Consider the following 144,179-nt stretch of genomic DNA (forward strand, 5'->3'; position numbering starts at 1 on the left):
AACTGTTAGCCTTTGCCCTGCTTCATTTCGTACTCCAAGGCCAATTTGCCTGTTACTCCGGTATATCTTGACTCCCTACTTTTGCATTCCAGTCCCCTATAATGAAAAGGACATCTTTTTTGGGTGTTAGTTCTAGAAGGCCTTGTAGTTCTTCACAGAACCATTTAACTTCAGCTTCTTTGGCATTAGTGGTTGGGGCATAGACTTGGATTACTGTGATATTGAATGGTTTGCCTTGGAAATGAACAGATATCATTCTATCGTTTTTGAGATTGAACCCAAGTACTGCATTTTGGACTCTTTTGTTGACTATGATGGCTACTCCATTTCTTCTAAGGGATTCTGAGTTAAATTCACTTATTCCCATTCATTTTAGTTCACTGATTCCTAAATGTCGATGTTCACTCTTGCCATCTCCTGTTTGGCCACTTTTAATTTATATTGATTCATGGACCTGACATCCATATTCCTATGCAATGTTGTTCTTTACAGCATGGGACTTTACCTCCATCACCAGTCACATCCACAACTGGGCATTGTTTTCACTTTGGCTCCGTCTCTTCATTCTTTCTGGTGTTGTTTCTCCACTGATCTCCAGCAGCATATTGAGCACCTACCAACCTGGGGAGTTCATCTTTCAGTGTCCTATCTTTTTGCCTTTTCGTATTGTTCATGGGGTTCTCAAGGCAAGAATACTGAAGTGGTTTGCTGTTCCCTTCTCCAGTGGACCACATTTTGTCAGAACTCTCCACCATGACCCATCTCTTACATAGATGAGCCTTTTTAAAAATTGAAATTTAGGTTGTTTGCCTTTTGTTTTTCTACTATATATAGGTGACTGTCCCACTAGAAGTTAAATCGGCATACATGTTTTCCTTTCCCTCTCTGTCCCTTCTCCAGTGAGAAAGGAGCCAGAAAGCCACTTTGGTTGGCATTTGGAGGATAAATCACTTTTGAGTCCTTGAAGTAGCTCTTTCCTCCAGAAGTAGGTTGTGTGTGTGTGAAATATCTTGGGAGGCACTAGGGACCACTGAAGATAGATAGAGTACAGGAAAGTGGGATGTTATCACTCCTTTTGGGTTAGGAGGGTCTGAAAAGAGAAATGCTAGCCCCCTGGGGGTGAATCAGAGAAGGGAAGATGGTCTGTGTGGTGGGTCCAGGAAGCCCCTTGTAGCTGGGAGGTGGCTGGGATGGTCAGTTTTATGCATCAACTTGACTGGGCTTTGGTGCCCAGTTGTTTGGTCAAACACTAGTCTTTTGTTGTTCGGTCACTCAGTCGTGACCGACTCTTTGCGACCCCATGGACTGCAGCACACCAGGCTTCCCTGGCCTTCACCATTTCCCAGAGCTTGCTCAAAGTCACATTCACTGAGTCAGTGATGCCATCCAACCATCTCATCTTCTGTTGTCCCCTTCTCTTCCTGCCTTCAATCTTTCCCAGCATCAGGGTCTTTTCCAGTGAGTCGGCTCTTTGCATCAGGTGGCCTGAGTATTGGAGCTTCAGCTTCAGCATCAGTGTCTCCAATGAATATTCAGGAATGATTTCCTTTAGAACTGACTGGTTTGATCTCCTTGTAGTCTAAAGGGCTCTCAAGAGTCTTCTCCAACACCACAGTTCAAAAGCATCAATTCTTTGGTGCTCAGCTTTCTTTACGGTCCAACTCTCAAATCCAAAGATAACTACTGGAAAAACCATAGCTTTGACTATTTGGACCTTTGTTGGCAAATTATGACTCTGCTCTAGTTTTGTCATAGCTTTTCATCTAAGGAGCAAGCATCTTATAATTTCATTTCTGCATTTGAGGTGTCACTAACATCTTCTCTTGTTGTTTCGTCGCTTAGTCATGTCTGACTCTATGCAAACCCATGGACTGTAGCCCATCAGGCTTCTTTGTCCTTCGGATTTCCCAGGCAACAATACTGGAGTAGGTTGCCATTTCCTTCTCCAGGGGATCTTCTTGACCCAGGGATCAAACTCGAGTCTCCTGCACTGGCAGATGGATTCTGTATCCCTGAGACACCAGTGGGAAAAACATCTTCTCTAGTGATGTTCAGTTAAATGACTTTAATGAAAGCAGATGACCCTCCACGATGTGAGTGGGCTGCATCCAGTCACTCGCAGGCCGAAGAGGACAGCCCGAGGTTTCCTTGGAGAGTCAGTTCTGCCTCAAGACTGTAGCATTGAAATTCTGCAGCAGAGTTTGCAGCCTGCTGGCCTGGCCTACAGATTTCAGACATGCCAGCCTTCACAGTCGTGTGAGCCAGTTCTTTAAAATGAATCTCTCTCTGTGTATATCTGGTTCAGTTTCTCTAGAGAACGCTGACCAGTCCAGCAGCCACATATGAGATAAGACTGTGGACATGGGACAAGTACTCACGGTGGAGACTTGATAAGAAAATACAGCTCATCACAAGTTTAGGCCCAGCTTGTCCAGCCCCATTTGCTGCATTAAAACGCTGGCATCTTTATCCTTCGTGAAGACAGGTATAATGTATCACAGGAAGCAGTCCCCCTTCTCTAGGAAGGAGTAGGAATCTCCTTATTGCTGTCTTCTGGAGTGGGTGCTGTGAGTGCTATCCCCATTTTCATATGTGAGCAGTTTATAAACATAGCAGATTCCCAGATCACAGTGACCCCCGGGTCTGAGCACTTTGCCATGACTTTCTGTGATTCTCTCCATTTGTTCAGGTCCTTGTTTTATAGTCCTCAGAAAAGTTTTCTGATTTTCTCCCTCTCTTTCCCTCCAATCTGCACTGCTGCTGCTGCTGAGTCACTTCAGTCGTGTCCGACTCTGTGCAACCCCATAGACGGCAGCCCACCAGGCTCCTCCATCCATGGGATTTTCCGGGCAAGAATACTGGAGTGGGTTGCCATTGCCTTCTCCAGTTTTATCCTACATTTGCCTTAATGAATTTTTTATATTCTGAGATTGAAGATTAGCAAAAAAGCCCATTCCCTGACTCATTTTAACAATTGTTCCTGGAAAATTTCAAAGTAAGGCTGTAAACCAGAGTTGCTGACCCTGGCTACATGAATTGCCTGGTGAACGTCCAAAACCAGATCACTGAAATAAAAATATCCAGGAGTAGGGCTGAAAACCAATGCTGCAAACACTCAGCAGGCAAGAGAGCACTCTTCCATTTATGTCCTACTATTCAGTGCCAGCATCCATGAATACGAATCAGATAGCTCTGCCCAATCTGCACAGTTCTTATTAAAACTATTCCTTGGTATTATTGTTATTATTTTTGGTTGCTGTTGTAAATATTATCTATTCTAAGTGACTCTTGGTCCATTTTTTGTTTTTCCTTTTCTTTTTGGCCATGCTGCATGACTTTGGGGATCTTAGTTCCCTGACCAGGGATTGAATCCAGGCCCTCAGCAGTGAAATTGTTGGGTCCTAACCATTGGACCACAGGGAACTCCTCCATTTTTCTATAACTAAAGCCTCCATATGTCATGCAATGAATAATGTTTCTTCCCCTGGGAAACACAAGGGGTTGGCACATTGTGACTAAGGACACTTCTACTTAAATCACACATGATTTTCTTCTCAAAAGCACTGGAGATGCCCCAAATCTGTGTGTACCTTTTGCAAAAGAGAAATTTAGTAATTGTGGAGAATAGAACATCTAAATGCTTGCATGATTTTTCTATGAGAACTTTTTCTGCCACACATTATATCTTATTATTTAATAGTTCTTTTTCTTAAAATAGAAAAAGGGGCTTCCCTGGTGGTCCAGTAATTAAGAATCTGCCTTGCAATGTAGGTGACATGGATTCAATACCAAGTCCAGGGAAGATCCCACGTGTGGCAGAGTAAACCCACGTGCCACAACTACTGAACCCTGCACATCTAGAGCCTGTGCTCTGAAATGAGAAGCTGCTACAACAGGAAACCTGCATGCTGCAACTAGAGAGTAGCCCCCGCTCGCCACAGCTAGAGAAAAGGCTGCTTGCAGAACAAAGACCCAGCACAGCCAAAAATAAAATAACATATAAACAAATAAAAAGAAAGAAAGAGATATGCATACAGAACCTTCTGAAACTGAAGTAATTAGATCTCAACCTGAAAAAATATAGCAATAAACTCTCCACCAGAGCAAATTTCCCCCCAGTTCAGTTCAGTCGCTCAGCCGTGTCTGACTCTTTGCAACCCCATGGACTGCAGCACACCAGGCTTCTCTGTCCATCACCAACTCTCAGAGCTTGCTCAAACTCATCTCCATCAAGTCAGTGATGCCATCCAACCATCTCATCCTCTGTTGTCCCCTTCTCCTTCCACCTTCAATCTTTCCCAGCATCAGGGTCTTTTCCAGTGAGTCAGTTCTTTGCATCAGGTGGCCAAAGTATTGGAGTTTCAGCTTCAACATCAGTCCTTCCAATGAATATTCAGGACTGATTTCCTTTAGGATGGACTGGTTGGATCTCCTTGCAGTCCAAGAGACTCTCAGGAGTTGTGTCCGACAGCACAGTTCAAAAGCATCAATTCTTCGGTGCTCAGCTTTCTTTATAGTCCAATTCTCACATCCATACATGACTACTGGAAAAACCATAGCTTTGACTAGATGGACCTTTGTTGGCATAGGAATGTCTCTGCTTTTTAATATGCTGTCAGAACATATTAAAGATATGACTGGTTATAGCTTTTCTTCCAAGGAGCAACGTCTTTTAATTTCATGGCTGCAGTCACCATCTGCAGTGATTTTGGAGCCCAAGAAAATAAAGTCTCTCACTGTTTCCATTGTTTCTCCATCTGTTATTTATCCCTAAAAAATAGAGGCGGTTCCTATCTTCTAAGACATTTGAAGAAACAGTAGATTTCATTAGAAAGGGTTGAAATCTATCAGATAGCACTGGAATATTGTTTAATATTGTTTCATATAGAAAGGAAAGGAGAAGTGATAGAATAACTCAATGGTATTTCTTAATGTCCTGATTTCTTAATGTCCTCTTAGTGTCCTGAAGTTTTTGCCCCACTGCTTATTAATTCACATGGAAACTTATTTATTTTCTGTAGGTAACATGCATATTACCTATTGGTACAATGATCAAAAGTTCACAAATATAGTGAACTACTGCTATTCCTGGTCACCTAATTTTCCTCCCAGGAGCAGCCACTGTCACTAGCTTCTTTTGATTCTTTCTAGAAACATAGCGCAGAGAAGGAGTCATCCTAATTTTAGCAAGTACCATAAATAGCAATTTTTTCATTATGTTATCTGAAGAGGTTAAAGTTATTTTAAAAGCAATCAACTTATTGAGCTTTCTCTGTGGTTCTGATAGATTTCCAGTGGACTCTCTTGGGTTTTCTAGGTAGATAGAATATCAACAGCATAGGATTTTTGCAAAGTTAAAACAGTTTTGGAGTGAGACCTGGGATTGAATCTTGGCTCTGTCTGATTTAAATCCAGCGTTTAAAAAATGTTGGCACTCTGCAGAGGCAGCTGGTAAGTACAGAGTGGGCCTTCCCTTCAGGTGGTGTGGGTACAGTGTGCAGAGGCCATGCTCTGCCAAGTACTGCTCCTCTGCCCTCTCCTGGGTTTGTTTTACCTGAATCTGCAGATACATCTGGAGGGCTTTGGTCTCAGGGATTTCTAAACACTCAGCCATTAGGCGAGACTGAAGGGGAAGCCCTAAACTAATACAATCGTCTTTTCTTTCTCCCTGAATGGAATGTGTGTTATATTTGCTGAGAGCAGATTAAAATAGATTTTACTGTTTGAAATCATGGATTTATAGTTCTTTAAAGAGCTGCTGATTATCAGCAAAGTCTACAACCCCACTCCACCTGCAATGTAACAGTGGGAAAAAAACAGTCCAGCGCAGTGGGAATGTGTAAATGTTTTCTCACACATGGGACCTACTGCCAGACAGGAAGATGGTGGTATTTGGTGAGGAGTGATACTAAGAAACACCTATAGTTAGTTAGTGAGGAAAAAACCCACATTCTTACTTACTCATAGAATTTTATCAATTTGAAGGGATGCCCCAGAACATCTCTGATCCCTTTTTGTACTCCATGGAAAAGATGAATGGGGATGTGAATTATCTAGTTTATTTACATCACATAATTTTTTCAGCAGGACCTTCGAGGAGCCTGAATGCACTCCTTTACATCTTACCCTACCAGGTAAAGACAGAACTGAGTGTGTGCCTTGAGTGAAGTGCATTCCTCCAGACTGCAGTAAGATGGGACAGCATTCTATTGTCCTAACAAGGGGTGAGCTCAAACTTTGAAAGGATATTGGCTCTGCTTATTAATTATCAGCTTTCCAGGTGACTCACTGGTAAAGACTCTGCCTGCCAATGTCGGAGACTCTGGAGATGTAGTAGACTCTGGGTCGGGAAGTTGCCCCCAAGCAGAAATTGGCAACTCACTCTCGTATTCTTGCTTGGGAAGTCCCATGGACTGAGGAGCCTGGCAGGCTTCATGGATGGACATGACTGAGTAGGTGAGCATACACACACTCGTTCATTATCAAGACTTAAAATATCTTGGGGTTCAGCTGTTACAGGAGGTTTATGGAAAACCATTCCAGGCTTGCAGAACTACCGAGTGATTTAGCAGATACAAAACAAGGATGCCTCAAAAATAGAAAGAGGAGAAGCCCCACCGGAGCACTCTAGACACACTTTTAGGACCCTGATGGGCTCTGTAAAGTGTTATCCTGACCTGGCTTCAGTACGCTGAGGAGCCCACAGGTACTAAATTTGAAGGCTATAGTGGTCAGGGTATTTGACCTCCTGGCATTTTTCATCCCTTGGCCATTAGTTTAAGTTCAATATGGTGATTTCCTTGCCTGTGATGGGCGAAGAAGGGTGTTTGCTGGGGGCCTCCAAGAGAGCTTTCATTCCTTGGAAAGAATAAGACACCCCCTCAAAAGCCTATCCGAGGACAAAGTACACAGTGACAGGGTGGAGCAGAATTTGGATGACAGAACCTGGGCCACCACTGACACTGTTGAGCTAGAGCTTATATTGCTCATGGGGTCCTTCCCATCCTGGCATCTGTTATGTGAGACAGTTCAGTGGACTGTTCTGGAGCCAAGGGGAAAGTATGGGGAACCATTCCAAAGGGACCCACACCTTCTCTTAAGGGCATTCAGATTTTGCTTTGAGTGTAGAATTTTCTACAGAACCTGGAAAGCAACAGTGAAAACAATCCTACCTGGGGAGCCAGAGAATGTCAGAGCCAATCTGATCCTCATCTTTTAACTCCCATGGCTGAGAAATTCTATCTGAATGGGAGCCTTATCCTGCTGCCCCGGTGAACAGCTCCTCTGAGAACTCACAGAGGAGGAAAACCCTGGAGCTGGGGCTCCTGCATTTCTTGTCTTTGGGACCGGAGAGTAGGAGCCCAGGGAATGTTCTGGAGGTGCCAGGTCACCTCACCCTTTCTTCACATGGTTACCCCACAGCCAGATGCTATGAGGACGGCATGTTTCAGCCTATGGCCTGGGAGGGCCTGATAGAACTCCCCATAATCAAAGAAGAGGCTTGGAAAGTGACGACAGAGGGTCCCTCAGTTGGCTACTGGTCTGTAATCATGGGCAAATTGTTCAATCTCAGTTTTCTCTTTCTCTCTTTTTTTTCTGGCCATGACCTACTGCTTGTGGGATCTTAGTCCCCCAACTTGGGATTGAACCCATGCCCCCTGCAGTGGAAGCACAGAGTCCTAAACACTGGACTTCCAGGGAAGTCCCTCAGTTTTTTTCATTTTGAAAAGATATTAGAGTGGGTCTATTGTGGAGTTTGATGAGTTTGATGAGATAAAGTATGTAAATCATTCGTACTCAGAATATAATATTAATACATGACTTTCCTGATGGGCTTCTCAGGTGACGCTAGATGTAAAGAACCTGCCTGCCAATACAGGAGACATAAGAAACGCAGCTTCCATCCCTTGGTCGGGAAGCTCCCCTGGAGGAGGGCATGGCAACCCATTCCAGTATTCTTGCCTGGAGAATCCCATGGACAGAGGAACCTTGTAGGCTACAGTCCACGGGGTCGCAAAGAGTCAGACACAACTGAAGTGACTTAACACACACACACAAATGACTCTAACTCCTCTAGAAGCTTTGCTTAGTCGTTTTCAGCCTTTGGGCAGGAGTCTCACCACTAGTTGGTGGGCTTGGGTGACTGGTGTCTGGTCTGGGTTTCAAGGCTGGGCAAGAATGACTCCTTGGCTCCTGCTGAAAGTTCTTTCATTTTGGTCTGGTCCCCGAGCAGCTGAAAACAGTGCAAGGGATAGAAATGAGAAAAGGACACATTCAGGTGGTTGGTTGCTGCTCCCATGTCTTCCTGTGTTAGTTCCCAGTGTTTGGTGATGTCACACCCAGAAACAATAAAAGTACCACATAAGACAATCATTCTTTTACTCAAGCCAGGTGTCCTGGGTCTAAAGTCCAAGCCTTGAAATTCTCCCTGGATCAGCCTTGGGGCAGCCTGTCTCCCCTTATCTGTCCATGAGCTGCAGGAAGGTGGTTGTGTATGTTAGTCGCTTCGGTCGTGTCCGACTCTTTGTGACCCCATGGATTGTAGTCCGCCAGGCTCCTCTGTCCATGGGATTCTCCAGGCAAGAATACTGGAGTGGGTTGCTATTTCCTTCTCCAAGGGATCTTCCCAAACCAGGGATCGAACCCGGATCTCCTGTATTGCAGGCAGATTCTTTACCATCTGAGCATGTGGTTGTTAGCCTGTAAAGAGCCTGATGAGTTGTGAGCAGGCCCCCCCTTCCTCGGGGTAGATGCAGACCTGTGTCAGGGCCCGACTTGGCAAGCTAAGGTTGAGCAGGGCACAAGCTGCACACCACCCAGGCAGCCATGGAGCTCCTGCCTCTGTCCAGAGCCTGCCTCAGTGATCGCTCCTAGAGGCAGGTGGAGGGACTTCACTGTGGGTGAAGCCAGACTCGGCTAACTCTAAGAATCTCCCCCATAGCAGCTGTTGCTGGGTCTAAGAGTAGACCCAGATCTGACTTCAGGAGCAGCATGGAGGAACCTGACAACCACCTTGGACTGGGGTTACCTTGTCAGTCAGTGAGGCTGACTCCTGACCAAATGCAGGGGAGACTGGGGAGCCTATGGACGGGACAGATGGTGATCGGGGCAGGGCTGGTCAAGCAGAAAGGACAGGCTTTCTTCTTTGTCTAGTATGTCTTCAGGGAACCACCTTTGATTCTTAGTCCCGTGGAGTTCAGATGAGGCCCACCTCACTCCCCGGCACCAAGGGTGGACCTGTGATGTGCATATTTATGTATATGTACGTCATACACATGTGCAGAGATCCTCTGGCCACTGTGATTGGTTTAGGGTTCAGCACATTACCCAAGACAGGCTACCCAAAGCCTTCCCTGATATATTTCCTGGAACCAGCAAAAAAGAGATGGGCTGCCCCAGGCCCACACTTCTGATCACCTCCCCCCCCCCCCCGCCGACATGATCACTGATGGAATTGTTAGTTGGGAAGCTGATTTAAGTTCAGAGCAGCTAGTGGCCATTTTTGCTGTTACACGAGGATGGACAGGCAAACCGAGCATGAAGCCAACACTCAGAAAGCAGGCAGTGAAAGTAAAGCACGGAGGAAATAATTTATTGCTGGATTTCTCCCTTCTTCCACTTTCTTTTTCCCTTTTCTTCTCTGTTTTTCCTTTGCTTTCTTTCCCTCCATCCCTCTCTTCCTTCCTACTTTCCTTCCTTCTTTCTTGTGTTCGTTGAAAAATTTATTGAAAAAAGATAATGTTATTTATTTATTTTTGGCTGTGCTGAGTCTTCGCTACTGCGTAGGCTTGTCTCTAGTTGTAGAGAGCTGGGGCTACTCTCTAGTTGCGGTGCATGGGCTTCTCACTGCAGTGGCTTCTCTTGTTGTGGAGCTCGGGCTCTGGGTGCTTGGGCTTCAGTAGCTGCAGCTTGTGGACTCAGTAGTTGTGGCTCCCGGGCTCTAGGGCACAGGCCCAATAGTTGTGGCGCAAGGACTTAGTTGCTCTGCTGGATGTGGGATCCTCCCGAATCAGGGACTGAATCCGTGTCTCCTGCATTGGCAGGTGGATTCTTTACTGCTGAGCCCCAGGGAAGCCCTGGTTGAAAATTCTTGGAGGGTGTTTTTGTTACTTGCAACCCAAAGAATCTGACCGATAAGCCCTATGACACATTGAATTGATTTACTGCTACAGGGGAGCAGTAAAAGGGCTGTCCGTGTTTGTTTAAACACAGGCCTGGCAGAGAGGAACTTCGAAGAACAGCTTAGGAGATGACACTTTTGAGTCTCCAAAGAGCAGAGGAACAAGCTGGCTGGTAACTCGTAGGGTGATGGGGTGAGGGTGAGGGGGCATTTATTAGATTGTGAGGGATGGACCACCGTCTAGACTTAATCTGGTGAGCTACCCTTTGAACCGGACAATTTCCCAGATGACCAGGAAACTGGAGGGCTTCTGCTTGGGAGACCCCCCCGAAACTAGAGAGACAAGGGGCTGTTGCAGTCTGGCTTATCTCCCAGGCCCTCGGGGCATGGCATGCCTCAGGACCTGTTAGTACTTGGTGAGTTGGGGAGGTCGCCATTTCTCCACGTCATTACAAACTTAGGTCCAGGCCTGCTGATGCTCTGTGGCCAACTGTGTCCCCCATGTTTGCTTTGGAGAAATTGTACCGAATTACCTAGTGAGGTCTTCCCTGCTGAATATAAAGAGTGTCCCTGTAATCTTCCTTTGTGCAAATCTTTGGCCATTTTCCTAGGGTTACCTGCTCGAAGTGGAATTGCTGAGTCAAAAGCTATGAATATTACTAAGGTTTTTGATTCTTATCCTGGGAGGCACTATTATCCATTACTAGAAAAAGAGATGTAAAAGTCCCCACTCTTGTCGGCTAGGAGACAGCTAATGGCTAAGTAACTAGTGTAAGAGGTGACCTGTTTTTCAGAGAAACAGAGCCATATCATAATGTCTATAATAAATCGAATTAGATCATAAAATGTGGTGTGAGTGCAGCAGATCACGTAGCATTAAATAAATTGGACTGCCTGGTTCCCTGGAGATACTCAGGGCAGAAAGCACCAGACAGATGTAATGGGGTTATCAGTGTGCTTCCCTGAGAGCAGGAAGGGTGGGGGCAGCAAAAGCTGAAGTTGCATTTACCGAAGGTGACTTCTGTGTAATTGGGGTTAGGACCATCGGAGGGCGAAGAACTAGCATTTCTCTCTCAGGGAGTTCTTTGTTTAATGAGAGAGATCACCAGCTACAAATCAAATTATCCCAGGAGGCAGATTTTGCCCTGGAACAAGCAGTAATGTTCTAACATTCGGTCCACAGTTGGGATAGTTAATGCACATGGAAGCTCCATGGAAGCTGTAAAGCGTTGCTGGTGTGGGCTGGGCCCTAGGGAGTCGGAGATGAAAGACTCAGTCCCTATCTGTAAGGAGGTCACGGTCCACCGAACGAATCTTCTAGAATAAGCTGTAGTGTAATAGAGGAATGTGTGGAGGAGGTCCAGGATGGCACAAAGGAGGGAGTGATGAACTTACCTGCTGGAGGAAGAGGTGAGGTGACCTGCTTTGCAAAGAATGAGCAGAGGATTGCCAAGTGGGCAAATGGGGGGAGGCACAGGTAGAGGGAGGGGCATCTGTGTGAGCTGGGTGGCCCCACAATTTGGACCGCAAATACACCCCAGCTCGTCCCCAGAATTTAGTGCTCTAGATCCTGCCAGAGCATATTCAGAAGCTTAGCCTGGGGCTCTCTGAGGCTCCTGTCTCTCCCCAGCATCCCTACGGTCACTGGTGTTGAGTAACAGCAGAGCCATTGTGATCCTGGCTCAGTGGCCAGCTTGTTGCAAAGGGAGCCAAAGTTAATGAGGAGCCAGCCCAGGCCAGCCGGTCCTCAGGGCAAAATCGGAGGCGTGAGAAAGGGTGCTGGAGTGATGTCTTGCCCTGAGAAGGCATCATCCTTGCACTCCTGGGTGGACCAGGCAGAATTTCCTGTTTAAAACTCTTTTTCCACCTGGCCCCTTCCAGCTGGCACGCAGCCTCCTGCCCTAGTGGTGTAGAGTGCACAGATCCTAATCCTAGACGTCTGTATTTGTTTCCTACAGCTGCTATGACGAAGTACCATGCACTGAGTGGCTTAAAACAGAAATTTATTGTCTTATGATTCTGGAGAAATCTGCAGGGCCATGCTCCTTCTAAAACCTGTAGGGGACCGTTCCTTGCCTCTTCTTAGCTTCTGGTGGTTTATCATCGTTCTTTGACATTCCCTGGACCAGAGACACATCACTCCAATCCTCCATCCTCACATGGAGTTCTCCCTGTGTCCTTCTGTGTTTTTACCTGGTTGTTGCTTTATTTATTTTTTAAGTCTTTAATAAATTTGTTACAATATTGCTTCTGTTTTATGTTTTGGTTTTTTGGCCACCAGGCATGTGGGAACTTAGTTCCTTGAGCAGGGATTGAACCCGCACCCACTGCAATGGAAGGCAAAGTCTTAACCACTGGATTGTCAGGGAAGTCCTGGCTCTCACTTTATAAGGACACCGGTCATGCTGGATGACACCGGTCATGCTCTACTCCAGTGTGGGCTTCCCAGCTGACTCTAGTGGTAAAGAACCCGCCTGCTAATACAGGAGATGTAAGAGACTTGGGTTCGATCCCTGGGTCGGGAAGATCCCCTGGAGGAGGGCATATTAACCCACTACAGTAGTCTTGCCTGGATAATTCCTTGGACAGAGGAGCCTGGCAGGCAACAGTCCATAGGGTTGCACAGAGTCAGACACGACTGAAGTAACTTAGCCAGACATGCATGCTACTCCAGTAGCACTTCCCTGGTGGCTCAGTGGTAAAGAATCCACCTCCAACACAGGAGACACAGGTTTGATCCCTGGGTCAGGAAGATCTCCTGGAGAAGGAAATGGCAACCCACCCCAGTATTCGTGCCTGGGAAATCTCATGGACAGAGGAGCCTGCTGGGCTAGAGTCTATGTGGTTGCAAAAGAGTCGGACATGACTTAGCCACTACACAGCTACTCCGATGTAACCTCATCTTAATTAATTACACCTGTAGTGACCATCTATTTCCAAATGAAGTCACTTTCTGAGGTACTAGGGCTTAAGACTTCAACATAGCTTTTTGTTGCTCTTGGGGTGGGGGCATAATTTAATCTGTAACAGCATCTCTCAGACACATCAGAAAGCCTGCAGAGGGCAAGGAAGGCCTGCCAGCTCCCAGGGCACTGAAGTGCCTCCCATTCAGGGGTGATACTCCGGGAACACAGTGTTCACATCTTTCAGCTTAAAGACCCAAGGCTGCCTGGGTTTGGGGCTACAGGTGTGGGTTCCCGGAAGCTGGGGCTCTGGCACACCGCAATGACGTTGGGTCTGGAGAAGCTTGTATAGTTGAGTCCCTGTCAAGGGAGCCACTCTGGGGCTTGTTCACAGCCATTCTTCAGGGAAAGAGGCTCCCAGTGTAATGTCCAGACCTTTTCCCTTCCAGAACAGGTTAAGATGTGAGGAACGGATGTAATTGTGACCCAGTTTTTTTTCTCCAGAGTTTTCCTGGATATTTTTGTTTTCCCATTAAAGAAATAAACCTTGTTGGTAGTTTTATTATGATATCCTGAAACTTACAGATGAATAAAAAGGAGGATTAATAGTTTTAATAAAATTGAGTTTTTTTCTACAAGATGCAGCATGTGCCCTTCCGTTTACTCAAGACTTCTTTCATGCCACTCAGTAGTAGTTTTCATGTCGTTCTTGCATGTTACTTGTCTGTTCAGTTTTTTCATCTCTGCTTATTCCTGTAATGGGAATCTATTTTCTCATTCTGTTACCTAATCAGCTGTGCTTAGTGTTATAGGAAACCTATTGATTTTTGCATGGTAATCTTGTACCAAGACACATTTCTGGTGTCTTTTAAAAAAGTAATTCCTTATTTGGCTGTGCCGGGTCTCATTTGTGAAGCCCAGGCTTAGTTGCTTCATGGCATGTGGGATCTTCCCAGACCAGGAATTGAATTGGTGTCCCTTGAATTGCAAGGCGGATTCTGAACCACTGGACCACCAGGGAAGCCCTTCATAGGATTTTAGATGATGGCCATTCTGACCAGTGTGAGCTGATACCTCATTGTAGCCTTGATTTGCATTTCTCCCATAATTAGCAATATTGAGCATCTTTTCACATACCTGTTGGCCTGTCTTCTTTGAAGAAATATCTGTTCATTTACAAGGCAAACCATATAATGTCACAGTAATGCTAGTCTATGCCCTGACCAGTAATGCTGAAGAAGCTGAAGTTGAACGGTTCTATGAAGAACTATAAGACCTTCTAGAACTAACACCCAAAAAAGATGTCCTTTTCATTATAGGGGACTGGAATGCAAAAGTAGGAAGTCAAGAGATACCTGGAGTAACAGGCAAATTTGGCCTTGGAGTACGAAATGAAGCAGGTCAAAGGCTAACAGAATTTTGCCAAGAAAATGCACTGGTCATAGCAAGCACCCTCTTTCAACAACACAAGAGAAGACTCTACACATGGACATCATCAGATAGTCAATACCGAAATCAGATTGATTATATTCTTTGCAGCCAAAGATGGAGAAGCTCTATACAGTCATCAAAAACAAGACCGGAAGTTGACTGTGGTTCACATCATGAACTCCTTATTGCCAAATTCAGACTGAAATTGAAGAAAGTAGAGGAAACCACTAGACCATTCAGGTATGACCTAAATCAAATTCCTTAAGATTATACAGTGGAAGTGACAAATAGATTCACGGGATTAGATCTGATAGACAGAGTGCCTGAAGAACTATGGATGAAGGTTCATGACATTGTACAAGAGACAGGGATCAAGACCATCCCCAAGAAAAAGAAATGCAAAAAGGCAAATGGTTGTCTGAGGAGGCCTTACAAATAGCTGAGAAAAGAAGAGAAGCTCAAGGCAAAGGAGAAAAGGAAAGATATACCCATTTAAATGCAGAGTTCCAAAACATAGCAAGGAGAGATAAGAAAGCCTTCCTCAGTGATCAGTGCAAAGAAATAGAGGAAAACAATAGAATGGGAAAGACTAGAGATCTCTTCAAGAAAATTAGAGATACCAAGGGAACATTTCATGCAAAGATGGGCACAATAAAGGACAGAAATGGTATGGACCTAACAGAAGCAGAAGATATTAAGAAGAGGTGGCAACAGTACACAGAAGAACTATACAAAAAAGATCTTAGTGACCCAGATAACCACGACGGTGTGATCACTCACCTAGAGCCAGATATTCTGGAATGCAAAGTCAAGTGGGCCTTAGGAAGCATCACTATGAACAAAGCTAGTGGAGGTGATGGAATTCCAGTTGAGCTATTTCAAACCATTAAAGATGATGCTGTGAAAGTGCTGGACTCAATATGCCAGCAAATTTGAAATACTCAGCAGTGGCCACAGGACTGGAAAAGGTCAGTTTTCATTCCAATTCCAAAGAAAGGCAATGCCAAAGAATGTTCAAACTACCACACAATTGCACTCCTCTCACACACTAGCAAAGTAATGCTCAAAATTCTTAAAGCCAGACTTCAACAGTATGTGAACCATGAACTTCCAGATGTTCAAGTTGGATTTAGAAAAGGCAGAGAACAGAGATCTGAACCAGAGATCAAATTGCCAAATCTGTTGGATTGTTAAAAAAGCAAGAGAATTCCAGAAAAAAGTCTATTTCTGCTTTATTGATTATGTCAAAGCCTTTGACTGTGTGGATCACAACAAACTGTGGAAAATTCTTCAAGGGATGGGAATATCAGACCACTTGACCAGCCTCCTGAGAAATCTGTATGCAGGATAAGAAGCAACAGTTAGAACTGGACATGGAACAACAGACTGGTTCCAAATCGGGAAAGGAGTACATCAAGGCTGTATATTGTCACCCTGCTTATTTAACTTATATGCAGAGTATATCATGTGAAATGCCAGGCAGGATGAAGCACAAGCTGGAATCAAGATTGCCAGGATAAATATCAATAACCTCGACATGCAGATGATACCACCCTTATGGCAGAAAGTGAAGAACTAAAGAGCCTCTTGATGAAAGTGAAAGAGGAGAGTGAAAAAGTTGGCTTAAAACTCAACATTCAGAAAACTAAGATCATGGCATCTAGTCCCATCACTTCATGGCAAATAGATGGGGAAACAATGGCAACAGTGACAGACTTTATTTTCTTGGGCTCACAAATCATTGGAGATGGTGACTGCAGCCATGAAATTAAAAGATGTTTGGTCCTTGGAAGAAAAACTATGTCCAACCTAGACAGCATATTAAAAAGCAGAGACATTACTTTCAACAAAGGTCCGTCCAGTCAAAGCTATGGTTTTTCTAGTAGTCATGTATGGATGTGATAGTTGGACTATAAAGAAAGCTGAGCACCGAAGAATTGATGCTTTTGAACTGTGGTGTTGGAGAAGACTCTTGAGAGTCCTTTGGACTGCAAAGAGATCCAACCCGTCAATCCTAAAGGAAATCAGTCCTGAATATTCATTGGAAGGACTGATGCTGAAGCTGAAACTGATGCGAGGAACTGACTCATTGGAAAAGACCCTGATGCTGGCAAAGATTGAAGGCGGGAGGAGAAGGGGACGACAGAGGATGAGATGGTTGGATGGCATCGATGGATGCCATGAGCAACTCGATGGATGGACATGAGTTTGAGTAAGCTTGAGAAGTCGGTGATGGACAGGGAAGCCTGGCATGCTGCAGTCCATGGGGTCACAAAGAGCTGGACAGGACTGAGTGACTGAACTATTTAAGTCTTCTACTCATTTTTTTTTACTTTATTTTTTTAATATTGTGCTGTATGAAAAAAAAATTGAGCTGTATGAACTCTTTGTAATATTTTGGAGATCAATCCCTTGTTGGTCATGTTGTTTGTAAATATTTTCTCCCATTCTGTAGGTTGTCTTTTTGTTTTGTTTATGGTTTTCTTTGTCGTGCAAAAGCGTTTAAGTTTAATTAGGTCCTATTTATTTTTGCTTTTATTTTCATTAGTCTAGGAGATCAAAAAAAATATTGCTGTGGTTTATGTCGAAGAGTGTTCTATGTTTTCCTCTAGGAGTTTAATAGTATCCAGTCTTACACTTAGGTCTTTTATATATTTTGAGTTTATTTTTGTATATGGTGTTGAAATATAGGCCTTTTAAATCCCTTCCAACAATTCTTAGAGGGCATGGGCAAGAAGTTCTAGAGAAATCTCAACAGATATATAGGATGTAATCAAATTGTAATGGCCCTTGTTCATTTCGCCTACCCTAAACAAAGCTGAGTGCTTCTATATCTGCTTCAGGGTTGAATTTTTTTCTCTGCTATTCATTGACTGCCCATCTCACAGCCCTAGCTGTTCTTGGTAAATCTAGCAAATACTCTTTCTTGTATTTTATAAGAAAGGACCAGAGGAACTCTACCTTCTTTAAAAAAGGAGGGTGGTCGTTTCAATTTGTCAAGAGATTAGAGGTGGAGAAAGATAAATTCATGAGATACATTCAGATTCTATGTTTATTCCCTTTTGCCCCAGCCCAGAAGTCTGAATGGGTCTCCCACTTTTTAAAAAAAAATTAACTGCGAAATAAAAGGCCCCAAGTGGTATTTTAGTGGGAGTTAGCGTATCTTGGATTGAATTTATATCTATGTCAGATAATGTGTTTCTAGAGATAAGCAGTAATAGTTATTTTCAGAACCTCATGAGAGTTTGTTCAGTAAACTAATGAATGGGTATCACTGACAAACTTTCCAAAGTAGAAATTATATGAAACTGTAATCAGATGGTAAAAGGTAATAAAGGAGAAGCCCTTTTCTGCTATGGGGAGTTCATGTCATTTCTAAAGCAGATTCACAATTTACTGTTCAATTGAAGCCAATTCAATTTTATGCAGGAAGGGGCTGCATGGAATTGTATTTCTAGAAATCCACACAAACCATGAAAAGCACAAGTAGTTATTCGCCAAGCTCTGTTGTTAACTGGCTTGGGCAAGTCCTTGTTCCAGGCTTATTTCAGCTTTCTAGTCTGTGAAATATTCTGTGTACATTAACAGTCCCATTTGAGAGAAATGAGGTAAGGTGATATAAATATTGAGTATATAGAATTACACAGATGTGAAGCACTGAATCTGTAGCAACCTTAAGGATATCCCAGGCCTACTGGTTAAAAGTGAAATAAGAACTTTACAGGCTCAAGAGATCTTATCCCCAAGGAGATAAGACAGGGAGTGAAACCACTGTAAACACACTTGATTTCTAAGCAGGGTGAGGTTTGGCTAGAAACGGATAAGATAAATGTATTTAATGAATACAAATGGTTCAAATCTGATAGCTAGGACTTGGTTAACACTTACTTCTCCTAAATTCCTGAATGACTTCCTATGTGGATCTGGAAGTCCCAAAGCTTCTTTCTTCAAAGCTTGTTTTTCTGTTTCTAATCTGTTTCTGTTTCTAATCTAATCTGTTTCTGTTTTGTTCTAATCCCTCTATTAGTCCTTTCCTTCTGCCTCTGTCCAAATATCTCAATTGTGATCCCAGAGAAAGGAGGAAGGAGGTTTTTGCCAGTTTAAATGGGTTCTGTCTACCAGAGTGTGGAGCAAGGTGTAAATGAGTACAGTATAGGCAATTCCTTTTCTTTCACCTGTCAGTTTATCTCATATTTATTTATTTCTGGCGCTCGGGCTTTTGCTTCGAGTGGGGGCTATTCTGTAGTTGTGGTGTGCAGGCTTCTCATTTCGGAGGCTTCTCTTGTTTCGAGCAGGGGTTCTAGGTGCTTGGGTTTCAGCAGTTCGCCTGGGCTAGGTTGCCCTGAAGCATGTGGGATCTTCCTGAACCAGGGATTGAACCTGTGTCCCCTGCATTGGCAGGCAGATTCTTATCCATTGGACCACCAGGGAAGTCCTCTTTTTAAATATATAATTTATTGTTTATTTTAATTTTAGTTGTTCTGCATCTTCCTTTGTGTGGGCTTTCTCTAGTTATCACTAGCAGGAGCTACTCTTTGTTGTGGTACTCAGGTTTCTCATTACTGTGACTTTTCTTGTTGTGGAGGACAGACTCTAAGCACAGACTCCTTCAGTAGCTGTGGCACTCGGGCTCTAGAGCTCTGACTCAGTAATTGTGGTGCCCGGGCTTAGTTGCTCGATGGCATGTGGAATCTTCCTGGACCAGGGATCAAACTTGCGTCCCCTGCGCTGGCAGGCGGATTCTTAGCCACTGTGCCACCAAGGAAGTCCAGTGCTCTTTTTTAAAAACTTTTTTTGGCCATGCGGCACAGCTAGTGTGATCTTAGTTCCCCAACCAGGGACTGAACCCCAGGTCCGTGGATGTGAACATGCCAAGTCCTAACCACTGAACCCACCAGGGAATTCCAGAGTATAGGCGATTTCTATGGATGATGTTGATGATGATGATGAATGGAGGGAGAGTGATTTTCGCAGCCAGAGTCAGTTTGTGTAGCATTTTGTTGTTTTTCTGTATGATGTGTAGTGTCCCAGGCTGGCAGCCTGCTGTGAACAAAGAAAACTGTATTCTGTAGTCTCTCTAGAAATGCTGTGACTTGGCAAAGGCTGACTGCGTACCATGCACCTGGATGACCTTTTCAGCTTGACAAAGAATAGTGTCTCTCTCCGGCTCCCCACTCCCTTCACAGGAAATGCTCCCAGACGACCGCACAACAAGCCCTAATTAAGTTTTTCTTCAAATCCTGACGTCTTTTCCTCCAACCTTTCCTTGGTTTTTGATGTATAATTAAGAGGAATGTGGAGAAACCAAATCAGGTATAAGATGCAGCTGGGATTGGGCACTACCTAATAGCAAGTAAAGGCTAAAACCTCTGTACTGGCAGCTCTTTTGACAGTTTAAGCTGGGCAAGAAACATGGTACATAGATGGAGAAATTAAGATGCTTTTGATGGAAAAATTGGTTGCAATTATGTGAGAACATTTCCTCAGACCTTTTGAGTTACTTGTGTTTCTTGCCTTTTTTTGTCTCTGAATGAGAGAATCTCAGTTTTCCAGCCAGTATTTAAAAATAATACAGGTAAGGTATTTAGTGTTTCCCTGGGCAAGCTGTGAACATATCCTTACAATGAGATGCAAAATTTGGGTCTTTGTCTACTTAGCTGAAAAGAGAGTCCCACAGATTTTATCATGTCCCCGGAGGTTCAAGACCCGACCTCTCCCCATCAAAGTTTAAGAAAACTAGTATTAGAGAAAGGAAGGATCTAGAGACAAAGATGGGAAAATAGGCACATTTGGAAGTCACAAGGAGAGGGTAGAGCTTCTAAAGTTAGGGAAGGACTAAAGTCCAGGCAGCGCCGTGGGAGGCAGTAGGCAGGTAAGTGTGTGTACTCTGTAATGAGGTACTTCTGAGCTCAGACTCAGGGTCTCCATTTATAAACTGTGCTTGCTGTGTGAACTGGGCTAGCTTACATCTCTAAGCCTCAGTCTTCAGTGTTCTCATCTGTAAAATGATGGAGGAGATAGAACCTACCTCACAGAGTTGTTGCAAGCCTCCTTGCTTCCCTGTGAGATGTGTGTGTGTATGTATATGTGTGTGTGTGTGGGGGGGTGGTCTCTGTCTCTATCCATATTTTGCATTTTCCTGTCTATTTTATGTCTCCTCCTCCAAGAATTCTGTGCAGGCCTCAGAATTTTCTGAGTTCTCTTTTGCTGGGTTCTCTGCGCCACCCCTCCCGCCCAACCCCCACTTTGTTTAGAAGAATAATCAGTGTGAGGTGGTGTCCTTGGCTGAATATCTTCCTCCTTCCAGCTCCTTCTGCCCCTCTTTGCTGGCTAGGCTGAGAGGGGCATATTTGCTCCTTTCCAAGCTGTGTAGGGAGCTGAAGGTGCCGGCAGCCTAGTGCCTGGGGCCTGGAGCCAACGAGCTCGCCTTCTTTGGGAAGGAGGACACAAAACAGCACTGGGAGGGGAGAGCCTGTCTCTGCAGACAGACAGCTGCCTCAGAGCAGTCTCGCGGCCGCCTCTGCAGCCAATTCCTTTTGTAATTTGCTCAACAGACCAGAAGATGGGGCTCTTGACCCTGGAGTCAAGAGCCAAAGGCTCTGACTTTTTCATTTGAACTGGAGTCAAATCAGACTTGTAGAGCTCCTGGTAGTAATCCTCTCCCTCCTGCTTCTTCTCTATGCCCTGACAACTCATGCCCACTCTCATGAGAGCACCACGGGAGCTGGCTCTTTAGAGAGTGGCAAATGGAGGGCACATCTTTCTTCTGGTCACCATCCTTGACCCTAGAACTGCCATGTTGCCAGTCAGCCGAAATGACCCCCTGACTCAGCTTCCCCTCTCTAACCCACCTTGCCCCCAATGGCAGATTTCACCAATGGTACCACTTACATAGGACAGTGTCGTATAGTGGCCAGGGGCTCTAAGATCAGACAGATCCATCCTTGACTCATCAAATGAGACTCTCCTCACTTCCTCAGAAAAGCCCTCCCTGACCATCCCATCTACAGTAGCTCTCTCCACCCCACTGGGCAATACTCTATCACATGACTTCTCAGTTTACTTCATAGCAGCTCTCATAACCTGTAATTGTGTTCATTTTTACTTGTTTGCTGTTTCTCCACTAGATTGCAAGGCTCAAGAGGTGATCATATCCCAGCCTAATATCTACTTAACCTTGAGAAAGTTGCTAAACTTCTCAGCCTCAGTTTTCTTACCAATGAAATGGATAAACTATGAAGTGTTAGGAGTATTAAATGACATAGTGCATTTACACCACTAAACCCAGGCCCTGGTGTGTGGACAAATTCTTTAAAATTTTCAACAGGATCATATTTTCTATCATATGAGAAAAAAAAAAGCCTGAACTGATTAACTGTTTATAACTTGGTCATTGTTTTTCTTTACCACAATTTTTATTTCCTACTGCTCTTCTCCATTCCTTTCTGCTTTGGTCCAAATTGTGGCTATCCTGAATGGGTCTTATGCTTTCCTGGTTGCTAAGTCATTCCTTAAGAACTAAGATGCTTGCTCTCTTTACTTTGGCTTGACTGTTTTTGGGTTTAACCCAAACCAATGTCCTCTGTGTCATGTTCCAAGTAAAAAAAAAATTACTTTCTCTTGGAAATTTTTATAATCTTTGTTGTCTATATAACTTATATGGCTCTTGTTTTATGTTCTATTATTTTGTCATCATATTAACATTTTCTCTTCTAAATTTTTATAACCTTTGTTTCCTATATTACTCATATGGCTCTTATTTTATATTCTGTTATCTTGCCATCATATTAGCATATATCCTGTTCCCCTGATTAGACCATAAACCCTCTGGAGATACATATTTTATTTTAGATTTTGCTGCATCTTCAGTGCCATTTGGGCTTGTAGTTTGTGTTTAATATGTTTTTGGTTAGACTGAATTAAAAGTACATATATTCACTTATATATTTGTTATATTTATTTATATATACTTATATAACTTACATATTTATAATTATGTTCTATGTGCCCAGCATTCTTTGAGACTTTGTACAGACGGACAAAATAATTATTGCCTTCAAAAAATGACAGTGTTACAGTAAGCTAAAGTTAACATTTAATTAAAATACTTGACCATAGCTTGGTGACTGCTATAAGGAAGGTATGAAGTGCTATGAAGATTCAAAGGGGAGTGATGACATTTCAGGGGTATTGAGGAGAGTAGAATAAAGTTTCTTGGAAGAGGTGGCCTTTGAGGTTGACTTTGAATTATGATTAAGGTTTTGATGGACAAAAATGGGGGTGAATTACAGATTCAAGGGACAGAATTAGTGAAGAGGTCAACAGAGACTGGGGAAATGAACACTAAGACTCAAAAATGGGCCCAAGACCTTAAATCGAAGACTGAGGAAGTTCTGCCTCAGGGACACAGAATCACAAACTTGGTTCAAATTTCAGAGCCAGTGCAAGCAATGGTATGCAGGGGTTGAACATTTAATGTGCACCAATCAGGCTATGCTCCCCAAGTGTAGTTTCTTTGGAGGCTGAGAATGATTTGCACCTGCTCTTTTTCTTTTAATAATGTGGACTCTCCTACCATCTGATGTGATAGTGGGCATAAAGGAAAAGATCCCTTTCCTCCTCTTGGGGACAGAGGATTGGTTGGATTATGGCCAGTCTCTCTTGTTTTAAACCCAAATCAAATTGAATGTGTTACTCATGGGTTTCTAACTTTGCCTTAAATCAGTAGTTATTCTTTTGTTAAATAATTTGCCCTAGATTATTTCTCAGAAAAGTTGGAAGCATTTTTGTGGAACTGTTTCAACCATCTTCCTTAGCTCAACCCCGTGCTTTTCACTGTCAACCTGAGGCCCAGGGAGAAGACCTGTATGGTAGTCAGTCTGTGGAGGGGATTGGATCACTGCCTGCCTGCTTCTCTTTGATACTATTTAATCTGGCCACTAGCTCGAAGATTAACAAGTAATTTGAGAAGGCCCTTCCCTCTCATTCTGTTACTTCCTTCTGCAAGCTCAAGGGATGGTTCCCCAGAATTTAAAAATTATTACCAAGGAATAAAATCACGATAGACAATCCCGACACTTTCTCAGTTTTCAAGGGTCAGGTGCATCCTCAAATAGAACCACGAGATCTTCAATTTCTAGCAAGCAGTTGGGAGGACCTTCAAGCCCAGAGGCCCCTGAAGGGAGGGAGGCGGTTTCCACGGCAACCGGGCCCCAGAGCCGTTGGCTCCGTTGGCTCCCCCGGCTCCCTCCTCCACCTCCTGGTAGCCCAGGGTACCGCCGGACAGCGTCCTCCTGTGCTCCGCGCCCTGATTGGCCGTACAGGCCGCGAGCTGATTGGCTGCGGCGAAGCCTCGCGGGCCGGTGGCTATGGAGGCGGCGGCGGTTGATGGTTGACCGTTGGCACCGGGGTAGGGGTCGCCGCTCGGGCGATCTGCTCAAACCCAACCGGAGTGCGTGGCCTGCTGACGTTCGGCCTGGACCCCGCGGGCGAGACCTAGTTGGACTCCGCCATGCCGGCCGGGAGTAACGATCCGGATGGCGTCCTCAGCTATCAGGTAGGGCCCCGCCTCCCGCCCCTCCCAGGGGCTCAGCCTCCTCATCCTCTGCCCACCCTCCTTTCTCTGCCCCCGAGCCGGGGCTTCGCAGGCCACTCCCTGAGGGCGAGGGGAGGCCAGCCCGCGACACCAGGGGGCGCTCCGGGCGGTCGGGGATCGGGCCCGGGCTGCGAGAGGGTGACCTTGGGCCAAACCGGGAGCCGCATCCTTTGCGTGGCCAGCTGAGGAGCCCTGACGGCCCGCGGCCGGTGACCTCTGTTCTGCTCAGGTCCTCCTTGCTGGGAAAGAGGCTGGCTTCTGGCCTCGCGTCCTGCTGGAACGTGGGAGAAAGGATAGCCAGGGACCTTGCTCTGGTGGGGCAGGTCTCTTTGTGTTTTATTAATGGGGCTTTCTGGTTCCTTACTGGCTCAGAGGAAGAGCTGGAAAAGACTGGAGGCTGGGACCAAACGCTCAGCCTTGTTCGTGTGCATAAAACTCCCTATATTCCATGGCACAGACGGGCTGACAAGTTCTGGATAGCGAAGTGGACAGAGGCTGGAAAAGTGCTGAGGGGTCAGGAACAGGTGTTTACTTAAAGAAATGAAAAAACAGGTTTAAGAAATTGATAACTGTTGGGGTGGCTAATGTAAGGTAAAGCATTGGACTGGGCGTCAGAGACTGTAGGTTCAAATCTACACCGCCTCACATGGGCTTTGTGACCTTGAGTAAGTCACTTGCCTCTTTGAATCACATTTCCCCATCTCGTAAAATAGGGAAAAGAATACCTGCTTTGCTTACTTCACAGGGTGGTTTTGAGAACTAAATGAGCAGCTGTTTGGGAAGGGGCTTTGTGAAGTGATGTGGCAACCAGTATAGGAGAGATAACTCATTGACTTCTCACTCCCCCTTTTTCTGTGCCCATCAGGTGATGATATGCTTATTGATCTGCAAAGAGATATTGAAAGGAGGTCAGATACATAGTGGAGGGCTGTGAAGAGAATGATGGACCTACTCAGAAGGATGACAGGTCTTGAAACAAGGGCCACATTGATGTCAGGATAAACAGACAGAGAAAACTCTTCTTTGAGTTTGTAGCAAAATGGGTATCATTGGCTCACTCCTCTTTTGGCAATAGTTTGCTACTAGGTGATCCATAATTCCTTTTGCTTGCTCAATCAAAAAAGGAACAATATCTGTGATTTTGGGAAATCCTTCCATATTTAATACTCCTAAGGTCTACAAAGAATATATTCAGCAAAAAAAAAAAAAATTAAAAAAAAAAAAAAAAGAATATATTCAGCTTATGTTTGTGATACAGTGATGGGCAAAAATAGGCAATGTTCTTGCCCTGCTGGAGTTTCCCATTTAGTGTGTGTGTATAATCATCTTAATCAAACAGTCACACAAATAAATGTATTATTATAAACTGTGGTGAGTGCTTAGAAAGAAAGATATGCAGTGCTGTGAATGTGTATCACAATGGTTCCAGCTTTGGTCTCAGATCAGAGATTTTGCTAAGGAAGAAAATTTGGGCAAAGATCTAAAGAATAAGTGTCAACTGAGGGAAGAGGGTGATCAAAGGGCTTTGGAGACAAAGAGAACAGCAGAGGGGGCCCATCGGGTTCAAAGATCTGAAAGAAGGCCAGAGTGGCTGGAGCCACAGGGAGCAAAGAGGTGAATGGTGTGAGATGTACTCCAAGGTCATAGCATACAGAGAGCAGGAGAGAGAGGAGCCAGAGAGAGAATGAGAGCCGATGAGATTATGATCAGATTCTCCTCCGGAAAGATTTTCTGGCTGCAGTGGGGAGAACAGGCTGGAACGAACGTGGGGAGACAGTGTCCTTAATATGCAGAATGTGTTCCAGTTGTATTGTCAGGATCATAATAACCCCCAGGCTTCTGTTGGTGCTCTGTGAAACTGATAATTCCTGAGTGCTTCTGGGGTAGGACAGAAAGTAATTATATCTTTTACATCTAGTTCATGAAACTCGTGGGTGGTGGGGTGAGGAGAGAGAAAAAAACAGGATGGGAACAGCAAGACCTTGTAAAGGCTGAGTCAGGTGATGGGCAAATGGGTACTTGAGATAAGATACAGGGGGGAAAAGAAATGAGGATAGAAAGAGGAAAGGAAATGGAGGTAATTTGGGGGAAACAAGTCAATCAACTGAAAATTACCAACAAAACCTCCTGTATGCCAGCTGAGCTGTGTGGAGGGGAGATGGACCTTGCAAAGTGAGCTGGTTGTGTACTTGATATAAACAGAAATTGCAGGCATCACATCTACATACCGTGTGCTTAGGCTGTTTCCTCTGGTTTGGACTACTGTGCTGACCCCTGACAGGTCCCTCCGCTTTCTCTCCTGCTTTTCCTTCTACAGTCCACTTATCCTGTGGCAGCTAGAGAGAGCTTTTAAAAACACAAACCAGATGATGTCATATCCTATCTTGAAACTCTTCAGTGGCTTTCCAGTGCATTTTATTTTTTTATTTTTTATTTTTTCCTTTCTTTTTAAAAAATTTTTTTCATTTATTTTTATTAGTTGGAGGCTAATTACTTTACAACCCAGTGCATTTTAGAATACAATCCAAACACCTTATCACGGCCTCCCAAATTTCATCATGACCAGGGCCTTGCCCACCTTCCCTGATAGCCTTTCCTACTCTCTCACCATGCACCCCTGCATTGGCTCTCTTTCTCTTTCTTCAGTACAACCAGCTCCTCATTCTACAAGAGCTTTGTTCTTGTTGTTCTTGTGGATTTTCTTCTACCCAAATCTTCTTGTGACTCAACTCAGATGTCACCTCCTCAGAGTAGCTGTCCTTGGTCTCCACTCACAGTTACTCTCTTTCATATGATTCTGCTTTAGTTTTTATTCATTTATTTTTGTCATACCATGTAGCATATGGGATCTTAATTTCCTGCCCAGGGATTGGAACCCGTGACTCCTGCATTAGGAGTGCGGAGTCTTAACCACTGGACCACCAGGGAAGCCCCTGATTCTGCTTTACTTTCTTAATAGCACATATGACTTATATGATATGGTCTTGTTTATTATCTTTTTAAATAGAAGCATTATGACAGGATGGACTGGGCAGAAAATCTTTTTGTCTACACAGTGCCTGGAATAAAGTTGATGTTCTGAGTGAGGGAATGACTTTCCTGTATCCACAGCCAGTGTGCCTCTTCTTAAGGAGCTCATGGTCTTGTCAGTATTAGCCCAGAGTCTGAGATGACCATTGCTTTATTACATTCCCCATTTAAAAGTCACCCATTTCTGCTATTGTGTCTTTGCTCAGGTGTTCTAGCTGGAAAACTTCCCCTCTCCTATCTGCCTAGAATATTCCATTTTAATCTTTAAGGTCTGGCTCTGTATCAGTGGGCTTCCCAGGTGGCTCAGTGGGTAAGGAATCTGCCTGTAATGCTGGAGACGCAGGAGACTTGGGTTTAATCCCTGGGTCAGGAAGATCCCCTGGAGGAGGGCATGGCAACCCACTCCAGTATTCTTTCCTGGAGAATCCCATGGCCAGAGGAGCCTGGTGGGCTACAGTCCATAGGGTCACAAAGAGTTGGCACAACTAAGCATGCATGAGCACTGTATCACTATCAGAATTTCACTTAGTCTTTTCTGCTCACAACACTCACGAAGTCATATTACTTCTTCCACCCCTTACTTGTGAAATCTACATGTTCATCTCTGCTGCTACCCTGCCAGCTCCTTGTGAGGTTGTTTCTGTAAGTTAACTCACGTGAGTGCATGCCATGTGCCAGGCACTGCGCCTAGTGCTTTCCATGCGGTGTCTCAAGTCTTTCAATAACCATGAGATTTACATGCCCTTCTTATCCTTATTTTCCAAATGAGGAAACCAGGAGGTTAAGTAACTTCTAATAAGTGGCAGAGCCGACCCTCTCCACAGAATGTGCCCTTAGTCTACATGACCATAACTTGTGCCTCTGGCGCCTAGACTGGTGCCTGGTTCAGAGTGAGCACTTGAACATGTTTGGGAAGATATGTGTGGCAAGGTGTACAAAGGATATATTAGAGTGAGAAGAGCTGGGATGATGGAGGACAGATAAGTGGCTGCTGGTAGAATTTAGAATGAGTTAATGAAGGCCTGAATTATTGAATTTTGATGAGATCTCTGAAGGTGTTGGGTTCTTAAAGGGCATGATAAGAGTGGAAGAAGATCAGACAGCTTGAGGGAGAATCTCTAGTTTGGAGTGGAACAAGGGACATCTGTAGCTTCAAATTCTTCCAATCAGCACTTTCAGAATCGAGCAGAATTTCTGGAAGAGAAGGCTACAGAGGTTGAAACTGTCAGCACATGAGCCAAGTGGTGCTGGGAATCTCAGGGAGGCTCAGAGAGGGCTCAAATGGTAAAGGGAGGTGCAAGTGAATTAGGGCAATTACCAAGGCTTTTATGTGAATCAGGCCAGCTCAGACTGGGAAATTTTGTAGAAATCTTCAGAATAACAAATCCTGGTGAATGGGTGATAATTGGGAAACTTGGCAGATGGCAAGAGAGGCACAGTTCATGTTTAAAGTGGACCTGGAAAAACTCTCGGGCCTGGTAGCCCTGGCCCGTGTTGGTGCATGTCTACTGAGTGAATGCATGCATGTCTCTGTAGAGAGCTGGGGACTTCTGGGTGTCATGGTCAGTTCATGGGAAGCAATCAGCACGTATTTGCTGAATGTTGTTGAGCAGAAGTATCAACCACAGCAGCTTCTCTCACTGCCTTGCAGTGTACATACCATCTGCACGCCTCCAGCCTCTCCCACCTCACACTAGCTCTTCCTTTCCTGTGTGGGAATTGAGGGACACATGAACATTCTCTTTACCTGGTGCTATCAGCTCTACTGGGGAACTTCAGTAGGAGAGGTGTGGGCTTTCCTGCCAAGCAGAGAATTGAGGTAGGCTGGGGATACAATTCAGGTTGCAAATTTACTTTCTTGTGAACTTGTAGATAATTGTCTTTGCTCATGGTTTGCCTTGGCAGGGTGGACAAGGCTCTCAATTAAGCCTATCACAATGGTAATCAGAACACAGAAAAGCAACATGTTTATTCTAAATCTGCTGCTAGGTAACAGCAACAAATCTGAGATAATGGAGAGGTTGGTTGTTTCCCATAAGGTAGTAACAGGTTTACCCTAATCTTGCTAGTTAGAAAGCCATGATGTATGTATTCGTGTCTGTTGCTGCCCTAACAAACGACCACACATTTATTGGCTTAGAACAACACAAACTGAGTATCTTACAGTTCTGTACTTCAGATTTCCATCATGAGTCTCACTGGGATAAAATCAAAGTGTTGGCGAGGCTGTGTTTCTTTCTGGAGGCTCTGTGGGAGAATCTGTCTCTTTAACTTCAGCTTTGTGAGGCTGCCTGCATTCCTTAGCTCACAGTTCCCTCCCTCAGCAGTCAAAACCAGCAACACAGCATCTCTCAGGCCCTGCTTTTGTCATCAAACCTCATTCTCTGGCTCAACTCTCTTATCTCCTTCTTACATTTTAGGGATCCTTGTGGTTACATTGAACCCATGGATAATCCAGATAACGTCCTTATTTTAAGATCCACTGATTAGCGACCCTACTTCCATCTGCACCCTTAATTCCCCATTGCTGTATAAAGCAACGTATTCTTGGGTTCCAGGGATTAAGATGTGCAAATCCTTTGGGAGCCATTATTCTGCAAGCTGCAATGTGCTTACTAGTAAATTGTACTGAACAGGAGTGACTCCAAGTGGGGTTCAATAAAAAAGAAAAATCACTGAGAAACCAGAGTCACTATGCAATTTGAGGACCCTAGCAGCCTGCTGAAGAGTCAGACTAGGAAACTTGTGGTTGTTCAGGAGCTCATGGCCCCTGAGAGGAGGACCACAACAGCTGCATACAACCTCATGGAACCCCCTTTTCTTACTATCTATTGTCTGCATCCAGTGAGGAAGTCAAACTGAGGGCATTAGAGAGTTGAGGATCTCAGGGTCAGATTCAGTGATGGGGTCTACAAGGAGTCAGAATTCATAAGCTTTCTGGACAAAAAGGAAGTCGAGAGTGAAAAGATGGAGAACTGTATTGGAACTCTGGTCAGTAAAGGGAGTGTGAAGTATAAGGTTTTAAGAAGATAACAATGTGACAATCTTAAGCTGTTTTCACTGTGGACATTGATCCATGATAGGTGACTTGAGCTCTCTAAAATGACCAGGTTCTTTGCTTTTGGCGATGTTAGTATATGATGTTAATACATTATAGTATATAATGTTAATACAGAGAGACTTGAGTTGGAATTCTTCCTGTCTCAGCCCTTGTGAGATCTTCCTTAGCCTTGATTTAGGACTGTTGTGAGGGTTGAGATGATATATGTAAAGCACAATGCTAGGTATACAGTCAGTTCAGTTCAGTTCGGTCGCTCAGTCGTGTCCGACTCTTTGCGACCCCATGAATCACAGCATGCCAGGCCTCCCTGTCCATCACCAACTCCTGGAGTTTACTCAAACCCATGTCAGTGTTCTGTAAATATTTGTTTCTAATATTAATTATAGAAATTCACCTTGCTGATTAGAAACCCTGAAAGTCAATTCTGTGTTTGATTTAAAAATGGTTGTGTATCAGAACTCAATCAACCCTTGACTCTTATTGTTGTTGGGCGGGTGGGGTAGGAGGCTGTTATCTGAAAACATTGGATAAAAGATGAAAGGGGTCTTTGAAGGTGAAAGGGTCTGAGGCTGACTGCAGGAGAGGAAGCAGAGCTGAGTTTGGCAGGACTGCCACCTCGCAGGACCAGAGTGGAGCCACAGGGAGGGGTCAGGGAGAGGGCTCAAGGTGGGCTCCACTGCCTGCTGCAGCCTTTGTGGTTGCTTCAGGGATCTGGGGCCCTTATGTACGGCTCAGCCCCGCCTCTGCCTTTTAATTTGCCCATTAACTGTAAGTGAGAAGCTGGTCTGCTACTCAGCTATAATTCATTCATTTTCCAAGGCTCATAACAATGCTTTCTTTCTCACAACGTGCCTTGCAATTTCAATGTTTTAATGTGTATTTAACCCTGTTAGTTCCTTTTATCTTACTTAATCCTTCGGGTAGGCACCCACATCAATTCACATTTACATTGTGAGTCATGGTCATGAGTCAGGAAGATGTACAGAAACCGGGTCGTTTCTCCAGTTCACCCTTCTTTCCCTCCCCTCCTCCTTTGCTTTTTCTCCTAAACTTATACAATGTGGTTCTCATGATGCTAATATTTTCTGAGTCACAAGCACCCCTGAGAATCTGATGAAAGCTATGGAATCTCTCCTAAGAAAAATACACACTTGCACCTAATCCTCTGAGGCCCATTCATAGGAATCCTGGAAATTCATGATTAAGAAATCCCCTCTGCCTTAAATAAGGACAATATCAGAGGTTCATACTAATCAAATGGTGAGGAATCTTCAGTAAGCACAGACAACTGAGACTTGATGTTCCTTTATTTTCATGTTTAATGATTTTAAGCAAAGCTTAATATGTTTGAAATTTATCCAACATTTTAAGGATATTCCAAAGTAGAGAGACTTGAAAAATGAATCATCGTGTATCCCATGATCTGGCTTCAACAATGAACAGACAGCCCATCTTATTTCATCTATGTCTCTACCCAGTCTCCAAATCCCAGACATTGTATCATCTCATCAGTAAAAACTTAAGTATGTATTACTAAAGATTAAGGACCCTTTTTCTCTTTTTATGACATGACCACCATATCAGAATACGGGCATACCTTGGAGATACTGCTGGTTCAATTCCAGACCACCACAATAAAGTGGCTACTGTAAAGCAAGTTGCACAAATTTTCTGGTTTCTCAGTGCATATAAAAGCTATGTTTATATTCTCCTGTAATCTATTAAGTGTGCAATAGCATTATATCTAAAAAATGTACATACCTTAATTAAAAAATACTTTATTGCTGAAAAATGCTATCCATCATTTGAGCCTTTAGCAAGTCATAATGTTTTTGCTAGCAGAGAGTCTTGCCTTGATGTGGATGGCTGCCTATGGGTCAGGGCAGTGGTTGCTGAAGGTTGGGATGACTGTTGCAGTTGCTTAAAATAAGACAACAGTGAAGTTTGCCACATCCATTGATTCTTCCTTCCAGGAACAATTTTTCTGTAGCATGCAATGCAGTTTGATAGCATTTTACCCACAGTAGAACTTTCAAAATTGGAGCCACTCCTCTCAAGCCCTGCTACTGCTTTATCAACTAAGTTTATGTAATATTCTAAATTCTTTGTTGTCATTTCAACAGCATCTTCCCAGCATCTTTACCAGGAGTAGATTCCATCTCAAGAAGCCACTTTCTTTGCTAATTCATAAGAAGCAACTCCTTATCTGTTCAAGTTTCATTGTGAGGTTCTAGCAATCCAGTCCCATCTTCAGGCTCCACTTCTGATTCTAGTTTTCTTGCGATTTCCACCACATCCACAGTTACTTCCTCCTCTGAAGTCTTGAACCCCTTAAGGCTTCATCCATGAGGGTTGGGATCAACCTCCTCCAAACTCCTGTTCATATTGATATTTTGACCTCTTCCCCATGAATCATGAATGTTCTTAATGGCATCTAGGATGGTGACTCCTTTCCAGAAGATTTTCAATTTACTTTGCCCATACCCATCAGAGAAATCACTCTCCATAGGCACTACATACATTATGAAATATATTCTTAAATAATATGACTTGAAAATTGAAATGACTCCTTGATCCATGGGCTACAGAGTGGATGTTGTATTGTTAGCAGGCATGAAAGCAACATGTCATTGTACATCTTCATTAGAGCTCTTGGGTGACAAAGGGCGTTGTCAGTGAGCAATAATATTTTGAAAGGAATCTTTTTTTCTAAGCAATAGATCTCAACAGTGCTTGGCTGATGGCGTTTGACAGTAGTTCTCTTTTCTTTGGTAAGACACAGAAGGTGCATGAACATTTATTCAGTGACTTTAGACTGTGATTAACCAAGCTAAATTAAAGTAACAAACAAGTTGATTTTCAACCTGAATTTCTCAGCTGATTGACCTTGCTCTGTACAGTTTGCTTTTATAGTCTTAGAGTCAAGAAATCAATCACCCCTCCCTCCCCCACTTCCTCCAGATTCTGTGTTCTGTGCTGTGTCAGGCGTCTCTGGACAGTATTAAGCGTTATGATTAGTTGGCCCCTGTCCTCTGGATTTTTACAAACCTGTGGGGAAGCCAACATGAAAAATTATTCATGTATATATATATGGGTATACATGTATGTGACGTTTTATGAGGAAACATATGATGATATGAGAAAGTTTGGAAAACTAACAAATATTCATTTATCAAAATATATTGGATACTATAATTAAAAAGACACATGTACCCCAATGTTCATTGCAGCACTATTTACAATAGTTAGGACAGGGAAGCAACTTAGATGTCCGTTGACAGATGAATGGATAAAGAAGTTGTGGTACATGTATATACAGTGGAATATTACTTAGCCATAAAAAGGAACCCACTTGAGGCAGTTCTAGTGGATAAACCTAAAGCCTGTTATACAGAGCGATGTACATCAGAAAGAGAAAAATGAATATTGTATATGAATGCATATTGTGCAATCTAGAAAAATGGTACTGATGAACCTATTTGCAGGGCAGGAATAGAGATGCAGACATAGAGAACAGACTTGTGAACACAGTGGGGGGAGGAGAGAGAGGGTGGGATAAATTGAGAGAATAACAATAAAACATATACATCACCATATGTAAAATAGATAGCTAATGAGAAGTTGCCCAACCTGGTAATTTATGACAACTTAGAGGGGTGGAATGGGGTGGGGGGTGGGAGGGAGGTTCAAGAGAGAGGGGTTGTATGTATGCTTACAAGTGATTCATGTTGTTTGGCAGAAACCAGCACACCATTGTACAGCAAGTATCCTCCAATTAAAATGTATTGGATACTTACACACACTGGACATGGTACTAGGTGCTAGGTCATGGTGCTAGGTGGTCAACAAAAGATACAGTACCTACCCTGTTGGAACTTACCGGAGTGCAGGCTCCTTACAGTGGTAAACGACTGTGTTAGGCTCTGGGAGAATAAAAAGACGAAAATACAAGGCTCCTGCTATCAGGGAATTCACAAATAATAAGTAAGTCTGAAATAAAGATGAGTTTTTTTCCACCAAGAAGTTATTCTTCAGAAAGGAATTGACTTTTTATGAACACCTTTACTACTTAGGTGGAAATGAAACTGACATGCTCTGGAAAATTGACTCAAAGCATCTATGGTATTGAGGAAGACACTGATGTTAAAGATGTATTGAAGGTTGTGAATAACATTATTTTATAAAATGTGAGAAAAGTAGTGTTTCTAAGTTAGCTGCTATTTTATATATCTATAATTGCTCAATTTTATTGGTAAATATTTTAGTACGAGTACTAAAAGATTAAGATTCTTTTAAAAAATAACCATAGTGTCACCTAAAAGAAAAAATAACAATTTGCGAAAATAACTCTTTGCGACCCTGTGAACTGTATGGCCTATAGTTTGCCAGGCTCCTCTGTCCATGGGATTCTCCAGGCAAGAATACTGGAGTGGGTTGCCGTTTCCTCCTCCAGGGGATCTTCCCAAACCAGGGTTGGAACCCAGGTCTCTTGCATTGTAGGCAGATTCTTAACCGTCTGAACCACCAGGGAAGTCCCAAAAGGTAAAGATTATTTAAAAAATAAGCATAGTACCACCTAAGGAGAAAATAACAATTTCCTTAATGTCATGAAAGAAAAACTTCCAGTTGTCTCAAATGTCATATTCTTAAAAAATATTTTATCAATAACTAATAAGTTATTTTGGTTAGTTTGTTTAAATCAAGATTCAAATTAAGCCCACACATTATGATTGGTTTGTTGTCTCTTTTGACCTATTGGTTTTAGGTTCCTCTGTCTCTGTCTCTTTGTCTTCTTACAATTATTTATTTAAAAATATTTTTATTTATTAAAAAAAGATGGTGGGGAGAGGGTTTATTCTATAGCTGTAGAGTTTCCCACAGTCTGGATTTTGCTGAATATATTCCTGTGGTGTTGTTTTTCCATGGAACAGTGTTTCTTTGTATTTTCGGGAAATTGATTTTTGGGTGTAGCGTCTTGATCAGATTCAGGAACAATTTATTTGGTAAGATTACCTCATGGGTGGTGATAAGGTCTCCCATTAGGAGGCATAGTGTCTGGTTGTCTCTTTTTGTGGTGTTAGTGGCCTTGAAAATCAATGCAGTCCATTAGGGATTGTAAAATGGCAATGTCCTAATGCTAGCATTCTTTTTTCATTTATTCTTTTCTATAATAGGAAACTTCTCTCATCTACTCTATGGTATCACTCTAAGGTACAATTTATATAGGAAAGCCAGGATGAATTTTTACGAGTTTGCAAAATAATGAATTGGTTTGCTAGTATTGGGGCTTCCCTCATGGCTCAGCTAGTAAAGAATCTGCCTGCAATGCAGGAGACCTGGGTTCGATCCTGGGTTGGGAAGATCCCCTGGAGAAGGAAACGGCTATCCTCTTCAGTATTCTGATCTGGAGAATTCCATGGACTGCATAGTCCATGGGGTCTCAAAGAGTCGGACATGACTGAGCGACTTTCACTTGCTAGTATTGTGCTTCCCTGGAGGCTTACATGATAAAAGAGTCTGCCTGCAGTGCAGGAGACCTGGGTTGGGTCCCTGGGTCGGGAAGATTCCCAGGAGGAGAGAACGGCAACCCACTCCATTATTCTTGCCTGGAGAGTCTCTTGGACAGAGAAGCCTGGTGGGCTACAGTCTGTGGCGTTACAAAGAGTCAGACACGAATGAGTGACTAATACTTTCACTTCACTTTTTCACTTGCTACTGTTATCCTCCAATGTTGACCAGTTAACTAATTTTTAAAGTGACATGGTGAGCTCATGGATTCAAACATATCTGATATAGTCAATCTGTTACAGTTATCACCCTTACTGATGCTCAGATTGTCCCGTGTTAGTAAGTGCCCTGTCTTAAGTTGGACCTTGTATCCTTTTGACATAAACCTAGTTGTCTTTGAGTGTCTTTTAGCACAAAATGGTATTTTAAGAGACCACAGTCTAGGTGCTAATGATTCTTATTGCTACCGACTGATAATTTTTTCTAGACATTTTTTCTGGACAGAGCTAGGAAATAGAAATTTATAAATTTGAAAATATTTAAAGTTATAAATATATCATATATATATTCTTGTTGATACTTCCAATTCAAATTCAGGACTATATAGTTTTTACTTAACTTCTGCCTTACAACTGTATCTCCTTTCACCCCTGCTGAGAACCCCAGGTCTTAGTCACACTGAGAGCGCCAGGGTAAGTTCACATAATCATTTACTGTATTTCACAGTACAGAACAGTCTCCAAAAAATAACACCAACACTGTAACCAACAATATGACAACTAAAAAGCAGTTTCAGATCTTTTCAAATTCTTTTTGTCCTTAGGGTATATGTCACTAAGGATGTTCAGTCAGTTTATTATGTTTTAAATTTATTTGGAATAATTTCTCTTAGAATAGTTATGCCATCGATTTGGCATTTATTTCCATTTTCTGGGAACTGTTTTTTAAATTTTTTGTTTTTTTTTAATAAATTAATTTTGTTTTAAAATTTTCAATGTAAGTCATCTTCGAAGAAGTTTATTTTCTATCCTTGTCTTCTTTACCCCATTGCCTCCTTCCTCTGTAGGTAACTACTTAAAAATATCCCTTATGGCTTATTCTTCCTTTATATGTTTTTTAAGTATAAGCAGATATTTTTGTTCCAACACCCTTTCTTAGCTAAAAGTTAGCAAATTAAACAGTTTTCTCCACCTTCCTTTTTATTTTTTAAAACATAGGGGACATAGATTATGACTATAAAATAGTAAAATTGAACCTAAAGCTGGAATGTTGAGCAGGATGGAAGGATGGTGAGGATTTGGTGTGTTGGAGAGTTGGAGACGAGCCTGTTAGATGACCAGACAGTGTGAGCAAAGACATGAAGATGGGAATGTGTGTGCTCCCCATGGGGTCAGAGAATCTGGCTGGAGTTGCAGGTTTGGTAGAAGAAATTGACTGGCAGGGAAATTAGCTAAGATCTTTTTTGAAATAATTCCAGATCTGGTAAGGGTCTTAATAAGGTGTAGATGCCATTACATTTATTCTTTTAAAAAAAATTTACTGAACACCTCCTATGTGAAAAATCCATCGGGTGTTGGGGAAACCATGGTGAGGAAGACAGATATGGTCCCTTCCTAAGAAGCAGAGAGATTTCATTTCTAAGGAGAAATACAGTGTACTTTGGGGGCATATAAAAGGAGGGTAGTCAGGAAAGGCTTCTAAGGAAGTACTTTTAGGCTGAGATTGGGATGATGAATAAGTGTTAGCTCCTGGTGATAGAGGTGGGCTTAGCAGGGAGAGGGGGATAGTTCTAGGCTCAGGGAAGAATGTGAGTGTGATTCCAGAACTCAAAAAAATGTCCACTGTGACTGGAAGGGCAGGAGAGTGGGCGATAGAGAGGATGAGAGTTGAGAGTGAACCTGAGAGAATTGCAAAGGAGGACTTGATAAGAAAAGGGAACTGTAAAAAAAAAAAAAAAAAGAAAGAAAAGGGAACTGTTTCCTGGGAGGTATACAATGGGTACTCAATACATTTAATGGATGAACAAGTTTGAAATTTCAAACGTGGGCTAAGAAATCCTGGAGCCGAGGAGCCATGGGTAGGAGTAGGTAAATGAGCACAGGATGTTATTTTAGAAGGAAGATTCATTGGGTTTTAGACACATGGATCTTGAGGCATGGCATCCCAGTGGCTTGCCAAATACTGAGCCTCATAGCTTCAGTATGCTGTTGAAATTGCAAGACTCAAGCATGGGAAACAAAAGGTACAGTGCTCATCCTTGGGAATTATGGTTGGAGGAAGGAGATGAGCCTTAGAATGGGGCAGAGGAGCAGGATGGAGTATTTCATGAACAAGAGTGGTAAATAGGCTTCATGCTGCAGAGAGGTCAAGGAGACCAACACTCTTTTTGGCCATGCCATGCAGCTTGTAAGATGTTAGGTCCCCAACCAGGGATTGAACCTGGGCCCTTGGCAGTGAGAGTACAGAGTCCTAACCACTGGACCACCAGGGAATCCCCTCAAAGAGACCAACTTATACCAAATGAGGCAATGTGGTTGACACCACTTGCAAAATTCCAATACATTGTGCAGACTTATGGGTAGAGTATGGAGGTGGGAAAGACATGGGATCCATAGTTACAAGACCTCAGCTCAATCCTACTTCTGCCTTTTACCATGTTTCTGACCTTGGGCAATAATTACTTAAAGTTTTCCGGGTCTCAGGCTGTTAATTTATGAAATGAGAAAGAGTGGCTGCCATGTTTGCATCTCAGAGTTATTGTGAGGTTCAAATTGAAAATATCTGTAAACCATTGGGTTTTCCCCTTCAGTGTTGCATAAAGGGTAAGGCAAACACACAGTACTTGAATGAAAGTTTGAATGAATGTATGAGTATTACTGTGGCTACTAATTTATGTTTCAACAGAGACCAGATGAAGAAGCTGTGGTGGATCAGGGTGGGACCAGCACAATTCTCAACATCCACTATGAGAAGGAAGAGTTGGAAGGTAAGCCCTGCTGTTACGTGTACTGAGGGAAATCAGTGAGAGGCAGTCTGGTGGGGGAGGAGCAGCTTTGCTCTCAGGAGACCTGGGCTGGAGTCCTAACTCTGGCTCACTAGCTGTGAGACCTTGGGGGAAAATCACTTTATTTCCCTTAGCCTCAATTTCCTCATCTCTTAAACAAAAGTAGACATAATACTACCTGTCTTACTGTTAGAATCTAGTAAGACAGCTAGTGAGACAGTGCTTTGAGTACAGTAAAGTCCAATGTAAGTACTAATAAATGACCTATTCCTTGAGAATGTGAAGCACTCAGATCAGCTTATTGATTCTTGATGATTGCTTAGAATCAGTAAGCAAAAATTACAGATCTGTATAAAACACAAACACAAATCTATACGAAAGAAATAAAATACAAATAGTTTTAAAAACTCAGTTTAAACATAAAACCTTATTTTTATCCCATTTCCAATGTTTGCTTTTCCCTTTAATACCCATTTCTGTCTGGTGTTTTCATCTAAAGAAGAGGGAACACACACATACACCTGTAGTATATTTGCTGAGGGTCCACAGCACAGAGCTGTATAAAAACCCACTGAAGTGGAAGGGAAGGAAGAGGCATTTTATTTTATTTATTTATTTTTTTGGAAGAGGCATTTTAATTGACCTGTTCCGTCCATCTGTCTCTCTGTCAAGGCTCTTCTCCCCTCCCCACCCCCAACTCCCCACATGACCATCGTGTGCTGTCCTTCTGCTTTCCTTTTTCCCACAGAGCCTAGTGTCCTGATAATGCTGGTGATGCTCAGTTCTATTAAAGAAAGGCTTGTGTCCACGATAATCTTAACACGAACCCACATTTGGCTCAAAAGCCTTTGTGAAATCTCTATAGCATCTCCTGCAACGTTGAAGGCTATGATACAGCAACTTTCTAATGATTGAGACAGCATGTGAAATGTTCTCTCTGTACTGCTTGTTCCCGTGCTGGTTTTTTTTTTTTTTCATCAAAGTTGTACAATCCCCAGAGAAAACTTGTCCTTTGGTTGGGAGAGTCAAAGCTGCTGAGGCTGACTCAGCCTCTGGGTCTGTTACCATGAGAATTTCTGTGGGTGGCTCCGTGGAGGTCAGTGGCGTTCAGATGTATCAAGATCAAGCTTCCCAAGTTATTTTGACCAGATGGAAGAGGAGCCAGTGTGGCTTTCAGCAGTTGGAAGAAAGAGCAAGAAAGAAGGGTGTGGAGGTGGGAGGCGAACATTTGTTGAATACCCCTGGTGTGATAAGCATTTGATTAGGCACTTCTTTGTCTTTTTAATTTTCACAGCAATCAAGGCAGGTAGCTATCATCCCCATTTTACATGGTGGGGAAACTTCTCAGGCTCTGAGCAGGTAAGACTGGGATGGAATTCTGCTCTTTCCACTCTATCATACTACCTGCAAAGGAGGACCATACTCAGAGTTAACCACCCAACCTCAACATCCTGCTCCACATGTGAACATTTTTATGTATTGCCCCTCCCCTTCTTCTGCCTTGTTAATCCTATTACCTCTCTATCCTCTCACTGTCCTGTGGGAGTACTGTCACTTTTAGTTTAGTTGTCTGAGCCCACTAGACCTTTGCCCTCAGCTAGAAGTTAACCATTTATGAATACTCTTCTCTACTTGGGAGTAGAATAATTAGCCTGGACAAACTCTCTTGGGTCCCAAGGACTGAGTTCCGTCACAGAGATCAGCTGAGTAACTGGCAGTAGGAGCATCTTCTCAAGATAACATCATCTATTCCTTACACAGTCTCTACATTTTCCTGTAAAAAAGGCCATATGTGATGATGGCATTGCTAGGAGATAGTGTGCAAGGAAACAGTCATTTACACATAGACCATTTTGAAAATGAGAATCTTATTTACATTGGCACTTTAGAAAAAAGCACTATAGGCAAATGGAGGACAAATAGTGCCTACTCCTCAGGCCTGATATGGTTCTTGAGTAACTCTGGAGAGAAGAGGAAGTTGTAATATGCTATAGGATTGACCATGCTGTGGGCTCCCAGGGCATCCCATAGCTCAGTAAGGCTGTGCTTAGGCAGGTGCTGTCTCTAGAAGACACGGAATAAAATCAGTTCTGCTGTGATGGAAGACAAGTAAACTGTTCTAATTGTATTCTAGTTCGCCATGCTACAAGGTTCTGTGGCTGCAGATAAATCTCTGGGTCTTCCTTCCCCTTTGTTCTACGCCCTTGACACCACCTAACATAAACCATGTTCAGAACTACTTCTGAAATGTAATCTCTGGACATTGTTAGAGACTTTTGTAAACGTGAGGGTTGTTTTTTTCTTTTTTTGCATAAATTAACTCCATCAGCAGGAGAAGGTGCACTAAACCGTTACATTGTATGTGTGCTCAGTTGTGTCTGACTCTTTGCGACTCTAGGACTGTAGCCCACCAGACTCCTCTGTCCATGGACTATTCTTGAAAAGAATACTGGAGTGGGTTGCCATTTCCTCCTCCAGGGGATCTTCCTGACCCAGGGATAGAGCACATGTCTCTTGTGTCTCCTGCATTGGCAGGCAGATTTTTTTTTTTTTTTTTACCACTGTGCCACCTGGGAAGCCTTTGCTTATATATATATATATATATATATATATATATATATATATATATATATATGAAGAGTTAAAAGCAAACATTAGGACAAATTTCCAAAGAGAAACTCAAAAAGAGCAATAGTGCATGATTTCTTCAGTGGACTCTCCCAGTCCCAGAGGAACATAGAGCAGTGGCTTTATTGAGAGAAATGGCTTTTTCCATCTTTTCTGGCAGATCATTGTTCCTGATTAGCTACTAGACTAATGAATCCTAGAGTGAGTTTGGTACCTTCTAATAAGTTTTTAACAGAGGTAAGAGCCATTTGGCCTTAGTTATAAGTTGGGAAAAAAGGGGGGCTTGCAAGTGCTCCACATGTTATACGTTCCCTGCCATAACTGACTTTGACTCAACCTGGAGCCCAGAAAATAGGGCACCCATCAGTGTGCTAAGGCGGTCTGTGCTTTGTGCGCATGCTCCATGAACAGCGCACTCAGCATGCACTCAGCTTCCGACAGCCCAGACTCCATCCGCAGGGTGGGCTCGCTCCTATCATGCTCTGCAAGATTCAGTTCCAGTTCACTAATGATTGCTCTCTGTATGTGTGTACATACTTATTTAAAAAGTAAACTCTACAATGACATCTCCTAGTAAGTTTTATTAAATGAATACTTGTATTTGCACACAGTCCCTAGAGAGTAGGTTTGACAATAACTGGAAGAAAGACTGGGAAAAAGGCGGAATTGGCTAAGTAGGTAGATGAGGGGGACGAAGACTGTGTAGGTAGGAGAGCAGTTGAGAGGCCAGTGAAGTGACCACGGGATTAGTTTAGGTTTAGTGAAGTCCCTGGCAGAATCCCATTAGATGGACTGGACTTTGTTGCTGCTGCATTCGTTTCCCAGTGTCCATTTGTTTGTCATTGTTTCTGATTTCACTCAGAATATCTGAGTCCCTGTTACTGAGTCTCCAGCCTAGAAACTGATGTCTGGTTTTCTGATAGCCATTTGTTTGTTCTTAGCTCTGACCACTGCTGGGTTTTGTTTTCATTTTTGCCTGTCTCTCTGGTGTTTTCAAAAGCACGTGCTGTGGCTGGCTAATATTTATGGGAACTGATTGGACCAAAAATACTTCTTAGAGGAAAAATCTTCCTTAGTAACTCTTTGCAAAAGTCCCGTATATAGGAACTCTTCCTGGATTGAGCTTTCCATTCCTAGGTTGGTTAGGACCTTCTCAATCATCTCATGCCCTGGTGAGTATTTCATCCACTCGAAGCACATTCACTTTGGTTGCATGTTCCTTTTGTGGCCCTTTTCAGATACTGTGTTTTGTTATATAAGGAATTCTGAGAGGAAGAAGGTCTGATCTGGGACTTTATTTCTTTTTTTGCTTTTTAAAATTTTTTAAATTATGAAAATATGATAACACATTTATAGTAGACTTAGACAATATAGAACAAGGTTACCTATAGTTCCACTATATATTATAATTATTATTTTAGTAGATAAATTAAGATTTTTACTTGGAGTTTCAATATCAAACTCTCAAAAGTTAATAGAATCAATATGCAGAGAAGTAGAAGGAGAGAGTAGACCTGAAAAGCACTGCGAACCATTTCAACGTAATTAAGATTTATACAATTTCCACACAACAGTAGGATACAAATTCTATTCAAATTCCCATAGACTATAAACTATGAGAGACTACTGGAACATATCAGGGACATAAAACCAAGTGCAAAAATTTGATGGCATAAAGGTAATAAAATAATACAGAGTCTGTTCTCTTATCACTGTGGAAGTATGTTAGAGATCAATATCAAGAGATATTTGAAAATAGTATCCTAACATAAGATACCAGGTCACCTCAGCTGTCTGACTCCAACCAGTGGTGATTCCTGCGGCCTGGCCAAAGTCAGGCCACAGGGAACTTTCTTCCCTGGAACTCGTGCCAGTGGTATCTCAAGGAAGAGGGGTAAGTAGGAGCCATTGTTCACTCTCCGGCTTGCTTATGCTTTTACTAATACCTGTGCCCTTATGGCAAGTTCTCTATTGTCAGTTGGAGAAGGGAAAGCAACCACAAGCCTTGTTTACAGATGGTTTCAGTTGCTATGCTGGGGTCACCGGTCTTGGCAAGTGGAGATGTACTGTTCCTCTCATTTCAGAGAGGAACAGAGGAATTTGTAAATTACTTAATATTTTTTTCAATAAAATGTTTATGTTGGAAAAGAAAAAAAAGATATTTGAAAATAACCCACATATTTTCAGGTGCAGTGTTACATTTACCAGAGATCTTTGACTTAGTCATTGAAAGGTTCAATACAGTTAGAAGACTGGAAAAACATAGAGGGTGATTGCAGAGAAGAAAACATTTAAAAGAGAAATTAATATCAAAATGAGAAATTAACATCAAAGATACTTTTAAAATACCATGTATTTGGAAATTATATGTCTACTTTTAAATGATGAGTGTATCTAAGGAGCCATAACAAGGAAATAGTAAATATTTGTAATAGAATAAAAATGAAAAGAGAATTTACCAGAATTTGTTGCATGCTGCTGAAGCTGTTCAATACAATCAAATACAATGTGGAGTCTTGAATAAGTTATGAAAACAAATAATGGACACTAGCATAAATTTTTTTTGAAATTTGAACAAAATCTATACTTTAGTTAATAATACTGTGTCACATGTTAATTTCCTGTTTTTTAACACATAGTATTTCTTTATATTCTCAGAATTGGATTAGCAGTTTCAAGCTTCATTCAAATTTTTTTAAAAAGATCACTAAGATAAAAAGTTTTCTAGACTTTTAGCAGTAATACTAGATGCCAAAATACTTGGAACTATATCAAGTTTTGAGTGAATATAAGTTAGAAATCTAGCATTCTATTCATACTAAGTCAAACGAGTGGAATCAAAATGTCATAAATTTTTTAGCTAGGAAAAAATTCCCAAGTTTTCTAAAATATATGTATTATACATACTATATATGTATATATACAAAAGATTTTCTATTACATTTGATAAAGATTTGAGAGAGAACATTAAAAAAAAAGAAGAGATGGAGAAATTGGAAAACAAACTAAATGAAGTGGGGACACTGAATGAATATGAAATAGAAAAAGTAAAACAATATAGACAAAAATGAAAGATAATCATATAGTCCAGTTGTTTTTTTTCTTCTTTTTAAAATTTAATTAATTTATTTTAGTTGGAGGCTAATTACTTTACAATATTATAGTGGTTTCTGCCATACATTGACATGAATCAGCCATGGGTGTACATGTGTCCCCCATCCTGAACCCCTCTCCCACCTCCCTCCCCATCCCATCCCTTAGGGTTGTCCCAGTACCCCGGCTTTGAGTGCCCTGTTTCATGCATTGAACTTGGACTGGTGATCTGTTTCACATATGGTAATGTACATGTTGCAATGCTATTCTCTCAAATCATCCTATCCTCGCCTTCTCCCACAAAGTCCAAAAGTCTGTTCTTTATATCTGTGTCTCTTTTGCTGTCTCACATATAGGGTCATCGTTACCATCTTTTTAAATTCCATATATATGCGTTAATATACTGTATTGGTGTTTTTCTTTCTGACCTACTTCACTCTGTATAATAGGTTCCAGTTTCATCCACCTCATTAAAACTGATTCAAATGCATTCTTTTTAATAGCTGAGTAATATTCCATTGTGTATATGTACCACAGCTTTCTTATCCATTCGTCTGCCGATGGACATCTAGATTGCTTCTATGTCCTAGCTACTGTAAACAGTGCTGTGATGAACATTGGAGTCCAGTTGTTTTTAAATATGGCTGCTCATTAGAAACGCATCTGGAACTTTGGAGAAAAAAAGCAATACCTGGTTATTTGTATTCTTCAAAAAATTCCAAGATAATTCTGATATGCATCTGGATTTTAAAAAGTGATTACAGGTTTTTCTTTTAAATGGTAGCATTAGTGATATAGAATTCTATTATTTTCTGTTGACCAATCATGATTAAACAGTATTGTGAATAATAGTTACATAATCACAATAGTAAAAGATGTTTATCAGTTTTCACAATAGTCAGATAAAAGATAATTATAATTGCAAGTCATAATGGAAACATGATTAACCTAACAATATAAAATAATTACATACAATTTGAGGGGTTAAGCAGCGTGATGTGGTAAGTGAAAGTGCATGCATGGACACGTTTTCATCCACCCAGCCAGTTTATGTCTTTTGGTTGGTGCATTTAATTCATTTACATTTAAGGTAATTATTAATGTGTGATCCTATTACCAATTTCTTAATTGTTTTGGGTTTATTTTCTGTAGGTCTTTTCTTTCTCTTGTGTTTCCTGCCTAGAGAAGTTCCTTTAGCATATGTTGTAAAGCTGGTTTGGTGGTGCTGAATTCTCTTAACTTTTGCTTGTCTGGAAAGCTTTTGATTTCTCCATCAAATCTGAGTGAGAGTCTTGCTGGGTAGAGTATTCTTGGTTGTAGGTTCTTCTCTTTCATCACTTTAATACATCATGCCATTCCCTTCTGGCTTGTAGAGTTTCTGTTGAGAAATCAGCTAATAGCCTTATGAGAGTTCCCTTGTATGTTCTTTTTTTTTTTTTTTTAATTTTTTTATTAGTTGGAGGCTAATTACTTCACAACATTTCAGTGGGTTTTGTCATACATTGATATGAATCAGCCATAGATTTACACTTATTCCCCATCCCGATCCCCCCTCCCACCTCCCTCTCCACCCGATTCCTCTGGGTCTTCCCAGTGTACCAGGCCCGAGCACTTGTCTCATGCATCACACCTGGGCTGGTGATCTGTTTCACCATAGATAGTATACATGCTGTTCTTTTGAAACATCCCACAGTTCCCTTGTATGTTATTTGTCATTTTTCCCTTGTTGCTTTTAATATTTTATCTTTGTTTTTAATTTTTGTCAGTTTTATTACCATGCGTCTCGATATATTCCTCCTTGGATTTATCCTGCCTGGGACTCTTCTCTGCGCTTCCTGGTCTTGGTTGACTTTTTCTTTCCCATTCAGGGACATTTTCAACTATTATCTCTTCATATATTTTCTCAGGTCCTTTCTTTCTCTCTGTTCTTTCTGCATGCTAAGTCGCTAGTTGTGTCCAACTCTTTGTGACCTTATGGACTATAGCCCGCCAGCCTCCTTTGTCCATGGGATTGGGTTGCCATGCCCTCCTCCAGGGGATCTTCCTGACCCAGGGACTGAATCCATGTTTCATATGTCTCTTGCATTGGCAGGCATGTTCTTTACCACAGTACCACTGGGGAAGCCTGGGACACCCATAATGTGGGACTTTTTTATTGGTTGATTGATTAATTTTTGGCTGTCCTGCATGGGCTTTTCTCTGGTAGTGGTGACTGGGGGCTGCTCTCTAGCTGCTGTGTGCAAGCTTCTCGTTGCAGTGGCTTCTCTTGTTGTGGAGCATAGGCACAGGCTTCAGTAGTTGCAGTTCCTGGGCTATAGAGCATAGGCTCAATAGTTGTGGCACATGATCTAGTTGCTCTGAGGCATGCGAGATCTTCCTGACCCAGGGATTGAACCCATGTCCCCTGCATTGGTAGGCAGATTTTTTTACCACTGAGCCACCAGAGAAGCCCTACCCTGGGACTTTGAGGAGCTTGCAGATGAATAGTGGGAGAAAAACTGATAGATACCTAACTTTAATGCAAGACACGAGATAAGTACATAAGGGAATGCTAGCCAAGGACTTTGGGGATGTACAGGAAGGAGGCAGGCACATCTGATCGAGGGGATCAGCAAAAATACCAAGGAGGAAGATGTATTTGCAATGAGTCTTGAAGGAGTGAGCCAAGTCAGCGTCTGGAAGGCATTGGCACATTTTTGGAATAGCAGTTTGGTATAGATGGAAACCAGTGTGAGGTGAGGGTAGGAGCATCAGCTGAGGCCATGAGAAGGAGACAAGAGTCAAAACCAGGCTGTTCTGTTGTTGGGGTAGATGCAGAAGGTATATATCTCTAGATTTTTTCCCCAAGAACATTTATTCATTGTGGGCATATATGGAATTTCCATTTTGATTTTTCTTGAGCTGATCACTCAGTTCTTTTAGAGAGCTTTCCCTTTCTTTCCCTACTGAATGTATAATTTGTTCTAGAGGAAGAAAAGATTAGAAAGGAGGCTGGGGCCCCTGCGTGCTGGAGCATAAGGGTCCTGATTGTGGGAGTGAGCCAGGATCAGAGCAGTGCTTCAGGAGGGCTTGTTTGTAGGATTGAATTGGTAGGGGAGACAGGAAGGAGGCCCCTGCTGTTGTCAAAATGGGAGGAGAAAAGACTTGATCTAATCTGTGGATGATCATAATCTGTGGGATGGAGTGCTGAGGGTCAAGGTGGAAATACAAGGTAACACTGAGGTTTCCAGCCTGGAAAGTTGAGAGAATGGTGATGCCATGGACAGAAAAATATAAGAAATGAGTATGAGCCTGATTTGAGATGGAGGACAGTGAGTTTGCTTTGGAACATGTTGACTTACCAGAGATAAACATTTGTGGGTCATTTGTGGAAGGAAACTTTGAAGTCAGAGAGTAAATATCACTAAAAAGAGAGAAGAAAGGGACAGAAACCTGGAGAACCTTCCTTCAGTGGATTGTGGAAGGGCTGGAGAGGCAGTCAGAGGAGTGCAAGTGAGCCAGGGAAGGCAGTGGTACAAGTGTTGGGGAGCCCAGACCACCATGGGGAGGAAGTCATTAGAGATTGGGATGATGTCTGGAGCCTGGTGGGCTCTCCAGGAAGTCTTTTGAATTGAGTTGAGAGAGACATAATATGATAGACGTAGTGGTTTAGTGGACTTTAGTGTCCCTAATGAAGGCAATCAGTGGAGAGCAGCCACATGCAGAGGCTATGGAGCAAGGAGATGGTGAGGAAAGGGAGCTAGATCAATAGACTGTTCTTGAACATGACCTGATGGAGGAACTTGGAAGAGTAGCACTTTAATGGGAACATTTCTTTTTTTAATTTATTTTTATTTTAAAACTTTATTTTTATTGAATGAAAGAATCTTTAAATTCTATAGTGCTTTACAGTTTTCAAAACTTTCACACACATGATTCCATATAATCCCATAATAACCCCTTTCCCCCCTACTCCTATATTGCTTCCCTCCCACCACCCCCACTGGTAACTACTTGTTTGTTCTTTATATCTGTGAGCCTGCTTCTTTTTTGTTTTATTCACTAGTTTGTTGTATTTTTTAGATTCCACATAGAAGTATTGTATAGTATTTGTCTTTCTCTAGCTCGTTTCACTTCGCATAATGCTCTCCAAGTTCATCCATATTGCTGCAAATGGCAAAATGCCATTCTTGTTTATGGCTGAGTAGTATTCCATTGTATGTACATACACCACGTCATCTTTATCCATTCCTCATATGATGGACACTTAGGTTGCTTCCATACCTTGGTAATTGTAAATAATGCTGCTATGAACATTGGGACACATGTTTCTTTTCAAATGAGTGTTTTGTGGTTTTTTTTTAATATATATACCCAGGAGTAGAATTGTTGGATCATATGGTGGCAGTAACATTTCTTTATTAGGTTAAGAGAGACTTGAGAAGCCCAGGGAAGGGATGGATGGAAAGGAGGGACTGAGGATAACAACCCAGCAGGATGGGAGGTGATACTCATTAACCTGCAAAGAGGGGGGGCTGGGGGAGGAAAGTGAGCCAGGCTGAGAATGTGGGAGTTCACAGGACAGAACCTGTCTTTTCAGTACCGCATGAAGTGAGGTCACCTGCTCAGAGGGAGGAAGTGTGGGTAAGCTTGTGGATGTGAAGACAGTGACAAAAGCTCCTGTGGGAGAAGATGTGCAGAGGCAGCCTGAGATCAAGAGTCAACCAGCAGTAACTGGGCAGAAATGGGGCAAGGTCACAGCCCCGTGTGTCAGGCATAGCATCCTTACAGTTGCTGGTTCTGGGCCCCAGGCTGGGCAGGAAGGCCAGGGGAATCAGGTGGAGATGAGAGAGGCCTGGAAGTCAGGAACAGAACAAAATAAGGTTTATGGGTGGGATGGGAGAGTAGAAAGGAGGAACTAGAGAGGAATGCTATGGGATCACTTATTTTCTTGTATTCTTCTCTTTTTGTAAAATATGTAATATCTCTCCTTTATGCTCCCAGCCTTATACCCCTTATGATTTATAACTAGCCTCTCACTGCTATTCTAGATGGTGTATTCTCCAGCACAGAAAAAATAAAATGGAAACTGATCCTAGAATGTACTGGCTGCTAAAATTGATTCCAGGCATTGTGTTAAGCATTTTACATACATTATCTTATTTACTGCTCACAAAAATCTTCTGAGTTTAAAGAATAAGCTTCAATATTCCTTGTTAAAGACAGTCACAGAGAGATTAGATAACTTGTTCAGGTCACATGGCAAGTGAATGGTGAAATCAAGTTTTGGACCCAGGCAGGTTGACTTGAGCACTTAATCATTTTCCCAAATGACTTCCGTGCCAAGACTTGCTATAGGTGTCCTGGTGTGACCATATCACGTTTTATCAAGTGCTCAAATTGTCTTGTAGTGGCAACTACTAGCTTTTGTTTTTGTCCCTATAGTTTGCAAATCATGTTCGCACACATAATTTCCTTTGATCTTCACAACCCTCCTGTGAGGTTTGGAGCCATGAACAGAATGGAGACCTTCAACTTGCCCATCTCTACAGATTCAGTCCTGGAGGTCTTTGGAAGTTTTGTCATTACAGAGTTGTAACTTTTTCTTTTTCTTCTCCCCTCTTAAATACACTAGCCTCCTTTTCTTAAAGGAGTTCTCTCTTCAGACCTTCCGCTTCTTTTCAGGCCACAGGACTCTGTATGTGGGGGTCCGGATGCCACTGGGCCGGCAGAGCCATCGGCACCACCGAACGCATGGTCAGAAGCACCGGAGAAGAGCACGGGGCAAGGGAGCCAGCCAGGGGGAGGAAGGCCCAGAGGCCCTGGCCCACGGTAACACCTTGGGAGGGCGGGCGGGTGGGTGTCCTCAGCTGGGAGGCCCCATGAGACTGAGGGGATGTGGAATGGACATCCAGCAGGTAGCCTTTCCTGCTTGCTTCAAAGAAGAAGAAATGTCTCTGAGAATCAAAAGTATCTGCCTGAAAACTTCACCATTCAGGCCCCCCAAATCAATGCCATAGAAGGTGAAATCATTTGCTGGAGAATTAGCTATTCCTTTTGATCAAATTCATCAGATTTCTAGTTTCTTATGGGTTTTCTTCAAGTGGTCTTACTTAATTTTTTTCTTTTCATGAAACTGCTTCCGAAGCATGAAAGTGAAAGTGAAAGTTGCTCAGTTGTGTCCGACTCTTTGCAACCCCATGGACTATAGAGTCCGTGGAATTCTCCAGGCCGGAATACTGGAGTGGGTAGCCTTTCCCTTCTGCAGGGGATCTTCCCAACCCAGAGATCGAACCCAGGTCTCCCGCATTGCAGGCAGATTCTTTACCAGCTGAGCCACCAGGGAAGCCCAAGAATACTGGAGTGGGTAGCCTATCCTTTCTCCAGTGGATCTTCCCAACCCAGAAATTGAACCAGGGTCTCCTGCATTCCAGGTGGATTCCTTACCAACGGAGCTGTCAGGGAAACTCCAAAGAATAGTTTTGTTTTTTTTTAAATTCTGGGAATAAAGGAATCTTTTTGATCTGAATTCAGGATTGTCTTTATATGTTTCACAAGCTGGAAGCCCCCCAGGTGCACTGAGTGTGGCAGGATGCTATTTCTGTCCCAAGTGGAGGTTGGGAGCAGACCTTTCTCTGTGGCTGCCTTTCCAGACACACCATCTCAGCGTGTTCAGTTCATTCTTGGCACTGAGGAGGATGAAGAACATGTGCCTCATGACCTCTTCACGGAGCTGGATGAGATCTGTCTGAAAGAGGGAGAAGATGCTGAATGGAAGGAGACAGCCAGGTGAGGTCCTGAATAGCCTGGGTTAAGGTTTGCTGGGGCAGGCAAATGTGTACCTTTCCGTGAGTGACAGATCTGCCTGCCTTTTATTTCTTCATGGTAGACGTGATGACTGACATGGGCACTGATGTTCTAGGGTCTTGCATAGGAAATCTTGATGTTGGCCTCTTTGTCATGTCTGTGGTAACACCTGTTCCAGTTGACCTTGAGCTGGGGATTGGTGACAGTAATGTGGAACGGGGGGTCCTATCTCACTTGTTCCTGGGCTCTTAATATTGTATGTCTGACTTAGAAGATGTCTGAGGGGGCCACCTTGGCCTAAACCTAGCCCAGCAGACATAGCCTTTTCCTGTGGGTGAGCCATAGCATAATTTTTTTTTTAAATTCTTTAATTTATTTGGCTGTGCCAGGTCTTAGTCACACCATGGGAGCTCTTATTTGCAGCACATAGGAACTAGTTCCCCAACCAGGGATCAAACCCAGGCCACCTGCATTAGGAGCGTGAAGTCTTAGCCTCTGGACCACCAGGGAAATCCCAATCATTTGAGGTTTAATTCACTGGAGATTCCGGAATTTTTGAGACATCTTATGGGACAATCCAACTTCATAGAGACCTCTGGGAAAATAGCCAGCCTGACGGTAGGCTTCCCTCGATTGGAGAGTGAGTACGCTTGTCTAAGGCTCAAACCCAAGAATAACTCTCAGATGAACCAAGCCCATGTCTAGGGTTCCTCTAGTAACTGACAAGTGAGCCTTCTGGGTGATACAAAGCCAGCATGCCTGAGCCTCGGGGAAGAGGATGAGGTGGATAATCAGCAAAGCATGGCTCAAGGTCTCATTGAAATAGCTCTTCCTGAATACCTGCTATATCCGTAGATGTGTTCAATGAGTGAAGTGAAGTGAAGTGAAGTCGCTCAGTTGTGTCCGACTCTTCGCGACCCTGGGGACTGTAGCCCACCAGGCTCCTCAGTCCATGGGATTCTCCAGGCAAGAATACTGGAGTGGGTTGCCATTTCCTTCTCCAGGGGATCCTCCCGACCCAGGGATCAAACCCAGGTCTCCCGCATTGCGGGCAGACGCTTTAACCTCTGAGCCACCAGGGAAGCAGAGGATTAAACAAACCAATTAACTTGATACCAAGCAAGAAGGCAATTAGCCTTAACATCCTGTCTTTTCAAACTTCTGAAGGTCACAAAGACCTTTTAAAAAAGAAAAATATGATCATTTTATTAATGTGATTTGTCAGTATATCCAAATGATATAGATTAGTCTGTTTTTTTAGTTGTACAAGTAATGCATGCTCACTATACAAAATGAGAAAATCAGGATAAGCAAAAATAAAAATTAATACCCCAGAGATAATGAGTAATGTAACATTTGGTGTCTTATATATGTGTGTGTTGTATTTTAAGATTTTCCTTTAATAAAAATGGAATCAAGCTATACTCAATTTTGCAGTGGTTTGTAACCTACTTATTTCATGTGCCAATGCATGCTGAACATATAGACTAGATTACAGGGTTCAGTATGATTATTCAGGTACCTTTCTTTGTGACCTACATTAGAAACCCTCTCCTGAAAATTCTTCATTTTCTGTCTTTGGCATCTCTTTGTCATGCTTTCAGGTGGCTGAAGTTTGAAGAAGATGTTGAGGATGGGGGAGAACGATGGAGCAAGCCTTATGTGGCAACTCTTTCACTGCACAGTCTCTTTGAGTTAAGAAGCTGTCTTATTAATGGAACGGTCCTTCTGGATATGCGTGCAAATAGCATAGAAGAAATCTCAGGTAAGGTTAGGGGAGCGAAAGCAGAGGATCGTTTGTGGTGTGGTGTGGAGGAAAGAAAGAAGAAAGTGGCTGTTTGTGCTTGGGCAAGTCACTTACCTTCCTGACCTCAGCACCTTCAGCTCTAGGATGGGTTTCAAACTAAGAAACTTCCCTGCCTATTGCACAGGCTTGTTCTGGGATGCAAATGACAAGGCGTGTGGTTTTCCATTTGCCTGTTTGTTTAGCAAACATTTATTTTCTGTCTGTGCTTGACTATGTACTAGGCACAGGATACAGTACAGTTTCTGCTCTCAAGGAGCTCACCTCCTAGTGGGAAAAATATGTGTGTGTGTGTGTGTGTGTGTGTTAGAAGCTTAGTTGTGTCCAGCTCTTTGCAACCTCATGGACTGTAGCCCACCAGGCTCCTCTGTGCATGGAATTCTCCAGGCAAGAATACTGGAGTGGGTTGCCATTTCCTTCTCCAGGGGATCTTCCCAACCCAGGGATTGGACCCATGTCTCCTGCATCACAGGCAGATTCTTTACCATCTGAGTCATCAGGGAAGTCCTAGTGAGGAAAATAGCCATAGGGCAGCTAAAATAAGTGCAACAGCCAAGCTCTAGTTTGGTAATAAGTGTGACTGGGAGCTCTGCAGAGAAAAGTGGGTTCAAGTGAAAGAAAGATTTTTTAATATGGCAACTAGGAAAAACATGTATGAAATTGAGCCAAAGGACCCCCCACTTCTTCAGCATGATGTGAAGGGGAGATGTCTGATGGAGTTTCCTAGTACAGGTGAGTGTAAGTTATTGTGTTTGGGGAATGGGGTTTGAGAAACACCTGGGTGCGTGTAAGGCTTTTCCTCGGCTTGTCTCTGTTTGGTTGGACAGATTTTTAAGTTTCTTCCAACTTTTCTTCATTACAAGTATCCAAGTAATTCTGCCTGTCTGGGATCACATGGGGACCTGGGGAGAGGTCAGCACCGATGGGATCTTGTGTTAGCACCTTAGTTACATATGTGAAGACTCTCTTTACAAATGAGATCATGCTCATGTGTTCTGGGGAGTTAGTATATAGTACACAGCATCTTTTGAAGGGGAGCCATTCAACCCACAACAAAAGAAGAGAGGAGTTCGGTGCATCAGTGTCAGATGCTGCAGAGAGGTCCGATGAAGTAAGAACTAGAAGCATCCACCAGATTTAGCAACTGGAAGGTTGTTGATGATTTTATCAAAAGCAGTTTCATTAAGGCAGCCACATTGCAGCAGGTGAGAAATTTTTCTTTTGAGAAGAAATAGAGAGCGAGTGCATGTGTGAGAAAGGGAAGGCAACAGATAAAGGGACACCTGGGATGGACGTTCTTCTTCAGTTTTTTCTTTCCCAAGATGAAGTATCCTGAAGCATGTTTATATTGTGGGACAAGGAACCAATCAATCTAAAAGTTAAAGAGAGAGAAATTTGGATCTTTGGCTTGAGTATTTGAAATAGATTTTCTTTTATTTATTGCTTCTAACACTTGGATAGTCATGGATGGAGCTGGAGTTGAGAATAGGTTGGAGTTTGGGAGGCGGTGGCAGGGGGTGGATGTGTAGGGTTTAAGTAAAACAGCTCTGGTCCTTCACATTAGGGACCTGAGGTATTCATGTTAGTGATAAGGGTAGGTAAATGGTCTCACTTGTAGTGAATCAGCACTTTATATATCTCATTAATTTTTCAAAACAATCTTCTAAGGATCATATTAGCTTCATGTTACAGATGAGGAAACTGAGGTACAGGGAGGTTATCACACAGAAAGTGGTAGAAGTGGGTGGGAGAGATGTGGACGTTTAGCTCTAGAACACATGCTGTTAACTTCTGTGCCAGCTGCCTTTCAGTAGCAGGTGTTAGGATTTTTTTCCCCCTCAGTTCTGCTGGACTTGGCAGGTCAAGATTGATGCTTGGTATTAATTGTCTGAAGGGCTTAATCAATTACAAATTATTTTTATGGATTCTACCTTCAAACAGCCATGTGGCCTTCTACAGTTATAGTTTCTCTTGACAATCACAGCAATGTTAAAATCTCAGAGGAAGAGAACCTAGAGGAACTTTGGCAAATGATAGAACAGAATGGCAATAATGTGGACATTTGAGTCAGACAGTCTGGGATTTGAATCCCATCTCTGCAACTCACTAGATGTGAGATCATGGGGATTTTGTAATTTTGGGGCCTCAGTTTCCTGATCTGTAAAAATTGTTATAATGCCACCTACTTTTCAGAGGTTTTATAAGGATCAGATTAGATCATTATGTAAAAAGTTCAGAGTGTAGTTCCTGGCACATGTTAAGTGCTCAGTAGTTTCCATTTATAAAAATAATGATTTGTTACATGAATACCGTGTAATGTGTCACAGCTGCTATCAGCAGTTAGCTCTTTCAGGCGCTGATACAGAGACTGTAACCTCAGTGACCCTGGTAGAACTGCTTCCCCCAACTCCGTATCCCTCACCTCACCTGACCGTTCCTTCTTTGGAATCATTGACCATCAGTTTGAGTGTTCATGTTAGCACCTGCCTTCCAGACCTGATCCTGGACCAGCAGGAGCTGTTCAGTGACCTGAATGACAGCATGAGGGTTAAAGTCCGGGAAGCCCTTCTCAAAAAGCATCATCATCAGAATGAAAAGAAGAGAAATAACCTCATCCCCATTGTTCGCTCCTTTGCTGAGGTTGGCAGGAAACAGTCTGATCCACATTCAATGGATAAACATGGTAAGATTATTAGGAGTAACTGCTTTCTCTTTAGATTAATAAGACATTTAGGCACTAGTTGGAGATGCTGAGTTACTAGAGGGTAGGAACAGCATTTCTCTAATATGCTTTCATGCTCACATAGTCCTTTTTGAGGATTGGCAAGATGGGTGGCTGGGACTGGCGACCATCATCTCTTGTGGCACTAAGGATGCATGCCTCAGATACATTTCAGTGGACCTCACGGGTAAGGTTTGTGCCCCAGAATGGCCTCAGAGCTGATGTGACTTGGGGAGTGTAGGGAAAGATCAAATTAGCCAAGATGGCCTGGTCAGGCTCTCTCAACCCTTGCCCTCTTCACTTTGCCCCATGTTTTATAATAATGATTATGTATCAGCTGAGATCACTTATAGCACTGCAGATGCATATTCCAAGATACTCGCTTGCCTGCAGCCTACTTTTGTTCTGTAAGTATATATAAGCTTCACTTGGCATGCCAGAGAGAGAGTTGACTGTGCTGCAGGGTGCTACGTTATGGCTGCATTGTGGTGGTGAGGCTGTGTTAAGGCTGTGTCTGCTGGGTCAACCACGAGAGGAGGGAATGTAGCATGTCCATTGCTATGGCTGCTGTGCCATTCAGGAGAGAATAAATGTGTTTGCAGTTCCTACAACTCCTTGAGTTTTCTTCCAGCTTCCCTGCTCGCACCTTGCCTACCCTGGGCTCAACAAAGAGTGTACACAGTGAGATACAGCAAGATAGTTGGTATAGTCAGCAGGATCAGCGAGACAGGGAGATATACACACTGGGGATAATTTGGCTCCAGAGAAGGTCAACTGGAGCTTTTTAGAAGTAAACAAATGTCTTAGATTAGGGAGGCAAAATGCAGTAGTGTAGACTCTTGAGTTAGATTTCCAGGCTTGAGATTCTGGCTTCACCTCTTGCAAAGATCTTGGACAACCTCCTAAACCTCTGTAAGCCCACTTTGTAGAGTAAGGATAATGATAAGATCTACTCCATCAGTCTGTTGTGAGGCTTCAGTAAGTTAATCCATGTAAAGCCCTGAGCCAGGTGTGTGGTGGGTTGTAAACATCTGATGAATTTCAGCTGCTGACTGCTTTCCGTTTCTGTGGCCAGGCTGGGGCCTAATCCATACTGGTCTCCGTGTCCCCACATTTACCAAAACACAATGTATAGCGGATATGCCTGGGGATCCATGTATTTGAAAAGTTCTCCATAGGAATTTATGGTGTGCACTCCTGGTTGAGGATTACTGCCTTTAATAAAGGAAGAAAAGAACATCACAAATGGTTCAGGAAGAGGGCTCAGGGGTAGTAAGATCTCTGTGCCCCCTTTACTGCTAGCTGGTAGGTAAGGAGACAGGTATGTGTGGGTCCTCGCTTCCTAGTCACCTGAACCTCTTCTCTCTGTGGGCTTTGCGGAAGAGAACCATGACCAGCCAACAATGGATGGGGTGTGTCAAAGAGGGAAAAGGCAAGAATTCAGAGAATTCTGTTTGATTTCCTCCAAATAGGTCAAACTGTGTCTCCTCAGTCCATTCCAACCACAAGTCTTGAAGTAAAGAATGGAGTGAATTGTGAACACAGTCCAGTGGATTTAAGCAAGGTGAGCAGAGATGTGGAAGTTGGCTCACAGGCCTAAGCATATTTCTTGTGGAGCCCAGAGTCCTGTTGCTGGAGGCTGGGTAAGCTTTGGCATTTCAATATCCTTTCTCCAGGACCAGAGCCCCTTCTGCAGAAAAGGAGGCCCATCTGCTCATGTCTTCTTCCTTCTCCATCCCAGAGAGGGCTGACTCATCAGTTTTTCCCCCAGATTCAACCAGCTGAAACCCACTAGGCACCGATAAACCACCCTGACGCACACCCCCTGCTGTTTCAGAATTATTTTCTGGTACCTGCTCTCTAGGAGCACCTTCTTAGCTCCAAGGTTTTCTCCAAGGGTTTTGTGAAAACAATATTTTTGCTACTATCTCACAACTACTTTGTGGTTAAACTCTTCTTGGGGACTGTGACTTTGGTGTTTAAGGCCACTCCCACAGGATTCGGGTTCTCCTGAAGCTCTTGGCTCAATCCTTGATCTCCCAGCTGCCAGCCTTTGCTTGCTCTGGTCTCTTCCTGAAACTGTCTTTCCAAACACACAGATAGTATTATGTCACTTCTCAGCTCATGAGGCTCCCTGAAACCTCAGACAAAGCATCCGGGTATTTTAAAATGGAAACAGTTTGACTTGGAGTTTCAAAAATATTTTCTTTGAGGATGCATGGCATAATGGAATTCAAATCAGAACCCTAGATTTAAATTTTCTCTCTTAGAAGCTCTGTTGTTATGGGCAAGTCAACTTCATCTCTCTGGGTCTCGGTGGCTTCACTTTTTTAAGTAAAGAATGAGGCTGATTGGCCAGTCTTATCTACCATACAGAGGTATTGTAAGGATTAAGTGAAGCAGTGTGAGAAAAATATGTTAAATCATAAAATGATGCATGAATGTAAGTTGTGAGGAGGGTGATGGATGTGTAGGTGATGGCTCCCACACTGTCAGGGTGCTTTTAAATTTTCAGGTGGACCTTCATTTTATGAAGAAAATTCCCACTGGGGCAGAGGCCTCGAATGTCCTGGTTGGAGAGGTGGACTCTCTGGACCGCCCCATCGTCGCCTTTGTGAGGCTGTCTCCGGCTGTCCTTCTCTCAGGCCTGACAGAAGTGCCCATCCCAACAAGGTAAAGATGAGGACCGCAAAGCACAGTGCCTTCCATCTAATGTACAGGTTTATATGAGCTCTAGTGGAATAAACCAGCTAATGCCAAAATGTAGGATTAATTTGGACATTGCTGTTTAAAATTCAGCAGTGATCTCAGAAAACTGGAGTATATTTGACTAACTTCTGTGCAGAAGAATTGTAAGACTTTTAAGACTGTGACTGTGCAGTTTCTATGACCTGGGAAATTGAGACCCAAAGAGCATTCTGAAGACGTAGCAAGGACCACTTGGTATAGGGAGCCTGTCTTAATCTCCCCGTTCTGCAGAGCTTTATCCCAGGGAGACATCTCTGAGCAAAGGTTATCGATGTCTCTTTCCATAGTTCTGGCAGGATTTGTATGGTTTGCAAATATGTCCACATTTGTTCCAAAGCCTATTCATGCGCTCTGAAGGTGGTGATTCAGGTGATTCAGAGCCCCATTAATTATGGAGTATTCAGATGTCCGGGACACAATTTAGACTCCTCTGCAGGGCTTGATCATTTCAATTGCCTTATTCTTCTCCTCTCCCCATCATTTTCTTATTAGAGCAATGAATGAGATTCAGATAACCTTGAATTTGCACTACAATGCCATGTTTTGAAAAAGCATCCTTTCTAGAGCAAGGAATTGTGTCTATGGAAACCCTGAGAATTATAACCACATTATTGAATGGAGTCGTACAGATAGCTTCCAATGACTATAGTAGAGCTATTAGGTCAAGGCTACTCAGATTGCTCCATCATTAGTTTGTCTCCTTTTTTTTGGCGTTACTGTGATAAATTCTGTTTGATAGAAAAGAGAAATGTTCTGTTGTTTAGAGAAGAAAGATGCAACTTCCTTATATTTACATACATAATTTCGTCTTTTTTGTGTGTTGCCAGGTTTTTGTTTATCCTATTGGGTCCAGTGGGGAAAGGTCAGCAGTATCATGAGATTGGCAGATCCATGGCCACCATCATGACAGATGAGGTATGCACACCACTTCTGCTTTTCATGTGTTCATCACGTAGATGTTTATTGAGTGTTTACTCTGTGCCAGGCATTGTGCTAGTTGTTGGGGGTAAAATAATTATTGCTGGAAAGCAATGCAGGTTATGTTTTTGAGGACCAAGCCCTCTTGGATTTTCCTTCCTCTGTCATCTCTCCCTTTTGGAATAATCAAGGATGCAGAGAAATCTTTTTTTCTGGGAAAACTATTGCCAAGTGCGATACCAAGTAGGAAAGATATTAAGGCTGACTTAACTTTCTAGAGAAGATAGTTAATGAAGTGTATCCAAGCTATTTACATAAAGAAACCTCACTCCCATTTCACGTAAATGAGACCAGTTCATCAGGGAGATGCTCTTGGGCATTGTCATGTGAATGTACTAGGGTTACTAGACATTTCGGCTGCCCCTGCTGCATCCCTGGTGAGGACTGTGCTACTCAGGTAAGTTGCAAAGTAGGGCCTTGTAAAGGCATATGTCTTAGAGGCAAAGGGAGATGGGGATGTGTTTTATCAGCTGTCTTTGGTTGGAAGGCATATTTCATGGAGGACCTTTATTAGAAATTCCATCCAGATCATCCATCATGATCAGGAAAATTTCTCATGCATTTTGGCTTTTGTTCCATTCTTTGAGGAGATAACAGAATTACAAAACTTTAGAGTCATGTCTTATCTCTTTCTATACTAATAGACATATATTTAGGTTTTTTTTGCCTCATCTTTAGATTCATTTTTAAAACTCTTTTATCCCTGTACTTCTTAAAGTACTAAACTTATCTACATTTCAGAGCCCTATGACAAAGATAAAAACCAAGAGGTTTTATCAGTCTTTTACCATATCCATTGGTTATTGTTTAAGTCAGGTGACTTCCATGCTTCCTGAGGATTTTTTCTTTTCTTAGATTTTTCATGATGTGGCTTATAAGGCAAAAGAGCGAGATGACCTCCTGGCAGGGATTGATGAGTTCCTAGACCAGGTGACGGTGCTTCCTCCAGGGGAGTGGGACCCCTCCATTCGAATTGAGCCCCCCAAAAATGTCCCTTCCCAGGTAATGTATGCACATGAGCCAGTGGTGGCTTAGTGTCACTTACTGAGGGCCCACCATGGACACAGCAAAGACCATGTTGGTGTATGCTAAGTAAACTGAGATGTGGTTCTGTTGCAGGGTGCCTAGAATGTCAGAAGAGTAATAAAATATGAATATGCAGTAACATTGATTGGCCAGGATTACCCTGGGATGAATTTTAAGCTAACTTTTGAAGGATTGATGTGAAATGGCAGAGAGGAGAGGAGGGGGCATTTCTTGGGAGTCTATGAAGAATGAAGCCACTAAATGAAAAGAGCTTGGTGCATAGAGTGCAAATAGAGTTCCCCATACTTTTTTTTTGAGAGGTTAAAGATGGAAGAAAACTTCTAGTATACACTGGTCCCTGGGCCAGGTGCTGTACATATGCTAATTAAATCTCTCAGTAACATCTCCAAGCAGGTGTTGTTATTCTTTATTTAACAAATGAGGAATAAAAATACTATCTTCAAGGTTTTAAGGTAATGATTACACAGACAGATTTGCAACTTGAACTTAGGTCATATCTGATGCCAAAGCCTTCACGTTTCTATTTCTGGACAAGACAGAGGAGTCAGGTACCAGTGGAGAGGAAGAGAAATTATTTGTTGTCTTTTGTGTTTTTCAGGAAAGTCAGTAAACTGTCCCAAATCAGTAAATGCATCTGAAATCTATAAGAAACACTTGGGTATTTTGGGGGCTGCTTTTGGATTCTCTCATGCTACCCTGACCCCCGCCATCTCCCACCCTCCCACCACACCTACCCCCGCCATAGCAGGAAAGACAGAATAGGTGGTTGACTTTGCTAATTGTGTGGTCCTCTGTTAAAAGGAGAAAAGGAAAATGCCTGGAGTTCCAAATGGAAACATTTGCCACATAGAACAGGAGCCACATGGGGGCCACAGCGGGCCAGAGCTTCAGCGCACTGGGCGGTAAGTTCTGGAATATTTCACAGCTAATACTGCTTACTGGACAGAAGCTGTATAAAGAAATGAGTCATCTTTGCTTTCAGCCTTCTTCTCTATAGTACCTTTATTGGCTGGCAATGACTTTTCAAATGGGACCACTGACAATAAGTATTACAATTCTATCAAATACTGTATCATTCATTCAAGTTTCTCAAACCACCTACCATGTTCTGTCTAACCTTCTATCCTTCCCACACATTGTTCTCCCTGATTTGAACATTCCTCCCCATCTTCATTTCTAGGCTAACTGCTACTTGTCCTTTGATTCAGCTTAGGTGTCCCTTTGGAGAGTCTCCCAAGACACTCTTTAGAGGAGGTTAGGTTATTCCTGCCGTGTGATGTCACAGCTTGGAGCCCTGTCCCCTGCCCAGCTCCTACCCTCAGCCTAGTCCCCTGTTATAGCCCTGATCAGATTTTATTATTATTTCTTGATTTGATGTCTTTCCTGCCAGAATGTTTGCTCCCTAAGGGCAGGGACCCCACTGTATTCCTAACACCCAGTTCAGTGCCCTGCATAGAGTGGATACACAGTTATTATCTGATGAATGAATACTATTAGAATAATGACTGTTCTTTAGCACTCGTGGACATGGCATGGATAAATATTAAATGGTTATTTTAAGTTAAGACATGGATAAATTTTAAATGGTTATTTTAAGTTAAGAAACCCTTTGGGGTAGGGAAATAAGTACTATTTTAGGTGTGTCTGAGAATAGGCAACTTACTCTTCTGGGCCCAAATTTTAAGGACAGATGTCCAATGAGGAGGTTCTCTGTGGTAGATGAGGAAAGAGGGTCCCCAGGCGGGGATGCTTTATATTCCAGGTAGGAAGGTAGTAAAAGAGAATGAGATTTGGGGTTGGAGTGGAAGGTTGGGACTATGGCTCTGGCATTGTAGGTTGTGCTTGTGCCTAAGAGGGTCTGCTGGGCAGAGATTCTCAGCACAGGACTCAGATGATGGAAAGGAGCTTTAATGTCTACTCTAGTGCTTTCACTATTTTTTTCTTCCTTCCTTGAAGTTGCTTTCCTTATTTCTTTATCTTTAATACTCTATCCAATAGAAACCCAACATTTGTTTGTTTTTTTGGATTGCAGAGAGTGTTTATTTTTCCACTCTTGGATATTCAGGGACAGACAGGAGAGGAGACTGAGAAGCTGACAGAATAGCATTTAACTAGCAGTGTTGATCGGGATAATTCATCCTGGCTGGAGGAATATATTCGAGGGTGGAAGGATAACTGGGCTCTGGGAGGGATTACTGGAGGAAAGGACGAGCCCTTTGATGGAAGGGATCACTGAAAGAGGGATCAAGTTCCAGGAGTAAAGTTCATATTTTCTTTAAAGTTGGAGGAGGTCTGAGTTGTGGCAGAGGAGTCCTGGTACTGAGAAGCATTTCAAAGGATACATTTGTCTTTAGAATAGTTTCCAGGATTGAGACTATCTTAAAGGAGGTGGTGCTTTTTTAAGGGGAAGAGTCTTGGGTATGGATTTGATAGAATTTCAAAGCTATGATTTATCCTTTTGAATACAAAGGATGTTCACAACTCAGGACTGAGAGTTTGAAAGTAGTAGAAATGAGGCCAGCAACTTTCCTTCAAACATGATCTTTGCAGAGATGAGAGCTCAGCTTTGTGTCAAAAAGAGAATAAACTAGGGTCCCATGCTTTTTTAGAGGTGGGTCACTTACAATCAATTCCATGTGGGTGTTTGGGAGCCCATTAGATTGGATCTATATCTAGACCAAATACAGGACCTGGGAAATGGTACCTGACGTCCTCAAAGAAAAATCCATATAGCCAGGACCATCACACATTTAATCACCAGCCCCCAGTACCTTTCCTCACAAGTTCAAATGGGGCTTGAGGACATTCTTCCGTAATGCCGAGTGGGGAACTGCTGGAATTGACAAAGCTGAAAGGAAGGGTCATCTAGACTCAGATCCTCACTCTATTTGGTGTGCCTCTTCCTGAGCTCCAGAAGTTTCCCTCAGAGCCCTTAGGAAAAGACCTCAAGACACATGGCTTTCCTCTTCTTGTAGCTTTTTCAGCTCGTATCGGGGATCACAGTTCAGGCCAACTCAGGCTCCTTTCCCAGTCTCAAAGTATGTAGGGGTGAATATAAACCTTCCTCTACAGATGAACATCCTAGCGTTTTCTGGCCCTTCCTGGACTTCACAGACTAAAACTATATTAACCTGAACTCTGTATTCTTTGTACCTTTAGCTGTGTTTCTTTGAGGTGGTGCACAACCTGGGGACACCATCCTAGTGGATGGAGAGGTACTTAAGATGTGGTAGTATAGGCTCTAAGAAGGTGGGAGAGGAGGCAAAGTTGAGAACAGCCTGAGTTGTGTGTGATCTGACCTCCCAAGCCAGGGACGAGACAGTGTCTTGGGCCTCCCTGATGTTGACGGTAGATCGTGACACCAAGGCATTCCCATGCAGAGCAAAGAGCAAAGTCTGACTAGAGTTGCTAGACCAGAAACTTCACAGCACGGAACATGCTCTGCTGAGGGGTTTTCCCAAGTAGCTTGGTATACCTCGTTGGAGAAGCCACTTTGGGGAAGGGTTGATGAAGATAAGTATTGGGAGTTACTGTCTCGATGATCCCAGCCCCTTGAAACAGATTTCTTCCCAGGCACAGCAGACAATTGGATGGCTGGCCTGTCCCTAAAGCCCTCCTCAGAGGGCTTCCTAAGTTGGTGCTCTAGAGTCTAGTGGCCCTCCCCACAGGTAAGTCCTTTCTGGCTTCAAGCTTAAATTTGTGGCCCTGTGTGCCTCCTGCCACCCCAAACTTGAACATCAAGGATAGTATTGAAAGGGAAAGGAAGTCTCAAATGTGTGGAGGAAAGCATCCATGTCTGGTTATTGTCTGTGCCAGATACTCGATTAGGGTCTGTATGAGTGGGGAATGAGGCAGATTTCAAAACAGGATTTGAAATCGTTTTGTTAATTTATGTTATACCATCAATAGGAGCCTCAGATCTTTTCTCTCCCCTTTTAGTCACTGCTAGGCAGACAGATGTCCTTCCTTTCTATGGCTTCTTATAAATCCATTTCAGATAAATCTTTTGCCTATTACTCATAGACTCTCCTTCTGAATAATGAGCCTCGCACATCCAGGAGGACCAATCATGGCAGCTTCGTAGGGTGAGGCTCACTGCTGCAGAAGGTTGTTCTCCCAGAATAATAGCCTTCAGAGGAAGGTCGTTGGTGTTTGGGAGGTAATGCTGTGTTGGCTAAGGATCTGGAAAATCTTGAATGCTGCCCCGAACTAATTGCTGCTGCCCATAAGGTCCTTGAGGGGCTGTCTCCTCAGAGGGGGAAAGCAAGACCCAGTGACATTTTATTACAGACTGTAACCTGGGTCCCAAACCCTGAGGTGGAACTCCCATGCTCCTTCGACCCTGTAGATAGCTCCTTACCTCAGCTGGGTCTGCCAGGCAGGCTAGAACCAGAGCAGGTCACAAGGCTGACTTCGCCTCTCTCCTCTAAACCCGGGTCCAGACTGTGATGTTACTGCTGTAGGTTGAGGAAGAGTAAATCCCAACTGTGCCCTGCAAACCAGAAGAGCAGATGGGTCAGATAAAAGAGCGTGTGCCCTGTGTCCATCTGCATACCCATTTGACCTAGCTAGATGAGAGAGGGAGCTTTTATTTTGCTTATAATTGGAGTATAATTGCCTTACACTGTTGCGTTAGTTTCTATTGTACAACAACTATGAATCAGCTATATGTATACATGCATTCCCTCCCTCTTGAGCCTCCCTCCCACCCCCTCCACCCCCCCAACATTTACCCTTCTAGGTCATCACAGACCACCAAGCTAAGCTTCCTGTGCTATATAGTAGCTTCCCACTAGCTGTCTGTTTTACACATGGCAGTATGTATATGTCAAAGCTACTCTCTCAATTCATCCCACGAGAGAGCGAGCTTTTGAATGGAGAAAGAAAGCTGGCTAGGCCTTCTCCCCTGGCATACAGATCCCAGGCCTCATAGGACACCTCTAGGCTCCTGAGCACAGAGAAAGAAAGAGCTAGCTAAAGCCTCCTCTCATGAGAGAGTAGATTGGTGTTTTTTAGTTTTTAGTATAGAACATTTCAAACATAAACAAGAAGAGAGGACACTGTAATGAACCCCCATGTGCCCATCAATAGTTACCAACATTTTGCTAACCTTGTTTCATATTTCTTCAATACTTAATTGTTTTATTTTTATATTTTCTAGATTATTTTAAGCCAAATCACCAGTAACTTGTCATTTCACCTGTAACTACTTGAGTAGGTATCTCTGTTCGATAAGGACATTTTAAAAAACAGCTATCATTCCATTATGAAATCTAATAAAATTAACAATAATTCTTTACATTGTCTCATGCTGAGTCCAAATTCACCTCTCTGTGATTGTCTTGGCAACATCCTTTTAGAGTTTGTTTGACACAGGATCCAGTGGAGGTTTGCATTTCATTATTATGTTCCCGTTCTATAACTTCCATAACAGATTGCCTCTTTTTTTTTTTTCTATGCCGTTCATGTGTAGAACAAAGTAGGTAATTTGCCCTGTGGAATGCTGAATGACTCTTCAATGACTCCACTCTTTAAAAATTGCCCCTGTCTGGACATACTCCTTCTTCTTGGTGTAGGACATCTCATTCTTCATCTTTCTCGTCCTTGGGAAGTGGAGAGGGATCTCGAAGTCCTGCCACCAAGTCCTGTTGATTCTGCCTCCTAATTGGCACCCAATTCTCTTTCCAACCCACAGCCTCCAGCCTTGCCTCATGTTTCCTTCATGACACTCTCACTAGAGTGATCCTTTCCGAATGCCTGCTTACTTATACTGCTTCCCTGTTTGAAGTCCTTCACTGCTTCACACACTGTTGGGATGAATTTCTGTTTCCTTTTTATAAAGCCCTTTGTGACTTAGCTTTTCCAACATCTCTAGCCTTGTCTATTGATATTTACCCCTCACATTGCCTTATCCAGTCATAACTCCTTCAGCACCTTGAACGTGCCAAGCGCTGTCACCTCTGGCATCATCCACGCCAGCCCCTCTGCCTCACCTGGTACTCCCGGCCCATTCTCGAGTCCCAGCTGAAACGCCCTCCCTGTTCTTGTGGCCATGGCACCCTCACAACACTGCCCCTGTGCCAGACTGTTCATCCTAGAGAGAGAGAGCTGTGTTTGCCTTGCTACTGTTGCATCTCCAACACCTGGCACAGTGCTTGGCATGAAGTATCTGTTACTACTTGGCAACTGCATGAATGATTATGCTGATTTCTAGAGTAAGGTGAGTAGTTCAGAGTTAGAATATACATGTGATAGGGGCTTTTTATCTAGAAAACATATAATAAAACTAACAGTTTTAATACCCTGATAGTTTTGTTCATTGCTTCCTAACAGCTCAGAAGTTGAAGTTTGAAGCTAATACTTAATTTCATGTTAAATTTTGGGAACTTTTTATTGAATGGGTGTTATGCATAACAAATTAATTATTTTTATGCTTGGGATAATCATTAAAATTCATGCATTTGGTTGCAAATAGAATCCATGTTGGAATATGGCCAGAATCCATGCTGGCCCCAAAGAGAATCTCTTGTGCTTGGGGTCAAATTGAAGCCAAATGTTAATCTCCATACAGAGTGCATTTGAAGTGCTTTCAGATGTGCTCTGTTGACTTGCTTTAGTGGGAGAGGGACTGCATTAGACACCTGTCTGCCGTGTTTCTGCAGGCTCTTTGGGGGCTTGCTGCTGGACATCAAGCGGAAGGCCCCCTGGTACTGGAGCGACTACCGGGATGCCCTCAGCTTACAGTGTTTGGCCTCCTTTCTGTTCCTGTACTGTGCCTGCATGTCACCTGTCATCACCTTTGGGGGATTGCTGGGAGAAGCCACCGAGGGGCGCATAGTAAGAACTTTTGCCACTTCTAATGGTCCCAAATGAGACTAAAAATATTATGAAGGTAGCCAGGTCTACTGGGAGGAAAATTTCCTGGGGGTGGACTGAAGAGATTGGTTTCTTCCTGCTGAATTACACAGTCTTCTGACTTCATGCCAATGAGCAACACCACTCTCCCTTTAGACAGACCCTCTTCTGCCTGCATATCAATTTAGGTAGCCGATTCTCCTGGTGTATTGCCCGTTGCTCCAAAGATAGAAAATTATATATTGATGTCATCCGAAAATAAGATTTAAGCTGACTCTGTGTGACAACCCATAATGTGAATGGTATCATTGTGCTTTCTATGTATATTTATAAATAATGAATTGAGTGCATAGTAGATTTGTTAAGGAATCATATGTAGATAGATTTGGGGACCTAAATTATTGAAGCAGTATCCATTTACAAGATTAGACTATGTACACATCACTCTTGCTGAGACAAAATACAAACAAGTGGCTTGTCAGGTGCATTGGAGAGCTAAGTTAGGAATGTATCACTCATTTCAGATGGGCTGTGGACTCAGTGATGATTTTTTTCCCTCTTTAGAGTGCGATTGAATCCTTGTTTGGAGCCTCCATGACTGGGATTGCCTATTCCTTGTTTGCCGGCCAGGCTCTCACCATCCTGGGAAGTACTGGGCCGGTGCTCGTGTTTGAAAAGATTTTGTTCAAATTCTGCAAGTAAGATATTTGGTTTTCTGAAAACTCTATCTGGATGTGTTAGTTTGCTATTAGGTTTGAATGTTAGGGTCCTAGTAGAGTATAAGCAGTCAAAAGCATCCTGTGGTCTGTCACCCTGCCCCAGGTAGGACCATACCTAAAATAGCAGATCTCCTGGCCCTAAGAGCATATTAATGTCCCTCAACTTTTGGCTTTTTTGACTTTTTATCTTTAAAAACACTTTCCCTAGCTAATCCAAACTCCTAATGAAAGTTTCCTAATGAAAACTCAATTTTCATTTCCAGTCAATTTTTCTTTTTAAAAAATTTAATTTTTTAATTGTATGGATTTTAAAAAATTTTAAATTGGAGTATAGTTGAATTACAATATTGTGTTAGTTTCAGTTGTAAGCAAGGTGATTCACTTATACATATACTTATATTCATTCTTTTTCAGTTTCTTTTCTTATATAGGTTATCATGGAATATTGAGTAGAGTTCCCTGTGCTATATAGTAGGTCCTCGTTTGGTATCTGTTTTATATATATGTAGTAATGTGTGTATGTTCATCCCAAACTCCTGATTTATCTCTCCCTCTTCATGATTCCCCTTAGGTAGCCATAAGTTTGTTTTTGATATCTCTAAGTCTGTTCCAGTCAACTTTTAATTGGAGTTAAGTGAAGTGAAGTCGCTCAGTCGTGTCCCAACTCTTTGCGACCCCATGGACTGTAGCCTACTACATTCTTGGGATTTTTCATGGGATTTTCCAGGCAAGAGTACTGGAGTAGGTTGCCATTTCCTTCTCCAGAGGATCTTCCTGACCCAGGGATCGAACCCGGGTCTCCTGCATTGTAGGCAGATGCTTTACCATCTGAGCCACCAGGGAATTCCCAATTTGAGTTAATAATACTCAAATAATAATACTCAGTTAATACTCAAATAATACTCCCCCTTTATATTCTGATTGTTGGTGGGGAGTCAGCAATGCCCTCATTTTCCTACTTTTCCTATAAAATCTTTCTTTCATTGTGTATTAGAAGTAGGAACACATAGAACAAGGACCAGCTCTTTCTCCTTAGCTGCAGGAAGAGGATCTTAACCACGTTGGGCAGGAATGGCAGAAGTGGATAGTGGACAGTTTGCACCTTCTCCACTGTCCCTGTCCTTGCTGTGGGAAATATTACCTGTAAAGCAAATCTTTGTGACAACTGTCCCAGGACAGCCTTCAGAAGTAAAGTGCAGTCAGAATTAGGGACAAAGTAGCTTGCAGTACTGGGACTGACAATAGCAGATGAATTAACCACATTTCTGACCCTTGCCTGTAATGCAGTGGGTCAGAATGTAAAGCCGTTCCCTGACTTTTGATGAACTTTGGTCTTGTTTCAGAGACTACGCTCTTTCATACCTCTCCCTGCGAGCTTGTATCGGACTGTGGACTGCCTTCCTATGTATTGTCCTTGTGGCAACTGATGCCAGTTCCCTTGTCTGCTACATCACTCGTTTCACTGAAGAAGCGTTTGCCTCCCTGATTTGCATTATTTTCATCTATGAAGCAATAGAAAAGCTGATTCACCTGGCAGAGACCTACCCCATCCACATGCATAGCCAGCTGGACCACCTTAGCCTGTATTAGTGAGTATGCTTCTGCTTCTTTTATTTTTTAAAAAATAAAGTGAAGAGCCTGAGTATAATGGCTGAGGTAACATGCCATGTGGTGCTTGTAGCTTCTGTTAAGGAAGTGTGTTGGCCCTCTGGGAAACAGAGCTTAGACATGAATGTGGAGACCTGGGGGTCTGCCAGAGGAGAACAGTCAAGAGTGATGAGGGGGGAACTTCCCTGATGGACCATTGGTAAAAACTCCACCTTCCAAAGCGCAGGGTGTGGGTTCAATCCCTGGCCAGGGAGCTAAGATCCCACATGCCTCACAGCCAAAATTCTAAAACATAAAAGAGAAGAATATTGTAATAAATTCAACAAAGACTTTAAAAATTACCCACATAAAAATTTTTTTTAAGATAATGATGGGGAAGATAGCTTAAGAGTAACAATCAGAGAGGACTTGAGAAATGCTTTCCAGAGTATGTCTTTTGGGTCCAGGCACTGAAACAAAAATAGACTGCAAGTGTAACAAGGAGAATTCAAGTTAGTTGTTGGGATAACTTCTTTTGCAAAAACTTGTGAGACTTTGGACCACATCACATTCTTTGTGAGTATATATAGGCTACTCTTAGGAATCATTAGGTAGAAAATATTAATAATTCCTTATAGGTCTCTTACTTTGTATCCAAAAGGTCTAGAAATCTACTTTGTTGTTCAGTTGCCAAGTTGTGTCCAACTCTTTGCAGCCCCATGGGCTGCAGTATGCCAGGCTCCCATGTCCTCTACTATCTCCAAGAATTTGCTCAAATTCATGTCCACTGAGGCAGTGATGCTACCTAACAATCTCATCCGCTGTTGCACCTTTTCCTCCTGCCTTCAGTCTTTCCGAACATCAGAGTCTTTTCCAATGAATCGGCCCTTCGAGTCAGATGGCCAAAATATTGGAGCTTTAGTATCAGCATCAGTCCTTCTAATGAATATTCAGGACTGATTTCCTTTAGGATTGACTGGTTTCATCTCCTTACTGTCCAAGGGACTCTTAAGAGTCTTCTCCAGCACCACAATTTGAAAGCATCAGTTCTTTAGCGCTCAGTCTTCTTTAAGGTCCAACTCTCACGTCTGTACATGACTACTGGAAAAACCATAACTTTGACTATACGGACCTTTGTCAGCAAAATGATGTCTTTGCTTTTTAATATACTGTCTGGGTTTGTCATAGCTTTCCTTCCAAGGAGCAAGCATCTTTTAATTTCATGGCTGCAGTCACCATCTGCAGTGATCTTGGAACCCAAGAAAATAAAGTCTGTCACTGCTTCTACTTTTTCCCTATTTGCCATGAAATAGTGGGACTGGATCTTCATTTTTTGAATGTTGAGTTTTAAGCCAGCTTTTTCACTTTCATCAAGAGGCTCTTTAGTTCCTCTTCACTTTCTGCCATTAGGGTGGTATCATATGCATATATGAGGTTGTTAATATTTCTCCTGGCAGTCTTGATTCCAGCTTGTAATTCATCCAGCCCAGCATTTCGTATGATGTACTCTGCATAGAAGTTAAATAAGCAGGGTGACAATATATAGCCTTGATGTACTCCTTTCCCAACTGGGAACCAGTTAGTTGTTCCATGTAAGGTTCTAACTGTTGCTTCTTGACTCACAGGTTACTCAGGAGACAGGTAAGGTGGTCTGCTATTCCCATCTCTTTTAGAATTTTCCACAGTTTGTGTGATCCACATAGTCAAGGGCTTTCACATAGTCAGTGAAGCAAGTAGATGCTTTTCTGGAATTCCTTTGCTTTCTCCATGATTCAGTAAATGTTGGTAGTTTGATCTCTGGTTCCTCTGCCTTTTCTAAACCTAGCTTGTACATCTGAAAGTTCTTAGTTCATGTACTGTTGAAGCCTAACTTGAAGGATTTTGAGTATAACTTTACTAACATGCAAAATGAGGGCAATTGTCCAGTAGTTTGAACTGGACACTTCCTTTGGCACTGCCCCTCTTTGGGACTGGGATTAAAACTGACCTTTTCCAGTCCTGTGGCCACTGCTGGGTTTTCCCAATCTCCTGACATGTTGAGTGCAGTACTTTAACAGCATCATCTTTTAGGATTTGAAATAACTCAACTGGAGTTTCATCACTCTACTAGCTTTCTTTGTAGTAATGCTTCCTAAGGCCCACTTGACTTCACACTCCAGGATATCTGACTCTACGTGAGTGACCACACCATCGTTGTTATCCTGGTCATTAAGACCTTTTTAAATATAGTTCTGTGTTTTCTTGCCACCTCTTCTTAATCTCTTCTTCTTCTGTTAGGTCCTTACTTTTTCTGTCCATTATCGTGCACATCCTTGCATGAAATATTCCCTTGATATCTCCAATTTTATTGAAGAGATCTCTAGTCTTTCCATTCTATTATTTTCCTCTCTTTTTTTGTACTGTTCATGTAAGAAGGTTTCTTATCTCTCCTTGCTATTCTTTGGAACTCTGCATTCAGTTGGGTATATCTTTCCCTTTCTCCCTTGCTTTTTCCTTCTCTTCTTTCCTCAGCTATTTGTAAAGCCTCCTCATACAACCACTTTGCCTTCTTACATTCCTCTTTGGGATGGTTTTGGTCACTGCCTCCTGTACAGTGTTACGAACCTCTGTCCATAGTTCTTCAGGCACTCTGTCTACCGGATCTAATCCCTTGAATCTAATTATCACCTCCACTGTATAATCATAAGGGATTTGATTCAGATCATACCTGAATGGCCTAGTACTTTTCCATACTTTATTCAATATAAGACTGAATTTTACAATAAGAAGCTAATGATCTGAGCCACATTCAGCTCCAGGTCTTGTTTTTACTGACTGTATAGAGCTTCTCCATCTTTCGCTGCAAAGAATATAATCATTCTGATTTCAATATTGACCATCTGGTAATGTCCATGTGTTGAGTCAACTCTTGTGTTGTTGGAAAGAGGGTGTTTGCTATGTCCAGTGTGTTCTCTTGACATAACTCTGTTAGCCTTCTCCCTGTTTCATTTTGTACTCCAAGGCCAAACTTGCCTGTAACTCCAGGTATCTCTTGACTTTCTCCTTTTGTATTCCAATCCCCTATGATGAAAAGGACATTCCAGTATTCTTGCCACGAGAACCCCATGAGCAGTATGAAAAGGTAAAAAGATATGACACTGGAAAATGAGCCCCCCCAGGTCAGAAGGTGTCCAATATGCTACTGGGGAAGAGTGGATGGCATTTCCTAATAACTCCAGACAGAATGATGCAGCTGGGCCGAAGCAAAAACAACACTCAGTTGTGGATATGTCTGATGGTGAAAGTAAAGTCTGATGCTGTAAAGAACAATATTGCATAGGGACCTGTAATATTAAGTTCATGAATCAAGGCAAATTGGATGTGTGGTTAAGCAGGAGATGGCAAGAGTGAACATTGCTATCTTAGAATCAGTGAGCTAAAATGGACAGGAATGAGTGAATTGATTCAGATGACCATTATATCTACTACTGTGGGCAAGAATCCCTTAGAAGAAATGGAGTAGCCCTCATAGTCAGTGAAAGAGTCTGAAATGCAGTACTTGGGTGCAAACTCAAAAATGACAGAATGGTCTTAGTTCATTTCCAGGGTAGGCCAATCAGCATCATAGTGATCCAAATCTATGCCCCAAACAATAATGCTGAAGAGCTGAAGTTGAGTGGTTCTCTGAAGACCTACATGACTTTCTAGAACTAACACCAAAAAAAAAAAATCTACTTACTTACCTAGATTTCAACTTTTTTTTTTTCACTTATTCATTATAGTTTGGCTAAGTTGAAAAAAAGACAGTTTCACTGTGTCTTCCTCCTTTTAGGAGAGTCTGATACTGTAAACATTTCTTCTCAGGGATGGTGTTCTCTGAATTATGACTAAAGAGAATTCTCCCTATCCTTTAGCTTTGTACATCAAGTTCCCTCCGTTCTGGTTGTACCGTTCTGATGTGGAAGATCTGGTTGTGAAGTGAACAATATCAATCTGAAACTGCCTAAGCAGAAGGCACACAGTGTGGAGATGCCTGCCAACCAGCCTCGATACACTTTTCTAGATTCTAGTTATCCCTTTATTCACACTTTAAAAATAACTCCTTAAACATGTATTAGAATTGAAAAATTATTTTATTACAAAATAATCACCATCAGAGAATATAATCTTTGAAACCTAGCGGATTTCTGATTGGCATTGGAGGAAGGTTCATTCTTTGACCTTTTTTAATCAGTCATTTGTTCATTTAACAAAAATTCGTTGAGCACCTACTATGTGCCCAGCACTGTTTAGACCCTGGAAACATAGCAGTGAGCATGACAGACAAAAGTTCTACCCTCATGAGGTTTATGTCCAAGTGGGAGAAGACAGACAAAGTGACCAGCTCTGGATTGTGTAGACTTTGGGTTTGGATGCTGAAATTCTTTGTTAATAAAGCTCAAGACAGTATTTTCTTTAAAAAATAATCTTATTTATTTTTGGCTGTTCTGGGTCTTCATTGCTGCTCAGGCTTTCTCTAGTTGCGGAGGCCTGGGGTTACTCTCTAGATGTGGTGCACAGGCTTCTCATTGTGGTGACTTCTTTTGTTGTGGAGCAAAGGCTCCAGTCTGAGTGGGCTTCAGTAGTTGCCGCACACAGGCTCAGCAGTTGTGGTTCCTGGGCTCTAGAGCACAGGCTCAATAGTTGTGGTGCAGAGGCTTAGTCGCGCTACGGCATGTGGGATCTTCCCGGGTGAGGGACTGAACTGGTGTCTCCTGCCTTGGCAGGCAATTCTTTACCACTGAGTCACCAGGGAAGTGCCAAGATGGTATTTTTTTTTTTTAACATTTCAGTTGCATTCCACTGTTGATTCATATTGCAGGCAGATTCTTTACATCTGAACCACCAGGGAAGCCCATTATAAAGCTAGAACTCCCCAGTTCTTTAAGTGATTTTATGGTAATAGGTGTGTAACTGATTTTTTAAATAGAGTTAATTTTTTGAGAGCAAATTTTAGGATAACAGCAGAATTGAGCACAAAGTACAGACAGTTCTCATATACCTCCTGGCCCCCACCGTGTAGTCTCCCCCATTATCAACATCCATCACCAGAGTGACATGTTTGTTGCAGTCAATGACACATCATGATTACCCATAATCCAGAGTTTACATTAGGGTTCACTCTTGGAATTGTATATTCTGTGGGTTTTGACACACGTATAGTGACATATCTGCCGTTATAGCGTCCTACTGAGTAGTTTCTTTGCGCTAAAAATCCTCTGTGCTCTGCCTGTTCATCCCTCCCCCTCACCCCAACCTCTGGCAACCACTGATCTTCTTATTCCATAGTTTTGCCTTTCCTACTGTGTCATATAGTTGTAATCATACAGTACATAGGCTTTTCAGATTGGCTTCATTCACTTCATAATATGCACTTAAATGTCTTCTTTGTCTTCTCATGGCTTGGTAGTTCATTTCATTTTAACACTGAATAATAGTCCATTGTCTAGATGTACTACCGTACATACATTCACCTACTGAAGGACATTTGTGTTGTTTCCAGGTTTGGAACTGATTTTTTTAATACCTAAATATAGCACTTTTTGGCTTTCTCTATTTTTGTTTTGTTGATTTCCTTCTATTGTTATTACCTATTGAGATCTTTTTGAATTTTAATCCTGTCATGCTACATCTTTAGAAGGCATGCTTGGCAGAATCAGAGGTGAAACCAAGTTGCTGGGAATGGCCACGTCAGTTGAGTATACTGGGAGCCAGTACAGGCGTGAAGTATGCTGGGATTGGGAAGCAACATGGTGGCCAGTGGGACAGGTCTGATCTGCTCTGGTTTGGATGCAAGATGAGGCTTGGGCAAGCCAGGGAATGACCAGAAGAGTGGATATTACCAGGGAGAATGGTGTAGTTTCCATTATGATTCCAGGAGGCTCTGATTTTAGAGCAAGAATGTGATAGGGGTTTAAGGTACAAAATATTTAGGCTTGGGGAGGCTATTGAGAGCTGAATGGGGTATCCGGTCCACCTTGCTATGTAGAATGGATTTTGTAGGAATAGCCCAAGAGATAGAAACTAAGCAAGGGAACTACCATGTCAGATGCCTAACTTGTCAGCACAATATCTGAAGACTCGCATGCTGATTTGAGCCCAGTTTTAGTAATGACTGATAGAAAAATCAGGGTATAGTTGGGTCTCAATGAAGAGGACCGACCTCAAGGATCTGAAGTGGGAAAAGGAGAAATAGCATGGGCTTTGGCAATGCCTTTGGCCCTATCATGGCTCAAAATATTTACTTGAATACTTGGCTACTTCTCTCAGGAATGTTTTTTCTTTCCCCCTCAGCTGTAGGTGTAGCCTCCCAGAGAATCCGAACAATCACACTTTACAGTACTGGAAGGACCACAACATCGTGACTACGGAAGTCCACTGGGCCAACCTGACTGTCAGCGTAAGTCTGGGCGCTGCCAGGCAGCTCAGCCTGCTGACCCCTGGGCTTAAGGGGGCCTTCTAAGTAGAAGTGGGAAGCCCTTCAGTAAACTCTGGTGTTGATAGAAATAAAGCTTTTTGGTTTTTTTAGAACACAATTCTTAACTGACTTTCCTTTCCCTTCAAAATTTTCTTGTACACAAAGGGAAAGGAAAATGACCTCACCCCTCTTTCCCACACACGTCCTGCCCAGTGACCCTACACTGAGGTTGTGTGGGAATGAAATCAGGGAGGATCAGGGGGCAGATCCAGGTTTGGGGGGGGTTGAAGAACATTCAAGTTTGGAAGTCCTCTGTAATAACAACAGTGCAATAGCTGGGGCCATCCCAGAACCTCATGTTTGCTCAGGATAGTTCCGATTTCATTTATAGAAGTGTCTTAGTTAGGACCGTAAGCAGTCACCCAAAATGCAGACAACAGCCCACAGCTGGACGGAGGGCAGGTGGAAGCCACAGGCAGCCTGCATGTCCAGCCAGCAACCCTGGGATGACAGTGACAGTCAGGAGGCAGCAGCTGTTTCCTCCCTTGTGCCTGCCTTTCATCACCCAGAATGTCTATTCCTCCAGGAGTGCCAGGAGATGCACGGAGAGTTTACAGGCTCTGCGTGCGGCCGCCACGGACCCTATACTCCTGACGTGCTCTTTTGGTCCTGCATTCTCTTCTTCACTACCTTCATCCTTTCCAGCACCTTGAAGACTTTCAAGACGAGTCGCTATTTCCCAACCAGAGTAGGTAGCACACTCTTGCATTTCTTTTGTGTTAGACTTATAATCTCACAGAACCCATTCTCAGCCTCCATGCTGCTTGTGAGTACATTGACAGGTGCAGAGCTCCAAAAGACCTGATTCTGGAGGCCATGGCCTTCTCTTCTTCCTGTGTCCAGCAGCCTCTTTCATAAATGTGTGGTGTAGGATGAGGGGTTAATACCTAAGAATTTTTTATTGAAAAGTGTCAGGTGAGTTTAAGGTGGTCGTCGTGTTCAATTACATCTCACTTCCAGAATGCTGGGGTATGTTGCCAGTAGTAGCTGGAACTGGCACCCGAAGACAGTACATGGGGGTGATTGCCTGGGATGTGTAGGGTACCCCAGAGTCTCCTCTTGGGGATGACTGGTAATAGCTTGTGAAATCACTGGGCACATTGACCACAGCAGCCAAAACGCTCCTGACTTGGTTTGCATGATGGTTTGAAGCCTCAACTGCCTCTCCCTGACACAGATGGCATTGTTTGTATAATGACTGGTTTGGGCGGGGTGGAATTAGAGGCCAAGAATAGAGGGACCAAAGGTATCTGCTTTGAGGAGGAGCTAGGATCAGGAGGAAATGGTGGTTTTTCTGTGTGTGAGGCTTTTATCAGATATGCAAAGCAGGATGTGTGAATGGGTGGGGGTCTCAGCTGATGAGACATTTTCTGTGTATACATTCAGGACAACAACACATTCTCAGATGTCAGTCAGTCTACACAGTGGTTAAGGAAAGCTGCATGGAGGGCAGGTGGAGGCTGCAGTTCTAAATAACTTGTCTAAATAAATAATTTCTAAATAAGTTGTTTCCGGTTTGGACAAATAATGAACAGGTGGCAGCTGTGTACTGACTACTTGCTACTTGCTCAAGCCTGGCTTAAGTGAAACAGGGGATGCAAAAGAAGCTTAAAATGTGGTCTCTGTAACAGATACTCACACTACTATATATAAAATAGGTAAACAAGCACCTGCTGTATAGCACAGGGAACTCTACTCAGTATCTTGTAATTAACATATAATGGAAAAGAACCTGAAGAATAATATATATATGAAATTGAATCACTTTGTTGTACACCTGAAACACTGTAAATCAACTATACTTCAATTAAAAAATAATACACTGTAAAACATGTAAATTATATCTCAGTAAAGTTACTATATAATTTTAAAATATATGTCTGTGTCTCCTTTGCTGCTCTGCAAGTAGGATCATCAGTACCATCTTTCTAGAGTCCATATGTATGCATTAATATATGATATTTATCTTTCTCTTTCTGACTTCACTCTGTAATAAGCTCTAGGTTCATCCACCTTTTTAGAACTGACTCAAATGTGTACCTTTTTATAGCTGGCTAATATTACATTGTGTATATGTACCACAACTTCCTTATATACTCATCTGTCGATGGACATCTAGGTTGCTTCCATGTCCAAGCGATTGTAAACAGTGCTGCAATGAACACTGGGGTACATGTGTCTTTTTCAATTGCTGTTTCCTCAGGGTATATGCCTGGGATTGCTGGGTTATCAGCTCAGCTCTGTCGCTTAGTTGTGTCTGACTCTTCGCGACCCCATGGACTGCAGCATGACAGGCTTCCCTGTCCATCACCAACTCCCAATGGACACAAACTCATATCCGTCAAGTTGCTGATGCCATCCAACCATCTCATCCTCTGTCATCCCCTTCTCCTGCCTTCAGTCTTTCCCAGCATCAGAGTCTTTTCCATTGAATCAGTTCTTCCCATCGGGTGGCCAAAGTATTGGAGTTTCAGCTTCAGCATCAGTCCTTCCAGTGAATATTCAGGACTGATTTTCTTTAGGATTGACTGGTTGGATCTCCTTGCAGTCCAAGGGACTTTCAAGAGTCTTCTCCAATACCACAGTTCAAGAGCATCCACTCTTCGGTGCTCAACTTTCTTTATAGTCCAACTCTCATATACATACATGACTACTGGAAAAATCATAGCTTTGACTAGACGGACCTTTATTGGCAAAGTAATTTCTCTGCTTTTTAATATGCTGTCTAGGTTGGTCATAGCTTTTTCTGCCAAGGAATAAGTGTCTTTTAATTTCATGGCTGCAGTCACCATCTACAGTGATTTTGGAGCCCCCCAAAATAAATTTTCTCACTGTTTCCATTGTTGCCCCATCTATTTGCAACCAGATGCCATGATCTTCATTTTTTGAATGTTGAATTTTAAGCTAGCTTTTTCACTTTCCTCTTTCACTTTCATAAGGCTCTTCAGTTCTTCACTTTCTGCCTTAAGGGTGGTGTCATCTGTATATCTGAGGTTACTGATACTTCTCCCGGCAGTCTTGATTCCAGCTTATGCTTCATCAAGCCCGGCATTTCGCATGATGTACTCTGCATAGAAGTTAAATAAGCAGGGTGACAATATACAGCCTTGACATACTCCTTTCCCAATTTGGAACCAGTCTGTTGTTCCATGTCCAGTTCTAACTGTTGCTTCTTGACCTGCATACAGATTTCTCAGGAGGCAGGTCAGGTGGTCTGGTATTCCCATCTCTTGAAGAATTTTCCACAGTTTGTTGTGAGCTACACAGTCAAAAGCTTTGGCATAATCAATAAAGCAGAAGTAGATATTTTTCTGGAACTCTTGCGTTTTCAATGATCCAACGGATGTTGGCAATTTGATCTCTGGCTCCTCTGCCTTTTCTAAACCCAGCTTGAACATCTGGAAGTTCATGGTTCATGTGCTGTTTAAGCCTGGCTTGGAGAATTTTGAGCATTACTTTGCTAGTGTGTGAGATGAGTGCAATTGTGCAGTTTGAACAGTCTTTGACATTAGAATGAAAACTGACCTTTTCCAGTCCTGTGGCCACTGCTGAGTTTTCCAAATTTGCTGGCATGTTGAGTGCATCACTTTAATAGCATCATCTTTTAGGATTTGAAACAGTTCAGCTGGAATTCCATCACCTCCACTAGCTTTGTTCATAGTGATGCTTCCTAAGGCCCACTTGACTTTGCATTCCAGGATGTCTGGCTCTAGGTGAGTGATCACACCATCGTGGTTATCTGGGTCATTAAGATCTCTTTTGTATAGTTCTTCTGTGTGTTGTTGCCACCTCTCCGTAATATTGTCTGCTGCTGTTATGTCTATACCATTTCTGTCCTTTATTGTGCCCATCTTTGCATGAAATGTTCCGTTGGTATCTCTAATTTTCTTAAAGAGATCTCTAGTCTTTCCCATTCTATTGTTTTCCTCTATTTTTTTGCATTGTTCACTTAGGAAGGCTTTCTTATCTCTCCTTGCTATTCTTTGGAACTCTGCATTCAAATGGGCATATCTTTCCTTTTCTCCTTTGCCTTTAGTTTCTCATGTGGTAGTTTTATTCCTACTTGCAGGGCAGCAAAGGCAACACAGACATGAAGAACAGACTTTTGAACATAGTGGTGAAGGAGAGGGTGGGATGATGTGAGAGAATATCCTTGAAACATATACATTGCCATATGTAAAATAGTCAGTGGAAGTTTGCTATATGATGCAGGGAACCCAAAGTCGGTGCTCTGTGACAAGCTAAAGGATTGGGATGGGGAGGGAGGTGGGATAGGGGTTTGAGAGGGAGGGGACATACGTGTACCTATGGCTGATTTGTGTTGAAGTATGGCAGAAACCTGGAGAAGGAAATGGCAACCCACTCGAGTGTTCTTGCCTGGAGAATCCCAGGGACGGGGGAGCCTGGTGGGCTGCCGTCTATGGGGTCGCACAGAGTCGGACACGACTGAAGCGACTTAGCAGCAGCAGTAGCATGGCAGAAACCTTCCAGTATTGTAAAGTAGTTATCCTCTAATTTGTGTGTGTGTGTGTGTGTATACAGGATGTACCAGGATGGAGGGTGGTGACCATTAGAGGTGACTGAGAGTCCCTGCCATCAATAGAAAGTGAAAACCCATGAAACAACGAGGCCCATAGGAGACAGCAGTCATTAGATGGATGCCATCCTGGGATATAAGTGCCATGGGAGTTCAGAGGAGAGAAGGACCCTGGGCCCCAGGATGGGCTTCTTGGTAGGGCAGCTACATGTTCAGAGAACTTATGTAACATTCAGAAGAGAACTAAAAAAACCAGGGAAGGGGAGCTAGAAACCTCAGGTTTCAAGTGAAAGCAAAGTCAGCTTAAGGTGTCAGTGATGTTACATGTGGCCAAGATATATCTGGCTCTGTCTTGTTGGAAGCTCAGATTAAGGTGGGCATACAGTGGGCACTAGACACTGAGGCGGACTGTGTTTTATTAAAACTACAAAACTATAAAGTTGGTTAGTCAGTCCTCTTAGGGGCAAAATGGTGATGAGGGGGCTTTAGAGAAAAAAAAAGTAGGAAAGGCGTACAGGAAGTACCAGGGTGAAGGGTGGTGACCATCAGAGACGACTGAGTGGAAATTGTGATACTTGAGTGGATGTAAAGCAGGGAGCTGCCCATGGGGTCACCTGAGGAATAGCCGCTGAGGCAGAGGGATGAGCAAGTGCAAAGGCCCTGAGGTGGGAGAGAGTCTGGTGTGAGTAAGAAACAGCAAGGAGGGCTGTGCGGCTGGGGCAGGCAGAGTGAGTTGGGGAGCAGTAATGATATCAGATGTGTGTGGGCCTCACTGGCCAAGGAGGTCTCTGGGCTTTTTAGCTCCATTGAAGTGAAGAGCCATTTCAGGGTTTTGGTAGAAGAGTGACATGATCTGACTTGTGTTTTGAATGCTTATTCCAGCAGCTTTACATAAGGACAGAGGCACGGTTAGGAGTCTGCTTCTGCTACAGAGACAAGAGCTGCCGGTGCCTCTGATCTGGTTGGGAGCTACGGGGTAGTGAGAAGGGGTCAGATTGTGGGCGTGAGCTGAAAGCAGAGCCAATAGGACTTGCAGATGGATTCGATGTTGGGGCTGAGAGCAAAGACGAGTTGGTGCTGCTGCGAGGTCTTGGCGCAGCTGGATCTTGTTGGTCCCAGGAAATCTTATCCCAAGTTCTCAGACCTAAATGCTGGGCCCAGATTCTCTAAAACTCCTCAGAGTTTGGAGTGGGTCCCAGTAGAGTTTGTCAGAGGATTCATTCTTCCTTATGATTCCCACACTTTGGTGGTATTAATTTGGGCATGTTAACATAGTCCTGTTGTTTAAATATGCTTGTATTAATTGACTGATAAAATTAAAGCATTCTTCTGAGCATGTTTAAGCATTTTACAATACCTGAGTCTTTTCTATTGTGTTTAATCTACTGTAACACATCTCCAATCCTTTTTCATGCCAGGTCCGCTCCATGGTGAGTGACTTTGCTGTTTTCCTCACTATCTTCACAATGGTGATTATTGATTTTTTGATTGGAGTACCATCACCCAAGCTTCAGGTTCCCAGTGTGTTCAAGGTAAACAGATGTTAGGGTACTTGGTGCCCTTATGTAGTTCATAGAATCTGATCCCAAGTTATTTCAGGGACCTCTCCTTATCCTAATCACGTATTTTGCAGTCCTCTAAATCTGAGTTGTGCTGCTCATGCCATACCATTCAGAAAAGCAAACTCTTCAGGCTTGACCGAGTTCAAATCAGAGAAGTCAGAAAACCTAATGTTGTTTAATGAATGAAAAGCGTTATTTATTTTCTTAATGCCATTTATTGTTTTTAATATGTGAAGATTTATAACTGAAATGTGGGAACTTGCCTGGTGGCCCAGTGGCTAGGACTCCATACTCCCAATGCAGGGAGCTGGGTTCGATCCCTGGTCAGGGAACTAGATCCCACATGGCTCAACCAAGAGTTTCCATGCCACAGCTATTAATAAGATCCAGTGCAGCCAAATAAATAATTAAAAAATAAAACAATGGCATATTCATATTTACATAAACATATACCAAAGACTGTGGGAATATGGGTCTCTGGAACAAGTTCTGGTTCACAGCACTTCACTGAATATCAGCTGTCTTAGGAAATCGGGAAGGGTGAAAAGGCTCTTTGTAAGCCTCAGTCCTGCTCCTCAAGTATCTTGCCCCATGAGGAGGTGAGGCGGTGGAGGAGCTTCACCCTCAGTCTAGGGCCCCGCCCAGAGTAATCATGACCTCTCTTCAACCCTAATTCATTGTTTGTATATCTCTCTATAATCAATACTGTTGTTTATCCAAAAACCTATACAAAAAGTAAAACAGATGATCTAAACATGGGGACTCCAAATCTGTTTCAGTTTGGGGGCAACTGCTGGGGAAACTGAGGAAATAGAACAGCTGAGCTCAGTTCCACAGATCCCCACAGGGTGGAGAGGAGAGGAAACCTGGGTGTCCTTGGGGATGGGAGAGGGGCCAGGAGAGGAGGGGATGGGGGAGGCTGGGCAGGAGGAGGAGGCCGGGCACACAGGCCCATGGTAACGTGTAAACACCCGGCACAGTCGGCCTTCGTCTTCCCTTTCTCTCTCCCTGAAGCAGGCCTGGTTAAAAATATCTTTTTCTGTATTGCTTGAAAAAATTTTATTTCGTTTTATTAAATTCAACTGAAATGCCACCCAGTTAGAAATTGATGGATTAAAAAACATCCTCTTTAAAAGTTTATACCTCCTAGAATATATATCATTCTCACCCTGTGTAAATGAGTGCGATCAGCTTTTTCTCTAATAGGTGGCTGAGGTCGACACTGCAGGAGGAATGGATTTTGTGTAAAAATAAGTAATCTCGGAGCATTAAGCAGTTCTTGGAAAGGTTCCCTGATGGGTAGGCTTAAGATAGTCAGAAGGCACTGAATTTCTGGGATATCTTGGAAGAAGGCCTCTCTCTTGAAGATGGGAGAGACGTCAGAGAAAATGGGAGAATGTCAAAGGCAGTGCTGCTCATTGGCAGACCTCCCTTTCAGGAAGCAGAGAAAACATTTTCTTCTTTCTTCTCTTCCCTATTACACCACATGACCCCCGGTGACCAAGACCCAGTCTGAAGACTCATACTATTATTGATGGGTTAATGCAGAGTACATCATGAGAAACACTGGGCTGGAAGAAGCACAAGCTGGAATCAAGATTGCCGGGAGAAATATCAATAACCTCAGATATGCAGATGATACCACCTTATGGCAGAAAGGGAAGAAGAACTAAAGAGTCTCTTGATGAAAGTGAAAGAGGAGAGTGAAAAAGTTGGCTTAAAGCTCAACATTCAGAAAACTAAGATCATGGCATCTGGTCCCATCACTTCTTGGGAAATAGATGGGGAAACAGTGGAAACAGTGTCAGCCTTTATTTTTGGAGGCTCCAAAATCACTGCGGATGGTGATTGCAGCCATGAAATTAAAAGATGCTTACTTCTTGGAAGGAAAGTTATGACCAACCTAGATAACATATTAAAAAGCAGAGACATTACTTTGCCAACAAAGGTCCATCTAGTCAAGGCTATGGTTTTTCCAGGAGTCATGTATGGATGTGAGAGTTGGACTGTGAAGAAAGCTGAGCACCGAAGAATTGATGCTTTTGAACTGTAGTGTTGGAGAAGGCTCTTGAGAGGCCCTTGGACTGCAAGGAGATCCAACGAGTCCATCCTAAAGGAGATCAGTCCTGGGTGTTCACTGGAAGGACTGATGCTGAAGCTGAAACTCCAATACTTTGGCCACCTCATGCAAAGAACTGACTCATTGGAAAGGATCCTGATGCTGGGAGGGATTGGGGTCGGGAGGAGAAGGGGATGACAGAGGATGAGATGGCTGGATGGCATCACTGACTCGATGGACATGAGTTTGAGTAAACTCTGGGAGTTGGTGATGGACAGGGAGGCCTAGCATGCTGCAATTCATGGGGTCGCAAAGAGTTGGACACAACTGAGCGACTGAACTGAACTGAATGTTGGTCAAGGATTAATAAGTTTTTGTGTTGACCTAATAATTTAACTACCATTTTGAACATTATTACTAAGGAAACACAGATTCTATAAACTTTCAGAACCTAATCTATTCATAATTTGGGACTTGGTGACATTATTGAAGAGTCTTTGAATCTAGAATGATAACCAATGTGGAACCAAATACTTTGGATTAAAATCTTTGCTTTGTTCATGAGTTTGGGGCCAGTTTGTATCCCTGGTCTTTTATCTTCCATCCCTACTTGCCAATCAAAGTGAACTTTTCTTCCCCAGAGTACCCTGGCATTTTTTTTGAGATGTAGGAGAGTTTAGTTAGTTTATAAGATTTACGAACAGTGGTCTTACAGGGGCATTGGAGAGGGTCCCAGATCATGCGAGTCCCCAGATTCAGTGTTTTGATCTCCTCTCTCAGGTCTCTAGGGCCTGGACCTTGTTTCCTTGCTGATGGGAGGTGGGTCTTGGACCAGGCCCTGAGTTTCCATGTAACTGGCTCTATATTGTCTTTATTTGTGTTGTAAACATACATGATATGGCTTCTGGTGGGGAGAGTAGTGAGGAGGATAATCAAAGTTATTTATATTGTCTTTGGAAGTTATAAATTCTTCTTTAAACAACAAATTTTGTTATTAGTTAATATATTTTATTTGGGTCAATGCAGAGATAAAGTCACTTTTTCTGTATGCAGGAGTTTGGAGAGCCAGGGAAGGAAGTGAAGGATTGGTGAATATTCCATAAGGAATTGACAATTGAGGACTGACTCTTTCAAAGGAGATTTGGAACAAAGCCATAGATTTTCTAAGGAGTTGCTGTATTTCATGCCTTTTTTTTTTTTTTTGAGAATTTTCATTCAAGAATAAAAAGAAATGTGGTTATTGTGATTCAGTTTGATCTGTTTTGCCCTAAGGACTACAGTTAACTTAAAATACAAAAGTAAAACCTTGCTTTTTCCCTTTAGCCAACACGGGATGACCGAGGGTGGATTATTAGTCCCATTGGCCCCAATCCCTGGTGGACTGTAATTGCTGCGGTTATCCCAGCACTGCTCTGCACTATTTTAATATTCATGGACCAGCAGATCACAGCCGTCATCATAAACAGGAAGGAACACAAACTCAAGGTAAGAAAAATTTCTGACCTCAAATAATGGCATAATAATAATGGCAACCTATTAAATCTTTAAAAAATTTTAGGAAAAGCCCATTTAGACCAGGAACTGTAGAACCTGGGTAAAAGCAGTCGTGGAAGGAGCTCATACAGAGTTTCCAGGGGTTTCTGACTCCTTCATTAATGAGAGATTGGTTTGGAGATGAAACTAGAGTACAGCATGATTGTACAATGTAAAGGAAGCTTGGAATCCATTACTCTCCTCTCAGACCTATGGGGGAGGTTGGTGGGCAGAATTCTTGGTGGTCCCTATATGGTCACATGCTCTGGTCCAGGATTATCTTCCTGAGGTTCAAGTTAGAGCTTGGATCACAGTTTCCTGGAGACAACTGTTCTCCCATTGGTGTCCATTACTGAGGTTTCCAGACTGAACCTTGAGCCCAAGAATCCTAGGAGGTAGGGTTGGTGCCAATACGTTTATTAGTGAGAGGCTTCATGACTTGTCTCTATTCCTTCATTACCTAGAGTAGGCAACATCCATATTTGGCAAGGAATGGGGAGTGTTTATAGGAACCTATCTATCGCCAACTCCTGTAGGGTTGACCCTCTAGAATGGTCAAGATGTGTCTCTGGCTACTCTGCCGAGAAAGGATGAATCTTTGAATATGTGATACTCAGGGTGAGATCTGGGGACACTTGGATAAAAATTGGATATTGGCATGTGTAGGACACGCTAAGGTTTCTCTTTCTTCTCTGTTCCCTCCAAACCAGGAGGGGCTGCAAGACTCTTCTGGAATCCCTGGACCCCTTCCTTATCCTTCCTGCTTTGGGCCTGAGACTCTTAGCTCACTGTCCTATGTCCCACTACAGCCAGCCCACTGATGGTGATGGAGACTCTGTTTCCCCACAGAAAGGATGTGGCTACCACCTGGACCTGCTGATGGTGGCCATCATGCTGGGTGTCTGCTCCATCATGGGCCTGCCCTGGTTTGTGGCTGCAACTGTCCTATCCATCACGCACGTGAATAGCCTCAAACTGGAATCTGAGTGCTCTGCCCCAGGAGAACAGCCCAAGTTCTTGGGCATCCGAGAACAGAGAGTGACAGGCCTTATGATCTTTGTGTTGATGGGCTGCTCAGTCTTCATGACAACTATATTAAAGGTAAAACTATTCATTCATTAGGTAAATATTAAGTGCCTGATTTGTGCTGGGAATGCAGTGGTATGACAAATAGATACACATACAAACACCTGCCCTGAGGAGTTTATTCTAAGTGGAGCATGACAGACAAGATGTAGTTAAGGAAGTTAGTTAAGAAAATAAACAGGGTAATTACAGAATGTAATATGTGATCAAAGGAAATATACAATGTTGTATGGTTCTATAGAGAATTAAAGGGATGTGTTTTGTTAGTGTGGTCAGAGAAGGCCTCTCTAAGGAAATGGTGTTTAAGATGAGATGGAGCCAGCCCTGCCATGTGTGGTGGGAAAGGACATGGAGGGAAGGCAGAAAAGCAGTCTAGACAAGTCCTGAGGTGAGAAATCATGATACACGTTCTAGGAGCTGCCAGGGCCGCGTGGCTCAGGGATGTTAAGGCAAAGCACGCGAGATGCGATTGCAGAGGGCAAGGGCAGCTCACGTAGGGCGTGCTGACACTCGTAAAGGTAACCTTCAAAGGGCTTTAACAGTAGAGGGGCATTGTCCATTTAGTATTTTTTTAAAAGGTCTCTCTGGCTCACATCTAGAGAATAAGTATTTAAGGTTGAGGAAAAGTAGAGGTAGAGAGACTGGTGAGTCTGTTACAGGTGAGAGAGGATGGTTGGTTGGATAGGGAAGTTGGTAGTAAGGAATGCATAAAAGGCATGACTTCTGTATATCTTGGAGGAGATCAGGTCTCGCTGGTTGACTGGATATGGAATGGGAAAATGGAAAAATCAAAATGACTGCTAAGTTTTTGGCTTGACCATCTGGGTGGAGAGTGGTGGCATTTAAAGTGGAAAAGACTGTATGAAGGAGGAAGTGATTTTGTAAGGGGTGGGCTGTGATCAGATTTGAGTGAGATGTCTCTTAGGCATCTGAGTGAAGAGGCTAGGGGAGGTTACTAGACTAAAAATATAAATGTGGGAGTCAGCAGCACATCAGTGGTAGTGAAAGCCAGGGGCATAGATGAGCTCACTCAGGGGGAAGGGTAGCTATAAAAGAGGAGGAGTGGAGAGAAGAGCAGAGTCCACAGAGGTCCAATGTTTAGAAGGTCAGTAGAGGAGGAGACAGCAACAGAGACTCAGAGGAGCTGCCAGAGGGGGAGGGGGAGAACCAGGAGCGTATGACGTCAGGGAGTTCAAGCGAGGGGAATGATTGGTTGGAAACTGTCTGGAAAAATGAAGACCAAACCAAGATCATTGGGTTTGGCAACATGGAGGCCTAATGAGACTTGCCAAGAGCAGATTCATTGGAACAATACTGTAGAAGCTGAGTGATGGGATCTGAAGAGTATATAGGTGGTGAGGAAGTAAAGAGAGTGTGGGCAGACAACTCTATAAAGTTTTTTCTATTAAAGTAGAACGGCAAAATGGGCAGTGGCTGATATGAGACATGGGGTGAAAAGAGGATTGTTGGAAAGATGGAAGCTACCTTGAGCATGAGGAAAAAGTTTTTTTGTGGCTGAAAGGCCTGCCTGTGGGAAAAACAGGATAAAAAAGAAAGTTCAAGCCCCAGCCATTGTGGAGCACTTACTTATCTCCCTTGCCTCCTCCCACTTTTTTAGTGACTCGTCAACCACTTCGGCCTACAATGCAGATGCTGTTTAAGGGTGCAAATTGGCAGAGGTGGGACAGGATTCTGAACCCTCCTCCTGCTCCCTTACCTTCCGCTTAATCTTGCCACCTCTCCTCATGCCCCTTCCCCCTTCTACTGTCTGTCCCTGGCCCACCTCCACCCCCACCTCTGATCTGGGTGCCATCTGGAGGAGCCCAAAGGTGTCTGCTCCTTTGGGAACGTAACCATGAAGTCATGGTGGTGGGCATTGTCTGGCCTTCCTAGTACAGTCTCAGGAGGATTCTTTTGGGAAATCATTCAGTAGTTCTTCTAACGAGGTTAGCACCAAATTGAGATGTCTACTCACTCTAGAGCCAGAACAACATAAAATCCAATGGGGATTTTCTAGTTCAAAGAAGAATTATGTTTAGAAATGTTCTTTAGCCCCAGAATAAAAGCAAGTTGAGTATAGTCTTTGCAGTGATATTTTCTTTGCCTTAATTCCATGGGCCTCATTACCTCGTAAAGTTGCTCTGAAAATTACCTAGATTGGTATAATGTGGGAAGCCTGCATGTGTATTCAAGTGCAATAGAATCATGTTGCCATTTCTCCCCATTCTCTATTTGACAAAATAGCCCCCTACCCCTGCCCTCAAGTCTCTGATTAATAAAAAGCAAATGCTTTTAGCCTGTATTAAAATATACCAAATCCCTGAGGAGATGATTATGTGATTACAAAAGATTTAAAATATTTCAGTTCTGTAAAAGAGATGGGTGAGTGTGTGTGTGTGCATATGTGTTTGTGCGCCTGCCCATTTCCCTGGAGGAGGAAGAACCAGATGGGGAGAAGATGTGAGGCCTATGATTTAACCAGGACCAGATTACACTTACATGTAATCATTTCATTTCAGAACAAAATGATTTGTATCATTGTCAGCTTCTGTTTTCACTTCTGCTTCTTAATCATGTAAAGACAGCAGAAGTGAGTGCAGCATTTCTGCAGTGATTTTGGGAGTTTGCTTCCTTCTTGGAGGTTTGGCAGTTTATATAATCTTGAGTGTGCTGTGATACCAAATTGAATTGCTGGTCTCTGCCCTTTCATCTTCAGTTTATCCCGATGCCGGTCCTGTATGGAGTCTTCCTCTACATGGGAGTGTCTTCCCTGCAGGGAATTCAGGTACTGTGGGGTTCAGTCAGGCAGCGTCTTCCCTCTGTGAGCTCCCCTTCCTAACCAGGGAGAGCAGCTTCCCTAGGGAACCACAAACCAGTTCTTGAGGGACTATTTCCTAGTCTTGCTGCTTAAGCTCTTTTAGATATTCCCTTGGACACTGGGCAAAATACAGTCATGTTGGCATGAGGGCACAGAGACTTCCAGGGTGGCCTGACTCAGTGCCATGGTTCCAGTCCTTCGTCAGTTTTATAAAACAGACAGTTATCAGACATGTATTAAACACTAGGTATTTTGTCAGATGCTAGTAAACTTAGATCTGAAAGGTTGGTCAGAAGTCAAACGGGCTTCTACACATGCATACGCGCATGTCAAATTGCTTCAGTTGTGTCCTACTCTTTGTGACCCTGTGGACCATAGCCCTCCAGGCTCCTCTGTCCTTGGGATTTTGCAGACAAGAATACTGGAGTGAGTTACCATGGATGACACTAGTTTTGGTGCCAGGCTAAAATGTGTGGGGGTGTAACTGGGGGTACATTGGTGAAGAGATTGGGAAGTCATAGGAACTGCCCCAGGTAAGCAGGTATTACTTCCTGTCACACATTGTCTTTCCCCATCTATCAACTCATTCCTCTGAGTCCTTTGAATTGAGAAAATCAGGAGCTAACTTGTGTTAGCTCATTTTATCATAAATAAAATGATAATTTAGCTGCTTCTTCTATTGGTGGCTGGTTCCTCTTTGTTATTTTGGAATGTCCAGTAGTCACTTTTATACACTGAGTTCTTTGGGCAGGTTATTTAATCTCTCTGAGTCTCTGTTTTCCTTTTTATAATATAAGGATATTTTCTATATCCAGAATGTTGTGAGGTTTCATTTTATCTTTTTTCTTTAAATAATTCGTGAAAAGCTCCGAACTCCTCCAAGAACAAATAGATTTGGGCTTTTAAGCAGAAGAACGCCATTGGCCTATTTTGTTTTCAGTACTCCCTAAGAAAGAGCTCTCTCAGGAGCTACAGCGTGAATAGAAGAAAGACAGTTGAACTGAAAATGAGAAGAGATAGATTTAAATGTGACGCTGTCCCTTACCAACCTTGGCCGAATGACCTGTTCTCTTTGAGACTCAGTCTCTACTTCTGTCAGGTAGAAATGATATTAGCTACCTTTCAGAGCGTATGATATAGCAGACATGAATGGGCCCTACAAGCCCGAGGGAAACCACCGAAGATAAGTGCTGGTTCCCTTTTTTCAGTTCTTTGATCGCCTGAAGCTCTTTGGGATGCCTGCGAAGCACCAGCCGGACTTCATTTACCTCCGGCATGTGCCGCTGCGCAAGGTGCACCTCTTCACCCTCATCCAGCTGACCTGCCTCGTCCTGCTCTGGGTCATCAAGGCATCCCCAGCTGCCATCGTCTTTCCTATGATGGTGAGTTTTAAAAGGTATTGTTCTTTATTTTAAAAAATAGTGCTAAAATAGGCATAATGGGAAACTTACCATCTTCACTATATTTAACTGTACAGTTCAGTGGCATTAAGTACATTCACCTTGTTGTGCAGCCATCACCACCATCTTTCTTCAGAACCTTCTTCATCTTGCAAAACTTGAAACTCTGTACCTGTGAACCAATAACTCCCCTCAGTCCCTGGCAACCACCATTCTAATTTCTGTCTTTACGAATTTGACTCCTCTCAGGACCTCATGTGAGTGGAATCACAGTATTTGTCCTTTTGTGACTGGCTTGCTTTACTTAGCATAATGTCTTCAAGGTCCGTCCATGTTGTGTCAGGGTGGGTTTTTTGGAGAACATCCATCCTAATGGGTGTGAGTTAGTATCTCATTGTGGTTTTGATTTGATTCTAATGTCCTCAGTGACAAGTTATGTTGAGCATCTTTTCATGTGTTTATTGGCCATTGGTATATCTTCTTTAGAGAAGTGTCCAAGTCCTCTGCCCATTTTGAGATAAGGTGGTTTGTTTTTCTGTTGTTGAGTTTTAGGAGTTCTTTCTGTATTCTGGGTATTAGTCCCTTATTGATGGTGAGTTCCTGTTTTTTTGGTTGGTCTTCATAGACCAAGCATTATTTAGGGGACCTTGAGGTGTGGATGCATGTGTGTAGTAGTTTGCCATGTTTTTTCCAAGACCATCCATCTGCCTTTCTGCCTGTCTGTATTTCTTTCTATTTATTAATATTTCTCTTTCTTTCATGAATCTGATATGGAGAGTGTCAGGAAGCATTTAACAAGAGGCTTCCTGTGTGCTGTTTTGGATCTGTCAGGAACCCTCTGGCCCTTATTAATTCCTGAATATTCAGGAATTAAGAGGAGAGGCACACCTTTCCCGGGGCTAAGGAATCCAGGCATTTCTCATTACGGTGATGAGTACCCTCTTCCTTTTTGTGAGCCATACGGTAAAAGGTGATTGTTTGCAACTCTCTCTTTGATAGGGATCGCGTTACAGTATATATGCCCACACCATGTTGATTAAAACACCTTTACTCCATCAGAGCTTGGGTCCCTGTGTCTTTCTTTCTTTCTCTCTCTCTCTCTCTCTCTCTATTTCTGGCTAATCCTTGGATCGCGGAGGCCTGCTGAGCTCACTTTCTTCCCTGGGCTTCTAAGACCCTCTCGAGAAGGCACACTGTGCCTTCACCCACTCGAGAGGGCGCCTGGTGCCTACGTGCAGCAGCACGAGCCCTAAGAACAGGCCTCTATTGGCTTTCCGCGTAAACCAGGGGATACAGCCTCTTTCTCTCTCGTACTTTGTTATCGTCGATTCCAGACCACCAGGTTCCGGCCCATTAAAGGACCAACAGGAGAGAGGACTCTTCATGTTTATGATAATTTGCATATTATCTGAAAGCAATATGGTTCCAGTTTAGAATTCACTGCAATCAGAAGTGTCTATAGTGGTGGAAATGCACCGTTTCAAGTCACTGGGAGAGAGGAAGAGGTGTGTAGCACTGATGAGTGGCTGGGACACCCTTACCTCCTTTCAAACGGAAACAAGGGCTTTGGGAAGGAGACCAGGAAAGCTGAACTATGTGGTGCAACAGGTGACAACCTGTTTCCTAAAACCAGGGTGATGATGAAATACATGCCACCTGACCACCGCACTGTTTCACCTTGTCCTCGTGATGCCTTCCTCTCTCTGGCTCACTCTATGTCACGAGAATGCTGAGCACTCAGTGTTTGACAGTTACCCAAAGGATGGGCCTCCGGAGGGAAAAGGCCATGAGGGTAATATCCAGTATTCATTTACAGACTTTTGAAGTCTGTCTTCCTGGGAGAATATTCAAGGATGAGGAAACTTCAGGGTTCTTTTTCCCCAATCTCCTAGATATGTATCTTCCTGATGGGATTCTCAGTTTTGTCAGAATACATGTAGGGTTCTGCATTGGGGTGCTATGCTCAGGGCTTGAGTGTTTGGTTAAAGAAATAGCAAATTCCCAGCGACTCCTGGAAGGGATACTTTCAATTTTGGATTTATTGTGAAAATAGTTGTTGAAATTAAGGGGAAATGAATGCAGTTATCCAGATTTGTCCCATTTCTGGTCCAGTCACCGGATTTAGCTGGTGAACACCAGTCAGTCCAGGCAGGGCATTGTGGCTTATTACTGGTTCTCCTTTGGCTGAAATGGCCCTAATGGGGAGAAAGTAGAGAAGTAGTTGAGAACTCTGGTCATTTCTATTGAGTCGATTAGCTGTCATATTTTAGGCAGTTACCTTTTCTCCCTGGGCCTCAGTTTCCTCATTTATAGAATGAGTGTCAAACCACGTCAGAGGCCAGAGACAGAAACCATTCGAGATCCATGCGGCAGACACAAAGCAAGGCTTTGCAAGTAAATGTACAGGCAGAGGACCAGGGGAAATACAGATGGCCCTTCAAGGCTCCCTAACCCTGTGGTGGCCCATGCTTGGTTTGGGTATAACTGGCCCCACCAAAACCATCTCCTAGAGAGGCTTGCCACCCCTATCCTGCCCTCTAGCCCTTCCAGCTGGCCTCGAGCCAGGAGAAGACAGCTCTTATGGCAATCTGACGATGAGGGTTTCTCTTTTCAATGAAGAAATTAAATTAGTTCAAGTAGGGAATTAATAAGTTGTAGAGTTGTTATGATGATAGTTAAATAAAATATTATATATAAAACACTTAGTATCTGGTACAGAGAGCCTCAATAAAAGGCAACTATGATGATTATTATGAGTTTGATTCTGCCTGACATGTCCTAGTCTGCTGTGAATATAAGACTTGGTTTTTCACTCCAGAAGGGAACAAGCCTTTTTAATTTATTTTCTCTGTATTTCTTCAGGTTTTGGCCTTGGTCTTTGTCAGGAAAGTCATGGATCTCTGTTTCTCTAAGCGGGAGTTGAGCTGGTTGGATGATCTCATGCCTGAGAGCAAAAAGAAGAAGTTGGATGATGCCAAGAAGAAGGCCAAGGAGGAAGAGGTCATAGTTCTTGCACCAACTGCACACTTTGCGGCAGCCTCAAATTACAGAACATAGGAAGGGCCACATGAAAAGTCAGCATGTCTGGAATCCCAAGGGTTATATTTAGGATTGGGGAAGATTACTCTGAAGATATTCTCAGCTGATATCTGTCCTTCATCTTTAAATTTGATAACCAGTTGTTTTTTCCTCTGTTTGTCTACAGCCTACTTACCAGGTTTACACTTAGAATATGAATGTGAATCTGCTTTTGTTATCAGATTGAATAGTTTATGTTTTCCCAAAGGTCTAATTTGATAATTATTCAAAATCTATTATTTTCTGACAGTATTTGTTACATACTTAATTGCAGATGGTGTTGTGGTTCACAGAGATAACTTGTATAGGACTTTCTGTCCTTTCTCATTTTCCTGAGCACTTGGCATCTGCCATCCACACAATGGACCTTCAGTCAGTGGCTTATAATATGTGCAAAGAATGGATGTGTAGCAAAATGAAAATACCAGTCCAAGAATGAGCCTGAAAGAGTTTCCACATCCAGTTAGTACCTGAAATAGGCACTTTGAAATTCATTTTAGAGGAACTTTTTCCCAAAATCTTGAATTTTGAAAATCTAATTTTTTTAAAGATATAATTGACACATAATATGGTGTAAGTTTAAGATGTACAGTACAGTGATCCTATATAAGGATAAGCCAAAAATTCAATCTCTGGGTCAGGAAGATCCCCTGGAGAAGGAAGTGGTAACCCACTCCAATATTCTTGCATGGGAAACCCATGGACAGAGGAGCCTGGTGGGCTACAGACTATGGGGTCGCAAAAGAGTCAGACACGACTTAGTGACTGAACAACAAGAAGCCTATAGTAAGTTAAACCAAAAGTAGGATAGTCCAAAAGTCCACAGGCTAACACATAGGGTATATTATTGTGGGGGATTTCACACTGGTTGCAGAGGAAAGGAAGACTAGAGTGAGTAATGTCCTCCACATCACCAATATTTCCATAGGGCTTGCCAGTGTGGGAATTAGGAGTAATCTCAGAGATAAAATCTCCAGACTGGAGTCTGGTGGCATCACAGAGCACTAAGGGGTAGGGCTGTGATAGGTGAAGGTGGTCAATGAGATGAGTAAGTTCTGGGGTTATAATATCCAGCCTCATGACTATAGTTAGCAATATTGTTTTTCAGTCGCTAAATCATTTGCAATGCCATTGGCTGTAGCCTGTCGGGCTCCTCTTTCCAGTAAATTGGTAGTTGTATCTAAAGGTTTACTCAGATTCAGGTTTTGTTTTTTTTTTAAGTACTGTTCAGTAGGTGCAGATATTGGATTGTCACTCAGTTTATGGTGAGTCAAAACTATGAAAGAACATAGCTACATTCTCTTATAATAAATGTGAGAGAAAATTAGGTAGAAATTATAGGGATTGAGAAATGGGCTGGTGTAGACTACCTTGATCCAAGGTCTCTTTTTCTTGCAGGAGGCTGAGAAAATGTTAGAAATTGGGGGAGACAAGTTCCCCTTAGAGAGCAGAAAGTTACTAAGTAGTCCTGGAAAGAACAACAGTTTCAGGTAAAGCTCCCAGAACATGGAGGAGTTGACTTCTTTCGGTGGTTCTGTAAACATTCTGGCTTTGTGGTGGGGGTTGGGGCATGAATGTAGCTGCTGGTATAAAAAGCTAAACATTCAACCTCTCAGTTGCAACCTATGAAAACACCCTTCCTTTCATGGTTTCCTGAGGGCCTGCCATGCGTCAGCCACTGTGCCAGTTAAGGGAGTCATGGGAGGACCCTGCTTCCAAAGTTCATGCTCTCCTCAGACCAGTGCTCTTTCTGCCTATCGCTGCCGCCTTCCAAAGGTGAATAGGATACAAGCTATGCTTGTCATTCTAGTGGGCATGAAGTTCCCATGCTTAGGCAAGTCTTTGGGGGATAGGCAGCCGAGCTCCTTCCAGCTTGGCTCATGGCAACTGCAGTCCTAGAACCCAAGGGGAAACTGAACTGGGATTCCTCCAATTCCTTACTTCTGCCAGTGATCTTAGCCTTTTGGTCAGTTCAACCTATTCGTGGTCTGCTCACCACAAATCACAGGATGCTAAATCGGTCCATTTGTGCTTTCATTCCTGGCATTTTGTTTCCACTTTGAGAGAGGAATACACAAGCTGAAAGAAGTCCAGAGGTGGAGAGGGAACAGAAAAGGGAGAGAGAGGGGATCTGGGCCATCTAGATGCTGGATAATTTACTGCTGACTTATTGAATTGATTGTGGTTTATACTGAGGGAGAGAAGAGGAAAAGCTTTTCTTTGGCCTTTTATTCATTTATTTATGACAACTGAAAGTAATATGTATTTAAGGTATGCAACATTATATATAATATATAAATATATATATATAGTAAAAGAAATTACTTTAATCAAATTGACAGCACATTCATCACTTCCTATACTTACCATTCCTTTTTTGTGGGTGGAGAGAACAGCTGAGATCTACTTTCTTAGCAAATTTCAAGTATACAATACATTCTTATTACTAGCTATAGTCATCATGCTCTATATTAAGTCTTCAGAACTAACTCATCTTTTAATGGGAAGTTTGTACCCTTTGATCAATATCTCCCCTTGTCCCCCACCCCTCAGCCTCTGGTAACCACCATTCTAACTCTGTTACTATGAGTATTTAACAAAAAAAAACACTGACCACAAAGAAATGGAATCTTTGGTCCTTAATAAACTTTCTGTAAGTTGCCATGCAAGGAGCCAGAGACTTTGCATTCTCTGTGGTGAAGTAGGAGCCATGTTTCCTTTTCTAGCAGGTGTTGCCTCCTCTTGGCCTTTTAGAAAGAAACAGTCTGGCATGTGGAAAACTTCAGAGTACTGGGGGCATGGGAGTTTCTAGGAGACCAAGGACAGGATTCAAGGTCTTGATTTTCCACTTATGCATGTTTGACCTTGGACGGTCTCTTAACCCTACAAGCTTTGGTTTCTACACATTCAGAGTGAGGATGTTAATCATCTCTGATGCTATAATCGTTAAGACACCACAGACCTTTGTAAACTACAAATGGAAAAGATCTGGTCGTGTAAATGAGAAAAGGAACAAAGAGTGCTTAGCCCCACGCCTGGCACACAGCGAGCGCTCAGTCAGTTGTAGCTCCTGATGCCGCCACTATGGGCATCACAGTGCTGTCACCAGCATCGCCAGAGGGGCCCTTCAGAGGAGAGCAGAACTGTGCAGTCAGGGCTGGCCACTTGCCAGCACCCCAGCCCAGCCCTCAGCTCTGACTCACGGGCCACCTTGCCTTTCGAATTCCAACCATCTGGTTCGTAGTGCTGCGAGAGCTATGAGACGAGCCCCCTCAGACTTCATCTTTTCCCTTCTGGTGGGGGCGGGCATCACAGACTGGGGTATATGTCTTATTTGTATGTCTGACACTGACTGTCCTAAGCGTTGATTTCAGATGTGACCCCTCTGAGATTAATATATCTGATGAAATGCCTAAAACCACGGTCTGGAAAGCTCTCAGTATGAATTCCGGAAACACAAAGGAAAAGAGGTAAAGAGAACTATAATTGCTGATTTTTATTTATTTCTGGCTTTTAAAAATAGAAATCATGTTGAAAGTAAACTGTATTTTAGGTGTAAAATTGAATTTATCTGTTAAATAGCACGTCTAGGACTGCTGCTAACCTCACAAAATTGTTATAAGCCTAAGAGAAGCAAAAATGTTTTCCAACTATTTGAGCAGATACATTATTTTGAGCTGCCCATTTACACAAGCCCAAAGTCAGGATGGAATTATTTTGGAATGTAAATTTGCTTTATCTGTTTCATTCCCTTTATCCTCTTTCTAGTTCCCATTTCAAAATCGGTAGAGCATCTCTCTGGTGATTGCAGCCATACAAACTGGAAAATCCTTACAATATTTGGATAGTGTTGATAATATTGATACAGACTTTAACCTATTTAACTTGTTCCATAATGAGAATTATTGTCTCATAAAGATTTTGAAATATTAAATTATAACTATTCTTATTTTGAAAACCAAATTCTGAATATCGTTTGTCAGTAGCATAGATCAATCTTAATCTGGTTCATGAAGAAAAGGGAAAGACTTGAGGCATTTTTGCCTACATTGAGGTAGGCTGTGTACTCAAATTACATAAATAATTTGGTCCAAACACTAAGTCATCAGATAATTGAAGGTGAAATCTTAGGTCTTACTAAAGGTGATTTTTCTAGCTTAAAAAAAAAGAAAAAATTCAGTAGGCTAGGTTAGGAGACTTGGCCTAGCTATTAATTTCATGTGTAACTGGGCAGACCACTGTTTCTGGCACTTGGTTTATTCAGCCATGAAATGGGGATAATAGCTGTTTCATTCATAAGGCTGCTCTGGAAAGTCACAGCCACCAGTGGGTGGTAGTGGTGGGTTATTTCTTCATTGAATGGGTTAAAATAAATCTGTGCTGAATGTGAGTGAAATATAGAATCTTGTTTCCTTCAGAGGAAAATCCAGGCAGCTGTCGAAAGTATAACGCACATGATTATTTTTAGTTGAGAACTAGTCTACTTGTAAATGAACTTAAAATATAGCCAGATCCAAATTGTGGTGACATCTTCAAAGTATTGTGTTAAAAGCAGGAATGAATCATGTGTTCCCTTTTTGTCTAATTGTAACACTTTTGTTCAGTCTCTTCAACTAAAAGTCTTTGCTGGGCTGGAGGCTGTGGGCCGTGAGGTGCCACAGGGAAGCTCGGGTTACAGAGAAGATGGCAAGGGTCTCAGAGAAGAAGCGAGCCCCAGCCTGGCCCTGTCCTTGGTCCTGGCCAAGCCATGCGAGATTCAGTTATTGGTGGTGTGCGTCAGAGGGCATCGCCAGGCGTGAGCATGGAAACAGACGACCACCTCCTGCTGGTACTTCTCCTCTTCCTTCTCTTTCTCTTCAGAACTGCCACCATTGAAGACCCAGCTTCCCACTTGCCAGACATTTCCTCTTCAGGTGGCTGGCCTGCTGAGCCATCTAAATCCATTCTGCCACTGAGGATTTTCCTCAGTGAGGTTCCTCTTGCTCAAGGATGGGGTGGGGGAGTAGGAGGAGAGCAGAGAGCAAAGGGAAGCCTCTCCGGTTGCATAGTGACTGCAGGCCCCTGGGCAGCCCTGGGCCTTGGTTTGGTGGCCTCCTCTGGGGGATGCTGGTCAGACCCAGAGGCTGTCAGAAGGTCTGCTCCTAGGAGGGTCCGCACCCTGAGCATTGGCAGTGCCAACCACAACAGCCAGAAGATGCCTCTGACCCAGTGCATCTTCCTCGCTCCCTAGCAGCAGCCTGCATAACTCAGCAAGAACCTTGGATGATGAAAGGGCCAAGAGGGACACACGCACTGGACTTGCTTAGCTCAGATGGGAAAAGGCTCAAGGGAAAATGATGAGTGAGGATGAGCAGCTTCACTTGGTTTCATTGATAGAGTAAGAGAATGAGCTTTAGTGGCTACAGAAGGAATTAGTTTAGACATCAGGAAGGACTTCCTCGCCTGAAGATTTGTCATACTGTCTGCTTTCTAGATATCTGGTGAAAGTTTGATTATAGTTATTTGTGAGTAGAAAAGGAGATAAGGGGTTTTTTATTGGGCATGTTGAGGAAACATCCGTGTCTTGCTGCTGTCTCTTGAGGACATATTTTGATTCCATTCCTGGAGAGATCCAAGTGCTTACATAATGTCTCCTTAGCTGCCTTAGTCGCAAACCATCGTCAACTCAATGGACCAAACCACTTTCATCATCCTGGATATTTTTTGTTGACACATGTTTTGACTTTCAGATGTAAAAAGCCACAATGGGGAAATGAACTGTAAGTGGTGAAATTAATTCTGGTATTCAGTTTAAAACTGTATTTCTACTTCTTGTCTCCTCTTCTCTGTCGCAGTGAGGGTTTGGGCTCCATTGTGTATAGACTTTCCCTTCCTTTGTGCAGAGAATATGACTAACAAGCACGTTGGTACCCAGGGGATCTGATCAGTTTCCATCCTGGAAAATATTTGTACAGAGGGACGGCCCCTCAGGGTGCTCTCTTTCACAGGTGAAGAGTTGGCTACATAATCTTATTGAAGTTTACATTCCTTGAACTCTAAAAATATGTTGTTGCTATTCTAGTCTTACTCTAGGGACTTTGGTATTGAAGGAATCCTGCATTTTCCTATCTCCCTATCTCTTAGAGCCACAATTATTTTTAATACATAGATGATTTTCAAAATATTTAACAACTGGTACAGGATAGATACCAACCACTCAGAAAGGATGCCTGCTGTCAACAAGCAGTATGTATGGCCATACCAGTGCCTACTGGCTGAGCATCACCCTGCTTTCAAATATTAAAGTGATATCCCTTTGAATTATGGGTATTGTTCCTGCTTGTCTAATTTCTATTCACAAGGCTGTTTCAGGGACAGCCTCAGCTTCCTTTCCTATGGTGCAGACAGGATCAGGCATGCTTCTTTGAACTCTATGGGCATTAAAATCTTTGAGAGCCAAAGCTTCACATTTTATCACTTTAGGATAAATGTAATCATTGTACCTGTTTACCTACCTGGTTTAGAAAAATCATAAGGCAACCCATCATTGAGAAAAGCTTTCTTGCTGACTTTCCCTGTCCCAGGCTGCTTCCTTGAACTTGCCTCCTTTCTTCTCTGTTCCCTGAGAACATCCCTCCTCTCTTCCCCCATCTTGCCCCTCCCATCTTTTCCTGCCACCTCTGTATAGGGAAGGTGGTGACTGCATCCCGTTCCCTTGGCCTCAGTGTGGCTACAAGGAATAAAGCAGGGAAGTCTCCATCATGCAGCAGAACTGGGTGACAGTGTCACTCCGAACATGTTTCTGCACACACTGATGTCTCATGAGGCCCTGTCCTGTGGGCTTCCTGTCTTTGTTACCCTCCCAGGGTCCTAGCACAGCCTACTTTGGGAGGCTATGCCAGTCTTCTGGGGTGATTAAATTTTCCTCAAACAACAGCTAGCTCTGTTTGTGCTACATCTCAGTGGTAGGAACCACTCCATACTCTTCCTCTCTCATCTTTCCCTAATCCCACCCAGCACTCAATTCCAGTCCTGGCTGCTTCCCAGCTCAGGTCTGTGGCTGGTGACTATGGGTGGCAGAGTCAAGTTGGGACAGTGTTTAGGATAGGAAACTGAGAGTGATAGTGAAACAGAGGCCTCGTGTGTACATGTGTGTGTCTGTGTGTGCATGTGTGCTTACTGACAAATAAGAGTATATCCAGGAGATTTCGTTGCTGCTACCGAACAGCCTCATGCATCTAAGCTGTGGAGATATCAAGAGAATATGGTCCTTCCCCCATCTAGGACTCCTCCTCTCTAGCCTGATAGAATTGCCTGAGGGCAAATACAGGTAGCTTAGTCTTAGAAAAAGGTGTTTAAGCTCAATGTTAAAGAGAAACTGATTTAGGGGTAGAAAGCAAGGCAGGTAGTTAGGTAATTCCCATGCCCAGGCTTGCTTGGGCCAGAGAAGTAGTCCACCTCTTCTCTGACAAGGGGAAATTTCAGCAGTAGTTTGAGTGTTGACAGTCAGTGTCCTGATAGGCTGGTATTGTAGAGTAGGAACGGATGGAGGCCAGGTATTAAGAAAGTGATGGTGAGTGGAATCTTGATTCTAAGCAGAAAAAGTGGCATCTTAGTGGCATCACTAAGTGAGTGGGTTACTTCCTAATCTATGACTTAGGGAAGGGTTGGTCTCGGGAGAAGGTGAAGGTCAGCAGAAATGTGTTGTGAAATTGCCCAAAATGTTGCTTACATGAAATGCAGGCTAATTCTTTGTAGCTGTTTATGATTTCAAACTTCTGATGATGGGACTGTCAGGAGGGCTGGTCTTTACTGCACTCAGCTCCTGTCCCCTCTCCTTGTTCGTATATTAAATTTGCCTTTGGGGTAGAGAGCTAGAGAACCATTCATTTCCAAAACAAGTTATAAATAGTTGCTCTTTCTATTTGTCTGAGATGTGACTGGCTTTTAAATTAGTCATAGATATTTGATCAAAATCTGGTATGCTAAGTCTTAGGTTTGGTTAACATCTTAGGTTGACATCTGTGACCTTTAAGAGGTCTCTGCTTTGGGGAATCTGGTTTTTAGTCATCCAAAAAAGACAATTCCCTGTTTGACTTTATTTTCTACCTATTCTGTATTCCTAATTAAGGAATCAGTAATTTTCCCTGAAACTTCTCTGTTGATTTCAACGTCCATGTTCAGCATGTCCAGGTTTTCCTGATGCATAGGAGAAGGCTTGAGCCAAGGTCTCGTGGCTTTCATTCTAACTATCATCAGACATACTCTCCAGTATGTTCTTTCTACTAATTTGTCAGCTTCTCTAAATGTCTGCTTTTGCAGGAGAGTTAGCACATCCTCCGAGGATTTTTAAGCACTGCTTGCTAGTTCGTTAACTGCATTTTCCTTAGACTTCTCAGGTTCCCAAGCCACATCCTGGCAGGACAGTCAACATGCATCGGATATTCTCAACCTTCTTGACTTTCTTTTGGTTGTAGCTGCCAGATCTCCTAAGGTAGAAATTGTTCCTGCTGGTCCTAACTGGCCAAATGAGACATCATCTCAGTTCTGCCCCCTTTTGCTGACTTAGCTTTTTCAAGCTCTCTTTCCCCTCCTTTCTGCTTTTTCCTCAGTCTTTCAAGTTCTTCTTGAAGGGAAAGAGTTTTTGGTCAGAGGTCCTAATAATCCCCTCCAGTGGGGGCTGGGAAGAAAGAGAAGGAGGTTGGATAGTTCTGGGGCTGCTCCAAAAGGGAACTTGATGGTTATTTGCCTTATTTAGGATGAGGGACTATGAATTCTCAAGCCCTCAGGCTCATCCATATTTCAGTGTAAATAGAGAAAGACATTTCAAAACCAAATAGAAGGGATTTTTCTACCAAACCTACTCTTTGTCATTCTTGGTGCCCCTGGGGTCTTATATTAATTATAGAGAATGGGGTAGTTGACTCAATTCACGTTTCTTTAGTTTCTTTATCGGAAGGAGGCTGACTTTCACAACCAAAGAGGTGTGAAGTAACTCTATCAAAAGAGGAAAGGAGTGTCACATGAATCTTTTCAATAGGAAACATCAGAAAGTGGAAAAATTCAACTACAGGCATAATTCTTTTAGGAGATTCTGTGCTCAAAGGGAATGGAATAGTTTCTGATCCTTCTGAAAAGAAAAAGAATAGCATTTTCTGAAACCTAACTCACTTTCAGCATTGGAGAATACAGAATTTTTCTTCTAGATGATGGCATTAATATTTCTGAGCGGGAGAGAGAGAGCCCAGCCATGGCCCTTTCCCAAGCCCAGCAGGAATCAACAGAGCTTGGGTTCTCTTAGCAGGTTTGCAGTTGATTTCAACTTGCAGGTTTTTCACACGTGCAATAAACTGAATGTGCAATTACTCCTTTTGCAAAAGAGGCCAAAATCCTCCTCCCCACACCTCTCCTCCATATTCACTCCTCCAAGATGATAAGCCTCCCTCTCGTTTATCTATGTCTGTCTGTCCGATTGGTTAGATACAGCTGCCCTCCCAAGCACATGGTGTCAGGTGGAGAGCAGAGCGACCTTCCCACGGAAGGGGACAGCTTGAGGTGCTGGTACATTTCCCTCGTTTTCTATGTTCTTCTTTCTAGTAGGTCTCCTGTAGAGATAGAGATATTTTTGTTTTAGAGATTCCAAAGTATATATTTTTAGTGTAAGAAATGTACCCTCTCCACACTCCATGGTGTAAATAGAACCGAGAACACGTGTCGTTGTGATAATCCCCTAGCGATCTGCGGTAGCAGCAGGACCCCTGTCCCTCACCGCCTAGTCTCACGGTTTGTGTCTGTGAACCAAGGGGGTGATGGTGACACCTCTGCCTGCCCAGACCTTCCTGTGCTCAATGGGTGAAAAATAAAGTCTGTGTAACTGTTAATACCTATGGTGTTCTTTGAGCTCGAAACACGGGATCTGAGCCAAGGTGACCACGTTCCAGACTTGGGAAGAAGAATTATGAAGATGCGGGGATGGGCCTGAAGAGGGGCCTATACGCTTTCCTGGGTGCAGATCCTGAGGATCCCTGGCTGGAGCCACAGAAGAGGCTAGAATGCCCTTTCTTTGCGGACCACTTAGACTTATTTTTGGGTCAGGGGACAGGATAGCATGAAAAGAAAGCTCACTTTGGAGCTACAACTAGGTTGATGTGGACAATTGCTAATATTTAAGGACTTGCCAACTGTCTAGAAATCCAGATTTTAAAGATCTACAGTCATTCCAGATATTTTTGGTTTTAGGGGGCATGGGGCTCCATTTCTTTTCCTCTCAAATCCAGTCATTGGAGGGATGGAGGAAAGGGGAAGAAGGAAGGATTGGAGTAAGAGTGAAGTGGTGAGCGAGGGGGTAGAAGGCAAGGGTAAAGCCAGTCAGCTAGCCTTGTGGAATGTGACTACAAGGACACCAGCTGGAAGCCTCCTGGACACCAGCCCTCCGTGGCTCTTCCAGCAAGGAGAACCAGGACAAGTCGGTGTGGGACACAAGACAAGCCAGGGTTAAGTCGCAGGGGGTGTGTGGGAAGGCTCCTGTGCAGGAACGGAAGCCAGTTTCACCCATTAAATTACACATGAAAAGTGCTCAAAATGGTACCTGGCGCACAAAAAACATAGAGTGAGTAACAAGAAACCTGGAGGAAAGTGGTTCCTGGGTTGGTTAATGGCAGCAGTCACATCAGGGCTCTGGTCAGATTTTCTGCAGTTCTCTTGGTTTTCCCCCTCATAGTCACAGGACGGCTCTAGAAGCTCTGGTCATCACATCAGGCAGCATAACTCTTCAGTACAACAGAGGGTGAGGGGGCCTTTCTCCAGCTTCTCTTTCTCTCTCTTTTAAAGGGGGAAACTTCTCCCAGAAGCCCCCTGCCCCCAGCATGTCACTGGTCAGAATTGGGCCACATACGCATCTATAAGATGGGAGAAGGGGATGGGATTATCTTGTTTGGCTTGGACAAATTGTCTTCATTCTCCAGGGTTGGGCCCATCTTCCTTGACCATATTGCTGCTCTAATACTTGTACAAACTTCTGTTAGCAAGGAATAAGGCAGGAGCTCTAAGTGACCGAATATCCAAAAGAATCTGCCAAAAGACTCAGGGGAACCTGAACCACGGGGCTTCCAGCAGAGCAGGAGCCAGGCTGTGAAAACAAGAGACTCAGGAGGCTGGGGAGCCTCCCGGCAGGTTAGAGGTGTTCCACCTGCTTCTACCTGAGGACATTTTTAATCTACTAATGCCTGGCCCCCACTCCACACTGATTACACAGACTCCCTGGGAATAAGCACAGACACTGGTATTTGTTAGAGTCTCTCCAGATGATACTTACGTGCAGGAAGATCAAACGTCAACTGCTATCACGCTTCACCTTCATCTTGGCCTGACTCAGCCCGTCTGTGCCTGCTTCACTTCCAATCAGCTTATTCTCACCCTCCACTGTGTATGTTTTCCTACCTTACAGCTCTTCTGCAGTGTCATTGTGTCTCTGCCCAACCCATCACAGCCTTAACCACCTCCAGATCCTTTCAGCTTCAATCCCCATGGCTCACAGCTTTCACTGTCTCTGTATTTCTAGAATCAGATTCCCAAGGTTGAGAATGTGATTGGGCCCAGCTCATTATTTCTTAGCCAAATTGTAGGTCCCTGGCCAGCCTGTGAATCATGGGCCTTTGGGACTGGGACCTCTCAGGGCCGACTGGGGAAGAATGAGGGTCCTGGGGAAGAATGAGGGTCAAGCGGCAACAGATACGGCAGTTGAGGGATGTTCCTTCAGCAGAGGCTATGACTTGTTAGTGTCCCTTAGAAGGAGATAGAGCAATTGACGTGCCCAGGTCCAAGGCTGATCCAAGGGTTACAGACCTGGTCACAAGTTCACCCCTTTTACCTCTTGGTTGTGTTTAATTGCTGGGACTCACAGGTACAAGCTTGCAAGAAAAATGTGCAAGAATTACATTGCTCCCTCTTTCAACCATTGCCCCAAAGGTCCCTAGCAGAGCATACCCCCATAATCTCACCTGTCTGGTTGATGTCGGTGCTCACAAGTGGAGGGAAGCACCAAGCTTCCCTGTCAGGAGACTAAGTGGGTGTCACTGAGGCTCTCAGCAAACGGCAAGTAAATAAGAGGGAAACCAGGAATAAACCTGCCAGGCTTCAAGTTCCAGCTCTGCCTCATAGCTGTGTGACCTGGGGCAGCTTACTTCATCCTGCCTCAGTTTCTTGCCTGCAAAATGGGAGTGATAATACCACCTTCTGTATAGGTGTATGGGAGAGACTAAATTAAGTAGGTAAGGCCAACCCCTCTCTGCCTTCCCTTGGTGCCTCCTCCCAGAGCAGGCTTGCCTCTCTCCTGCCTTCCTGGTCCTCGGACTTCCAGCTGAGTGGTGGAGTGGACCCCCTAGAGTCAAGGGGAGAGGGGTCATGGTCATTGTAACCTTTGTGTGTGTGGTTCATAGGTATTAAATCAGCCCCTTGCTGGGGCTTCTGGGCCTTGGCCACGCTCTCCAGCTCAGCTTCCATTTGGGGTTGTGGGGTGCTAGCTCAGTGTAAGACCATCAGTTTCTCGTTCAGCCATTGATCTTTGGGGGTGTAGTCCCTAGGTCCCAAGGGGAGAGGAAGGGTGACTGGGGGATTCCCAATCCCCAAAACGATAATAGTCTTACCATAGTAATATTCTTACTATAGTCCCCAAAGCCCCTCCCCACACTCAGAAATTACTAAATGAGTTATCACCTGATTTCCCTAAGAAACACAGTGGATAAAGAAAAGATGCTCATGCCTTGACTGCTCTAAAGAGTGGTAAGTTTTCTACTAATTTTGGGCTGTGTAATTCTAGCTGTAATTTTGGGTCAGAAGGGCCTCCATGGCCTCTTTTAACAGTTCTATCTTCACTATCATCACCAGCAAAGGCCTTCCTTGGGCACCTCATAACCAGGGCTGAAGCCCTCACTGGGGAATCCCTGGCAGCAGTAGCCAACATCTGGTATGTATGTGTAACATGCCTGGCTAAGCACATCAGATGTACATTATCCGACCCTCACGAGACACGGAATGAATACTTGATGCTCCTCCAGATGAAAACTGAAGCTCACAAAGGTTATTGTTTAAGTCTACACACAGCTGTTACAGCAGAGACTTGAGTGAGTCTATGTGTGTTTGGAATCTGTGCCCTCAGCTTCCCCACTCTCTAGTGGCTTCATAAGGTTCCTAACTGTGGGGTCATGTGTGGATGTATACAGAAAAGGAAAAGGGCAGACTGAAAAGTCATTATAGAAATGTATAACTAGAGAATGTACATGTTATATGACTTGTAAACAGCAGGCAAAGTTGAGGAAACAAACACAGTTCAGTGGTCCAGAAAGAGTGCCTACAATATGGCAGGTTTTTTAAACAATTAGAAAACAAAAAGAAACATGAATGGCCAAGGAAAATGATCACTTCTGAGCAATCCTGGAAATGTTTTCTCAAGAAGAGGAACTTTAGGATGCATCGTTAAGATGTGAAGAACTCAAGTGCAGATCCAAGATTTGGGGAACTTGGTAACTCATGGTTGGTGACCAAATTGTTGCATCATAACCCACTGCATGCTCCTCCCTACCTTGGCTCAGGGGAGCTGTGGTTTCATCACATCTGACAGTGGTCAGACCCCACAGAGACTTCTGTGTCCTCTTCAGAGCCTGCTGGAAAAAGAGAGGAGGAGGAACATGTGAAGAAGGCGGGAGAGGACTCAGGGATCTTGGCAGCAGGGTTGATCTCATCTTTATCCTCAAAGCTCAGGTGTTCAGTGCCTACCTAGGAAGAGGGTGGGGGAATAAAACTTCTCAGAGGACCTTCAGTGGGACTCATATCAAAAACAAGATCACATATGAGACGCATAGTGGTGAGGCCTATGGGTTTCTCTGGGATGTGGAGGGGATCCTGTCAGAGCCTTAGGCAGGGAGGCCTCCAAAGATGATACAGGAGAAAAAGAAGGAGACGAGAAAAGACAGTATATAGATCAGGTCCCAGAGGTAAGAGTGCTAACGGAATGTTCTGATGAGAGTGAATTTGACTGGTTTACTTGCAGTTGGCTTCCCTGGTGGCTCAGTGGTAAAGAATCCTCCTGCCAATGCAGAAGATGAGGGTTCAGTCCCTGTGATGGGAAGACCCCCTGGAGGAGGAAATGGCAGCCCACTCCAGTGTTCTTGCATGGGAAATCCCGTGGACAGAGGAACCTGGTGGTTTACAGTCCATGGGATCACAAAAGAGTCGGACACAACTAGCAACTAAACAACAGCAAAGGGTTTTGTGTGAGAAAGCAACTGTCCATGAACTTGGAGACAGAGGAAAGGAGACCTTGAATGCCAGATTAAGGAGGACTTTCCTATAGGTTCCAGGCCGCTGTCCCAAGGAAAATGTATGCTTGTTGATGTTTTGGAAAAATTCTTCTTGTGGCCCTGAGGAAGAAGACTTGGAAAAGGAGAAGGGAGGTGGGTGGACCAGCACGAGGTGGTGAGGCTCTGGGGAAGGAAGGGGAAGCACCAACGGAGAGAAAGGCAGATGAGGGAGACAGAGGCAAAAAGCAACAGGATGCAGGGGATCCAAGCAGAGTGGACCTCACTCTGATGTCACACATCTGAGCAAAAGTCCATTGTATAGAATAAAGAGCAAAGTCACTTGACAGAGCTCCAGAGGACATAACCCAGACCAGCTTCTCTCCTAAGGAGACAGGTTTAGGTTCAAGGTTGGAACTTAGAGCCAAAGCTGACCAAGAACAGAATCAGCTGCTTCAGGAGCCAGGGCCTGCCCAGCTCACAGGGGTGCAGGGTGGACACTGGGAACCTGAAGGGGTGTGAGGATGGACAGGCGGGCCCCTGACTCCATGGCAGAGATAGGGAGGGCGCTGCAGACAGACTGCATGGCCCGGGAGGAGATGAGAGATGGGAGGGTGGTGATGAAGGAGTGGTGGGGAACAGATGTCTGAGTCGAGTGGAGGGAGCAAACAGTGCAGGGAAGACAGTGTGTGGGAAGCAGTTGTCTGCTGCTGAGGCCAAGCAGGAGGCTGAGGGCTTCTGCACTTCGAATCCCCACCATCCTGGGGCGGGGCCTTTGGTTATGCAGGTCCCAGATCACGTGGGTCTAGGTTAAAATATTAGGGTTCCATGAGAAAACATAAAAACATAAGAGTATTTTCCTGCTTGCCTCCCGCCCCTCAGCTGCTATCCTAGGACCTCCAGGTCCTCTCAGTACCCCTCAGAGCTCACTCCTGTCTGTTCACAAATGCGGTGACCCCAGTGACAGCCTCACATCTGTGCTCCACGTCCAGTGCTGAATGAGGCTCTCCTGCTATTGCCACGTCCACTGACCCCGCAGACACGCTTGGTGCCGATCCACCCCGCGCTGGGCCAGCACCCTCAGGCGCTGATGGCTTTGGCGCATTGGGGCCCTCCAGGCATCACCAGGCTGCCCCCCTGATCCAGGGGTGAAGAGCCTTTTCTCCCAGCATGGAGGCACCATCGCCTCTCCCGATGGCTACCCAAAGCTAAATTGCCTTGGTTCCTCCCGTGGCCAAAGGAAGAGCATCCATTACAAGATGGATGGCAACTGCCTGGAAGGTCCCACGAAGAGGGGGACTGAACAAGTTAACCCCTATTAACGCCCTACCCTGGTCCAATCAGCCATGTCCAAGGTTAAGGTCACGTGGGCAGCAGAGATCATGAGTAGCGGCTGCTCCTAGAAGGCAGTATGGATAGGAATTGCTCATGCAGCATCTCTAATATAAAAAGTTTCCATGCTTTAAGGGCTCAGAATGTGTCAAACACTGAGCCGAGTACTTTGAAATACATAATTCGTTTAACTCTCACAACAATCCTTTGAGGTATGCATTGTTACTCCTTTTTTGTGGGTGTGGGAACTGAGGTTAAGAGGTGTACAGCCAGTAGATGGCAGAGCTACGATTCAAACCCAAATCTTCCTGAGTCCAAAGTACATTCGTGCTCAAAACCATATCACTGTTCATTGTTCTGATGACACGGGTTCAGCTCATCCAGTTCCTAGGCCCAAGTGACTACTTTGAGAGCTGAGTAAATTGTTTTGGCCATATCTACTCTGACCAGCTTATAGAGTCAAGAAATAATGATGATGTACTTACTCTGAGCCAGGCACTACCCCTAGGGCTTGGGACACAATGGTGAACAAACTCACAGGGCTTCCAGTCCAGGAGGGGGGTGGCATAAATGAGCACATTACATACATCCAGGGCGGGGAGCTGATCTCACCAACAGGGTGGGCAGTTGGTAAAACTTTTTTGAGACCCCCAGTCTCATGGTCACTACATGGCTCTGGGAAAGTGGGCGTCAGGAGATAGGGTTCTGGTCCTGACTCTGCTGTTTGCCAGTTTCCACTTCCTTCTCTGGGTCTTAGTTTCTTAGTATAAATGAGAGGTCATGTTTAGATGGTTTCTTTTACAAATTTTTTAAATTAAAATATAGTTGATTTGCAATGTCATACTAGTTTCAAGTGTACAGCAAAGTGATTCAGTTAGATATATATATATATATAATTTGTGGCTCAGCTGGTAAAGAATCCGCCTGCAATGCAGGAGACCTGGGTTCAGTCCCTGGGTTGGGAAGATCCTCTGGAGAAGGGAAAGGCTACCCACTCCAGTATTCTGACCTGGAGAATTCCATGGACTGTATAGTCCATGGGATGGCAAAGAGTCAGACACAACTGAGTGACTTTCACTTTCATAATTTGTGTATATATTTTACATATATAATATTCTTTTTAGATTCTTTTTCATTATAGGTTACTATAAGATATTGAGTATAGTTCCCTGTGGTCTACAGTTGGTCCTTGTTATCAATTTTATATATAGTTGTGTGTATATTTTAATCTCAAACTCCTCTAGTTTATCCTTCCCTCCTTCCGGTAACCATGTTTGTCTTCTATGTCTGTGAGCTCATTTCTGTTTTGTAAGTAAGTTCATTTGTATAATTTTTTTTAAGATTCCACATATAAATGATATGATTTTGTCTTTGGCTTACTTCACTTAGTATGATGTTTTAATTATCTCTGGGTCCCTCTATGTTGCTGAAAATGGGATTATTTCATTCTTTTTTATGGCTGATTAGTATTCCATTGTGTTTGCAAACCACATCTTCTTTATTCCTTTATTTTTCAATGGACACTTAGGTTGCTTCCATGTCTTGGCATCATAAATAGTTTGCTTATGAACACTGAGGTGCATGTATCTTTTCAAATTAGAGTTTTCTCCAGATATATCCCCAAGAGTGTGATCTCTGGATCATATGGTTAGATGGTGTCTTAACTTGCAAGTTCTATGTGCCGAGTCTATAATGAGGGCAGGAATTGCTTGGCAGGATCAACTTTGTGGTGAACCAGGAGCAGCAGAGGTGGGAAAATCCCAGAAGACTGATCAGGTACAAGGGCAGAGAATCCTGTTTTGAGGACCAGAGACATCAAGGAGGGTCCAGGCACGTTGGAGTCTGGAAGCCAGTGGGTAGAAGTCTGAGGAAGCAGCACCAGGGGCAGGAAGTCAATGTAGGACCTAAAACTCAGGGATCCTGTCGGGGCAGCTGGGTGTCTGTGTCCACGTGTGATCTCCTGAACCGGGCCTACTAACTGTGAAGAGTGTCCAAAGGAGGGGTTTTACAGCCTCTGATCTAACTGCCTGCTGAAGGGAGCACAAACCCACTCATATGATCACAGGGTAACACACTCAGCTTTGTGTGGCCTTTAATGAGTTATTGGAAAAACTCTAACCAGAGGGAACCTGAGTTATGTACTATTGTGATAACTACACTCCCAGACATTGTGACCTTGCAGATCAAGTCCCTGGAACTGGGGTCTTCATCTCACTGGCAATATCCCAACTAGGAAGGGTGAAAATGAACACCCATAGAGGAAGAAGGGCCCTGTTTAGCCCTCCACATCAGCCTTCCTCCGTCCTCCTGCTGAATATCTCATTACTGACTGTGTCGCCAGCTTCCTTGGGGATGTGGTGGAAGCTGATCATCCACTGACATCTGGGTCTTGTCCTTCCTGCCTCCTTCTCTAACACCGCTCCTCCCCACTTCTCCATCCTTGTTCTCCCCACTGGTTCCTTCTCATCCATATCTCCCTTTGCACAGGACAGACATACCAGGAACGTCATATCTCAGAGGACACTATGAGGCCTTGTTCTCTTCAAACTCCAGCTCTGGGTCCTTCCTGCTCACATCACCTCTCCACAACACGTGTCCAGCAAAGCCCTCTTCTGCCTCCAGATACTTCCCCATCTACCTGCTACTCTCAGCCTCACCAGAGAACTGGAATTGACTGAAGTATATGGATGCTGTTGGGCTATACATAGTTTCAAATAAGACAAACCTTTTGTAGAGCACTGTATAGAAGGTATAATTGTTCTATGTTATCAATCAGGCTGGTTCCAAATTGGGAAAGGAGTACATCAAAGCTGTATATTGTCACCTGCTTATTTAACTTCTATGCAGAGTACATCATGAGAAATGCCGGGCTGGATGAAGCACAAGCTGGACTCAGGATTGCTGGGAGAAATATCAATAACCTCAGATATGCAGATGACACCACCCTTAGGGCAGAAAGCGAAGAAGAACTAAAAAGCCTCTTGATGAAAGTGAAAGAGAAGAGTGAAAAAGTTGGCTTAAAACTCAACATTCAAAAAACTAAGATCATGGCATCCAACCTCATCACTTCATAACAAATAGATGGGGAAACAATGGAAATAGTGAGAGACTTTACTTTTTGGGGGGCTCTAAAATCACTGCAGATGGTGACTGCGGCCATGGAATTAAAAGACACTTTCTCCTTGAAAGAAAAAGCCATGACCAACCTAGACAAATTATTAAAAAGCAGAGACATTAATTTGCCAACCAAGGTCCATTTAGTCAAAGCTATGGTTTTTCCAGTAGTCATGTATGGATGTGAGAGTTGGACTATAAAGAAAGCTGAGTGCCAAAGAATTGATGCTTTTGAACTGTGGTTAGAGAAGACTCTTGAGAGTCCCTTGGACAGCAAGGAGATCCAACCAGTCAATCCTAAAGGAAATCAGTCCTGAATATTCACTGGAAGGACTGATGCTGAAGCTGAAACTCCAGTACTTCGGCCACCTGATGCAAAGAACTGACTCATTGGAAAAGACCCTGATGCTGGGGAAGATTGAAGGCAGGAAGAGAAGGGGATGACAGAGGATGAGATGGTTGGATGGCATTACTGACTCAATGGACATGAGTTTGAGCAACTTCTGGGAGTTGGTGATGGACAGGGAAGCCTGGTGTGCTGCAGTCCATGGGATCGCAGAGTTGGGCATGACTGAGTGACTGAACTGAACTGAACTATAGATCAGAGATGCAAAGTAATTTTCCTGAAATCACATGGCTATTAGGTGGCAGATATGCCTCCAAAGTCCTTCCTCTTTCCACTAGATTAATTTACCTCCCAGTGTCTGGAGAGGAAGTTATTTGTTTTTTGTTTGTTTGTTTCTTTGTTTGCACTCTACAACTTGTGGGATCTTAGTTCCCACACCAGGGATCAAATCTGCCCCCCTGCAGTGGAAGCGTACAGTCCTAACCAGTAGGGAAATCCTCAGGGGAAGTTTTCTCAAGCCTTTTAACCTGATGCTCATGTCAACTTAAAAAAACACACAATGTGAGAGTTGCAAGTTAAATTTTATTTGGGACAAGATGAGGACTGTAGCCTGGGAGACAGTACCTCAGATAGCTCTGAGAAACTGCTCCAAAGAGGAGGAGAGGAAGGACAGTATATATGTGATTTTGGTCAAGGGGGAATACATGCACTCAAGCGCACATGTTTCCAGAAGGTTTCTACTAGTCACGAGGAACATTCATCACCGTGAAGGATTTTAGTGCTTTTCTAGATATAAGGAAATACAAGAATTGGGCTCATAAATTGACTCCTTAAAATATCTAACTACCTGAAGACCTGTTCTGCCAGTTTTTCAGAGCACAGAGTACTTGATTTCTGCTTTCCACCTTGGTCTCCCTTCAGGAGTGTTGAAGGTCAGCAGCTGCAGCAGCACATGATTTATTAATGATCCTTGTAGAGATAGATGGCAAGTGCCCATGGCAAGTGCCAATTTGTAGTTGACACTATCCAAATATAAAATTATTTCATAATACTAAGCATGCCTGTATTCTATATTCTGCTCCCTCCCCGCTCCCCGGAAAGTCTGCTGTGCACTCCAGCTCCTAGGGGCCATGAGCAGCTTTAGAGTCCTGTAATTCTATTTGTGGGGCAGCCAGAATGCCCCTATACTGAGCTCGAAGAATGTGTCTGAAAGAAAGCCATCTGCAGTGACTTAGAATGGGCCTCACGAATGACTCTGAGCCAGAATCAGTCAAGGTACAAAAGAACGGGCCTTTGGGGCCCTAGGGTGGGAACAGGAGCCTGTCCTTTCTCTCTCCTTTGCCTGGGTTATCTGGGTTGGAACGTGCTCTAGTTCCCCAGAAAGCAGCTCTTTTTCTGTTCAGTTTGTCCTAAATTGGAGGGGAGTGAGCGGGCCTGATAGTCCAACTGACATTCCCTAGCAGGGGTGAGCAGCCCATTTCAGTGCAGTGGGATCATGGTGTGGGACACTCCGTTTGGACTGAGTTGAGATGGTTGAGCCTCCCTGAACAGGATCACAGGATCTCCAGCTTGGTCTCCCCACCAGACTGAGCACCTCCCAGCAACAGGTAGGGCTAGTTTAGAATCTTCATCAGCCCTCAGGGCTTGAACAGAACCCTTGCCAAGAAGCACAGCTTTTCTCTGGTCCTCAGAAACTGACAGATGCTGGGCTGGGCAAGTCTACTACAGACCTCTCAACTCAGAGAAAAGGAAGAATGGGTTCCCTACTGTCAGGGTTTTACCTGCAGTTTGAGCACGATACAGATGCACTTCAAAGGAAATAGGCACTTCAAGAAATATTTTAAAGTGTAGAAAGTCTGTGCTCAGATTCTGGGAGACTTTTTAATTTTGTAGGAAAACCCTTCCACGTATACCACCAGTTTATTAGCAACTTCCCCCTTTCCTGTTGAGAGTCACTTCGTGAAAACAAGAGATTTTCTATTCAGTACTGAGCATGCTCAGTGAATAGGGAAAAGCTCTGTTCTTTCTCAACCCAAACGCACAACACTGCCGACACCAGACGTATGGGTTTTCCATACCAGGCGATTCTGACACTAACTGCCTTGTCTTAGCATAGACTCCACAGGTTAAGGGTTCAGTCCCACAAAGCTGCCTCTTCTCCCCCATTTCAGATATCAACTGCAAGTAGTGGGGTCCTCAGGTTGCCCACAACCTCCGTCCGACTTGGCTACAAACTTCCCACGATCCCTTCCTTGGGTTTGATGATTTGCTAGAGTGGCTCGTAGAACCCAGGAAAGCAGTCTACCTACTACTGATGATTTATTTCAAAGGATACTTTCTGGGATATGAGTGAACAGCCGTATGAAGAGATACAGAGGGTGAGGTGTGGGGCTCTCCATGATGGGACCTTCTATTCCTATGGAGCTGAGGTGCCATTGTAGGAATGTGCTCAGCAACCCTGAAGCTCTACTAACCCTGTACTCTGGGGGCTTTATGGAGGTTACATAATTTAGGAGTATCAATTATTTGACTCACCTTCCAGCCCCATTCCCCTTTCCAGAGAATGGGGGTGGGGTGGGCCTGGAAGTTCCATGCTTCTATTCATGACATGGTCTTTCTAGTGATCAGACCCCATCCAGGAGCCCAAGCAGAGCTGCCTCACTAGAACAAAAGATGGTCCCATCACCTGGGGAATTTCAAGGGTTTAGGAGCTCTGTGTCCCCTCCTATAACTCAGGAAATTATAAGGGTTTTAAGAGCTCTGTGCCAGGAACTGGGAACAGAGACCAACCTACACTTCTTCAATGATTTCACTCTCAGGTTTTCCCTTTCTGCTTTGGCCACATGCTGCTGCTGCTAAGTTGCTTCAGTCATGTCTGACTCTGTGCGACCCCATAGACGGCAGCCCACCAGGCTCCCCCGTCCCTGGGATTCTCCAGGCAAGAACACTGGAGTGGGTTGCTATTTCCTTCTCCAATGCATGAGAGTGAAAAGTGGAAGTGAAGTCGCTCAGTCATGTCTCTTAGCGACCCCATGGACTGCAGCCTACTAGGCTCCTTCATCCGTGGGATTTTCCAGGCAAGAGTACTGGAGTGGGTTGCCATTGCCTTCTCCATTGGCCACATGGGTCAGGAGCAAAAGCAAAGTCCGAGACTTCAACAACTAGCACGCCTTTCCCCTGCATACTGGGCCCAAATTCCACTCCCCATCTGACTGTTCTTTCAGCTCCTCATCCCAGCTCTGCCACTCACCAGCTGGGGGGCTCTGAGTAAGACACTTCTCTATGTTGGATATCAGTTTCTTTGTCTGTAAAGAGAGGATGTTGAATTTCAATAAGTTTAAGATCACTTCCATCCCTATCACCTTATGATGCTTTTGTAATTTCTCTGCTACAACACAGTGTACATAGCACGTATTTAGTGTTTGTTTTATGGTGCATAAATACCATACAAATGATGGTCACAGAAAGAATGGATCTCTATGTTTAACCCACAAGCATTTGCTGGGGCTAAACTGAGCTGATGCTGAGCTCAGAGATATGGAAATTAATATATAGAGTAACAGAATCTGAGATGCTGGTATTGATGTGGGACTTGGGTGTCTTAGGGAGGGTGGTGTGAGGGCCAGGACAAAAAGTAATGACATGAGCTCTGCTTGCCTGGCTCCCTTGTTTCTGGGGCCCAGCAGTCACAGGGCCCCAGCATTATTCCCCTTCCTTATTTTATCCCTTCCTTGCTCCTACTAGTTCTGGGATGATTTTCCAAGGTCTTTCTTTCCTGGTAGAGCCCTTCCAGATGGCCGCCAGACTCTGAAAACCACGGCACCCAACTCCACAGCTGTGTCTGCCCTGCCCCTCGGACTAGGATGTTTGGAGTGGAGAAATTTGCCAAACCGCCTTTGGCCCGCTGATCTGGGGAGGAGAACAGAGTCAGGGCTGCCTCTTCTGACCTGGGTTTCCCAAGGTCACTCTGTGTATTCATGCACAGGCTGCACTAAAAGGTGCCCAGGCCAAGGAGGGACCAGGAGCTGGAACCTCATGCCCATCCCCACACTCTGAACCCCAGCACGGTTGTATTTGGGTGGGGGGAGCAGCACTTCTGTCAGATTTGCACAAAAGCCCCCTATGGGCTAATGGCGGCTCTGGGTTTCCTTAAGCTCCCGCCATTTCATCTGTCACTGCCTTGGCCCATCATCCCCACATGTCTTAGAGCTCCTCACCTCTTCTAATCCAGTGAAATGTGACTCTGGGACCTTCAGCTCTGCCCTTGGGTGTTTCTTCTTGAACTCCTGTTTCCATCCTCGTTGCTGCCCTAGCTGGCTTCTCAGACTGCAAACTGATTCTGTCACTACTTCATTGATTACTGAGCTGAGAATCAATATATCTGGAGAAAGCCAGACTTCAGTAAAAGCAAAGTGCCAGAAGCATTAGCAGAAAGTGCGATATAGGGAGTATGTTCCTATAGGAAAGGGCTTCCTTAGAATATAAGGAAGGGGGCTGGCCAGGGAGAGGCTAAGACATGAGTGGGATCTGGAGGGCTAAGCTGATGAACATTCGAGAGTAGGAAAGTGCTGGGTTCAGAAGGGGCTCCAGGGGCAGAGCTAGTGATTTTTGCTGCCCTCCTAGCACGTACAGCCTGCATCAGAAACATGGGGGTGGGGAGGCTGCAGATAAGGGCACAGGGTGGCAGTGGGTTAACATCAATGAAGTGTCTATCATAGTAGCTGCCATGTAAGTGATAAATAAACATGAACACAAAATTGATATTCTCTGACTGCCCTTAATCTCAGAAGGCAGCCTTGCTTCTAGCAAATCTCCAGGCTCAGACAAACCACAGGAGAATCCCCAAGATCTGCAGTAGCAATTCCAAAGAGCAGAGCTGACCATATGGTAGGAATTTTCTTACTCACATCTTTATCTTTTTATTTTTATATCTTTATTATATTTATTCCATGGTCCCTTTTCCCTGCCTACCTTTGAAATTGGTCATCTCAGAATAATCCTTTACATGCCAAAGTCCAAAAACTGTCTTTATAGGCCTAAAACTCTAAACTTCTTGAAGACAGAGACAAGGTCTATTGTGTTCATTTTTGCATTCCCAGTGAGGAACTGTACCTGGCACGTGGCAAATCCTTGGTAACTCTTTGTTAAACGAACATTCAGTCCAACTCCGAGGCAGAATTAGTCTGCAAGTATATGCTAATTAGGTACAATTGTGTTTAAGGAGAAGTCAGATCAATCCCAAATAAATTAATTACAGAACAACCTCAGTTGTATCCATGCTGAGGGCATGATTTTGATGTCTGTGTAGAAAGGTTAACTCAGCAGGCCTGGGTTGCTCAAACCCTGCACATTTCAAAGAAAGGCGTGTCTTCTGAACTGGCCTTTGACTTGGCTCCTAGGAAATAACCTTAGAGCCCTTGGAATATCCTGCTTGACCAAAAAAAAATTTTTTTTTTCAATACCTGAGAACTTGGGCCACACGGTACCAACTTGTCCAGATACTTAATGCCAACAATGTAACTTTTGGCTAATACTTGTTTTTGCATGTTGAAGGCCTTGAAACCATGTGTATCAGTTTGACCTCTAGGAAGCAGAGAGCTAAAGACTGGGTAGCTAAGGTCAGCCACTGTGCACTGTATGCCTACCTGACTGGCCCCCAATAAAACCCCTGGAAGCAAGGCTTGGATATGCTCCTGACTTGGCAATACTTTGCATGTGTTGTCACACACATCTCTTCCTCATGTAACTCCAATGGGAAGGGACACCTGAAGATTGAGCCCGGTTTTTCCTGGACTTAAACCCAGATTCTTTTACCCTTTGCTGACTTTAATATGTATCCTTTTGGAGTAATAAACCATAACTGTGAGTATGAGAGCTTCTCTGAGTCCTCTGGTTCCTTCCAGTAAATCACTGAGCCTGAGGGTGGCCTTGGGGACTCCCAACATAATGTCTGTGATGAAAGAAGATTAGAAGTGGAATAATCTTTGTCTTCAGCTGCACTGATGCCTCTCCACAGAAATGCTTCATTCATGCCACAAATATTCCCTGAACACCTGCAGTTGTAGATGCTGCCGTCCAGGCACTGGAGTACCCCGGTCAGGGAGACACAGACCTTTGCCCTCATGAAGCTTATTAGTTCTAATGGGAACGGGGAGAGGCTAGAAGCAACAGGCAAAACAAATAAGGTAATTAATGCTTATTGTTTTATACCTGCTTGAGAAAGTCAAGCAGATATAAGGGACAGAATGCTGGGTGAGGTGGTGAAAGTGAAAAAGTGTTGGTTGCTTAGTCGTGTCTGACTCTGTGCAACACCATGGACTATAGCCTGCCATGCTCCTCTGCCCATGGGATTCTCCAAGCAAGAATACTGGAGTGGGTTGCCATGCCCTTTTTCAGGGACTGAACCTGGGTCTCCTGCATCGCAGGCAGTTTCTTTACCATCTGAGCCACTGAGGGAGTCAGCCACCTATGAAAATTCTACGGAGAACCCTAAGCTGCCCCTGGATGCTCAGCAGTGGTTCTCATTCTTTAATAAGCACCAGTCATATAGGGAACTTGTGAAAAAAAAAAACAACAGATTCCCAGACTTCTTCATTGTATGTGAGGGGAAGGAGGGTTAATATTTTTACAAGCACTTCCTGTTAGGCTGACGCTGGAGGTCTATGAACCACAGGGGGAGACTCCATAGTAAGCTGCCTGAATGGTGATTGGACCCAGCCCTGCCCTCAAAGAACTTACTCTTCAGCGAAACAGAGGGTCGCTGGGATAAAATGTATGCCTCTTGGAGCATTCTCTGCCATTCATAAACACACAGGGCTTTTTTCCTTTTAAAAAAAATTATTTTTGTTTACGCTGGGTCTCTGCTGCTGTGTGTGGGCATTCTGTGGCTGTAGCAAGCAGGTGCTACTCTCTAGTTGCGGTGCTCAGGCTTTTTTTGAGATGGCTCCTTATGTTGCTTATGGAGCTCCTTATGGGCTCCAAGCACCTGGGCTTCAGTAGTTGCCATTCTTAGGTTCTAGAGTAGTTGTGAGATCTTCCTGGACTGGGGATCAAACCCATGTCCCCTGCACTGGCAGGCAGATTCCTATCACCAGGAAAGTCCAACAGGGGGTTTCTGAAGTGACAATTGCTGGGAGTAGAGAAATCTGGCGGGATGAGTTTCAAGGAGCTGGGTAAGGAGGGATTCAGAGATGGTGAAGAGAACCCTGCAATGAAAATCTACATTCCTGGAGGAGGAGCCAAGATGGCGGAGGAGTAGGACGGGGAGACCACTTTCTCTCCTACAAATTCATCAAAAGCATAACTGAACGCAGAGCAAACTTCGCAAAACAACTTCGGATCGCTAGCTGAGGTCATCAGGCGCCCAGAAAAGCAGCCCATTGTCTTCGAAAGGAGGTAGGACAAAATATAAAAGATAAAAAGTGAGACAAAAGAGCTAAGGACGGAGATCCGTCCCGGGAGCTCTTAGGCGGCATTGCTTGGGGTAGGGTCCGGCCCGAGTGCCCTGAGGACAATCGGAGGGAACTTCTGTGAGTTTCCAACTTGAACTGTGGGAGACCAAAAGAGAGAGAGTAAATTAACCGGCCCGAACACACTGCCGGCCGTTCGCAGAACAAAGAGACCGAGAGGGTCCAGAGAGGAGCTCGCAGGCTGCGGACGGCCCAGCCCCGCCGGAGGCAGGGGGGAGGGGAAGGTCGCGGCGAGACACAGGCCGCAGGCACCCGACCGGCGCGGGCGGGGACTGGGGCTGGGGACGCGGAGGGCGGAAGGCGCACACGCCCGACTGGCGCCAGCGGAAACTGAGTCTGGGTCTGCGGAAGGGAGGGGGCGCGCCACACCTGGGTAGAGTGCACCCACCAAGCCCCTGGCTGCCTGGACCGCTCTGACGGGGAAGGCACAGAGAGGGGGCGCAGCTTTTCCTTCCGCGCTTTTGTGGAACACCCGAGGGCTGGAACCTCGCGCAGCGCGGGCGCGCTCCATATAGACCGGCCGGGAGCCTGAGCAGCACAGACGGAGAAAGCAGCGTCAGCCCCTCCCGGCAGCCCCAGCCCATCCCCGCGGTGCAAGCCTGTCCCCACAGCGCAAGGCCCTCCCTGCCCCGCAGAGCGACGGAACTAGCTACCTGAGTAAGAGTCCACCTCCGCCCGCCTGTGTCAGGGCGGAAATGAGGCTCTGAAGAGACCGGCAAACAGAAGCCAAATAAACAAAGGGAACCGCCTCAGAAGGGACTGGTGCAACAGATTAAAATCCCTCTAGGAAACGCTGACTACACCGGAGGGGCCTGTAGATATCGAGAAGCGTAAGCTGGAACGAGGAGCTATCTGAAACTGAGCCGAACCCACACTGACCGCAACAGCTCCAGAGAAACTCCTAGATATAATTTTACTTTTTTCTCTTTTTTTTTTTTTATTTTTTTTTTTTTTTCTTTTTTTTCTTTTTTCTTTCTTCTCTTTTATTTTCCTTTAAAATCCCCTATTACTCCCCCATTACTCCTTAACTTTCATTTCCACAGACTTTTACGATTTTTTAATTAGGGGGAAAAAAAAATTTTCTTTTTCTTCTTTTCTTTTTTTTCTTTTTCTTTCTTTTTTTTTCTTTTTTTTCTTTCCTTTTTCTCTTCTATTTTCTATTTTTCTTTTTCTCTTATTTCTTTTAAAGTCCTCTAGTACTCCTCTACTACTCCTTAATTTTCATTTTCAATACACTATAACCTTACAAAAAAAAAAAAGAAGAGAAGCCCTATTTTTAAACCGAAGATTATTCTCTCCCAATCTTGACTCTCTGTTTTCTACCTCAGAACACCTCTATTTCCTCCTTTCCCTTTCTCTTCCCAATCCAATTCTGTGAATCCTTATAGGTGACTGGGCTACGGAGAACACTCTGGGAACAGACAGCTGCGTAGATCTGTCTCTCTCCTCTTGAGTCCCCCTTTTTCTCCTCCTGTTCATCTCTATCTCCCTCCTCCCTCTCCTCTTCTTCATGTAACTCTGTGAACCTCTCTGGGTGTCCCTAACGGGGGAGAATCTTTTAGCCATTAACCTAGAAGTTTTCTTATCAGGGCTGTATAGTTGGAGAAGTCCTGAGACTACAGGAAGAATAAAACTGAAATCCAGAGGCAGGAGACTTAAGCCCAAAACCTGAGAACACCAGAAAACTCCTGACTACATGGAACTTTAAGTAATAAGTGACCATCCAAAAGCCTCCATACCTACACTGAAACCAACCACCACCCAAGAGCCAATAAGTTTTAGAGCAAGACATACCACGCAAATTCTCCAGCAACGCAGGAACATAGCCCTGAACATCAACATACAGGCTGCCCAAGGACACACCTAACACATAGACCCATCTCAAAACTCATTACTGGCACTCCATTGCTCTCCAAAGAGAAGAAATCAAGTTCCACGCACCAGAACACTGACACAAGCTTTCCTAACCAGGAAATCTTGACAAGCCAATCGTCTAACCCCACCCACTGGGTTAATCCTCCACAATAAAAAGGAACCACAGACCTCCAGAATACAGAAAGCCCACTCCAGATACAGCAATCTAAACAAGATGAAAAGGCAAAGAAATACCAAACAGGTAAAGGAACATGAAAAATGCCCACCAAGTCAAACAAAAGAGGAGGAGATAGGGAATCTACCTGAAAAAGAATTTAGAATAATGATAATAAAAATGATCCAAAATCTTGAAAACAAAATGGAGTTACAGATAAATAGCCTGGAAACAAAAATTGAAAAGATCAAGAAATGTTTAATAAAGACCTAGAAGAAATAAAAAAGAGTCAATTAAAAATGAATAATGCAATGAATGAGATCAAAAACACTTTGGAGGGAACCAAGAGTAGAATAACGGAGGCAGAAGATAGGATAAGTGAGGTAGAAGATAAAATGGTGGAAATAAATGAAGCAGAGAGGAAAAAAGAAAAAAGGATCAAAAGAAATGAGGACAACCTCAGGGACCTCTGGGACAATGTGAAACGCCCCAACATTCGAATCATAGGATTCCAGAAGAAGAAGACAAAAAGAAAGGCCATGAGAAAATACTCGAGGAGATAATAGCTGAAAACTTCCCTAAAATGGGGAAGGAAATAGCCACCCAAGTCCAAGAAACCCAGAGAGTCCCAAACAGGATAAACCCAAGGCGAAACACCCCAAGACACATATTAATCAAATTAACAAAGATCAAACACAAAGAACAAATATTAAAAGCAGCAAGGGGAAAACAACAAATAACACACAAAGGGATTCCCATAAGGATAACAGCTGATCTATCAATAGAAACCCTCCAGGCCAGAAGGGAATGGCAGGACGTACTGAAAGTAATGAAAGAGAATAACCTACAACCTAGATTACTGTACCCAGCAAGGATCTCATTCAGATATGAAGGAGAATTCAAAAGCTTTACAGACAAGCAAAAGCTGAGAGAATTCAGCACCACCAAACCAGCTCTTCAACAAATGCTAAAGGATCTTCTCTAGACAGGAAATACAGAAAGGTTGTATAAACGTGAACCCAAAACAACAAAGTAAATGGCAACGGGACCACACCTATCAATAATTACCTTAAATGTAAATGGGTTGAATGCCCCAACCAAAAGACAAAGATTGGCTGAATGGATACAAAAACAAGACCCCTATATATGCTGTCTACAAGAGACCCACCTCAAAACAAGAGACACATACAGACTAAAAGTGAAGGGCTGGAAAAAAATATTTCACGCAAACGGAGACCAAAAGAAAGCAGGAGTCGCAATACTCATATCAGATAAAATAGACTTTCAAATAAAGGATGTGAAAAGAGACAAAGAAGGACACTACATAATGATCAAAGGATCAATCAAAGAAGAAGATATAACAATTATAAATATATATGCACCCAACATAGGAGCACCGCAATATGTACGGCAAACGCTAACGAGTATGAAAGAGGAAATTAATAGTAACACAATAATAGTGGGAGACTTTAATACCCCACTCACAACTATGGATAGATCAACTAAACAGAAAATTAACAAGGAAACACAAACCTTAAATGACACAATGGACCAGCTAGACCTAATTGATATCTATAGGACATTTCACCCCAAAACAATCAACTTCACCTTTTTCTCAAGTGCACACGGAACCTTCTCCAGAATAGATCACATCCTGGGCCATAAATCTGGTCTTGGAAAATTCAAAAAAATTGAAATCATTCCAGTCATCTTTTCTGACCACAGTGCAGTAAGATTAGATCTCAATTACAGGAAAAAAATTGTTAAAACTTCAAACATATGGAGGCTAAATAACACGCTTCTGAAAAGACAGCCCTCAGATTGGGAGAAAATAATAGCAAATGAAGCAACAGACAAAGGATTAATCTCAAAAATATACAAGCAACTCCTGCAGCTCAATTCCAGAAAAATAAATGACCCAATCAAAAAATGGGCCAAAGAACTAAACAGACATTTCTCCAAAGAAGACATACAGATGGCTAACAAACACATGAAAAGATGCTCAACATCACTCATTATTAGAGAAATGCAAATCAAAACCACAATGAGGTACCATTACACGCCAGTCAGGATGGCTGCTATCCAAAAGTCTACAAGCAATAAATGCTGGAGAGGGTGTGGAGAAAAGGGAACCCTCTTACACTGTTGGTGGGAATGCAAACTAGTACAGCCGCTATGGAAAACAGTGTGGAGATTTCTTAAAAAACTGGAAATAGAACTGCCATATGACCCAGCAATCCCACTTCTGGGCATACACACTGAGGAAACCAGATCTGAAAGAGACACGTGCACCCCAATGTTCATCGCAGCACTGTTTATAATAGCCAGGACATGGAAGCAACCTAGATGCCCATCAGCAGATGAATGGATAAGGAAGCTGTGGTACATATACACCATGGAATATTACTCAGCCATTAAAAAGAATTCATTTGAACCAGTCCTAATGAGATGGATGAAGCTGGAGCCCATTATACAGAGTGAAGTAAGCCAGAAAGATAAAGAACATTACAGCATACTAACACATATATATGGAATTTAGAAAGGTGATAACGATAACCCTATATGCAAAACAGAAAAAGAGACACAGAAATACAGAACAGACTTTTGAACTTTGTGGGAGAATGTGAGGGTGGGATATTTCAAAAGAACAGCATGTATACTATCTATGGTGAAACAGATCACCAGCCCAGGTGGGATGCATGAGACAAGTGCTCGGGCCTGGTGCACTGGGAAGACCCAGAGGAATCGGGTGGAGAGGGAGGTGGGAGGGGGGATTGGGATTGGGAATACATGTAAATCCATGGCTGATTCATATCAATGTATGACAAAACCCACTGGAAAAAAATAAATAAATAAATAAATAAATAAATAAAGAAAAGAAAATCTACGTTCCTGAGAGCAACAAAGGCAGTGCTGAGATCCTGGGAAATGCCTCTTAAGGGAGGGTTTGAAACCTTCATTGGTTTCCCAGAGGCTCTCCCTGGGGGGGACAAAGTCCTCGGTTATGGGAAGCCGGCTAAACAGAAGGGGCCTTGCAGAGAGTATCAGATGCTGGGAGTGCTGCCACTGGCCCCCCCAGATCCCTCTCACCGGCTCCCTGTCTACTCCTGGCTGCTGTGTTCACTCCTAAGGGTTCCTGCCAACAAGAGTCTGCAGAGTGTAACACAAGCATTCCAGAAGCTACCTCACCCAGAGGCACCAAGAAGCTGCAAGTGCCTGTGAGTTTACTGTGTCCCTTGGGGCAGTGGAAACCAGTGACCGATGGGTGTGGCAATAGGAAGGAACAGTCCCTTTGCCCCAAGATAGCTACCAGTTATATTCCTGAGCTCGCCGCAGGATCAGACTGAGGTTGGGACTTCAGCTGAAGTCAGACACTAGCTTCTCCTTCCCTATTCTGCTTTCCACAGCTCCTTACAGCAGTGGGAATGTTTCCTTAGTAAACCACTTGACCTAAGACAGCAGAAAATTCAAGCACCAAAGCAATCTTCAATTCTTTATGGAGAAGGGACAAAATAAGGAGTGGTGAGGAAAGCTGAATCTCTTTCCATGGCAACCTAGAGAAGCATTCCTCTCACCTTGCTCAGCCTGGACCACTGAAATCTGCCTGGCCTGACTTCTCTAGAAAGGACATCATCAGTACCCAGGGAGAGGTGGTACCAGACTTCTGACTGCCCTGACCTACAGGAAACTAATAGAAAATGCAAACTCGGTATATCAATTTCAGGCGAAGCCAAAGGTGTAAATATGGAGGGCACACTTGAGTTTAGTAACTCCAAAACTAGTATAGCGAGGATTCACTATTTTTAGCAAGCCTGGAAACCTGTCCCGTCAGTTCAGGGAGTGCTGAGACCAGCCTGAGAGACTTGACTAAAAGATAGGACTTTCTAGCCCATCTTTGCTCAGCCTGCCCTCTGCTGGAGAGACGTATGAACAGCAGCTAGTCCTGGGGACTAGAGCCAAAGGCGGAAGGACTCCAGAATCGTATTCAAATCCTACTCATCTTTCAGAGGCCAATTTAAATGTCACCTCCTACATGAAGACTTCCCAGATTCTTGCAGCTAGAAGCAAGTCTTTTCACCGAGTTCCCATAGACCTTCATTTACACTTCCCTAAATGGTGCTATCTACCTATCTCATGGTTATGCAGTGGATATGTTAGTTTTCTCCCTGACTAAATTGTGAGATCCCAGGAGAAAAGAATTTCCTCTTTCTTGAGAGACTGGACTACCAGGGAAGTCCTTTAATTGAGTCTTTTTGAAGATCCATCTGAATTAAAAGGATTCCCTATAACGACGTAAATTTAGAACTTAGTTTTAGGAGGAATTTCTAGACAGGTACAAAATCCTTTGGGGATTTATTTCAAGAGTCAGACACAACTTAGTGACTCAACAATAACAACAACAACAAAATGTACCTATACATATATAGTAATAGATTTTTTAGTTTGAAATAATTTTAGATTTTATAGAAACATTGTAAAGATAAAATATAGAGTTCCCATATACCCCTGCCCAGTTTCCCCTAACTTTAGCATTTTACAATACAATAGTACTTCATTAAAACTTTGTAAAATGGTACTTTGTGAAAAGAAACAGACATTGGTATCTTTTTTTTTTTTTTAATCTTTATTGAATTTGTTATAGTGTTGCTTCAACTTTCTGTCTTGGTTGGCCATGAGGCATGTGAGATCTTAGCTTCCCCACCAGGAATCAAACCTGCAACCTCTGCATTGGAAGGCAAAGTCTTAACCACTGGACCTCCAGGGAAGCCCCAGTATATTATTTTTAACTAAGTTCTAGGCTCTCTGTGGATTCCAGCTGTTTTTACAGTGTTTAGTTCCAGGATCCAAACCAGGACACTGCCTTGCACTTAGTTACCATTTCTCCTTAACCATCTCTGGTCTGTGATAATTTCTCTTTCCTTGTTTATCATGACCTTGGCTATTTTGAAGAGTATTGGTATAAGATATTTTACAGCATGTCCCCCAGTCCACAAACCAGCCAGAATTAGGATTTTTCTGGTGTTTTTCTCATGGTCAGAGTGGGCTTATGAGATTTTAGGAAGAGCCCTGAAGAGATGAAGGGCCTCCTATCACATCCTGTTGGGGTAGAAGATATTGACCTGACTCATCACTGGTGATGTTAACCTTGATCACTTGGTTAAGGTAGTGTTTGCCAGGTTTCTCCACTATAAAGTAACTGTTTCCCTCCTTTCCATTCTGTATTCATTAGGTTCAGCCCACAAGAGGTGAGAATTAAGCTCCACCTACTAGTGGTGGAGTGTCTGCTTGTATTATTTGGAATTCTTCTGTAAGGGGCATTTGCCTTTTGTCCCCTATCCATATAAGGGCTTCCCTTGTGGCTCAGCTGTAAAGAATCTGCCTGCAATGCAGGAGATGAAGTTTTGATCACCGGGTCAGGAAGGTCCCCTGGAGAAGGAAATGGCAATCCACTTCAGTATTCTTGCCTGGGGAATCCCAGGGACAGAGAAACCTGGTGGGCTATAGTCCTTGGAGTTGCAAAAGAGTCGGACATGACTTAGTGACTAAACAACAAGAATCCATATGCTGAATCATTAATTTATGCAAAGATGTCATGCATATTCTCTGCGTTGGGTTATAATCCATACCACACTACCAATTTCATCACCCAAATTGTCCCAGCTTTAGCCACTGGGTGTTCTTTCAAGCTGGTTCCTTGGTCTGACATCTTTTTGATTTTTGAGCACTTCCTTGCTCTCTGGCATCACAAGTTGCTGATCTTTATATTTTTAAAGTTCTGCTGCTTTAAGTGTATCACTTTGTTATTATTTTTTTCCTTGCAAAAATGTGCATATTTATACTACTGTATTAGACACCAACTGGAGGGTGAGAGTGGGTGGAGAATCCTGCTGTCCCCCAGTACCTAGTCTCCTTTTCTTCCAAAATTAGAGAGGTGCTAGCCTTCTTAAAGCCAAGTGTGTCTCTTGCCTGAGCTCTGGCCAGTCGTTTGGAAGTGAAACGCGAAGGTGATGTAGACCACTCCTCAGCTCTTGCTCTTACAAAGAGGGAGCATGAATGAGCTGGGTCCCTGCTCCTCCCTCCCGCTGGCTGACAGATGGTGAGATCCACAGCCGTCCTTTCCCATTAGCTGCAGCAGCAAGAGCCCAGACCCCATGTTGGGAAATGGTTTTCTGGCAGCTGAACAGAGGGAGTCCCCAAGCCTGTTCTCTATCCCCAGGAGTCTTCATAACTCCAAACCAGCAAGACTTACAGACAACCACCAGCAAGCAGAACGCATGCTGTGAAATAGCGCACGGTTGAGCAGCTTGCTAAAACCAGGTCTTTGGCAAACATGCTCCAGAGGAGATGCAGGACCTGCCTTGCCACAGCCCACCTCCCCCTAAACTAAGCAGGAAGGAGAGAGAGCCTTGCCTTCTATGGATGCAGAGTAGTGAGAGAAGATAGCACGCTGAGGTGGAAAAATCTTCAAACACAGGAGGAAAGAGATCTCACTCACCTTAGGGTTTCCCTGGTGGCTCAGTGGTAAAGAATCTGCCTGCCAATGCAGGAAACACAGGTTCAATCCCTGGTCTGGGAAGGTTCTACATGCTGCGAAGCAGCTGGGCCCATGGGCCACAACTACTGAACCTGTGCTCTCAAGCCCAGGAACCACAACTACTGAGGCCACGGACAGCTAGAGAGAGGACCTCACACCACAACCAGAGAAACCCAAAGGCTGCAACAGAAAGATCCTGTATGCCACAACCAAGATCCAGCCCAGCCAAATAAATAATTAAAAATAAAGGAGTCAATGTTGGCTGCTGTCTCTGGGCCGCAAGAAACACATCCATCCCGGACAGGGTAAGACGGATCACTTTCACTTCCTGGAAAACATCAGAAGGAAATCTTAGAACAATAGCAAACTGAAGGAGCAAAACTGTCAGAGAACTTCAGGAAGGCTGGGTGCAGGCCTGTGCCACCCAGCTGTCACCTGGGGGTTTGCAGGGCTCAGGGAGCCACTGGCAGCATAGAGGCTCCGGAAACTGCCCAGGGCGCTGGCAGCTGGGTAACGCCCATATCACAGAGGCCCCACGGTAACAACAGAAGGGAGTGGTGTCATCAAGTCTCAAAGTTGGGCGGAATCCCAGAGGCCCCACCAGGTGCATGCATAACTCCTACTTTCTAGAACAGTGGTCACCAACGTTTGCGTCCATACCTAACAACGGTTCACTATTGCTTGTGGTGAAAAAGTCAGTGTTAGTCCCTCAGTCGTGTCCAACTCTTTGTGACCCCATGAACTAGCCCACCAGGCTCCTATGTCCTTGGAATTTTCTAACTAAGAATACTGGAGTGGGTAGCTGTTCCCTTCTCCAGGGGATCTTCCCGACCCAGGGATTGAACCTGGGTCTCCTGTGTTGCAGGCAAATTGTTTACCATCTGAACCACCAGGGAAGCCCAACTCTTGTAGTTCATCTCATTTATGTACATCTCTGATTGTTAGTTCTCTCTTAAATTAAGGAAAATCTGCTTCCCTGAAATGTCCACCTCCTGGTTCTAGTTCTGCTTTCTGGTAGCATACAAACAAGCCTCCTAATATGTACTAGTCTTCTAGACATTTGGAATCAGTTCCCCATCTCCTCTGAGCCTTTTCGTCACCAGACCAACAGCTCTAGCTCCTTCTATCGTGTCTTGATGATCTGAACTCTCTCTACCACCCTCACAATTCTTCTCTTGACTTCTTTTTTCTAGAAATAAAACAAAATAACCCAGGTACCCCACAGTCAGAAAAACAAAAACAAGTTTTAGTTCATTTGTGTTCCCTATCCACACTTCAGCTGTGTTCTGACACTTCTTAATATATTTGGTCTCATAGCACTTGGGGTATGCTACTGTTTTCAGATCATGTGGTGGATTAAAATGGCCACAAGTTCTTTGCTGCTCTTCCTACCAAGAGATGGAGTCTAATTCTCTACCCCTTGAATCTGGGCTGGCCTTTTGATTGGCTTTGCCCAGTTGAAAATAGCAGAGGTTATGTATGACTTGTAAGCAAGTCTCAAGAGACCTAGCAGCTCCTACTTTGGTCCTCTTGGGATTTTGGCCTGAAACCACTATGCTGAGAAGTCCAGGATATGAAGAGCCAGTGGAAAGAGGCCCATTTCTTTCAAACATTCCAGCCATTGCACCCAAGGCCCCAGACACACAAGTGAGATCATTCTGTTCCATCAAGTCCAGAATGCAGCTGCATGAGTGGGGTCAGGCGAGACCAACATAAGAACTGCCCTTTAAACTCACAGAATGGATAAATAACTAATTGTTGATGTTTTGAAAATGTTGCTCCATCGTGTCCAACCCTTTGCAACCCCATGGACTTTAGTCCTCCAGTCTCCTCTGTCTATGGGGATTTCTGATGTTTTAAGCTACTAAATTTTGAAAGGTTTATTATGCAGCAATAGATAACTGATACGTTTACAGAAGAAATCATTGAGTGCTTTTGCTTTCCACTTACCCAAAGGGTCGTCCCCTTTGCAGTAGTGAAATATTTACCTACCAACCTTCTCCCCCTGCCCTGGGAGGAGAAAGTCCAGCTATCTTGTTGTGCCAATCAGCTATATCACTGCTAAGAATGCATGCCCAGCATGGGAATAAGCTGCTCAAGCCAGGAAACTAGACCCCTATTTAAGTGACAATTGTCATAGAAAAACAGGATGTCTGAAACTGAAACCAGGAATAGTGTGTTCTTCAGTGGCTGGTATCTTACTGCCTGATACTGGGAGGAAGTTACAAGCCAAAGGGAAACACAATAGTCAATGAAAGAGGCCAGGTGGTGGACTGTCTATGGAGGCAAGAGAGGAACAAAATACTAACATCCATTGCCAAGAAGTTCTTTCTGTTTTCAATGTCTCTTCTTGGGTCCTTGGATTTCTAGGGGCATGCATGTGTGCTAAGTTGTTTCGGTCATGTCCGACTCTGTGACGCGGTGGATGGTAGCCCACCAGGCTCCTCTGTCCATGGGATTCTGCAGGCAAGAATATTGGAGTGGGTAGCCATTCCCTTCTCCAGGGGATCTTTCCGATCCAGGGATGGAAACTATGGATTTTCATGTAGTAAGACAATAACAGAACTACAGAAATAAATTAATTCCAACAAACCATTGTGAGCATCTATTAAGTGCCACACACTGGGCATGGGGAGGCAACAAAAAAGAAAACAACTTCTGCTCTCCAGGAGGTCAGTTTGAACCACACTTTCAGAGTGGTTCAAATCCAGAAGCTTTGGTTGCAAGTAGCAAGCTGTGTGTATATGTCAAGGAATCTGCTGCTGCTGTGATATTTTAGCTCTGGAATGAGCAATTTCTCCATGAAGCCCTGGTTCACCAATAAGATATACTAGTGGCCAATAATCACATAAAAAAGATGCTCCAGAACATTAATCATCAGGAAATTCATACTATAACCACAATGATATACCATTACACTCACTAGAATGGCTAAAACTAAGAGAAGGACAATAACATCATTGACAAAGATGTGGATGACTAAAATGCTCATATATTGCTATTGGAACCACTTTGGGGGAAATTGGCAGTTTTTTAAATAAATCTGTATTGTAAAGTTTTATATTTACCATGTGACCTAGAAACTTTACTTGCATGTATTAGCCTAAGAGAAATGAGAATCTACATCCACGCAAACACTTGTATATGAATTTTCATAGTCACTTTATTCATAATAGTAAAAAACCTGGAAACAATGCAGATCCATCACTGGATGACTGGATCAAGAAATTGTGGTATACTCATATAGTGGACCACTATTCTGTAATAAATAGAAATGAACTGTGATACACATGACAACAAAGACTAATCTCAAAAAACCCTGAATCAAAGAAGCCAGACACAAGGAATATACACAGACACAAAGGAATATTCCAGTATTTTGCAGTTGTAACTTACCCACATGCAGTAATAAATAACCCCATGCCTATGTAGTTTTGTATTGGTCGAGGTGTCTTTTGAGCTTAAATTCTTAGAAATAGGATTTCTGGCTCACAAGGTACGTGATAGGTATTACCAACTTCCTCTCCCCAGGGCTGCACTCATTCGTATTATTACCTGCAATATATGAGAGTCCTTGTATCATCACCACCTTGCCAACCATGTATGTTGCTACACTTTTGAATTTTTGCTAATCTGATGGGTACGGAATGGCTTTTCACTGTAGTTTCAATTTGTATGTCTCTTACAGTGAGTGAAATTGAACTTCTTTTCGTGTAAAAGTGTGTAGTGCAGACTTTTGCCCTCCACCCTAAAAAATCTTTCATTTGTAGGGCCCCTTCTTGTCTGACCAAGTCTTAGCATCTTATTTCAAGTCACTGAGAGAAAATCTGATTGGCTTACCTATCTGTGATTTGGTTGCTACCCCAGGTGCATTCAGCTCTGATCAGCTGTCTATTCATATCCTACATGAGGGGGCTGATGGGAATTCTAAGAAGGCAGCGAGAGGTCATTGTATGTAAGACATTGGGTGAATATCAGTACTGAAAATGGGTGCTGGAGCCCAGATGACCCTTTCTGCTAAAGCTGATGCAGTCTAACAATTCAGTACATATTTTTCACAGAGTACCTGCCATGTGTAAGTGCTGATCTAGGCACCATGAAGGAGGCCATTTTTTGTATTAAAAACATATTATGGAGAATTTCAAGCAAAAATAAAAGTAGAGAAAATATATAATAAAACTCCACGTACCCATCACCCAACTATAACTATCAACTCATTTGTGTTTTTTCACCTATACACCCCTCCCCCGTGGCTTTATGTTATTTAATCTGTAAATATTTCAACTTGAATCTCCAAAAGATAAGAACTCCTAACCAAGGACATAACCATAATATCATTATTGGACCTTAAAAATTAACAATAATTGCTTCATATCAAATATTCACTCATTTCAGGTTTGCATATTTGGTTATTTTCATAGTTTGTTTAAATCAAGATCTAAATAAGGTCCACATACTGCAAGTGATTGATGCACCTTTTGAATTTCTTGTAATCTGTAGGTTTTTCCCTTTTGTCTTTCTGTCTTTTCCTTTCAACTTGCATGTTGAAGAAACCAGGTCATTTGTCCTTTAGAGATTCCCACCTATGGTATTATTTAAAATATTCCCCCCTCCTCCATATTTCTTTTAAATTCAGATTTTATTTTTCCATCTATACCTCAAGGCATGTGGGATCTTAGTTCCCTGGCTAGGGATCAAACCCATGCCTCCTGCAATGGAAGTGTGAAATCTTAACTGAACTGCCAGGGAAGTCCCCAGATTATCTGTTTTTGCAAGACCTTGTCAGACAGACACAAGGTGTACGGTTGTTGACAGTTTGAAGAAGGTGAGGAGGCTGTGTCTGGCTCCCACGCTTACAGCCATCGCAGTATGTTGGGTTTCTCAGAGATGGCGCCAGGGCAAATGAGAGCTGGGTAGCACTGGGTGACCCTGTGCATGGCTGAGGAAAAATAACTAAACGTGGGCCAAGGAGATCCTAAGAAGCCAACAGAAAAATGTCATCATATGCATTTTCTGTGCAAACTTGCTTGGAGGAGCACAAGAAGAAGCACCCAGATGCTCAGTCAACATCTCAAGAGTTTTCTCAGAAGTATGCAGAGTGGTGGAGGACCACGTTTGCTCAAGAGAAAGGGACATTCATAGACATGGCAAAGGCAGACGAGGCCCGTCATGAAGAAATTAAAATGGATATCCCTCCTAAAGAGGAAACAAAAAAGTTCAAATATCCCAATGCACCCAGGAGGCCTCCTTTGCCCTTTTCCTGGCTTTGTTCTGAATATCGTCCAAAAATCAAAGGAGAACACCCTGGCCTTTTCACTGGTGAAGCTGCAAAGAAGCTGAGAGAGATGTGGACTAACACTGCAGCGGCTGACAAGCAGCCTCGTGAGAAGAAGACTGATCAGCTGGAGGAAAAGTAGGAAAAGAGTATTGCTGCATGCCCGGCTAGAGGGGAATCGGATGCAGCAACAGTGAACACCTTTACTAAATTTGGAACAATACGGAAGATTAGCATGGCCCTGCACAACGATGGTATGCAGGTTCGTGAAGCTTCCATATTTTTATTGATTATAAGTTAAAGTCAAGCACTTAGTCTGCTGATACTTTTTAAGTTGACCTGTCTTTATACTTAGAAATATCTCTTAATTGTAGGCTTCCCTGGTGGCTTGGGGTTGCAAAGAGTCAGACATGACTGAGTGACTATTGTGATGCAGCAACCAAAGGAGTCATCAAGGCTGAAAAAAGTGAGAATAAGAAGGAATATGAGGAGAGCCCGTGAGCCGCAACTACTGAGTCCCCTGAGCCTAGAGCCCTGCAACAAGAGAAGCTACCATAATGAGAAGCCTGTGTACTGCAACTAGAGAGTAGCCCCCACTCACCACAAATAGAGAAAAGCCTGCATCAATGAAGACCCAGTGCAGCCAGAAATAAATAAGTCAACATTTATTTAAAAAAGAAAATGAAGAGGAAGAAGATGATGAGTTGCTTCTAGCCCAGTTTCTTTTCTCTTGTCTGTAAAGAATTTAACCCCCGTGTGGACAGCTCACTCCTTTCAAAGAAAAAAACTGAAATGTGAGGCTGTGTATGATTTGTTTTTAAACTGCACAGCGTCTTTTTTTATATAGCTAACACACTACCGAATCTGTCTTTAGATGGCCCTGTCCCGGTGGTATTTTCAACAACTACTAACCCTGCCTGGTACAATATAGGGGTTGCAAATTTGCCTGGAAATTTAAAGCATGTTCTTGTTGGTGCATAGCACAAGTTAGTTATATATGGGAATGGAAGTTTTTTTCATCTTCAGTTGTCTCTGATGAAGCTTATATGAAATAATCCTTATTCTGTTAACTGAACACCACCCTGTAATTGCAAAAAAAGAAAAAAAGTTGCAGCTGTTTTGTTGACATTCTGAATGCTTCTAAACAAATACAACTTTTTATTAGTATTGTTGTCCTTTTCACAGGTCTGAAAATTTTCTCCTTGAGCAGAAGCTAGTCTTTTCCTTTTGCACATTTTGGATCGCATGAATTATTACAGTGTTTATCTTTCATATAGTTAGCTGATAATAAGCTTTTGTCTACATACCTTGCATACTCATGATGAGGGTAATAAAAGTTGAATTGAGACAGTTTTCCTTCATAACTGAGGCTCAAATCTTGATCAGTTGATATCGAGTTCACAGAACCCAGCTACATTTACAAAGTGAAGACTAACCCGTCTACTCACAGCATGGGATTATTGGACTCGAGCATTTTGAAAGTCTGTCCCTGAGGGACTAGTAAAACAGTCCATGCACTGGGTAGTTATATTGGCAGCTCCCTCATTTAAAACCTGAGAATGTAGCCCCAGAAGTGTGAGCTTAAAATACAAGACTGACATATTAAGTTTTTTTGTTGACGTTGACAGAGGCTCTGGGAAAAAAGTGCTGGCTATAAATATCTTTTCTTTTTTATCTAAATATGGATTATTTACGAAACTTGAGATATTCTATTAAAGATACTTAATTAATTGGGTCAACTTTTAAAATTGTGTGCCACACTTTAAATCAGGTATATTTTCCTATATTATGGTTTGCCCCTTTATAATCAATAGACATGGGGGAAGAAGACACATAAACTTTGCATCTCAGTGTGAATTATCTGATTTATTTGAATTTGATTTTTCTAAAATTCAAGCTCATTCATTAGGGTCATAAGTTTATCTGCTTAGCAGTTTAGAGAACAATTTGGCAATTCTGTGGTTTTCAAGACTATCATTTTCTTAAAGTGCCAGTGTTTTAAAATAACATTCTTACAATTTAACATGCTTTTGTGATGGAGTGCTGTTTTGTTACATAATTTTGACTTGGATTCTTTCTATTTGCATTTGTTTGTGTAATTTCAGGAGGAATACTGAACATCTGAGTCCTGGATGATACTAATAAACTAATAATCATGTGTGTGTGTGTGTGCACATGCTCGGTCATGTCCAATTCTTTGTGATCCCATGAACTGTAGCCTACCAGTCTCCTTTATCCATGGAATTTTCTAGGCAAGAATACTGGAGTCGTTTGCCATTTCCTCCGCCAGGGGATCTTCCTGACCCAAGGACTGAACCCCCATCTCTCATGTGTCCTGCATTGGTAGGTGGATTCTTTACCAATGTTACCTGGGAAGCCCCCAAATTGCAGAGGTTTAAAAATGTGTAGGGCTGTCTCTCCTTTTGAGGTGTCAGCAGTCATGTTCAATCCATTATTATTTCTTTAGGAATTATGAAGTGGTGATATTTTAATCCTATCATTTCTTCTTTATATATTAGCTGGAATATTTCTATAAAAGGAAATTTCTCCTTACCTATTTGGTTATCCCTATTTATAGTTCCCACAGAAAGGCAGGATAAATACTTGAACCAATTTTAATGCAAGAATTGCTTCCTAGCATGGAAAATGCAAGCTGAATCCAACTTGGATCCTGCCCTCAAGAAGATTTCCATCTGGTAGGGGAATAAGACATGTGCACAGAAATGATGAGAGAATCCAAGAGGTACAAAGGGTTCTGAGCATGTTTTGAGGCACATCACTGCTCAGACGCAGAGCTGCTGGGATTCAGTGCTTCTGGATACTGGGGTGTTCAGCAGGGGGACCTAGTGAAAGTGTTGGCATTTACTCCAAAGATGGGGTGGCAGGGAGTGCCAGTTGCTCTCCAACATTAGCTCTCCCCTTCTTCTAAGCCTGGGCTCATGGTCTTCCAGAAAATAAGATAGCTATTTATTCTTCCTTGCAGTTCAATGTGGCCATATGACAAAGTTCTGGCTTATGGGCTGTTATGAGAAAAGGTAACCTGTGCAAGATTGCACCCTTAAAGAGAACAGGGCTTTCTCTCCCCACTCCCTATCCTACTGCTCACAAGGTCGATGTTGTGGTGCCTTATCTTGGACCATGAGGACTGCCATCTTGAAGGTGGCAGAGCAACAAGGTAGAAGGAAACCCCTGGGTTTCTGGATGCCCTCCTATGAGGCACCATACCAGCCCTGGGTGCTGGCCAACTAGGACAAGAGCCAGGAATAAGCCTCTTCTCCTGATGGGGAGGCTGGGGAGATGGGAGTGCTGTCTGGGGTCCCACTGGAAGCATCTAGTATCTGCTGGTGCTGGGAAGTGGTGAGAAAGGGAATCCAGCTCAAAAAAAAAAAAAATAAAGGGAAAGGAAAAAGTGTAAGGCAAGGTCAACATTTTCACACTAAGGAAAAGAAGAGAGCAATCAAAATATCCCATAGCCTCTTGCGTGGGTGTGTGGTAAGTTGTGTCTGACTCTGTGTGACCCTATGGACTGTAGCCTGCCAGTCACTGGATTTTCCAGGCAAGGGTACTGGAGTGGGTTGCCATGCCCTCCTCCAGGGGGTCTTCTCGACCCAGGGATCAAACCCACATCTCTTATGTCTCCTGCATTGGCAGGTGGGTTCTTTACCACTAGCACCACCTGGGAAGCCCAAAGTCTCTTAAGAGGAGGGTTATCAATATTTTTGAAAAGCATTGACTGACTCTCCCTTCTCACTCCTAAAGTTTTATTCAATGTGAGAATAGGGCTAATGATAAATCTCACAAACATGTTATTGAGTGAAAGAAATAAAAGTAAAACAATGTAAACTATCTCATTCTACTTATATAAAGTTTAAAAGTGGGCAAAATGAATCTCTCTTTGGGGAAGAGAGTAGATTTAGTAACTGCAGGGACCCGTCTGGGATACTATTGATGTTTTATTTCTTAACCGGCATGGTAGTTACTTTGTAGTAATTCTTTGAACTGTACCTTTATAATATTTGCAGTTTTTGTATGTGCATTATGCATCAATCTAAAAGTTATTTGAAAAAAAGCAGTTGGTTGCTGTTATATTCTAAAGGAAGGAAGACTGAAAGAGAGGCATATAGAGTTAGGACAGATCCTATGTGGAGATGGCCTTCTTTTGGTTTCAAAGTAGTTTTATATTTCTCTAGTTAAATACCAAAACATATAAGATATTTGAGACACATGCAAAGCAATGTTTGATGATATAAATCTGTGAATGGAAGAGGAAAATAAAACTAGTAATCAGATTTCAGCAAATCTCAAATTTTATTTATTCCTAGAGATTTGGCAATTTTTCCTCCCTTTATTTGCTGTATTTGCTTGGTGCGTGATGTTCTGATTGACATTGCTTTTGCATATATGTATGTCAGGTACAAAATGGAACACAGCTTCATCTAGTTGTGGGCCTCTTCCTGTCTTCAGTCTTATAAAGCTCTTGGCTGGTCTTTACCAGAGAATTAGCATTTTGGCCATTCCTCCATAGTGAAATGTTTGGTTTATTTCTACCAGTTTGTCCCTGTTGCTCTGTTTCTCTGCCGTTCTGTGACTACGGTAACCTTTTATTTCAGTGAGCAGCCTTTTAAAGGATGTTTTAGACATCAGTTAAGCTCATCTGCAGTGATGCCGATAGAAGAGGTATGGCCAAGTTCACACATGGGAAGCAGTGACACAGCTGCTGCCGGGCCAACAGTGACTATAAGAGGATTCTCGATTTCAGAGATGTTAAAATGTGAAAAAAAGAAAATGTGCATCTTAGAACCGATGAATCAGTATGTTGAAGGAAAAGGCAGAGTCAGAAAATTACTATTTACAGAATTAGAGGAAGTCTTACATACTTGCATAATTTGGGCTGAAAATAAGAAGTGATGTATTTCAAGGACCTAGAATAAAATCAGGGAAAAGGTTAAAAGAAAATAGCACAGTTTGCCTAAAATAAGTATACTATGTTTGAAGGAGGCTGGTGTTCATTAACTTGATCCAGAGAAGCACAGTTGGTCTCTCTCTCCCCTTGGGAGGCAAGGTAACATGAGAGCTTAGAGCACTGAAGGGTTGATACACGTTTAGCAACTGGCTTTCTAGAAAAATATGCATATATATGTTTATTATAAATTTTACTGATAGGATGGGTAGCACACAGCTTACAAATATTATTAAATATACTACTCTTTGTTGTAAATGACCATATAGCAGGAAGTGAAGAAGAACTAAAGTGACTCTTGAGGAGGGTGAAAGAGGAGATTTAAAAAGCTGGTTTAAAGCTCAACATTCAAAAAACGAAGATCATGGCATCAGTCCCATCACTTCATGGCAAATAAATGGGGAAAAATGGAAATAGTGATAGACTTTATTTTCTTGGGCTCCAAAGTCACTGTGGACTGTGACTGCAGCCATGAAATTAAAAGACACTTGCTCCTTGGAAGAAAAGCTATGACAAACCTAGAGAGAGTATTAAAAAGCAGAGACATCACTTTGCCGACAAAGGTCCATACAGTCAAAGCTATGGTTTTTCCAGTAGTCATGTACAGATGTGAGAGTTGGACCATAAAGAAAGCTGAGAGCTGAAGAATTGATGCTTTTGAACTGTGGTGTTGGAGAAGACTCTTGAGAGTCACTTGGACAGCAAGGAGATCAAACTAGTCAATCCTAAAGGACATCAACCCTAAATATTCATTGGAAGGACTGGATGCTGAAGCTGAAGCTCCAACACTTTGGCCACCTGATGGGAAGAGCTGACTCATTAGAAAAGACCCTGATGCTGGGAAAGATTGAGGGCAGGAGGAGAAGGGGACGACAGAGGATGAGATGGTTGGATGGCATCACTGACTCAATGGACATGCGTTTGAGCAAGCTCCAGAAGATGGTGAAGGGCAGGGAAGTCTGGTGTGTTGTAGTCCGTGGGGTCTCAAAGAGTTGGACACAACTTAGTGACTGGACAACAACAACCATATAGCCAATTAGCCAATGCATTCTCACAGAAAGCTCTTGTGGTTTTTCCCTAACTCTGTATCCACAGCCAACCTATGGCTGCAGTTGACAAAAGAGTACAGTTTTGTCATCAATGTTGGTGTTTGTTTACATTAGTGAATAAGAGCAAAATGAACAGCAAAGACATATGTTGAAACTTCACTGGTTTGTCAATGACATAAATGACTTCCTTGCTGAATCAGATAACAGTCTTCTAATACTGAAAGAATTGTTCCTCAATGTTTTTGTGTTTTGAAAAATGTAGTAGCTATAGACACAATACACTTTTAAGCTTAGTCTACATTTCTAACATTTTCCCACCACCTTCTTAAGTCTAGACAATTGGCAAAATGATAAATCAAGTCCTGAATTGTAATGTGTCCCATTTGTTATGTTGTAAATACTCCCATCATGGTCAATTTCAAGCTATCAATATGATCTTACCGATTGTAGTTGGGAAGAGATTCAAGGTAGCACAACATTATTTAGTATTTCCACTCTACAGACCCAAAAGATGTAAATAACCTTAAGAGCATAGACAGTATCACAGGTAGTGATAATATTTAGGAACTGATGAAGTTTCAGTATTTATTCTTTTGTTTTAAATATAATTTAAGTGTAAGTTTGCATCACTTAAGTTTTACATTACTTAAGTTTGTATCACTTAACTGCTTGACAAATGCTGACAAAATTCCTGAAATTTTGCCTATCAGCTCTTGCAAGACTGTATGTGTCAGTCCTAGCACACCTCTGCTTTGGAATCAGACAAGTTCAGGTTCTACTTAACTTTGCTGATTCTTTGTTCTCCAACTGCGGGCAGTACATAATACCCAGCCTCTTCAAGCCAGGTTGTTTCTACAACAGGGCTAATAATACCTTCATCATAGAGCTGAGTGAGAACAAAATGAGATCAAGTTTATGAAGTGCCAAAATCAACACAAAGTAGGAACATAATATTAATGCATTTGGCTAGTCAGGAAAATTAAAGTAAAAATTGACCTATGACACTGTCAATTCCAGGTGCACAACACAGTGATTTGATGTTTTGAAACATTAAAATGATCATCACACAGTATTAATTTTTTTTTCACTCGTCTTTCTGATCTATTCTGAACACTGCTTATTAAAATTATCTTCCTGAAACAGAGCTATGCAATGTCATCTCTCTGACTTACACTGGTATTAATCACAAATTTCAATTTGCTGTCAAGAGTCTACATCTCACCAATCTCGTTTTTTCATTACTCCTCAGGAAGCTGTCTGTGCCCCAAATACAAATCTGTTGACATCCCCCACAGGGTCCTTAGGGATCCTATCGCTACACCTTTGCTCTCGGTATTCCTTCCTGTTGAGACCTTTGTATTATTTGTACCACCCTCCTCCTTTCCCATCAAAATACACCTCCACGAGGCTGCCCCTGTTAGCCCCATCTCATCTGAGATGATATCTAACCTGTACTGAGTGCTGGGGCTATGCCAGGAATGGTGCAAAGTTTTAATGTGTATTATCCCATTTAGTTAGTCCAACGGAAAGGTGAAGAAATAGAGGCACAGTGACAGTAAATCATTTGCCCGAGGTCGTATATTTAGTGAATGGTAGAGCTCTCATTGCAATTCAGGTGGTCTGAACGTGAGCTCAGAACATGGGCTCTTAGACATCATGTCCCACTTGAATAATTACCTTTAAAATAAACTATCTCTGCTTGTTTAATGTGTCGTGTATACTGTTATATAATATACCATGTTCTTGGCCTTCTTCATGTCTAGGTTCGTATGCTTTATTATACTACCATCTTCTTGAGGGCAGAGTTATTCATTTTTCAAACAATTATAAAGTGCCCTCCCTATGTATCAGGTGCTATATCAGGCACTGGGGATACACGACCCGTCCCTGCTTAAAGAAATGACAAAGTATCCATATGGTGGGATACTATGCAGTTATAACAAAGAATGAGGAGGCTCTTTACGTAAAGGCATTGGAAATTTCCCAAGATACACTGTTAAGCGATAAAAGCAAGATGCAGAACACTTTGTACACTATGTCAACTTTTGTGTAAAATAGGAGGAGGAGGTTAGACTTTTTCTGTGTGCTCTTACCTGTTAAAATGAAAGAATCATTTCTTTTTTTTGATGATTACCTTTTTTTAAAATTTATTTTTTATCAAAGGATAATTGCTTTACAGAATTTTGCTGTTTTCTATTATGGCTGATTCATGTTGAGGTTTGACTGAAAGACTCATTTCTTATCAATATGAAGTTTACAGTTTAGACAACATACTATAACAATGCTGTAGTTGATGTACAGTGGAACTTTGAGGGTTAAAAAAATACATATTCTGAAATCTTCAAAAATATATAAAATAATGAATACCACTGTGGCAGTGAAGTCCAGCTGTTTCATGAAGTCTTATGTTCCCCTTGCGCAATATAGAGCTGCTGCTAACAAGTGGCTTCTAGCAAAAGACTTTGTTTTCCATCATTCGTTGCTTGTTGGACCATGTGATTAGATTCTGGCCAATGGAATGTGGGCAGAAATGATGTAACCATAAAACTTTCTGTGGGGTCTGCAAGCTGATTGTTGACATCGGGAAGTTCCTGAATGAATGTGGAGCAAAGCTACTTTACTTCTGCTCCCTGCTGCCCATTGGCTGCGTGTGAAAAATGAAATTGTACTGTGCTTAGCCAGTGGGATTACAGTGTACATCTGTTATTGTAGTTTGTATTGACTTTAGTAATACACCACACTAGTATACAATTTTCTTCTCAAGTATAACTGAAAAAAAATTTTTTTTAACTGAAAATTTTAAATGACTCTTTCAGACTCTTGTTACTTTATCTCAGATGATCAGCATCTTTCTGTACACTGGCTAGAATACCTGCTGAACAGTTTTACGAACTGATTTTTCTTATTTTTACCTGGTACTTATGGTGGGATCACCCATATCACAAAGCTATGCCACAGGCACATGTGACATCTCACTCTTTAATCGATCCAATATTTCCATTTTCTTAACAGGACTATATTTTCTTAGATGTTTTAACTTTTGTCTCTAGTGTTTACAGCTGCAAGCTTGCTTCTTCTTTTTCCACATTTAAAAATTTTATTATGAGATGCATCATATGTACAGCAGAGGGCATGAAACAGAGGGTATATTTTCAAGACAAATCAGAAAACAAACACTTGTAAAATGCCACCCAAGTTGAGAAACAGAACACTGTTGGCCCCCAAGAAGCCCTTCAGTTGTCCCTTCTCTATTATAATTTCCTTCCTTTCCCCACAGAGGCAGTCACTGTCCTGACCTTGGTGATAACCATTTTCTTGCTTTTCTTTATATTTTACCACCTATATCTGATCCCTAATTTATGTAATGTAGTTGATCTGTTTTTGAACTTTATATAAAGGGAGTAATCAGCTCTATCTACTTTGTGTCTTGCTTCTGTGTCCAACGCGATGTTTCTGAGAGTCATCCATGTTGTTTCATGTAGGGCTAGTTAGTTCTTTTTTCATTGTTGTAGTCTTTTCTGTGACTGTACTGCATTTAAGTTATTCATTCTAGGGTTGAAGGACCTTTGACTATGGTAAGCATTGCTTTTATGAACAGTTTCTCCCCAT

The 144,179-nt window shown here is 43.1% G+C and overlaps 1 protein-coding gene, 2 non-coding genes and 2 pseudogenes across 3 annotated transcripts; 3 read left to right on the top strand and 2 right to left on the bottom strand.

Annotated features, from left to right (window-relative positions):
* The first annotated feature begins 23,800 nt into the window (after positions 1 to 23,800).
* Positions 23,801 to 104,048, top strand: SLC4A8 (solute carrier family 4 member 8). Its single transcript, XM_043447147.1, has 25 exons — positions 23,801 to 24,010; positions 38,553 to 38,634; positions 50,038 to 50,184; positions 51,006 to 51,141; positions 52,764 to 52,924; positions 55,458 to 55,646; positions 57,158 to 57,249; positions 58,201 to 58,358; positions 59,261 to 59,348; positions 60,267 to 60,413; positions 61,260 to 61,360; positions 67,121 to 67,295; positions 67,878 to 68,011; positions 69,376 to 69,621; positions 75,932 to 76,037; positions 76,642 to 76,803; positions 82,071 to 82,184; positions 85,597 to 85,758; positions 86,656 to 86,907; positions 89,609 to 89,677; positions 90,919 to 91,092; positions 93,973 to 94,110; positions 95,587 to 95,678; positions 97,563 to 97,658; positions 98,793 to 104,048. The coding sequence occupies exons 1-25, from the start codon at positions 23,966 to 23,968 to the stop codon at positions 98,803 to 98,805; spliced, it is 3,279 nt and encodes a 1,092-aa protein (XP_043303082.1). The 5' UTR covers positions 23,801 to 23,965; the 3' UTR covers positions 98,806 to 104,048.
* TRNAE-CUC lies at positions 38,067 to 38,139 on the bottom strand. Its single transcript has one exon. It is a non-coding gene; the product is annotated as a tRNA-Glu (tRNA).
* TRNAC-ACA lies at positions 68,803 to 68,875 on the bottom strand. The gene has a single exon. It is a non-coding gene; the product is annotated as a tRNA-Cys (tRNA).
* Positions 104,049 to 134,239: 30,191 nt separating the features above from the next.
* LOC122427173 lies at positions 134,240 to 135,062 on the top strand (annotated as a pseudogene).
* LOC122427854 lies at positions 134,755 to 134,847 on the top strand (annotated as a pseudogene).
* Positions 135,063 to 144,179: the final 9,117 nt, after the last annotated feature.

Source organism: Cervus canadensis, chromosome 25 (assembly GCF_019320065.1).
Source record: "Cervus canadensis isolate Bull #8, Minnesota chromosome 25, ASM1932006v1, whole genome shotgun sequence".
NCBI lineage: Eukaryota > Metazoa > Chordata > Mammalia > Artiodactyla > Cervidae > Cervus > Cervus canadensis.

Bases quoted from the DNA above. Each gene is read 5' to 3' on its own strand.
- SLC4A8 (XM_043447147.1), top strand. From the start codon at position 23,966: ATGCCGGCCGGGAGTAACGATCCGGATGGCGTCCTCAGCTATCAG. The intron at 86,908-89,608 runs GTAAAACTATTC...TTTCATCTTCAG, and splicing joins TCATGACAACTATATTAAAG to TTTATCCCGATGCCGGTCCT. The intron at 91,093-93,972 runs GTGAGTTTTAAA...GTATTTCTTCAG, and splicing joins CCATCGTCTTTCCTATGATG to GTTTTGGCCTTGGTCTTTGT.